At 56.3% G+C, this 130,654-nt stretch overlaps 17 protein-coding genes across 31 annotated transcripts in view; 5 read left to right on the forward strand and 12 right to left on the reverse strand.

Annotated features, from left to right (window-relative positions):
* Positions 1-4,686: 4,686 nt before the first annotated feature.
* EEF1G (eukaryotic translation elongation factor 1 gamma) lies at positions 4,687-13,846 on the reverse strand. The gene is made up of 10 exons (XM_079788084.1): positions 13,702-13,846; positions 12,498-12,656; positions 11,257-11,320; positions 10,966-11,108; positions 10,347-10,490; positions 8,870-8,999; positions 8,343-8,547; positions 5,335-5,507; positions 5,129-5,253; positions 4,687-4,919 (listed from the first exon to the last, which is right to left on the reverse strand). The coding sequence occupies exons 1-10, from the start codon at positions 13,711-13,713 to the stop codon at positions 4,761-4,763; spliced, it is 1,314 nt and encodes a 437-aa protein (XP_079644210.1). The 5' UTR covers positions 13,714-13,846; the 3' UTR covers positions 4,687-4,760.
* TUT1 (terminal uridylyl transferase 1, U6 snRNA-specific) lies at positions 13,838-22,556 on the reverse strand. Of its 2 annotated transcripts, none has more exons than XM_079788082.1 (9): positions 22,429-22,556; positions 20,573-20,763; positions 19,423-19,738; positions 19,152-19,252; positions 17,643-18,112; positions 16,940-17,049; positions 16,695-16,805; positions 16,463-16,555; positions 13,838-16,078 (listed from the first exon to the last, which is right to left on the reverse strand). In XM_079788082.1, exons 1-9 carry the CDS (start codon positions 22,508-22,510, stop codon positions 14,922-14,924), a joined length of 2,631 nt encoding a protein of 876 aa, XP_079644208.1. In that variant the 5' UTR covers positions 22,511-22,556; the 3' UTR covers positions 13,838-14,921. The 2 variants fall into 2 exon arrangements, with proteins under 2 accessions (XP_079644208.1, XP_079644209.1); XM_079788083.1 differs by lacking the exon at positions 22,429-22,556 and adding an exon at positions 20,845-21,151.
* Positions 22,557-26,162: 3,606 nt separating this feature from the next.
* Positions 26,163-34,480, reverse strand: MTA2 (metastasis associated 1 family member 2). The gene is made up of 18 exons (XM_079788225.1): positions 34,005-34,480; positions 33,338-33,405; positions 32,911-33,004; positions 31,267-31,384; positions 31,089-31,152; positions 30,789-30,906; positions 30,427-30,529; positions 30,150-30,249; positions 29,820-30,008; positions 29,656-29,730; positions 29,518-29,576; positions 29,294-29,391; positions 29,033-29,172; positions 28,584-28,812; positions 28,322-28,411; positions 27,533-27,651; positions 27,301-27,443; positions 26,163-26,948 (listed from the first exon to the last, which is right to left on the reverse strand). Exons 1-18 carry the CDS (start codon positions 34,030-34,032, stop codon positions 26,783-26,785), a joined length of 2,001 nt encoding a protein of 666 aa, XP_079644351.1. The 5' UTR covers positions 34,033-34,480; the 3' UTR covers positions 26,163-26,782.
* Positions 34,481-34,738: 258 nt separating this feature from the next.
* On the reverse strand, positions 34,739-44,209 carry EML3 (EMAP like 3). Of its 2 annotated transcripts, XM_079788223.1 has the most exons (22): positions 43,731-44,204; positions 42,726-42,939; positions 42,361-42,645; positions 42,166-42,273; positions 41,165-41,232; positions 40,873-40,996; positions 40,481-40,651; positions 40,220-40,289; positions 40,026-40,136; positions 39,687-39,782; positions 39,182-39,337; positions 38,896-39,037; positions 38,345-38,496; positions 38,141-38,266; positions 37,927-38,058; positions 37,492-37,559; positions 36,616-36,704; positions 36,429-36,526; positions 36,210-36,297; positions 35,606-35,704; positions 35,239-35,369; positions 34,739-35,165 (listed from the first exon to the last, which is right to left on the reverse strand). In XM_079788223.1, exons 1-22 carry the CDS (start codon positions 43,750-43,752, stop codon positions 34,962-34,964), a joined length of 2,754 nt encoding a protein of 917 aa, XP_079644349.1. In that variant the 5' UTR covers positions 43,753-44,204; the 3' UTR covers positions 34,739-34,961. The 2 variants fall into 2 exon arrangements, with proteins under 2 accessions (XP_079644349.1, XP_079644350.1); XM_079788224.1 differs by lacking the exon at positions 34,739-35,165 and having other exon boundaries at positions 36,429-36,474; positions 43,731-44,209.
* Positions 44,210-44,408: 199 nt separating this feature from the next.
* On the forward strand, positions 44,409-46,074 carry ROM1 (retinal outer segment membrane protein 1). Its single transcript, XM_079788226.1, has 3 exons — positions 44,409-45,126; positions 45,492-45,738; positions 45,850-46,074. Exons 1-3 carry the CDS (start codon positions 44,537-44,539, stop codon positions 46,066-46,068), a joined length of 1,056 nt encoding a protein of 351 aa, XP_079644352.1. The 5' UTR covers positions 44,409-44,536; the 3' UTR covers positions 46,069-46,074.
* A 443-nt stretch (positions 46,075-46,517) lies between these two features.
* On the reverse strand, positions 46,518-51,621 carry B3GAT3 (beta-1,3-glucuronyltransferase 3). The gene is made up of 5 exons (XM_079789020.1): positions 51,329-51,621; positions 50,182-50,356; positions 47,804-48,164; positions 47,320-47,610; positions 46,518-46,969 (listed from the first exon to the last, which is right to left on the reverse strand). Exons 1-5 carry the CDS (start codon positions 51,408-51,410, stop codon positions 46,871-46,873), a joined length of 1,008 nt encoding a protein of 335 aa, XP_079645146.1. The 5' UTR covers positions 51,411-51,621; the 3' UTR covers positions 46,518-46,870.
* A 4,800-nt stretch (positions 51,622-56,421) lies between these two features.
* On the reverse strand, positions 56,422-69,893 carry GANAB (glucosidase II alpha subunit). 6 transcript variants are annotated; one of them, XM_079787036.1, is made up of 25 exons: positions 69,820-69,893; positions 66,503-66,607; positions 66,247-66,355; positions 65,889-66,016; positions 64,449-64,628; positions 63,966-64,031; positions 63,201-63,270; positions 62,940-63,027; positions 62,759-62,855; positions 62,341-62,521; positions 61,658-61,811; positions 61,235-61,470; positions 61,034-61,160; positions 60,848-60,927; positions 60,458-60,601; positions 60,263-60,359; positions 59,872-59,973; positions 59,462-59,705; positions 58,589-58,653; positions 58,361-58,437; positions 58,202-58,276; positions 57,933-58,046; positions 57,732-57,844; positions 57,477-57,577; positions 56,422-57,369 (listed from the first exon to the last, which is right to left on the reverse strand). In XM_079787036.1, exons 1-25 carry the CDS (start codon positions 69,855-69,857, stop codon positions 57,260-57,262), a joined length of 2,901 nt encoding a protein of 966 aa, XP_079643162.1. In that variant the 5' UTR covers positions 69,858-69,893; the 3' UTR covers positions 56,422-57,259. The 6 variants fall into 6 exon arrangements, with proteins under 6 accessions (XP_079643162.1, XP_079643163.1, XP_079643161.1 ...); XM_079787037.1 differs by having other exon boundaries at positions 62,940-63,023; positions 63,197-63,270; XM_079787035.1 differs by having other exon boundaries at positions 63,189-63,270.
* A 235-nt stretch (positions 69,894-70,128) lies between these two features.
* On the reverse strand, positions 70,129-74,689 carry INTS5 (integrator complex subunit 5). Its single transcript, XM_079788955.1, has 2 exons — positions 74,550-74,689; positions 70,129-73,256 (listed from the first exon to the last, which is right to left on the reverse strand). Exons 1-2 carry the CDS (start codon positions 74,627-74,629, stop codon positions 70,277-70,279), a joined length of 3,060 nt encoding a protein of 1,019 aa, XP_079645081.1. The 5' UTR covers positions 74,630-74,689; the 3' UTR covers positions 70,129-70,276.
* Positions 74,690-79,406: 4,717 nt separating this feature from the next.
* On the reverse strand, positions 79,407-82,339 carry LOC307109098 (uncharacterized protein C11orf98). Of its 2 annotated transcripts, XM_079787657.1 has the most exons (5): positions 82,166-82,339; positions 81,890-82,014; positions 80,141-80,238; positions 79,960-80,058; positions 79,407-79,845 (listed from the first exon to the last, which is right to left on the reverse strand). In XM_079787657.1, exons 1-5 carry the CDS (start codon positions 82,202-82,204, stop codon positions 79,823-79,825), a joined length of 384 nt encoding a protein of 127 aa, XP_079643783.1. In that variant the 5' UTR covers positions 82,205-82,339; the 3' UTR covers positions 79,407-79,822. The 2 variants fall into 2 exon arrangements, with proteins under 2 accessions (XP_079643783.1, XP_079643784.1); XM_079787658.1 differs by having other exon boundaries at positions 79,407-80,058.
* On the forward strand, positions 82,251-85,099 carry CSKMT (citrate synthase lysine methyltransferase). The gene is made up of 4 exons (XM_079787656.1): positions 82,251-82,371; positions 82,669-82,763; positions 82,855-82,962; positions 83,109-85,099. The coding sequence occupies exons 3-4, from the start codon at positions 82,896-82,898 to the stop codon at positions 83,768-83,770; spliced, it is 729 nt and encodes a 242-aa protein (XP_079643782.1). The 5' UTR covers positions 82,251-82,371; positions 82,669-82,763; positions 82,855-82,895; the 3' UTR covers positions 83,771-85,099.
* Positions 85,100-87,405: 2,306 nt separating this feature from the next.
* Positions 87,406-88,145, forward strand: UQCC3 (ubiquinol-cytochrome c reductase complex assembly factor 3). Its single transcript, XM_079787659.1, has 2 exons — positions 87,406-87,672; positions 87,764-88,145. The coding sequence occupies exons 1-2, from the start codon at positions 87,553-87,555 to the stop codon at positions 87,914-87,916; spliced, it is 273 nt and encodes a 90-aa protein (XP_079643785.1). The 5' UTR covers positions 87,406-87,552; the 3' UTR covers positions 87,917-88,145.
* Positions 88,146-89,655: 1,510 nt separating this feature from the next.
* UBXN1 (UBX domain protein 1) lies at positions 89,656-92,696 on the reverse strand. Of its 2 annotated transcripts, XM_079787654.1 has the most exons (10): positions 92,635-92,696; positions 92,444-92,531; positions 92,270-92,323; positions 92,082-92,188; positions 91,933-92,002; positions 91,511-91,702; positions 91,374-91,425; positions 91,124-91,237; positions 89,963-90,155; positions 89,656-89,796 (listed from the first exon to the last, which is right to left on the reverse strand). In XM_079787654.1, the coding sequence occupies exons 2-10, from the start codon at positions 92,500-92,502 to the stop codon at positions 89,747-89,749; spliced, it is 891 nt and encodes a 296-aa protein (XP_079643780.1). In that variant the 5' UTR covers positions 92,503-92,531; positions 92,635-92,696; the 3' UTR covers positions 89,656-89,746. The 2 variants fall into 2 exon arrangements, with proteins under 2 accessions (XP_079643780.1, XP_079643781.1); XM_079787655.1 differs by lacking the exon at positions 92,635-92,696 and having other exon boundaries at positions 92,270-92,374; positions 92,444-92,517.
* A 3,636-nt stretch (positions 92,697-96,332) lies between these two features.
* On the reverse strand, positions 96,333-98,620 carry LRRN4CL (LRRN4 C-terminal like). Its single transcript, XM_079786852.1, has 2 exons — positions 98,112-98,620; positions 96,333-97,573 (listed from the first exon to the last, which is right to left on the reverse strand). Exon 2 carries the CDS (start codon positions 97,566-97,568, stop codon positions 96,798-96,800), a length of 771 nt encoding a protein of 256 aa, XP_079642978.1. The 5' UTR covers positions 97,569-97,573; positions 98,112-98,620; the 3' UTR covers positions 96,333-96,797.
* Positions 98,621-99,218: 598 nt separating this feature from the next.
* On the reverse strand, positions 99,219-110,193 carry BSCL2 (BSCL2 lipid droplet biogenesis associated, seipin). 4 transcript variants are annotated; one of them, XM_079788519.1, is made up of 12 exons: positions 110,065-110,193; positions 107,874-108,089; positions 106,095-106,411; positions 104,699-104,780; positions 102,292-102,435; positions 100,971-101,105; positions 100,692-100,789; positions 100,095-100,236; positions 99,924-99,990; positions 99,737-99,805; positions 99,573-99,638; positions 99,219-99,476 (listed from the first exon to the last, which is right to left on the reverse strand). In XM_079788519.1, exons 2-12 carry the CDS (start codon positions 107,946-107,948, stop codon positions 99,322-99,324), a joined length of 1,350 nt encoding a protein of 449 aa, XP_079644645.1. In that variant the 5' UTR covers positions 107,949-108,089; positions 110,065-110,193; the 3' UTR covers positions 99,219-99,321. The 4 variants fall into 4 exon arrangements, with proteins under 4 accessions (XP_079644645.1, XP_079644646.1, XP_079644644.1 ...); XM_079788520.1 differs by lacking the exon at positions 110,065-110,193 and adding an exon at positions 109,765-109,950; XM_079788518.1 differs by lacking the exon at positions 110,065-110,193 and adding an exon at positions 109,474-109,592.
* On the forward strand, positions 107,123-109,664 carry GNG3 (G protein subunit gamma 3). Of its 2 annotated transcripts, XM_079788522.1 has the most exons (4): positions 107,123-107,723; positions 108,568-108,687; positions 109,070-109,169; positions 109,394-109,664. In XM_079788522.1, exons 1-4 carry the CDS (start codon positions 107,701-107,703, stop codon positions 109,520-109,522), a joined length of 372 nt encoding a protein of 123 aa, XP_079644648.1. In that variant the 5' UTR covers positions 107,123-107,700; the 3' UTR covers positions 109,523-109,664. The 2 variants fall into 2 exon arrangements, with proteins under 2 accessions (XP_079644648.1, XP_079644649.1); XM_079788523.1 differs by having other exon boundaries at positions 107,127-107,723; positions 108,474-109,169; positions 109,394-109,663.
* Positions 110,194-111,944: 1,751 nt separating the features above from the next.
* HNRNPUL2 (heterogeneous nuclear ribonucleoprotein U like 2) lies at positions 111,945-124,058 on the reverse strand. Its single transcript, XM_079788227.1, has 14 exons — positions 123,186-124,058; positions 121,030-121,165; positions 120,660-120,736; positions 120,325-120,464; positions 119,702-119,792; positions 119,495-119,607; positions 119,086-119,349; positions 118,777-118,899; positions 118,253-118,381; positions 117,552-117,720; positions 116,236-116,442; positions 115,121-115,194; positions 114,759-114,866; positions 111,945-114,642 (listed from the first exon to the last, which is right to left on the reverse strand). Exons 1-14 carry the CDS (start codon positions 123,793-123,795, stop codon positions 114,562-114,564), a joined length of 2,322 nt encoding a protein of 773 aa, XP_079644353.1. The 5' UTR covers positions 123,796-124,058; the 3' UTR covers positions 111,945-114,561.
* A 257-nt stretch (positions 124,059-124,315) lies between these two features.
* Positions 124,316-130,654, forward strand: part of TTC9C (tetratricopeptide repeat domain 9C) — a 9,154-nt gene continuing 2,815 nt past the window's right edge. Inside the window, exons 1-3 of one of the 2 annotated variants that reach the window (XM_079788229.1) lie at positions 124,316-125,066; positions 125,475-125,583; positions 129,136-129,318. In XM_079788229.1, the coding sequence (XP_079644355.1) occupies positions 129,150-129,318 (169 nt within the window). In that variant the 5' untranslated portion in view covers positions 124,316-125,066; positions 125,475-125,583; positions 129,136-129,149. Of the gene's footprint in view, positions 125,280-125,474; positions 125,741-129,135; positions 129,319-130,654 lie in introns of both variants that reach the window. The other variant, XM_079788228.1, reaches the window with a different exon arrangement.

A 130,654-nucleotide genomic window follows, 5' to 3' on the forward strand; every position in this document is an offset into this window, starting at 1 on the left:
GGGGCCTGAGTCACCGCATAGCTGAGGTTCCTGTTACTGGAAGCCTGGCCGCTCTACACCCCGTGCCCTCTGCCCGCCCAGCCCCAGGCCTGGGGTCCGAGGGCTGCCCTGCCCCTGCCCCTGCCCCGGGACTCCTCCACTCGCACACTTCCTACCGGTCAAGGCTGCCTCCAACGCCACCCTCTCCCTGCTGCCCGAACCAGGGAGCTCCATCCGCCATGCTACCCCCGCTGTTCTTAGGGCAAACGTGACTCAGTGAGTGGCCGCAGGGGCTGCAGAGACCAGCATGCGCCCTGATAAGTCACTTCCCCTCGGGCTCGCTTCCTCCTGGGTGACAGGCCTGCTGCAGGAGGGACATTCTGTGTCTGAGTCAAAGAGGAGAGAGTGGGATGAAGGGGTGTGTCTGCTGACCCCCGTGCTAGCCGCGGGAGGGGTGAACGGGCTCAGGCGCTGCCACCGCAGGGCAGCCAACACCCTAGCAGCCGGTGACTCAGCCCCACAGAGGCCACGGGCAGCAGCACCTGGCGGCCCTGTGAGTCAGGGAAACGGGGCTCTTCCCCGGCTCGGCTGGCCAGGGTCCGCTGCAGCCAACTTTCCCTCACACCGACCAAGTGGCAAGCCCAGCCCAGCCCGCGCAGCTCAGTGTCTGAGCATCGACCTCTGAACCAGGAGGTCATGGTTCGATTCCTGGTCAGGACACATGCCAGGCTTTGCGGGCTTTGTCCCCAGTGTGGGGCGTGCAGGAGGCAGCCGGTCCATGATTTTCTCTCATCGTAGATGTTTCTATCTCTCCCTCTCCCTCTCCCTTCCTCTCTGAAATCAAGAAAAATATTAAAATTAAAAAAAAGTGGCAAGCCCAGTGCAGCCCACTTCCTCGGATGGACGCCCCAAGCTCCTCACACCGCCTCCCCGGCCTGCACAGTGCTCCCTTCCCTCTGCCCCGGCCTCCTCCACTGGCTCCCCCACTCCGCCACGTCCCCGCGGCCACCACTCGGCTCGGCCACCCCCGTCCTGGTCCCCGAGAGGCGGCCAGATGATTGCAAAAGGGCTGAGCCAGCAGGAGGCCCTCCCAGGCCAGCTGCTCCTGCAGCGGCGGGGAGGGGGCAGCTGGAACCGGAGGGAGGCACATTCCAGGGAGATCCGATCAGAAACAGCCCCGAACCCTGCCTGGCCAGCAGCCCCTGCTCTGCGGCCGCGCCCTCGGTGTAAATAGGCTCCCGCTGGAATCCCGGGGAAATGGGGAGCAGAGGTGGGCGGGGCTGCAAGAGGGGCGGGGTGACAGGCATGAAACGCAGCCGGGAACATCTAAGGTCATCGGCGATGGCCTTGCCACTGACCTGGTCCCACCTGCACAAGGAATTCTCTTACAAGAGATGGGAGTGCTGCTGGCCAGCAACTGCCATGTCCCGCACCCCGCCCATCCCCCGGGGGCCGAGGCACCGGGACACCCCAGGAACCGCGCTGCAGTAAAACGCCAGCCTCCTCCGGGAGCCACGCCAGCCTGATTAGAGCCAACAGACAGGAGCAGGTGGCGTGGTCTGTCTAACCTTTCAGGAGCCAACACGTTCGCTCCTCAGCATTAGGGGGCTAGGGAAGGGGGGTACCCCAGGATTACAAACATGCAGGACCAAGCACGCTGGGGGAGATGCGGTGTCCTGTGGGCACACCAGTGGGGTGAGCCAGGGAAGCCACTGCCACCCAGCAAAACCCATCGGACGGCGGGGACGGCGGGGGCGGGGGAGGCGGTGCTGGGTTCCGAGGACAGTGCCGGTTGCCATGAAAACACAGTATTACTCTCAGCAACGCCTGGGTGGGGCCTCCAAAGCACTTCATTCCTCTCCCTTCAACATTCTAGACCCTCCCCCACCTCTCGAAAGGGGAAGTGGCACATTTGGGGCACGTAGGCCGCGGCGGGAGGGTCTGGCCCACGAGCAGCAGCTGTCCCGCTCCGGTCGCAGCAGGCCGAGCAGATGCCGCTGTAGGTCTCTCCTGGAAGAACTTGAAAGGCGTCTGACTTTTTAAGTGACTGAAGCCAGAAGCGCCAACAAAGCTGAAATAAATAGCTGCTCCTCACCAGCATCTCCCTCCCGGCCCCCCCTAGCTGAGGCCGCTCCCGCCGAGCCCCCTCCCACTCCCCGCCCTGCAAGCGTGTACCTGCGCCCAGGTGCACCCGACGCCCATCCCTTTGTGAGGCTGAGGATCTGCCCATAAGAGGGTAAGACAGCCTCTCCTTCCCTCAGCCTACCCGTTTCCAAACCACACCCTGCTCTCAGCCCCCCTGGCCACACCTCACCGCACCCCTCCCCCTGCCTGAGACCCCAGCTCCTGCGGGCGTGGGCACGCAGCACGACCACGCTGTGTGCAGGGATGCCAGCCCCTGGTGGCGCACGGGTGGCACGTGGGGAAGTGGCCCAGCAGCCGGAGGTGTCCCAGGCGCAGGTTCTCACTGGCTGCCCACGGCCAGCCCGCGCCCCCAATCAGAGCTGGATCGGGGGAGCCACTGGCCCACCAGGATGGGCTCGCAGGGGCAGCCGTGACTCAGGCCTCGCGGGGCAGGGCGGGGCCGCATCGGCTCCAGATGTACTTCCCCTCTTTCCCGCCCCACATCTGCCGCTACAAACCCAACCCGCACCCCCCCCCCCCCCGTTAACCTTTCTAGCCTGCCCATCTGGGCAAGGGAGAGGTCCTTCCATCTCACCCTTTTGGAGGCCACAACCCCCTCCCCTCGGGCCTCTGCTTGTGGGTAACTGGCCCTCCCCCAAATACAGGCCTGGCCCCAACCACCAACCCTGCCACCCTCCTCACCAAACCGCCAGAGCTAGAGGCACAGGAGGCAGGAGGTGTGGATGAGTCACTCTTCCTGCAGACTGGGGGTGGGAGGGGGAGGGCGGGCTAGGAGGCGGGGTCCCAGGCCACCAGGCCAGAGCCGGCCAAGCCACAGGGGCTGCCAGGCCTGCTGCTGCTGCTGCTGCTGCTGCCGCCCAGGGTCCGGCTCACCAGGCAGGCACGGCCCCTTTCCAGTTGGGCTCCACTCCTGGGCCTCTCAGGCCTGCCCCCTCAAACCCCCGTGCCGGCTGGTCTCCCCTGCCTACACCGTCAGCTCCTGGGGAGACTAAGGGGACCAGGAGGCGGGGAAGGTTACCCAAGCAGAGCAGGGTGTGGTGGGAACGGGAGTCAGACAGGTTCAGTGAGGCCCCAGCCACCAGCTCAGGGCGCAGCCGCATTAGCGCTTTCAGGTCCTATCCCCCAGGAGCCAGAGGCTCAGATGCAACACAGGCAGCAAGTCTGGACTGAGAGCAAGAGGAGAGCCAGGAGCAAACAGCAAGAACCAGCCCGTCCTCGCCCAGCTGGATTCCTAACCCACTGCAGTCCCGGTTCCCAGCTTGGCTAAGCTCTACCCCGAAGCCCGCAGTGGCTCAGCACCCGGAAAGGTCCCGCTTCCCCTCCGAAGCCAGGAGCCCGCGCCCCCAGGCTTAGAGGGAAAAAACACCCGGAAAACCACAGCCTCAATACCACAGGCAGCCAACGCTGCTTCTGCACGTGCTTCAAAACGGGAATCTAATGCCTCCACGTTCACCTGAGCTAACTTCATAGGGAGGTCCATGCTCTTCAGAAAAGACCAGAGCAGGGCAAGAATCCCTGCAGAGGAGAAAAATTAAGCTTGCCCCAGCCGGTGTGGCTCAGTGGATAGAAGACGGAAGGGTCATGGGTTCGATTCCGGTCAAGGGCACATACCTCCGTTGCAGGCCCCAGGGAGCACAGGAGGCAACCAATCGATGTTTCTCTCACATCGATATTTCTCTTTCCCTCTTCCACACTCTTTAAAAAGTATCAATGGAAAAATACCCTCATTGAGGATTTAAAAAAATGATGTTGAAAAAGAAATAATAAATCTTTAAAAACTAAGCTCAAAAGAGAAAAAACAGTAACCCTGATTTGAGCAGGATTATTGGATGACAATTATGTCGCAACAGGGCGTTTCCAGGCTTTAGTGACACCGAAGGGGTTTAAATCCTGCCTCTACCACTTAAGAAATGTCACCACAGCCCGGCCGGCATGGCTCAGGCATGGCTCAGCGGTTGTCGACCTCTGAACCAGGAGGTCACGGTTTGATTCCCGGTCAGGGCACAGGCCCGGGGTGCAGGCTCAGTCCCATGTGGGGCGTGCAGGAGGCAGCCAACCAGCGATTCTCTCTCACATTGATGTTTGTTATCTCTCTCCCTCTCCCTTCCTCTCTGAAATCAATAAAAATATCTTTTTAAAAAAGGTCATCGCAGGCAAGTCGTTAAACCTCTGACCCCTCGTTAGAAAGAGAGCAGGGCCGCAGTCGGCGTTCAGACACCGTTCCTGTTGGCCCGTGCACCCAGCGCCTCGCTCACAGGGCGGCTGCGGAAACGGCACACTGCGCACCTGCGCTCCCTCCACGTTGTGGGCATGCTCCCCTCACCTCGCGGGGAATCTGGTCCCCAAGACTCAGGTGGTCACAAAGCCCCATGTCCCGCCCACCCAGCCACCAGCTGGCAGACAGCCATCACAGGAGGCGGGGCGGGAACCGGAGCTGAGGCCAGGCCTGCTCCTGCGGCTTCTCGGCTTCTCCTGCGCGGGGAGCAGCCGCAGGGACGCCCTGCTTCCACCCGCACTCCCCCCAGAAGCCGCCCCCCCTCCGAGCAGCACACCGGACAGGGCTGATGTTCAGTTTCCTTTAATGACCCCAGCTCCCTGGAGGACGGGGCAGGCAGCCCGGCGATGGCCAGAGGTGTTCACTTGAAGATCTTGCCCTGATTGAAGGCTTTGCCCACGTGCTGGAAGGCCCCCTCCCAGCAAAAGTACTCTCGCACCAGCGTCTGGGTCTCCGCGCTGCCGGGATCCAGCTTCCGCCACGTGTAGGACTCGTAGTCCACCTGCCAGTCTGGACTCAGCTGCGGGGAAAAGCCAGGTAAGAAGCATGTGGTCAGGCTACCAGACACGGTCTCACACCTGTCACTCCCAGCTCAGGTCCCAAGGCCGCTGGGAACATGCCAGCTGCTTCTGGTACCCGCTCCGGGAGGCCCCTCCACGCCCATCAGCCGGGATCGAGGTGGGCCGCATCCTCCCCGCTAGACACACTCCGCCCCCGCCCTTTCCTCACCGGAAAGGCAAGCTCCTGGCCTCGGAAGACCCAGACCCCAGAAATGGAGCTGCTGTTGTTGGTTCCAAAGAGGATGACACTGGCAAAGGCGTTCTTCCTCAGCTTGTCCAACCGCTGGAACATTCCTGCAGGAGCGAGGAGAACCTTCGGCCTCTGCGATCCCAGGACCTGCCCTCCTTCCCTTCCCAGGCGCGCCCTCTCCTCACCAGTGATGAGGTTGCAGCTCATGAAGGTCTGGGTGAGCTCTTCCGGGAAGCGGTACTCGGAGTACCACAGGGACCAGCCGTCCTTATCGAAGTGCTCCCAGAAGTACGGCAGCGCCACCGACAGCGTGTCCTCGTTGGAGTACTTGCGCTTGAATTCATCCAACACAAAGGTGCTGCGCGGAGGCAAACATCGGGGTCGGCGTGGAGAAGGCCCCTAAGAAGCCAAGGGCATTTCCACGGGCTCCCCACCCCCAGCCCGAGTATGCTTAGCACGCGGAGGGTGGGACCCCAGGGAGCCGCGCCCAGGAAAGGCACGGCGAGCTGCTGCCCCCTAGCGGAGGCACCGGGAGGACATTCTTCCTGGCCCGCCCCTCCCAGGGCTCTTTTCCATGAGTCACACTGAGTCCGTGACTCAGAGTCTTCCCCCATCGCTCAGGCTCCTGGTGACACACTAATGCCAGCGAGGTTAAGCGGGGAGTGTAGTGTGCTCCAGGGCCTCGCCCCGTCCTGAGTCACTCTGCCCAGAAACCAGCTCAGGTGCTGCTGAACCCTTAGGTGCAGGTTATCTGCGAAGCATCTGGCACGCGGAGCCAGGAATTCCAGCCCCCCCACCCCGCTGTTCTCTCTTTTCCAATCGAAAAAACACGTGCGCCTGAAGAAAACCACCCACAAACCCAGCGAACAAGACAACTAGTGTTTTTTATGTTTTGTGAAAAATTCCACAATCTTTCAAAGATGATATAGCTAGTTTTGTGCCTTTACAAATTGTTCATTGAATACTACGACATGCTACTGAGAATTCCTTGCAAATGTTTTAATGGCTAAATAACCCCCCCACTGCATACATGTGCCACGAACCTAGGAAGCCCCCTTATTGAATGTTTGTTGGTTCAATTACTCATTAGTATTAATAATGCCACGAGTTGCCACCTATTTCACTCCTTACAGCAAAGCCCAGTGTTAGACCTTCCCCCCTTCACAGACCAGGTTAGTGTGTGCCCTGCCCGGCTGCACTGGAGCAAAGCAGAGAACCTGTCCTTGAACCCCAGGTCCCAGGTTCCTTCCTGAACACCAGAGACCTCATCTGAGCTCTTCCCCGTCCACCACCCACAAATGGGACGGGACATTTCACACCCTCCTGAGCCATGGTCATTATTCATGACCAGAATCCCCCACCCACCCCAGCTCTCAACAGCTCCTGAAACAAGCTAGCTGGAAGCCCTACACAGACCAGAAGTAACTGGACAAGTGATGATGGTCTTGGTCTTTGCAGGCATTACCTCTGTGACATTAAAAGTCCTGGAGAGCCCGGGCCGGCATGGCTCAGTGGTTGAGTGTCGACCTATGAACCAGGAGGTCACAGTTCGATTCCCAGTTAGGGCAATGCCCAGTGTGGGGTGTGCAGGAGGCAGCCAATTAATGATTTTCTCTCATCATTGATGTTTCTCTCTCTCCCTTCCTCTCTAAAATCAATAAGTTTAATAATCATCCTGGCAGCCAACAAACAGGCATTACAAACACTCTCAAGACGTTAAGAACGCAGCTGATTAAAGACTTCAAGCTCACTGCCTGGTTTCCTTTCTGCCCAGGGTCACATATGTGACGATCTCTAGCTAATAATTAAGTGTCTGTATTACAACAGCCTATGTAATTTGGGTTAGTTATCATCACAGCTCATTTACACACCAAAACTCCTGCTCGCTTTTTCCTGTTTAGCCATTTCATACAGAAGAAGGACACACACAGATCCTCCCCCTTCAGATCATGGCAATGCTGCTCTATCCCATGAGCATAGCCACAGGAATCTACTAGGAGAAAGCGTGGCAGTCACATGGGAAAGAGTCCTGCTCACCCCTGGCCTGCCCTGTGCTGGGTTCACAGGAAATCAGCTCCAGGGGGCACACTGCCGAGAGCAGCTGCGTGCGGAGCCCGGGCCCTGAGATCTCAGCCCCTCTCCACGTGCCCCGAGTGGGAAAGCAGCAGCTGACCTCCCACCGGCACAGAGCATGCCCCTTCGCCCCTCCATCTACCCCACATCAAAGCCACGTGGACGGGGAGTCCGACCGCGCTGACCCAGACCCACGGCTGAGAGGACGGCAGGGGGGGCGAGAAAGACATTCCCCATCGCCTGCGAGTCTAACACCGTGACTGGGCAGCGAGTGAAGACGTGATGACTGTGGAGAGACCTCAATGGCACGACCACACTGGACCCTCCGGGCAGAACCAGCTGGATTCGGGCCAGCCCAGAGGGCGACCGACCCCACCCCTACGCCCCAGGCCTGCTGGTCCCAGCCCGCAGCAAGCATGCAAGGCATCTTCCTCTGACCTGGGCGGTGACCCTGTACCCCACCCACCCTGCCTCCTACACAGCCCCTAGCACCTGCCCCGCGGCGAGCACGTGCACCATAACAAACCCGGATGTGAGATGGAGTTGCTGCCTCAGTCTCTCCGCCCTGGGAGGGCACCGAGTGCCCACTTTTTTACACCAAAAACCTCCCTTTACCATATTCTTTCCTCCAAGAACCCCCACATTTACTGAAAAGAGGAAACAGACAAGCACCCCATCTGCTTCCTTCTTCCTGAGGGGCTGACCCCCCCCTTTGGGAAACAATGAGCCAGAGAGGCCCCATGCAGCGACGGTCATCGCCCCCCCCCCAATGTGAGCACGTCTCAGGCCGAGGCATCCAAGCAGCGCGCACCTCACTGAGCTCCCAGGGTCTCAGCCGAGCACTCCCAAGACCAGTGACTCCGCCCCAACTCCGCCTGCCTGCTTGCTTCCTTGCAGAAAGGGAATTCTGAACCCCCCGATACTGGATGCATTTAGAACGTACTTTCTCTTTCAAAACTCACCCAATTCTTCAACTCAGAAAGCCACCTTATTTGCCAACTAAAACACACCTTTAATTTTGTATGAATGACCTCAAATTCTGGGCCCAAGGACCCACACAGGTGAGAAGGGGCCCTCTTAGGTCCCATGCCCCCCTCCCCCCACTTCCCCATACCCTCACCTCTTGGGCAGGTGAGCGAAGGGGTCCTTGGCCTTCGGCTCCGCCGCCAGCGCCTGCTCACACTCGTCCATCTCCTCCTCGGGCGCGGGCGCAGCGGCCTTTTTCTCCTCCTTCCGCTCGGCCTGGGGCTTCGGCTTCTCCTCCCGAGGTCCTTTCTCCTTCCGGGGGGTGTCCTTCTTAGGCTGGCTCTCTGCAAACTTTTTAGCTGGCGCAGAGGAAGGGAGAAAAGTCAGCCTTCGGCCTCTTCCCGCTGCCCTCCAAAGCGGCCGCAAGCGGGGCCGTGGAGAACGGCGGGGCGGGAGCCAGGCTCGGCCACCGGCCACCACGTCCCTGCGCAGGGCCCTCAGCCACAAGGGCACGGCATCCCCGTCAACACACACCAGTGAGTGCGGGAGGAAGACAAGATTCACACAACATCGGCCTACACGCTGGGCCCACGGCGCCCACAGACGGACAGGAAGCCCAGGGGCCGAGACTGCGCAAACCCGCCCAACGGGGTGCTCGCTGCCCTACCTCCTCAGACTCACCATCGAACTGGGCCATCTTCTCACAGAGCTTCACCTCCCCCAAGACGGCGCGGAACTGGGGCTGGTTAATGCAGGTGAGGAACCAGCGGTTGGTGTTGGGGAAGGCCTGGCGGAAAGACGGCTCCAGGACCTGCCAGGACAGGCCGGGAGGGTGGGAAGAGTCAGCGGGGGGACCGGTCCCCAAGGTTCCAGCCAGAGACAGAGGCTTCTTCCTACCCCCGAGTTCCTCCATCCCCTCCCCCCGACAGCGGCTGCCTAGACACCAGCTTACCCTGGAGGGCGACCCCCACCCCCCTTCCTAATCTCTTTAAGGTGGTCCAGTCCAATCAATGGACGCTTGGTTCCACCCCATTCATGAAGAATCTATTTGGTGGGAACAGCATTCGCATGGGGCCTCACTCCTTTTGCCAAGACATTTCACACCGAGTTTCCAACCTTTATATCCCACGTGTTGACATATAACTTTTTTTTTAAGGTTGGGATCAACAGAAGGCTATCAATTACTCATTTTGTCAAATAAATAAAGTAGAAAATATGCAACAGCAAAAAGATTATTTCAGAATAACGGACAGACCTTTCAATTAAACAGCTTCATTAAAAACTCATTTACCATTTTTTAAAAAAATGTTTGTTTTTTGTATTTCAGAAAGAAAGGGAGAGGGAGACAGAAACATCAATGATGAGAATCACTGATTGGCTGCCTCCTGCACCCCCCTACTGGGGATCCAGCCCACAATCCGGGTATGCGGCCGGACGGAGAATCGAACCATGACCTCCTGGTGCAGAGTTCAATGCTCAGCCATCGAGACACTGGCAGGGCTCATGTGCCCCTTTTTTCAGTTTGCCCAGATCAGCGGTGGAGGCAGGCGCAGTGCCAGCTCCGTGGTGAGGTTCTGCAGTTACTCGGGTTCAGATCCTACCCCACCGTGACCCCCACAACAGGCCACACCAAGCCGATCCCTGTAAGGCCTGGGCATGGGGTCTGGCACGAAGCAGGTCTTTTTCCTTGCTCTCATCACACTACTGTGGACCAGCATCAGTCCGAGAGCTGCTGTTTAGGAACCAGCACCATGTCATCTCCTTTGCCCCAATAACCTCAACTGTGGTGATCAGTCCCCTGGGTTTCCAGTTTACAGAGGAAGAAAAGGACCAGGATTCCCACACCCCCGTCTACCGACAACTAGTCAGAACGAGGCCAGCACTGACTGGCTCTGCTTCCAGCTCTAGGGCCACCCCCACCTGCCTTCACAACGACGCACAGCCGGCTTCACAAGCATCGTCTTAGGCCCACACAGACGCCAAGGGCACAGACCACCCCAGCTTCCTGAAAGGAAGGCAGTCCCGCCCCCGCCCCGCCCCCGGGCTCCCTCAGAGCCCCTCACACCCAAGTCCTCAAATCAGGATAGAGGACCGAAGACTTGTCTCTTGGGTTCCAACCCCACCCACCCTCTGCCGAGCTGATTCGTCACAGACCGACCTGCTTATAGAGCCACAAGAGGGTGCAGACAACTGTGATGTCAGCCAGCGTCACCCGTTCGCCCACCAGAAAGGTCCTCGTCTTCAAGTGCGCATCCAGCAGCCCCAGAATCCGCCTCATGTCCTCCTTCGCAGTCTCTGTGGCCTGTGGGTTCATTGATCAAACTTATCAGTGACGATCAATCCCTCCCCCCAATTACTGAACTAAGAGGCCACTTCACTTACCCATCCCACCCGCTCTCAATGGGGCCGGAGTCTAGGATCCTCCCAAATGTATCCCACGCGAAGCGCCACGTTACATTTCTTCATGGTGCAGGCGGACTCCCCTCCCCTCTCCTCCCCATTGCCCACCGGATCAGGTCTATGCACATTAGGAGGAACCTCAGAGGAGGAACCTGGCCTAACCACGCCCCTGTCACTTGCTAGAACCTTCCTGCAGAAGAAACCCCTTCTCTGACCCCCTCCACGGGTCTCCCCCCACCAACGGCCCAGGGCTCCGAACTCACAGCCGCAGACCAGGGCCTTGTTACACATTCTTGGCATGGCCCCCCCTTTTCTCAGCCTGCCTGACACCGGAGCTGACCACCCCGCCTCTGGCTTCTTCCACGTCCAAGACGCACCTGCTTGTTGTAGTGCATGATGCCCAAGGTGGGGAACACCCAGGTGCTGGCTGGGGGCACGATGTCGCTATCGGCAAAGCTCACCCACTGCACCACCTGGGCTGCGGCTTCTGGGCTGCTTCCCCGCAGGTCCTCATTGCTCACTGCGGAGGCGGGACGCAGGTCAGACCCTGGGGTCACGCCAACACCAGTCCCCGAAGAGTCCTCTCCTTCTCCACTCCAGCTCACCCTCATCCTCTCCTACACCCCCCACTCCAGACCCTCCCACCCCCCCAGCCAACTCCAAGTTACCGTAGTAGGCAATGGCATTGCTCTCGAACACACAGAATCCATCATCACCTTCAAATGCTGGGACCTGCAGACAAAGCCGTCAAAAGGTAAGCGAAACACTGGCTGGGTGCTCAGTGGTTAGAGCGTTGGCCCTCCGAACGAAGGTTCTCAGCTTCAATTCCCAGTCAAGGGTCCGTACCTCATACCTCGGATGCAGGATCCCCAGCCCCGATGGGGGCGTGTATGAGAAGCAACCAATCCATGTGTCTTGCTCACATCAATGTCTGTCTCTGTCTCTCTCTCTTTCCCCTTCCTCCCTCACCTCCACTCTCTCTGGAAATCAATGGGAAAAATATCCTCGGATGAGGATTTAGGGGGGAAAAGGTAAGTGAAACACAGTCATTTTTTACTAGCCAATCCCAGGAACTAAATTGTTCTGGAGGAAAGTGTTTATATAAGGCTGACAACCCCTGCTAACCAAACTCTTGATATTATCTAAAACTCAAAAACCAAAAATATTTGAATACCTTGGCATCCCTGACAGCCTGAACTCACATAAGGAACCCGAAATACTTAGATACCATCAGCTATTTGGAGAAAATCCCTCAATCAAATAAGCGAAAGGTGAGAAGCCACGTCTTCTATCGACGTCTGTAACAGTGCTCCCCACACACGGCCTCTCCTCTGAGGACGGCTCCTCGGCCCTCTGACGCCCGTGGGGAAAGAATCCTGCTCATACCTGACACATTTTCGCTGATAACAGTCAAAAGTCATTCTCTCTTCCAAAGTGAGCCTGTGAACTGTTCAGTGTCACTGAATAGCTCTTTATTATTTAATCATCTTTACAATTTTCAGTTACAATCGACTATTACTTTTCACTACAGAGGAATCTGAAATTATCTCAAAATAAAAGGATTTTAAAAATATATAATTTTCATTGATTTCAGAGAGACAGAGGGAGAGGGAGAAACCTGGGTGAGAGAATCAATGCACACCCACTACTGGGGACCGAGCCCACAACTTGGGCATGTGTCCTGACCCGGAATCTAACTGTGACCTCCTGGTTCACAGGTCCACCCTCAACCACTGAGCTACACCAGCGGAGCTCAAAATAAACGTTTTTTTAAAAAATCACTAAAATATGGGGGGGGGGAGGGGTGTTTTGAAATCTCTCTAAAGATGGAGGCCATCATCAAAGTGATAGACTCTTACAGCCACTTGGGTTCTCAGGACCAAGGAGCCTTTCCCAGGTCCCTACTCACCTTGCCTGCAGGAAACTTGCGGAGAAATTCGGGGGTGCGGTTGGTTTGGCCAAAGTGGAAGTGGGGTGGTGCGGAGAGTACGCGGACCTGAGCCCCGCTGTACTGCGCGGCGATGAGGGCCTTGAAGGCCCTCCAGTTTTCAGGGTACGTGTACAGGGTCTGCGCGGGGAAGAGGGGACAGGGTGTCAGCGCGAGTGCCAGGGCCCCAGCCCTAAACGTCAGCGCCCGGGGTGACTTCCCCGGAGAGGCGCCATCTGCCCCGCGCCCGCTTTCCCTCGGGCTGGTAACCCAAGTGCGGCGGCTCTCCGTCTTGTGTAACCAGAGTCCGACAGAGGACAGACACACCGACTGCTAAATAAAGCTTGCTGACAGGTCTGACCTTCCCTAAGGACATCCTCAGAAGCATGAAGTCCACAGCTTCCAGCTCCCTCGGGCTCCGTCCGCGGACGGACCCACACCACCCGCTCCGCAGAGCCCGTCTTTCATTCATTGATGCTACCCGGCCTGCCTACCCGACCGCTGGGCCGCCCACCACTTCCAAAGCACCCCCTCGGTCCAGGGCGCACCCCCCGACCAAGTCCCTCCCGAACAGCCGCGGAGAGGCCGAGTGGGTCTTCTCTTCCCAAACCACCTCGGCCTCCCTTTCGGAAGCCTCCCTTCCCCGGCCGCGCAGGCCGTCGCTCCGGCGCCGTCCCGCAGCGAGTTGCCTGGTGGTGCCCCCGCTCCTTCCAGGAACCTGGCCAGCGAGGTCCCCCTGGTCGGACCCACGTCGAGGTCTTTCCGCTCCCAAACCTCCCGGCGGGACGAGCCCTGACCGCGGCCAAGTACGTGCCCACAAAGACCCTCCCCTCCAGCCTGTCCCGGCTATCGCCCCACAAAACGGCCGCAAAAGTTCTGCCAACCTGCCCGGACCCCACGTCTCAAGGAGGCCACGAACCTGAGCCCCTTTCTCCGGCCCCAGACGGCCAGGACCCGGCGCCTCCTTTCTCCTCGAACCCAGGCCATCCCAACTCTTTGGCCTCCCACAGCCTCAGCATCAGTTTCTCCCCGGGGCCAGGAAGCCCTGCTCCCCAACAGTACGGCCTCTGGGCCCCGGATCAGCTCCCCACTCGGCTCCAGAACCCCTCTGACGCCAGCGGGTCGCAATCGGGCAGAGGATGGCGCCGGATAGGGTGACCCGGACGGCCCGAGCCGGCAAACTTACCCCAGCCGCCATGGTGATTCCGCAGAGAAAGGGGGTGGGGCGCTCAGTGCTGCCGCAAAGTAAGCCGTCGGAGAAGGGGTGGGGGGGAGCGAGGAGCCGCGGGGAAACGGCGGCCGGAAAGCGAGGACGGCATAGAAGGCACACGCACGACAGTTCTGTCGACCGCGGCCGCGAAATTGGAAAAAGGGGTGGGGCCTGCGGGTCGGCGCGGAGAAGCTCGCGCCTGCGCAGTGAGCTACTTGGCTGACCCGCCCCTCAGGCCTGGCCAATGGGAGTCCCGACGAGGCGGGAGCAGGCGCGGAGAGGGGACGGGGGACCGGCCGGCCGCCCGCTGCCCTGGGCGGCTGCGTGGCACAGCTCCCGGCCCCGAGTGCGCGCGGGTGCTGGGGCCCCCTCCGGCCGCGGTGTCAGAGGCCCGGGGCCCAGGGACCTGATGGGAGGCTCCGCCAAACCCCAACGTGTTTGGGTGACGAGCGGAAACCCCGCCTGGGAGTGGCGACGTACCAATTCCTTTTAACCGCTCTGGTGTGTGGTTTTAAAATTATTTTCACTTCAGAGAGGAAGGGAGAGGGGGAGAGAGGAACATCATTGATGAGAGCGAATCCTCCATCGGCTGCCTGCTGCACGCTCCCCCTGGGGCTCCAGCCCGCAACCCGGCCTGGGCCCTGGCCGGCATCCACCGACCGCCTCCTGCTGCACAGACGAAGCTCAGCCTCCAGCCACACGTGGCGGGGCGGGGTCTGTTGCGTTTTTAGAGGATAAACGTCTAATCCCAGCCCACGTCTGAAACTTGTTAAATTGGTTTTCTCCCATTGGACCGCCTTGCAGCTGGGGGTGCTGTTCCTGCAGGAGAAAGGCCCGAACAGGAGGGGCCCAGGGAGAGCGGCCCTTTCCTGCCCACCTCCTGGCACCGAGGCGGAGCGGGCTGCCCTGACCCATGCCCAGGTCTGACGATCTGCGGGTAAATGGAGGCAGGCCGGTTGTTCCCACAGCCGCTGTGCGGTACCCGCCCCCCAGCATCCAGCGCTCTGAGGGGGCTCCTGGCACCAAAGGGTCCTAGCCACTCCGTCCAAGTGCGGTCAATGCTGGAAGGGCGGCCAGGAAGGCCTCTGAGAAGGCTGCGTTGAGGCTGGGGAGTGGGAGGACGTTACCAGGTGGAAACTAGAGGAAACGAGCGAGTATTCAACTAGCAGCTTTATTGCCCTTTGGGGTCCCTGGCTTCACTTAAGGACATTGCGGAGGGCTTGAGGGAGGAAAACCTGTAAGAAGTGATGGAGCTCAGGGAACAGGCCTTGTGAGTCCTGGAGGGGGGTCACGGTGAGAGCCTGGTCAGCCTGGGAGGCAGACACCACGAAGGTCAGGAGCGGCTCAGCCTCTGGCCTCTGTTCGCCACTGCCCAGTGCTCTCAGCTCCTGGGTCACCCGAGCCTCCGTCGCCAGCCACTCCGCCCCCGTGCCCGTCCTGCCTCCGGCGCCTTCCTGGGTTTGCTGCTGCAGGCATCTTCGGGCCCGCCGCCGCCCTTGCCACACTCGGTGCCACAAGGCACAGCGCCAGCTCACTGGAGAGCGCGGTGCCCCCTTCCTTGTCTCAACCGGGGACCCTTCTCGGGCCGCCGGAGGTCCTGGGGGGCCCTGCTCTGCCAGCACCGCGTGGCCCGGCTGCTCCCCTTCTCCAGTGGCTAGCAGCTGTGCGGTCGGCAGGGGAGGCGCCCCGGGCTGCCCCGGGCTCCGCAGGGCCCAGTCCTGCGCTGTTTCTCCAACCTCTACAACCATCTCTTCCACCCCTTCTTCGCTCCGGCCCCCTGCACACCCCTGCTGCTCCTGCTCCCGCTCCCCCTGCTCGGAGCTTTCTGTCTGTCTGTCTAGTTTCAGTCTCTTGCATGGCCCTTCCCGGGGAGAATCCCCAGTTCCACCTCCCTCTGACCGCAGTCTCTTGGTTCCCTGTTCTAGCTGGCACCCCAATGCTTCCCTTAACACCTGGGCCAGGGCCGCAGAGAGCTGGGGGAAGGGAGCAGGAGGTAAGGGGATGGGGGTTGCAGACAGCAGGGCGCTAGGCGAGCTGGGCTGCAGAAGGGGGAGCAGCCCCCAGTCCCGACCCCGGGAAGATCGGTGCTGGTACTGGAGGCTTCGGCAGTAACTGGCTGCGGCTCGGCAGCAGTTCTGTAGCCGCCCGGCTACCCTGCTGGTTACGTTGGCTGCCACGTTGTGACTCAGGTCAAAGGGGTCCTGGAGATTCATGGGGCCGAGACGCAGGCCCTCCCAGAGATTGGAGGGCAGGCCCCCTGCCACGGGCAGCGCCCGGCCCTCCCGGAGGGACAGCAGTGAGCCTCGAAGATCCCAGCAAGACACGCAGGAGAAGAACTGGGCCAGCAGGGAACCTGGAGGGGGAAGACCAGGGAAAGGGGGTTACTCAGGCCAGAAGGGAGCCAGGCCCTGAACCAGAGCCATTCACTTAGCAGGACTTCCTTTTCCCTTCAAGGAGCTCACCAGTGCCAGTAGCCAGGCCTCTCGGAGCCCTACCAGCAAGAGGCCAAGCTCGCGCTGTGCCCCTAGCAACGTCCGTCCTTCCCGATGCTGCTCCTTCCCCTGGCAGCAGTGGGACCCCCCCCCCCCCCATTACTCCAAGACACGGTTTCTTCATCTGTTGAGTGGCAGTAACACCAGCTGACCCCAGGCCGCTGTGAGAGCCACGCCGGCCCCCAGGAACTGTGGGTGTATGTTACCTACTGTTGCCATTAACATCTATTAGACCCCAAACTCACTCAGGGGCTCCTTATTGGTGCTGGGCTCCAGTCTCGAGGCATCTCTGGGGAAACTACAGTCCCAACCATCCACCGCCACCTGCTCACCCTCACCTGGGAGAGAGAAAAGGGGAGGGTCAGCCTGGAAGCTGGAAGACGGGGGGCGGGGGGGGGGGGTGAACTGAGAGGGGTGATAACAGAGCTCCCAATCCCAGCAGGTGAGATGACGCTAACGAGATGGAGGGTGGTGTACCTGCTTTCTGGGTGAGCTGGGACACAGTGGGCAACACAGGAGGGTCCCTGGTCTGAAGGAAATAGATCACGAGCAAGGTCAGGGCGTAGTTATTGAGAAGGGGGCCACTCCCTGGGGAAATGATAATTCATGAGATTAGAGGTGCTTCCGACCCCTGCTGGGCGGGCCTCCTCAGCCCCGGTTTCTGTATCCGCCTCCCTCCTTTGCCCCAACACCAACTCGGCCCTAGGGCCGGCCGCTCTCACCTGACAGCCCTCGACCCTGAGCCCAGCAGCGGAGGGTGTACACCAGGGGCCGCACCCGCTCATCCAGCTCAGAGCAGAGACTCAGGAAGCGGGAGTTATGCAGGGCCAGCCTGGGACAGAGGGACAGGATGTCAGGGCGCAGGAGCCCTCTGAAGGTATCTCCCCAGCTCTCATTGGGACTTGGGAAGGGGAGCCAGGAACAGGGCGAAGAGAGGGTTCCCGCAGTGTCTGCTGACACACGGGCCTTGTGGGAGGCTCTGCCAAGAACGCCGCGTGCTACCCGCCCTGTATGCCCGTGTCAGACATCCACGGAGCAGAGCATGTAAGACTGCTCAGAACCTTCCGTGTGCAGAGAAAGGAAGACAGGAGGGAGGGAGGAAAGGAAGAAAAGAGGAGGGGGAGGAGAGAGAAAGAGGAAGTGGGGGAAAGGGAGGGAAGGGAGAAACCTATTTGCGTTTAACTTAGCATTTCCCAAACCGATCCAACCATGAAACTTTCTAAATCCCTTAAAAACAGCATTCCCAAACCCCCACTTCATGAACATGGAAATGGCGGCCAGACAGGAGGGAGTGGCAGGAAGGAGGACGGGACCCAGCAAGGACAGCCTCGAGGCTCAGCAGGTGCAGGAGCTCCCCACACCAGGCTCCCTGCTCAGCCACCCCGAATGCTCAGCCGGCCTTCCCAATCACCCCGAAGCAGGTACCGGTTACTGAGGGAGATGTCCCCGTGGAGACCGGACGGCCGGTGGCAGAACTTGACCACGGGGCGCCGGGCAGAGGGCACAGTTTGGACTCGGTACACTCCAGGAACACAGCCCCGAAGAATGGACCCCACCAGCTCCAGCATGGCCCCCTGCTCGGTCTTCTCCCCCTTCGGGGCCTCTGCCAGTTCCAGAGCCTTCCCCTGCTCCCCTTCTCCCCGATCCTCCTGCAGCGGTGAGGCTGGAGGCAGGGACTGGGGAGAGGCCAGGGTCTCGGAGGCCAAAGCCGAGTCCGGAGTCCGGGGTGCCAAGGAGGAGGGAGGGATTTCAAAGTCCAGGGCTTCCGAGCCGTGGGGAGAAGCTGGAGGCTGCGAGTCTGAAGGGGAGGCTGGGGTGCAGGCCAGGGCCTGAGGATCCAGCGGGGATGCGAGGGCCGAGTCCAAGGACGGAGACTCTGGAGCCTTGGGGACTGGCTGTGGATGGGAATGAGCTGAGTGAATTGCTGTCCTGCTGCCCCCTCACCAAGGAACATTCCGTCCCCAGAACATACTATGACTTACTGCTCGTTGTGTGCCAGGCCCTATTCCAAGGACTTGATACCTATCACTCATTTAATCTTCACAATCATTTTCTTTTCACTAAAAATAACCTTCCAATGACATAAAACAGGAATGTCATTGTCCAAAAAGGCCAAAAAGGCAGAGAAACATCCAGGAGAAAGAAGACTAAAGCGACAACACAGCCGTGAGGGTGCTGACGAGACGGGAGTGGGTACTGCCCACTGCCCATTACAGTCTTGTGAGCCTGACACGCGTTCAGTGTAACATTCCCTCACCGTCATAACTGCACCGTGTTCTGCACACACGACAGCCCCTCGGCTCCGAGGCAGTGCACGCTGGGACAGTACAGGGTGAAGGCGTGGTGTGTGCAACCTGCTCTCAAGTGATTCGGAAACACGGTGTGAGGGTGTGAGTGTGTGTGTGTGTGTGTGTGAGTGTATGTGAGTGTGTGTGTGTGTATGTGTGTGTGTAGAGACAATGATAAAAGAAATTTTCTTTTAAAAGTAACCCTTTTTGAGGGGCTGGAGATAGATGGGAACTTTATACTTTCTGCTTAATTATGCTGTGAACTTACAACTCTGAAAAAAGTAATAACCCTTTCCCATTCCAAAAGCAGAATCTGGACATTAGATGGTAAAAAATACAGAGAAGCAAAAAACATAACCCAAAAATGACCTTACTATATGTCCTATTATATATATATACATATATGTTTTCGGTTTTTTTCTTTTCCCCAAAATAAAATATCATACATGCCATTTTGAAATCTGGGTTTTTTCATGTCAGTTCATTTGCATATCAATCCACATCCACATTCCCATTTCTCGAATTACAGTAACTTTCAGGCAGGTCCTACGATCCCCATTTAACAGATGAGAAACTAAGGCCTGAGAGGTGACCCGCTTGCCCAGTCACACAGCCATTCCCACTGACTACCACCCTGGTCGCTCACCTGGGGCTCTTCCAAGTCACCCAGATCCAGGAAGAGGTCAAGATCACAGTCATGGACGTCAAAGCTGTTTACGGAAGAGCCAAAAGGGTGGACCACACAGCCTGGGTGCCGAGCAGAGAAGAAGGTCAGGAGACATTGGGGGCTAAAGAGCGGAGGCACACAACGGGGCACGAGAACGAAGAGCAGCCACGTCCACACGGCTGGCTGAGGAGCACTGAGGAAGCCGGCGGGAGGACAGCACAGGTGGCTCGGGCGGGAGGAGGGGGCTCACCAGGGAAGAACTCTGTGAAGACCTCTTGGATCAGCGCCACCACGAGGCTCCGAAGCTGCCGCTCGGCCTGGGACAGCTCCCTCAACCCCACGAGCTTGACCATTTGTGCCCCCACGTCCGGGGCCTCGGCTAGGGCTGCGGCCAGCTGGTGACTGTCGGGGGCCGCTCCTTTGGGAGATTTGGAGGCCGGTCTCTGGAATTCTTTCTGTTCCCGTGGCCGGACACGCAGGCGCTGTCCCCCCAGGCTGTGCTGGGGCTGGGACAGAACAGCTTCCCGGGCACCCACGTCCCCCATCTCCACGATGGCAAACACTCCCTGGAAAATCACAACAGGGGCAGGGGTGACGGGTCTGCAGCCAAGAACCCAAACACATGGTCTGACAGTGGGCACGGGAGTTTCGACAGGAGCACCCTATGAACTGGGAATATCTGCTTGCTGTTTCTGGAGCAACGGGAAACATCTGGACAAGCAATTCTCTCCTTCACTGGGATCCCACACGTTACTCTCACCCCAGTCGGCCTCTGAAAGTCTCACTTTACCTATCCAGTGGTCGGCAAACTGCCGCTCTGTTGACTAATGAGTTTGCCGACCACTGACCTATCCCATTGTCCCACTCTTCCCAATAACGTGCTGTCACTGGTTATACTTGGACCCATCCCCTCACGTCCCTGCTGTAATTAGTCTTTAACACAGATGAAGAATCCACACAATCAACACTCTGCTAGATGGAAACATAACTACCTCTGACTAACGCACCATCTAAGAATACTAGCAATATGATAGAGGTGTTGCTATCACGCGGTTGAGTTCAAAGATATTCACTGGGCAAGGGGGTGGGGGAAACTGGGGACATGTGTCATAATGAACCATTTTTTAAAAATTCAGCTCTAAGCAGTGCCTAGTACACAGTTAGCAGTTAACAAGCAATTGGCAAATAACAGATTGACTGAGTAAGTAAACAACCAACAAGTACCCCAGTGACTAACCCCGGTGAACTGAGAAAATTCAAGTCGGGCGGTATTCACAAAGCTGAACTCGTCCATGGACAAGCCGCGTTAGGAACTAGCCACAACGGACGCCTGGTTCCTCACTTCTTTTGGTGTGTGGATCACCGGACTCGTTATTTACCCTCAGACACATTCATCCCACCTTGTCCTTATCCATGACGACACTGGCCACGGGTCCAAACGCCTGGAAGTACTCAGAAAGCTGAGCAGAATCCACATTCCGGGGGAAGCCGCTGACAAACACACTTCGAAGGCCCTGAGCCTTCCGGGCAGCTCGGAGTTCTACCAGATGCCGGTGCTTCCGGCCTCCCAAGTGGGCATCCAGGCTGGGTCCTGCCAAGACCAACGTGAAACAAAAACATCCAAATTCGCTCTTCAGTGTGCCTGTTACCTGCACGCCTAAATCCTACTGACCCTCCAAGCCACAGGGAGTGTGAGCTTTGGATAAGCAAACTCCTGGCTTCCTCTGCTTCCTCTTTTGTCTGTCTTTACACATAGTGCATTGCAAGTGGTTCCCAGGAGAACTGACTACAAGTATTTCTTAAACCACCTGTAAGTGCTAGGAAGAGCAATGCAGGCAAATTGTAAAAAAACAAAACAAATAGGTAACTCATCCAAATAACATATAGAACTAAATATATCAAGACCCTAGACCCGTGGTCGGCAAACTGTGGCTCTTTGGCCCCTTGAGTGTGGCTCTTCCACAAAATACCACGGCCTAGGCGAGTCTATCTTGAAGAAGTGGCGTTAGAAGAAGGTTAAGTTTAGCCAAGACCGGTTTGGCTCAGTGGATAGAGCGTCGGCCTGCGGACTCAGGGGTCCCAGGTTCGGTTCCGGTCGGGGGCGTGTGCATTGGTTGCGGGCACATCCCCAGTAGGAGGTGTGCAGGAGGCAGCTGATTGATGTTTCTCTCTCATCGATGTTTCTAGCTCTCTGTCCCTCTCTCTTCCTCTCTGTGAAAAATCAATAAAATATATTTAAAAAAAAAAAAAAGAAGAAGGTTAAGTTTAAAAAATTTGGCTCTCCAAAGAAATTTCAATCGTTGTACTGTTGATATTTGGCTCTGTCGACCACTGCCCTAGACTATTTCCCAGGGGTCATCTCTGAGTATGGTATTAAGATTACAAATGCAAGATGTGAAGCCACACTGTCCAAGTTCAAATCCCAGCTCAATGAAGCCGAGATCTTGGGCAACTCTCTTGTGCATCCATTTCCTCAGATATAAAATCGAGGTAATCACAGCACATAACAAACAGGAACTGTTCACATAGCACTTGGCAGGGAGTCTGGTACGTGGGGCAGGAAGAAAAAGTTTCGCTGCCATTATGTTTATTACATCTTGAGCCAGCTGCTGGATGTCATCATGTATGTGTGGGGCCAGGGAAGACTGGCTTTCCGGCTGGCCCTGGTGGGACATAGCAGCAGTGCCATTCACAAAGAAAAAGGGAAAAAAAGGAAGATCCTGCTCAGGGAACATCATGATTCTGACTTCACAGGTCAAACCTGAGGTTTCACTGGGCGCCCTGTGCTGTCATACAAGGACCTTGTCCACTTTTAGAAACCCACCTTCCGGTCATGCTACTTCAGCCTTCTTCGCCTCTGTAGGGCTTCCCTGACTCGATTCCTACCTTCTCTCGGCCCCACAGGTCCCCACACATATCTGCAGAGCACGGAAATGGTCTCCATCTCCAGATGGTGTGCTCCTGCTTTTCCGAATCCGCTCTCCCACCGTAGAGCCCAGCGGAACACCGGGCACACAGCGGATGCGCAGCAGGTGGCGGTCAGAGGGGATAAAATGGGAGGTTTCGGACAGTGGGAAGGAGGCTGGAGGTGGTGGGGCTTTCCCCACTCCAATTCCTTGGGACGGACGGCGTGAAGACGGAGGTGGGCGACTCTACCGATCGACACTTGGCAAGAACTCTGACCGGTAACCCTAACTTTCGCTAGGACCCGAAGACGAGAGCCCACAACCACCCCTCCTCACCAGCCACCGCTTACGGTTGGCTGTAGTGACGTGGCAGAGGCGGCAGCGGAAAGCCCCACGAGGCAGCGACTCGACATCCGAACCCACCGCCGCCATCGCGACTACCCGGTACCGACCAAATGCAACCACTTCCGCCACCAGCGGAGCTCGCTCTTCCAAATTGCGACGCGCTGGGAAGCAACTTCCGCCAGCCCAATAGGAAGTGACGTAAGGCGGTTAGCCCGTGTAGGCATACTCCTCCGGAAACCAGGTCCCTTCGACTCAGGGTTCCGTTTCCAGCGGGGGTTAAGTTTTCTGGGCTTTAGGAAGACCCGCCCATCCACGAGTCTCATCTGCATGCCGTGAGCCGATTGGTGTGCTGAGCTGCTCCGGTGCTGATTGGCCCAAAGATCGTGAATATTCATAACAACAGACACAAAGGCCGGCGCGGGGTGAGTGACAGCCGCGTTGCCCAGCTGGTGGCCGGGGCAGGCTGTGCTCTGCTCCCCGGGGCCGTAGAGACCCGCGCGGCTGTATCCTCGGCCCTGGCTTTCCCTGGAGAACAAAGGCGGCGGGTGAGCAGCCCCACGAAACCGGCCGCGGTCCCTGGACTCCCAACCTCAGGACTGTGGTTGCTCTCTCTGCCCTCGTTCCTCCCCCAAAACGGTGTTCTGCGACCGCTTCCTAGCCCTGGTTGGGGCGCTCTGCCCGCCCCGTCACCTCCAGGCTCCAAGGGGCCACAGCCAGACCGATGAGCAAGGCTTTCCTTCCGCAGTGTGGGCTGCACTCCTGGGGGGCCGGAGCCACCCGCCACTTCAAGCCCGGACGGAACCTACTCTGGCGGCACCTGAGTAACAGGCATTGGAGGGGAAGGCAGGCTAGTATAGTGAGTGGTCAGTTCACACTGACACTGCAAGTGCAAGCTCAGGACGAGGAGGGTGAGGGAGCTGGGGAGGCCCCAGCACAGGGACCATGAGACAGAGCAGGGGCGGAGGGCGGAGGGGCGGAGGGCGGAGGGCGGAGGGCGGAGGGGCGAAGCAGCCCGGGCTGCAGTTATCAGCTCAGAGCTGTGGCCTGTGGAGAGCATCAAGGTCTGTAACCTTGAGCAAGTGACAACTGCTGAGGCTATGCCCATCTCTAAAGGAAGTGTCCCGGGAGCACGTGATAGACTTCTGATCTCTCTGCTGCGGTGTGGAGACCATGAGAAAGAAGACAGCTACTATGGCTTCTGGTGGCTGACTGGATTCAAATGTATTTTTCCTCACCCGAGGTTATTTTTTCCATTGCTTTTCAGAGAGAGTGGAAGGGAGGGAGGGAGACATCTGCCGGGCATGTGCCCCCCACTGGGCGTGCCCCTGACCGGGCATCAAACCCATGACCCCGATGCTCTCACCACTGAGCACATGGGTCAGGGCTGGACTCAATTTTTTTTTTTTTAACCCAGGAACCTTCAGTTCACCGGCCAGTGCTCTATCCACTGAGCCAAACCAGCTAAGGCTCAAATTTTATATTTTTTTTCCTTTTTTTTTTTTTATTTCAGAGAGGGAGAGGGAGAGAGAGAAACATCAATGATGAGAATCATTTACCAACTGCCTCCTGTACGCTCCACACTGGGGATAGAACTTGTGGACGAAAGGAGCCACCTGCTAACCTGACAAGCTCAGGGGAGGCCTGTGTGACAGTCTTGAAAACTCAGAGACCTAAAATATCCACAAAAGATGGTCTGAAAATTAAATATTTAACTACAAACAGGTTATAGTGGGTAGTCATTCCTAAGCTGCTATCTTCCCAGACAAAGATCAACTTGGATCTTCTTTACTGAGCCCATTTGCCTTTTTGCCTCTAAGATAACATATCTGTGAGATGTCTGGGTAACTTGTAACTTCCCTTTTTTCTGGAGCCCCTGGGGCACGTTTGGATAAAAAGCTTTGCTTTATCCCACCTCCTTAATCCGTCACCAATGAATTTCATGTAACCCACCTATGTCCCTCCTTTGATTGCAATGTATAAATACAAATGTAACCCGCCATTCTTCGGAGCATTATCTCAGTTCATTGAGGTTCTGCTACCCGGCATATGTCGACAGTTTGGCTCAAATAAACTCACTAAAATTCTTTAAAGGTTTCAATGTTTTGGGGTTTTTTTGTATAAATTTTTTTTGGTCTTTTTTTTTAAATATATTTTATTGATTTTTTACAGAGAGGAAGAGAGAGGGATAGAGAGTTAGAAACATCAATGAGAGAGAAACATCGATCAGCTGCCTCTTGCACACCCCCTACTGGGGATGTGCCCGCAACCAAGGTACATGCCCGGAATCGAACCTGGGACCCTTGAGTCTGCAGGCCGAAACTCTATCTACTGAGCTAAACCGGTTTCGGCTCAATGTGTTGTTTTTTCGTTTACAAACCCACAACCCGTATATGTGCCTTGACTAGGAATCCAACCGGGGGGACCTTCTGGTTCATAGGTTGATGCTCAACCACTGAGCCCCACCAGCCTGTTTGGCTCAGTGTATAGAGCCTGCAGACTGACGGGTCCCAGGTTTGACTCCTGGTCAAGGGCACATGCCCAGGTTGTGGGTTCTGTCCCCAATAGCGAGTGTGTAAGAAGCAGATCAATAATGTTCTCTCATCATTGATGTTTCTATCTCTTTCCCTCTCCCTTCCTTTCCCTGAAATCAATAAAAATATATTTTAAAGTAGCCCTAACAGGTTTGGCTCAGTGGATAGAGCATCAGCCTGCGGACTCAAGGGTCCCAGGTTCGATTATGATCAAGGGCACACGCTGGGGTTGCAGGCTCAATCCCCAGTGGGGGACTTGCAGGAGGCAGCCGATCAATGATTCTCATCACTGATGTTTCTCTCTCCCTTCCTCTCTAAAATCAATGAAAAATATATTTTTTTAAAAAGTAAAAAAAAATAAATTAAAAAAAACAGAGGCTAGCAGGAGCCTCTCACACGAACTGCACGTCAGGGAGAAGCCTGCACAGAACTGCCTGCTGCACTGTCCTGCCGCCTGAACCAGCCCTCGTAAAGGAGTTCCCCAATCACAGTGCCTTTGGGCCATGCACACCGGAAGGAGTGGAGTCCTCATTTGCACGAGCACAGAGCAATCTGAAGACTGCCTCGAGCACAGAGCTATGTAGCTGGACCGAGGCCTGGCCCCAGGCTCCCCTCACAGCCCAGTTTGGAAATTCCTGTTGTTGAATCGGCACCAACCACTATCAGTTGACAGGTGCTTCTCCTACTGGGCCTAGCTAACCTCGGTCTCTCAAACCTAAAGAGGCAGGAAGCACCAGAGTGGGCCCTGACATTAAGGTAGTTGCTGAGGCCGGCCTTGGGGACCCAGGAAGCAACACTCTATGCAAATAGACCAGAGCGAGGTGGTAAGATCTTGCAGTACCGCCCCCCAAAGTTGGCTACCTGTCTTGCTCTGGCCTCGTAACAACTCCCAGAATTCCATAAGTAAAAGGAAAAGCAGAGTTAAGAATTAGGAAATAAAGAAGCATCTTCGCACACACATACCCGTCCTGTGGAGGAGTCCCATCCAGAGAACCAGCTCACCCCAACTGCTTTGAATAAATCTGGGTCACCACAGGAACTGGGGAGCAGTTTGGGCCTCACAAGAGGGCCACCTGCTCAGGCTGCATCTCACAGAGCTGCCCCCAGGGCAAGCCCCCTCTGTGCTTCCTTGTCGTCCTTTATTTTCCAACTGAGGACACCCCCCCACACACACACTCATGGCAGAGAACAGCTGAGCCAGGAGGAGCTGAAGAAAACAGCTTTTTATTTGTTACTATAAGAACCAATTACAGAATCAACGTTTAAAAAATGGACAAAAGGTCTTTATTTCTGAGAATTGGCGTACAAAAGGCGGAGGGGACGAGGGGAGGGGAGGAGAGTGAGCAGGGGCTGGGTTTGATGCCAGCTTAGGGGCCTCAAACTATTGAGCAAAGTCCGGACACCGGACAGGACGAGAAACCCCCAATTAGGAAAAAGAAAGAAAAGAATAGACATGGCAGTGCACGCCCCCCGCCCCCAACCAGGTGTCTGTTTACTCTTCCCCTCCCCTGTCCCCTTTCACAAAGGGAGGCAACATTTTTAAAAAATTAAAAAACCCTCCCCCTAAAACTGTCCAAGACAGCTGTGGGTCCTGTCCCCCACGAGGCCAGTCCACCCTGGGCCAATCCTGCATCCACCTTCCATCACCAGGCCGCAGAAGCAAGGGAAGGAGACAAGCCCTGAAGTGGTGACACCAGAGGGCGCCCAATCCCTCCAGGGACACACTAGCTCCCTCCTTCCCTCCCTCCCTCCCTCGGACCCTAAAGAGAAGGGAACTTGGGTGAACTGGGCACCCATCCTCTAGCTTTCAGCCCCTCCCTTCCCCAGTTCAGTCCTCCAGGACAATGGGCTCACTGGTGCTGGCAGGGTGTGAGGGTGCAGGCAGAGCGCCTGGGGGCCTCACTGCCATCAGCGGTGGCTTCACCTTCAGGGGCAAGTTGGGCCTGCGGGCAGCTCGCCGCATCTCCAGGTGAGTCAGAGCTTTCCGAAGGGCCCTGGCCCGGAAGAGAAGAGGGGAATCCAGAAGGCTAAGACCCCGGGCTGCAACCCCACATTCCACACCGCAATTCCTCCAGCCATTCCTTGCTGGCACCCCTAGCCTGCACCCAGTCTCCCTGTTGCCGGCCCAGCTCTACACTCCTATTTCCCATGCCACCAACCTGGTTGCCAACTTCTCAGCCCGCTCCCATGGCGGGCTCCCTACCTGGCATCTTTTTTTTTTTTTTTTTTTTTTAAGCAAAGGTGGAAATAATTTATTGAAGAACAAGTACAGACTCCCGCGTGGGGAGGGGGACAGAATCTCACAGCACAGACTCCCACGTGGGAGGGGGAAAGAGTCCCCCTTACCTGGTGTCTTTTGTGGCCACAAACACCACAGGATTGGGGGCATCGGCGGGGTTTAGTTTCTGACGCTTGGCTGCTGGCTGGGAGCTCGAGCGAATCCCTGAAGCCAGAGGCCTTCCGTTGGCAGAGAAGGGAACCCCTGCCATCTGGAAAAGAGGGGCAGCACAGTGAGGGCTCTCTCAGACCCGGCCATAAATCAAAGCCCCCTCAGCGCGGCCCGCTCCGCCTCACTCACAGCCTCATAGGCCCGTTTCACCATGATGCCGCCCAGGCCCCGGCTCTGCGTCAGCTGGTTTCGGTTGATCGGTGTCTTGGTACCCCGAGGTGTTTTTGGTTTCAGAGGTGCCTGGGCCACTGCGAGGTAAAAACAAACAAACAAACAAACAAAACTTAAATAACGTGCATACTTTCTTTTCTCTATGCAGGTCCCTGGGCATCCCGAGAGCAGTGATGGGGGAGGGTCTGGCAAGCAATTACCATACAGTTGACCCTTAAACAATGTGGAGATTAGGGGCACTGACCCCCACACAGTAAAAAATCCCCAGACAGCTTTTTCTTAAAATATATTTTTATTGATTTCAGAGAGGAAGGGAGAGGGAGAGAGAGATAGAAACATCAGTGAGAGAGACTCATTGATCGGCTGCCTCCTGCACGCTCCCCACTGGGGTCTGAGCTCACAACCTGGGCATGTGCCCTTGACCAAAATTGAACCCGAGACCCTTCAGTCCACCGGCTAGGGCACCCATATAGCTTTTGACTCCCCAAAAACTTAACCCGTATTTCAAAAGTCACACAGGAGTGTGACCCTGTCAAATCAGTGTGGTCATATTGGATGGCTCATGAGAAAATATTATTAACCTACAAGAGCAGTTCGTTACGACTAAACCTCTAAGGCCTGAATGGGAAAGAAAACAGCAAGGGGAGAGGAGGTTTCGACAGTGAAAGGACTGAGAGCCTAACACCAGCCTAACTGGTTCCCCTTCCGGTACCCACCCCGGACCCAGTCTGGTTCCCCGTCACATACCCAGATCTTTGACGATAGTCGCCAGGGGCAGCCGCACCAGAGGGTGAATCTTCAATGGAGTCTTGGCGGCCTTGGGCAGTCGGATGGAGCCTGGAGAGAAGGTGGAAGCTTCTGAAGGGGCTGATCTTTCAGGCCTTTCCTGGGCCAGGGGCCATGTCTGCATCATAAACCCCTGTGCCTACTGTCCCCACTGTCACTGCACATCCAGACACTGGCCTCTGGCCAGCACCCCTAACCGCCACCAGCCAGCACTCCTGCTTACACTCTGCCTTGATGGCGTTGGCATTGATAGGGGCATAGGGTCGCCGAGCAGCCCTCCTGGGCTGTAACAGGTCCCTGCACATGCGTCTGGCAAGACGGGTCAGCTTCGTGGTCTGGAGCAGGAATGTTTGCCTGTTCTTGGCCAGCAGCTTGGCCCGGTTGGCGCTGGTCGTATAGGGGGAGAGGCTTTGGGCTTCAGGTCTGGACAAATGACCCCTCGAGTGTGGCTCCTGGAAGAACGCAGGCAAACACAGATGGATACCGAGGCTCCGGGTCTTCCTTTCTCTGAAGAGGGCCATTCAGTCCTGCCCTCCTGGCTCCTACACCACCTTGCCCTGCCCTCCCCAACACATCGAGCCATCCCATCTACGGAGCTGGGTGTTCTGGCCTTCACCTAAGTTCACACCAATATGCTACTCTCCTCCCTTTCCTGCCCCCATCCGTCCTTACTGTTGTGCCCCGAGCAGCCCCCTCCAGCTGGGTCGGGGTCTTCAGTCCCCCGTACTTCTTCCAGTAGATCCAGCAGGAAGCACAGAGGCGGCACTGCATGTTGGGCGGGCCCCAGGCGTACCACTGAGCAGACTGTGTGGCTGAAAGAGCAGAGGAGGTGGAGGTCGGGTGGGGGAGGGCACGCCACTTGAGCCCTCGGGTTCTTGGGTCGGGGCAGACCTCTCCCCACCCCCAGCATCCCTGGCCCTCCCTGGCACTCACTGTGGCAGCTCTCGCAAGTCAGGCCCTTCTGGAATCCTGCCCCATTCATGCCAGGTTTTGAGCCCACAGAGATGATCTGGTTGGGATTTGGTTTGGTGCTAACAGGGGCAGGAAGGGGGAGAAAAGAAAAGAATTCAAGGAAAACAATGTTTCCACCTTGTCTCTATAATAATGTGGCCCTGCCTCCTGCCCAGCCCTCTCCGCTGAGGACAGCCGCCACTCACTAGGTGGGGATGTAGACCTGTTTCAGTTTGCTGTCTGCTTCCGCGGCCTTCAGTCTCTTCTGCAGGAAGGGAGGACAGATAAGGGTCAGAGAGCATCTCAGCAGGAGGCCTCCAGCCCGCCTCCGGCCCAGGCCGTACCTGCTGAATGTAGCGGTCTGTGGTTTTCCACATGTAATAGAACTGGACGATGCTGGCCAGGGACTTCCAGGGCAGCTAAGGGGGGCAGAGGGAACAAGGGTGAGCTCGCATCTGGCCCCAGGTCCTGGTGCCCTCACCTGCCTCCCCGAGCCCCACCCACTTACAAAGTCCTGGCGAATGTCGTTGAAGTCCTTCCCGTACTTCTCCAGGGCCTCCTCAAACAGCATGGCCTCGGAGGCGGACCACTCCTCCATCTCGTCCCGGCACAGCACGGGGCCCCCCTGGGGCACCAACGTCGACATGGCCTTGGCCAGGTCATAGCCGTTCCTCTGCAGTGTATCCATGGCGTGGAACTATGGGCGGGCAGGAAACAATGCTGATGACCGAGACCCTCAGCATGCTCTCCTGCTGCTTTCAACAGCCCCACTCACTCAGACACCCCCCTCCTGTCCCAGGCTCCGCAGTCGCCCCACCACCCACCCGCGCCTGCTCACCAGGGTGATATCCCGAGAGGCAGCTGCTGCACTCATGTGTAGGCTTGGCTGCCGGATGGAGCTGCTACAATCCAGGGCTCTCGCGAAGGTCCCCACCGCGCTGAGAGAGAAATCGAGACGTCAGGAGGGAAAGAAGCAAGCACAGCGGGCTGAGGACCTAAGCCAGTGAGAAAAAGAACAACACCCATGCCAAAACGAGAGCAACGTCCGTCTCTAGAAGGGGACGCCGAACTATGTTCACACCGCCCGGCCTTCTTCCCCATCCACCCACCCTCACCGGGCCACCACGAGGAACTGGTCGATCTGCCGGTCGGTGAGAGGGTTGTCTGGGTCCCAGACCTTCATCTCCATCTTCTGCTGGTTCCGGTTATCGGACTCTCCTGAGGAAAGGGCAGCGGCGTCATGAGGGAGAGAGAAGCAGGTGGCGGGAGGACCCCAGCAGGAGGTGAAGGCGAGGGTGCTGACGGATTCCATCAGGCCCCTCGACCCTCAGGCTTCTCTGCCCGCTGTGCCGTCCCTCCCAGCTCCGGAGCTGCGCTCCGTCAGGGCCGCAGCCCAGAGCAGGCAGACGTGCACGGCACACGGCCCAGACCCTGACGCCAGCTAAGCCAGCAGCCACACGCCTGTCCCGCCGCTCACCCTCGGCCAGGCGATCTGGGATCTCAGCTTGGTATTTGCACCCAACGCGGATCTCGCCCTGGTCGGCGAGCAGCGTCTTCTGCACGGGGTCGAACACCAGGGAGTAGAAGAAGCAGTCCTAGAGGGGCAGAGGGGGGAGGGGGAGAGGGGAGGGGAGCGGGCAGCAGTCCTCAGGGCAGGGCCATGTCCGCAGAGTCCCCAGAACACGTGCCTGGCAGCCTGCGCCGCCTCACAGTCCTCCTTTCCTCCTGCCTCCTGGGGAAGTACCCACTCCCCCTTCTCCCAACACCCCCTTCTCACCTCCTTTTCCAGATACTGGCTCAAGATATCTGTCTCATTCAGGAGGGTCACACTGCATTTCCCACTACGAGAGAGGTCAGAGACTCTGGGTGAGCACCTTATTCCAGGGTCCCCCGCACACCACCTCCTCTCCGTCCCCTAAAGAAGGGCTGCTGGCCAGGGGCCCGGCTGTCCGTACCGGATGTGGGTGGCTGGCAGGGACTCAAACTGCCGAGAAAGAAAAAGCTCCCGGTGCTTCAGCTGGTGTCGCTGCTGCTCCGACACCCCCGGCTGCTTTGACTCCTCTTCAAACTCCCCTGGGAGAGGGCGAGGACACCGAGTCAGAACCCATCCAGGAAGACGCCACCTGGGCAGGCTAGCCCCGACGACAGGCCCTGTCTCGGCGGGTTTCTCACACCCCAGGCCTCTGCCTTCCATACCCTCACCCGCCAGCTCCCCATCACCAGTGCTCCTAGGGAAGAGCTGCTGGGGACAAAAGCGCCACCGAAGTACATCCCACACCAGGTGCGTGCTCAGACGCCACGCATCAGGCCCGAATCCGCCCACCGGGTCAGCAAGACCGTCAGCTTGTCTCTTTCTCGCTAACCCCGCCTGAGGTCCAGAAAGGAGTGAGATGAAAAAGCATCGCCCAGGTTACATCTCACACTTCCTCTTTTCAGATTTCAGGAGACTCTGCTCTCAAACACCACATGCAATCCTCACCACCCCTCTCTGTCCACGTGGGTAAGTCTGTTCGCGGGGCTTTCAAGGGCAGTACCTCTCACCCCAGTGCCAACCCCTTCCTCCAAGGAGCTGCCCGGCCTGGGGCCTGGGTGCCAGCCCAGCGGGAGGGGGCAGAGGAGCCACAGGCCCGGATGCAGGGGCATTGTTCCCAACCACAGGGAGAAGGTGGGGGGTGCAGCAGGCTCCACCCCTCGCCTGTGAGCTCCGGAAACCCTGTGCTAAGGGAAGGGGGACCACACCCCCCTACACCCCTTCTGATTGGACAAGGCCAAGGTCAGCCCCTGCCAGATGGAGCTGGAAACCCCAGAAGGCCAGAGACCTTGTTAGGCCCAGCTCCTCTGTAACCCCTTCATGCCCAAAGCAGCCTGGAATATGGAAAATAACTTAGGAAGGAGGAACAAGAGGGGAAAGAAAGCCAAAGCAGGAAAGAAGGAAAGAACACTGAGAGACATCATGTTTTTTGAAAGAAGACGAAAGCATACAGAGGAGGACTTGGAGGAAACGGTGTAAAGTGGAGTGAGGGGGGAGCAGGAGATGAGAAAGAGGGAAAGTGCATGAAAACTTCCTTTGCTTCTTACAGTCCCTTCCCTGTGTCCTTACCACCTCGTGGCCACAAAACAAGCCTGCTCCCCTAGAATGCAGGCTTCAACACCAGCTCCTCTTCCTCACCTTGACCTTGGTCACCGGCCTTTGACCCAACAGAGCCAAACTGCCCCCGAAGAGTCCTGCTTCTCCAAAGCTCCTCCTCACCCCCCGTGTACACACCATCATCTCAAAACAACAAGTAAGTAGAACTACCATCCCTCTAACACATGCCATCCACACGCACACTCTAACACACACCATCCACATGCACACTCTAACACACACCACCCACACGCACACTCCCACACGGGCCGCCGCCTGGCTCTCCTTACCGCGGTCTCACCACCCTGCTTCCAACCCCAACGTGTGAAGACAGGCCTCCCTCCACAGACCAGGCACTTCCCGCCCCCAAACTCGCACCCCGCCTGGGGCGTGCTACCAGGAGAAACACCTGCAAGGGCATGCCCAGGCCTCCGACCGAGGGGGGCGGGGGGGGGGGGGCGCGGACACTCACGGGCATTGCTGTCGGCCAGGCTGTTGAGGCTGCTGGATATGTCCCTCCGCCGGAAGAGGCACACCACCTTGGCCTCCACGTTTCCATTCGCAGTCTAAGAGGGGAAGGGCCGGGGACCCGTCAGTGACAAGCGGAAAGGCACCGACCAACAGCTGTCAGTAAGTTTCTGAGGGACGTGGCAAAACCTCAGAAATTATAAATAAGGGCACCCGGTTAAGGACAGACCTCCCAACCCCTTTCCTCCGCCCCCAGGAGAGAGTCGAGTACATTTCCCACGAAGCTCTCAACAGCCTTTCCCGAACACACAAACGAATGAATGAATATGAATGGGTCCTGGGGCCGGGCCCGCTCCCTCGCCGGCACTGCAGTTAGAGACCTCAGCAGGCGGAGGCCCTGTGGGGGGCGGGCGGGGGGCTGCTCCGCTCACCTTGTTGAGCTCTTCAATCCGTCTCACCAGGTAGGGATTGCTGGAGGAGTTCTCAAAATAGACGTAATCTGCGGGAGGGGGAGGGGAGAGCGGGGGAGATCAGAGGAGGAGCACGGGGGGGGGGTGGGGGGGAGGGTAAGACAGGCCTGGGGGGAGGGGCAGGAGGTAAGGGTCCTGGTAGACAGGACCCTGGAAAGTGGAAGTGGGGAGACTAAGAGGAAATAAGCGATGGCCCCCCACCCCGAGCACCTAGTTCCAAAATCAGATCTTTCGCTCAAAAGTGAGCCTTAAGTTAGAAAGAAGCGGGGGCCTGGCCTCGAGTCCCAACTCGGCGATGGGGCTGCAGCCCCGTCTCTAGCGCGGGGCCAAGTGGCAAAGCGACCGCCCCGGCCCCTCGCGCCCCTGCCGGCTTGTCAGCTCCCGCGGGACCCCTTTCCCCCGAGCCCGCTCCCCGACGGGGGGCCCCGACGCGGCCGAGCTGCTGCCGGGCTGCCCCAGCCTCGGGGAGCCTCCGGGAACCTCGGGTCCCGCAGCCTAGCCGACCCGCACCCCGCTCCCCGTTCCGGTTCCGGTCCGCGCTCGGGACCACGCCGCCCGGGCCGAGCCTCTCGGGTCCCGACTCCCACCTCTCCCGCCCGGGGCCCCGCAGCCCCTGCCCGATACTCACCCCCCACCCGGTACATGTTGGCCGCCATGGCCGTTCCCGCCGCCGCCTCCGGCCGCACAAAGGGCCCGGGAGGCTCGGGGGAGAGGGCTCGGGCCGAGGCGCAGGCCGGGCGCGGAGCTGGCGCCGCGCGGAAGTCTCGGTCGGGCACGCGCAGCCGGCACCGCCGCCGCTTCAGCCGTCGCAGCTCATCTCCGCCCGCAGCGCCGCGCCGCCGCCACCACCGCTCACGCCGGACGCCGAGGCCCGCGCCGTCGCTCGGCTTCTTCCGGCACGAGCTCGGCTGCGGCGGCTCGGAGCCGGTTCGGGCCCCTGTCCTCGCGGAGCCGCTCCAGACGTTGGGCCCGCGGCCTCGGGCTTCGCCTCCTTCCCGAGCGCCTTCGGCCGACGGGAGAACAAGGCGGGCGCTCGGCTGGGGTCGGAGAGCGAGACCCCGGCGCTCGGCCACTTCCGGAAGCCGCTCGGCTGTCTCCGGCCCGCCGCGGCCCGCGCTCGGTTATTTCCGTTGCGGCCCCGCCCCGCCCCGCCCCCGGGGGCGGCCAGGAGCCGGCTGAACCCCCGCCCGGCCACGCCCACCGCCCCGCCCGCCGCCGGGCGCTGCGCGGGGTTATTTGCGAGCGGCTTTGCCTGTCGTTTGCACGAGTGGCCCGCGCTCTCCCGCCCTCCCCGCGCTCCCCAGCCCCACCCCCTCCTGGCCCGGCGGCACCCCGCCGAGCCCCACAAAAGCACCGGGAGGCGACTTTGCTTTTGGTTTATTGCCCCTCAGCAGGCAGCGGGGATCGGGGCCCAGGCTGGGGCTGCCCGGCTCAGCCAGCGGGTCTGTACAGTGTGTGCTGGGGTGCTGGTCGCCCCCTCCCGGGGAATGCGCGATTGGGAATGTCTCCAAGTCGAGGAAGAGGTCGGCCCCGAGTCCTGGGGCGGAGCCGAGCGGCAGGGCCCGTGGGTCCCGTTCCGCAGCTGTCAGACGTCAAGAGACGAGGCCGGGGACAGAGAGGGGGTTCGAGAGGGCGTGGCGGGCGCCGGCCCCGAGCCCCCGGCGCCCAGCACTCGCCACTGGAAGATGCTAGCGTCCTTGCCGCCCAGCGAGATGAGGTGCGAGTCGTTGTGAGTGAACCGGACGCTGGTCACGTGGCTGCCGTGGCCGCCGTACACGAGGCTGGGCGCCTGGGTGGGGGGAGGTGGAGTTGCGGAGGCTGCGAGGCCGCGGGCCGGCCCTCCGCCCCGGGCCCGGCCTCACCTTGGCGCGCGCGCACGGGTACTGGAAGAGGTGCACTTTGCAGAAGTCGTCGGCCACGGCCACCACGCGCTCGTTGTGGGAGCGGCAGAGGGAGTTGATGTCCGTGCCATCCGAGCCGTCTGGCCACACGCCTGACAGCACAGCGGCTGCTCAGCCCGGCCTCCTCCCCGCCGCCGCCCACAGCCCGGAGCCTCCCGCTCCGGGTGCTCCGCCGGCCGGGCCGCCCACCGGCCACGTTCCAGGCAATCCTGCCCGGGGAGCGCCGGGGCCTCCGGGCCGGGTCTGCTGGCTGCTGGACACCCACCCCTGGACGCCGCCCAGCATTCCCGGCCCGGGGCAGGCTCCGCAGCCCTGCGCCCCCGCTCACCGTACACGTGGAAGCCTAGCACGCAGGTGTAGGTGGCCCACTCCCGGTCTCGGCTGTCATAACGATTCCTCTCCAGCTTGCAGCCTGCAGCCACGTTCCCTGGGGAGAGGGCGCCCACCCAGCTCAGCCCTCACCCGGCCCTCGGCGGGGAAGAGGCCGGGAAGGCCAGGCTGGAAAGGCTGACGGGAGGCCGGGGCATGGGATCTGGTCGCCGCAGCAGCCCTCAGCCCAGGGCAAAACCCAGCCCCCGCGCCTCCTGCTCTGCAGGGCTCTCCCCAGCCCCTCCTCCCCAGATGCGCAGTCCCCCACACCTGCCCTGAGCAGCTTTTCCCAAACAGTCTTTTCTTAGTACATTTTTCAACTCCCTCAACTCCTCGTGGGAAAAAGATGGTATAAAACTGTGTGTGTGGTTTTTTCCAAATCAGTTACTCCTTTGTGTATAATTCCAACTCCAACCCCATCTGCACGTCCCCACGTGACAGCCCCTCCTCCTGGAGCTCCCCACATATCCTCCACACCCTCCGAACCAGGAGCCCACACACACACACACACACAGAGCGCACCCCAATGGCCCTCTCCCCATGCCCACCCTATTGCCACTCACAGTAAAGGATCTCATAGTCCCCAGAATTGGACATGATGAACTTCCCATCCTTGGACCAGTCAAGGTGAGTAATAAAGCTGGAGTGACCCTGGGAGCAAGGGTCAAGAGACTGAAAATGGAGCCCCGTTCCCCATCCCCTAACCCCCCCCAAGTGCATCGGGCCCTTTGAGGAGTTTCCCTGCTATGGCAATGCCCCACCCGCCACCCCAGCTTTCTTACCACACATCGGCCAACGCGGCTGGACTTGGCTCCATCACTGGAAACACTATAGATGTAGATCATGTTGTCATGGGAACCAATGGCCAGGTGCAACCCATCTACAAAGACAGTCACTCAGAGAGGGCAGGGCCAGGGCCAGGTCTGGGTCCGGGGCCGGGGGGGGGGGGGGGGGGGGATGGGCTCCCACCTGGGCTGTACCGAACCACTGAGAGCTGCTCATTGCCATCGGTGACGTCGGACACGATCTCTCTGGTCTCCGTATCCAGAACCAGCCACCTGGAAGGGAGGGGTCGGGAAGCAGGTGTGAGGATACCGTCCTGGGCAGCACGCTGACAAGCTGGAGAGACTCCAAGACACGCAGAGAAAAGCTCTGAGGCAGGCGGAAGGCCCCGCTGCATTCTTTTTTCCCCTTTTCTTTTTCTTGTTAATCCTCACCGGAGGATATTTTCCCGTTGTTTTCAGAGAATGGAAGGGAAGGGGAGGACGGGGTGGGGGTGGGGGGGCATCAATGTGAGAGAGACACATCGATCGGTTGCCTCCTGAATGCACCGAAACAGGATGGGGCCGGGGATCGAACCTGCAACCCAAGTACATGCCCGTGACTGGGAATCGAACCCGTGACCCTCAGGTGCACAGGCGATGCTCTAACCACTGAGCCACGCCGGCCAGGGCCCCACTGCATTCTTACACTGGGCAATGGGAAGGGGCCATGGGCGGACAAGAGCTGAGGGGCTTCTGATGCTGTCGTCGGAGCCAGGAGAAGGGCTGGACTACAAGGGTCACTCTTCTGTTTGCCTCCCCTCTGCCCTCCCCTCTCCGCAGCTTCCCTCTGCTGAGCGGCCACCTCCTCCAAGCCGGGCGGCGGGGGAAAGTGCGGGGGAGGGTGCGATGGCGGTGCCCCCAGCGACGGGAGCCCAGGCCGCAGGGAGAAGCACTGAGGACCAGGAAGGTGCAGTCGGGGCCTGGAGCTGCCAGTGATCACGCTGCTTCACGCACACGCACACGCACACGCCATCACCAGGAACCCTTCCTGTCCCCCCTGCTTCCCCGGGCTCCCTCTCACCTCCCCGTGTTCAGTCCCACAGCCACCACCGCCCCGCTGGGGTGGAAGTCAGCACAGAGGCCGGTCTCCTGGGAGGGGAGAGAGGGGAATTCAAGAAGACAGACGCTTGTCATCCCCAGGAGGGGCGGGAAGGACAGGACGGCAGGCCCGGCGTGCAGGCAGAGCCTAACGAGGTGATACTCAGAATGCTGAGCCACCAGGGCTGAGAGCTGGGCCTGAGAGGAGCCGTCCGTCGCTGGGTGGGCAGGGGAAGAGGTGGGGGCAGGGGAAGAGGTGGGGGGGGGGGGGTCCTGGAGGCAGCAGCACAGAAGAAGAACATTTAGTAGCCATTCCAGTACAAACCTGCTGCCTCCAGGGAGCAGGAGGAAAGGGGGTACGGAGGAAGGCGTGGGGGCCCCAGGAGTCATGGGGGCGGCACGGGGGACCGGGCTCTACCTTGAGGTCGATGCTCCAGGCCAGCGCGTGGGCCGCCCCATCCCACAGGCAGAGCTGGCGGTCATGGCCGCAGGTGAGGAAGCGGTTCTGGAAGGGGTGCGTGCACAGCCCCCAGAGCTCGTCCGTGTGGCCCTGCCGCAGAGCATGCGCCATGGTCACCTCTGCCCTCCCAGCAGCTCTGCCCTCCCCCCCCCGCAGCCCTCGGCCCCCCAACCTGGATCACGGGGGAGAAGCCCTGGGCCAGATCTCCTCGCAGCAGCGCGTTCTTCGTGGTCCCCACCAGCAGCTCGGAGCCCAGCCCCTCCGCGATGGCCCGCACGGCCCCGAAGTGTTCAGGAATCTGCAGTGGGGGCAGGAAGTCAGGGGGCACTGCCACTCCTCTGCCCCCTCCCTCCCTCCCCCCCAGCCCAGCCCTCACCTCAGCTTCCTGGAGGGCCACCAAACCAGGCCCCCACTGTACCAGCCGCCGGTCCCGCCCGCCACCACTCAGCACAGTCCCGTCCCGCCGAAGACACAGGGCAAAGATGGAACCTTCATGGGCGTGGGCCTGAGCCACAATCCCATAGGTCTCTGTTGGCAAAGTCCGTGGGTCAGGCTCTTGGGGTGCAGGGGAGTGGGGAAGGGAGCAGGAACTCCCAGCTGCCTAGTGCCTACTGGTTACCATCTCTGACTGGGGCTATTATTCCTCCCAGTTTACAGACTAGACCACTGAGACTCAAAGAGCTGAAGTCCCTTCCTAAGGCCAGACCATTAGTGGCAACACTGGGATTTGAACCCAGGACCTGGCAGGCCCCAAAGCCCCAGCCCTTTACTCTCTGCCACGCTGCACCTACCTTTCTAGACGGTCCCCCCAGAGAACTCTCAACTCCCACAGTAAAAAAAAAAAAAAAAGGGGGGGGGCAACCCTCTTCTCTGTTCCCATAAACCCTCTAGGGGCTAGACTTCCCAGATGCCACCCCAGCCGCATACCTTTGGCTCCGCCCCTGCCCGGGGTCTTGGCGTCTGAGAGGCTCCGCCCCCAGGTGAGAATGTTCCCCTCGGAGTCCCCAGTGAGGATGTCTCCCTCCGGGAGGAACACGAAGCAAGGGATAAACTTGGGTTTCTTGTATTTCTAGGGGAGAGGGGAGGTCAAAGGGCAAAGGCCAAAAGTCACGGGACCGCTAGGAGCTGGGTGGCACTGGGTCTCCAGGCCTCAGACCACTACTTCCATCTCCACTCTGCCCTCCCCACCACCCTGCACCCATCCACACCTCACCCCAAAGACACCCTGTTTCCGCGTGAGGGTCCCATTCCCAGGAACCCCCACGGCGCCACTCCAGTTCCAGAAGTGGACGTGGGACTTCCCGCTGGTGACGATGCAGCTGCTGTCGCGAGGGCTGAAGCCGACAGCCAGGACTGAGTCATTCGTGCTCTGAAGAGAAGACAGTGGATTCAGCCACCCCCAGCCCTGAGCACCCTCATTCCCCTTGACTCTCTTCCTCTGCATCCTGACCGTGGGTCTGCAGAGGTCCAGAAACCCCGGGGTACCCTCCTTCCACACCCTGGGCCCCGAAGAGCAACTACTGATTAGTCCCCCGCCTGCCTGACATGGTCTCCTGAGAGGTCAGACTTCCGCAGTCCCCACTCCTCAGCCTCACAGAGGCGGGCGGCTGGCCCCGGCGACAGCCGGAAAGGAAGTGACAGACGGTAAGCCTGGACTCCCGGGCCCACCACTCCCACCTCCCAGCCGGCGGCGCCTGCAGGCCACGGGGGCCCCCCACCTTGATCTCGGCCAGCTTTGTGCCGCGGCTGCAGTCCCACACGGACAGCATGTGCTCGTTGGAATCATCCACCACGCAGAGAAAAGCACCCTGATCCTGAGGGTGGGGACACGCGGGAGGGGCCGAGTGAGGACCAGAGGTCTGGGAGTTCACGGTCACTAGGCAACACACACCATCACAGGTTGGGAGGGAAGGAGAAGGGGACACACGTCCCTCTCTCAGGAGAACCGGCCGGGCGAGGCTCAGGCAGGCCAGGATGTCTGAGACTTCCTGGTGAAGTGCAAGAAGGGGGTCCCCGGATAAGAAAGATGGGGGTCTAGAGGCTTCGGGCCAGCTCACCACCACTGAAAAGGCCAGGGCCCCCACGCCCCGCTCGAAGGCCCCCAGTCCGATCTCCTGCAGCTTCAGCAGCGTCTCCGAGTCCCACACGTGCACCACGGGCTGCAGGGGCTGCAGCGGGAGAAGGGGTCAGGCGTGGGGGGAGAGCTGGGCTAGAGGCTCGTCCTGCCGCCTGGGTTTGAGTCTGGCCTTACCTTTCCGTCCTTATCCACTCCGGCTGTCTGGCCCGAGGCCACACGAACACCATCAGGGTGGACGGCCAGGCTACGTGGGGGCGTGGAGGCTCTAAGGCAGGGGGCGGGTCTCTCAAGACCCCCCAGGCCGCCTCTCTAGGCCGGCGGAGCAGCAAGGCAACTCCTCTCTCCTGCTCCTCCGCACCCGCCCCGGCCCTCTGTCTGCCGAGCCCAGCACCCCCACGCCTAGAGCTGCCCACCCCCCGGCCCCAGGCCCCTCACCATCGCACGCAGTCCGTGTGGCCCCGGTAATGTCTCTGGCCGCCACCTCCAGGACCCCCTGGGCCTCCCCCAGGCCGGTACAGCACCACCACACAAGCGATAAAGTAGACCACCTCCCCAGAACGCAGCACAAAGAGATTAGAGCGGGAGTCACGACCCCGGTACCCATAACTGGAGTTGGGGATCGAGGTCAAGGAAAGGGTCAGATGGAGGGCAGGATGAGGAAGGGAGGAGAACAGAGCTTCTGGCTGGCAGTGCTACTGGCAGAGGATGGCAAGGGAGGATTCAGGGGGTCCCCCGTCCCTGCAGAGCCAGGAGGAAACCATAAACGGGGGGGTGGGGGTCCCAAGATGGGAAAGATGGTTCCCAGGGGCCTGGAGGGGGCAGGATACACCCAGTCAAGGCTGAGGGTCTCCGGGGGTGGGCCGCTGGGCAGCTCCTCAAGGCTGCGGATGCCAGATGGGATGTACATGGTAATTGGGCGGCCGCGAAGGAACATCTTCACTGAGATGCCTTCTACAGAGAAAAGGGGGGTGTCAACCACCACCCTGCAGCCCCCCTCCAGGGAAGCCAGAGCAGAACTCTCCCCACCAGACCTCACAGGTCGCCCCAAAGTAGCTCCTGGGGCTCTAGCCCAAACCCTAACTCTTTCAGCCAAATTCTTCCAGACGCTTCTGTACTTACCCAAATTGTAGTTGCTCCTCCGAGATCCCGAACCCCCAGGGCCGGAGAGGGGGTCTTTCCCCCCACGGCTGTTGGGAAGACAGAAAAGCAGAGGGATTGGGGTCGGGTCCCGAGATGTAGGCGCAAAGGGGCCGAGCACAGAGGGAGGCTACGCGAGGCCACAGTCACCCCTGCAGGCCCGGTCTGCATTGTGGGCGTCCAGGCCCTGGAGTAGCCGGGACTCCCGGCTCCACCTACGGCTGAGCGTGGGCACCGGGCCCTAAAGCTTGCAAGAGGCGATGCCGAGGGACAGGGAGGAGCCCTTTCCTCCAGACAGAAGGGAATCCAGAATGTTCCCCAGCCCTGCCCTTCGGGGCTCTGGGCAGTCAACAAGAAAGCCCTTATCTCTCAGGAGGAAAGTAACAGAATTCCAGAGATCACTGTCAGGAGATGATAATAAGGTGGTGATGCCTGTCAGAGAATGAAGGCGAGACCCAGGGAAGGGCTAGAATGAGCACTCCGATGTCCTGAGGCCTGTCCACACTGAGACAACTACGCTCAACCACTGGGATTTGCCTCTGCTCTCAAAGTCCAGCCTGGTAACCTGGAGAAAGGGGCAGGGCCGAAGCTCTGAGGAGAGTCCTCCATGAAGATCATGGAAGCTTCTGGAGAAGCCTCTTGGCATCTCAAGAGGTACATGGTGACAAGGAGGAAAGAGCAAGAAGCTAGAGTCAGGAGGAGTTGAGTTCGAGTCCTGCCTCTAGCTGTGTGACCCCAGGCAAATGACTTACCCTCTCTGAGCCTGCTCCTCACCTGGACAATGAACAGCATGAGACCACCTACCCCCCAAGGGTGCCGTGGGACTGAATGAGATGGAGGAGGTCGAGGACTTAGCACAGTGCTGGTTCCTTTCTTCCTGTTGGGCAATGAGGCCCCCCCACCCCACCCAGGGAAGCGAGTGAGGGACGAGGAAAGTCAAGAGCCTGGGCCTGGGGTGGGGCAGGTTGGGGAGCCTCGCCCACCTCTCTGTGCTCCCTGACCGCAATAACAGGTTGGCCGAGGACGCTGCCTTCCGGGAAAGTTTCTGCCGAGGCCGCTCCGAGGGGGACGAAGAGGAGTTCCTCCGCGCCCTGGTAGGAGCAGTGAGCCGGGAAGGTCATCCCCTCTAATCATGCTCCGCAGCCCTCTGCCCCCAGCCTCGGCCACAGGACACTCACGTGTCGGTGCACTGGGGGGGCTGGACGAGCCTGAGGATGCCCGGGGAGCCAGCGCCCCCAGGGGAGCCAGCGCCCCCAGGGGAGCCCGCGCCGCTGCTGCTGCTGCCCCCTCCTTCAGACTGGGTTCCACCGGGCTCTTCACTGCCCCCCTGAGGGGCGGGGGGCCCATTGCTCAGGCCGGGGGTCCCAGGGGATGCCTCCATCTCCAGCTCTGTCTCCGTCTGGGTGCCTCGGCTCACCAACGAGGGGCTGCACGAGGGCGGCAGTCCGGCGGGGGCTGCAGGGCTGCCGAGGGGACAGCGAATCAGCCTGAAGCCCGCTGGGGCCCCGGGAAGGAGGAGGAGGAGGGGTGGCGACATGCATACCTGGCCCTGGTCGGAGCTGTCAGGCCAGGATCCTGCAGGGAGCTGGGGGGGTCCTGCAGGGAGCTGGGGGGATCCTGCAGGGAGCTGGGGGGCGCCTGCAGCCGAAGCAGGCGAAGGGCTTCTGCCAGGGCTGCCTTGACCAGCTCCATCTCCTTCTCCTGCACCTGGAGCCGCCGGCTCAGGGACTGCAGGGCCTGCTGGGCAGGGCCCTCGCCTGGGAAAGGGGAAGGGGAAGGCGCGCTCAGAAGGTCCCGCCCGGGGGCGGCTGAGCGGGCTCTCTCCGGCCAGCTTTGCATCGGAGCAGCAGGGCTGCAGCCCCGGCTCCAGGCTGCCCGGAGGGGAGGAGACGGTGGCGGTGGCGGAGGACCGGGGCCTCCTTCTGGCGGCCGGCGAGGAAGCTGGCGCGGCGCCTTTCCTGCTGCCGTCCAGGCCTCCCTCCGCAAGGCAGGGCGGACCGGGAGCACGGGGGAGCGTGGAGCCCTGCCACGGGGCGTGGGAACCGCAGAGGGAGTCGCAGAACTGGGGAGGGCCCACGGGCCCACCCGGAGCAAGCTCAGTCTCCGGGGAAGGCGGGAAGCTGAGCGGGCAGCCCGGGGACAGCGGGGCAGTGAGGACCAGAGAGGAAATGCAGTGACAGGAGAGGGCATCGCGGAGACAGGCCGCAGGGGCGGTCCCGGGGAACCCGTTGGGGGCCAGAAGTAAAAAGACACGAAACACCAGCAGGAGAGGCCCAGGTAACGTGGGGACAGGGGAACCTCCAGGTGCCGGAGCAACGGGGGGTGGGGGTGGGGGTGGGGGAGGTAGGGTGACGCTGGGTAAGTCCGAAGGGACAGCAGCCGGGGCCCCAAGGACCCGGAGGGCGACCTGAGGGCCGTGGAGGATGCTCCAGCCCCGGGGCCGCGGAGCACGCGGGCGCCCCTGGACGGCCGTCGGGCACCAGCAGCGCCGGACCGGCCGGCCGGGCGCTCCGGGAAGGGGCTCGCCGCCCGCCCGCCCCGTACTCACCGGGCCCCCCGGCCCCATCCATCCGGCCCCCCGGGCTTGCTCCGAGCGGCGGCAGCGGAGGAGGCGTCTAAGCCGCGGGGGCCATGGCCCGGGAGAGGGGAAGGGGAAGCACCCTGGGGCGCGCGGGGCGCCGTGCCACCCCCTGGGGGCGCTGTCGGGCTCGGGGAAAGGGGCTGGAGGGGGCGGGGGCGCGGGCTCGGGCCCGCCGGGGCCTCGGGCTCTCCCGGGGCCGCGCTGGGCTCCCGGGGGTGGAGTGGCGGGGCCGTCGCGGGCCCCAGCGCCGCTGCACAAACAGGCGCCGGACGCGGAGCCGCCAGGAAGCGCGGGAGGGGGGGCGGGCCCAGGGGGGGGCCGGGCCGCCCGGTAACCCCTCCCTGTCCGGGCCCCGCGGCTCAGCAAGGGGCGGGGCCAACCCGCTGACCCCCCCCTGGCCCCCGCCTGGCCGCCGCTCTCGGGGCCCTTCCGGGATCTCCGCCCCCGGACTCCCTGGGGACTCGGAGGGCGCGTGGACCTCGAGGTCTCCGCCCCCAGCCCTCGGCCCCCAGCCCCCCGGGGCCCAGCGACCAGCCCCTCCCCCTTCCGGGAGGGGCCGGGGCGGGGCTTTCCCCCAGGGGCCAGGCCGAGGCATCCCGAATTGGCTGCGGCGGGGGACGGGGCGCCGGGCGATTAAGGCTGGGTGGGCGGGTTCCCAGGGTATTGGGGTCAGGGTGGCATTAGCCCCGCTCAAGCCGGGCTGGGCTGACTCAGCGTCTTGCCCGGACAACCCGTCCCTGCCAACCCGTCTCTTCCCGGGGCAGAGATGGGAGATGGCGCCCGTGCTGCCCCTGGCGCTGCCGCCGCAGCCCCGCATCCGCCTGGCGCAGGGGCTCTGGCTCCTCTCCTGGGGGCTGGCGCTGGCCGGGGGCCTCACGCTCCTGTGTAGCGGGCACCTCCTGGTCCAGCTGTTGCACCTTCGCACCTTCCTGGCTCCCTCCTGCCCGTTCGCTGCCCTGCCGCAGGTTGCCCTGGCCGCGGGAGCCGTGGCTCTGTGCACGGGACTGGCGGGCGCAGGAGCCAGCAGGGCCAGTTTGGACGCAGCGCGATACCCGCCCTGGCGAAGGGTCCTGGGCCCCCTGCTGGTGGCTGGCACCGCGGGGGGTGGCGGGCTGCTGGTCCTCTCTCTGGCGCTAGCCTTAGCTCTACCTGGAAGCCTGGACTCGGGGCTGGAGGAGGGCCTGGGCGCCGCCATGGCTCACTACAAGGACACAGAGGTGCCCGGACACTGCCATGCCAAGCGGCTGCTGGATGAGCTGCAGCTGAGGCACCACTGCTGCGGGCGCCATGGGTTCAAGGACTGGTTTGGGGTCCAGTGGGTCAGCAGCCGGTACCTGGATCCCAATGACCAGGATGTGGTTGAGTGAGTGACTCGCTTCTCTCCTCCTCCCACACCTCCTCCCTCCTTTAAAACCCCACCTCACCCAGACCGGCCACAAATAGAGCTGAGTGACTGAGAGAATGGGTGACAGCTCGGCCATGTACTAGCTGTGTGGCCCAGGGCACGTTAGCGAACTCTGGGCCCGTGTCCTCGTCTGTAGGATGGAGATGGTACTAGCATCTGCCTTACAGAATTGCTGTGAAGACAAATGCACTGTGCATGCCTGGCACGTAGGAAAGCAGTTAGAAATGTGTTCCTCTCATTTTTCCCTTCTCAACTCTATGCTTCAGCTTCTCCCCCAGGCCTCTATCTTCACACACCCTAACACCCTGCGCCTCCTTTTGCAGCCGGATCCAGAGCAATGTGGAAGGCCTGTATCTGATTGACGGAGTCCCTTTTTCCTGCTGCAACCCCCACTCACCCAGGCCTTGCCTGCAAGACCGGCTCTCAGACCCCCACGCCCACCCCCTCTTCGATCCCCGTCAGCCCAACCTAAACCTCTGGGCTCAAGGATGCCACAGGGTGCTGCTGGGGCACCTGCAGGGGTTGGCGAGCACGCTGGGCAGCGTGCTGGCTGTCACCTTCCTGCTGCAGGTGAGTCCGCAGTGTCTGAGGCCTCCCTCCACCTGGACCTCCTCACTGCCTCCAGCCCTGGGGCCCCGCGCCCGCTGGCCCTCACCGACCTCTTCCCCTTGCTTTCCCCAGACTCCCGTGCTCCTGGGCCTGCGGTACCTGCAGACGGCACTGGAGGGGCTCGGAGGAGTCATCGATGGGGAAGGGGAGACCCAGGGCTATCTCTTTCCCGGGGGGCTGAGACACAGGCTGAAAACAGCCTGGCTGCAGGGAGGGGCTGCCCACAGGCCAGCACCCGGGGAGGCCCCCCCAGAAGAGGCACCGCCTAGGGAGGACCCACCTGAGGCCTAGTGGCCTGGAGCTGGGGTTGGGGGTCGGGCAGAGGGGAGAAGGGGTGGAGAAGACAGGAAGCCTCACAACTCTTTTGCCAAGGCCCCTGGTGGGGAAGTTGGGGGGGGGGGGGTGTCCCTGAGATTAGAGTGGTTAAGAATAGTCAGCAAGCTGGACGGGGTAGGAGCAAAAACGAGGGGTCCGAGGGCCTAGCCCCTGTGGCCAGAACAACCCGGAAACAGAAATCCCAGCGTGGGGGGAAGGGCTGGAGACGCTGCCCCTGCAGACTAAGGAAGCTTCTGGACTGAAGCCGCTGGTCTCCTCCTCCGGGGGAGGGGGGGGGGGGTTCCTGAGAGAATGGCTTCTGTCTGAGAGAGAAGCATGAGGCCAGGGTTTTGACCCTGGTAAGAATCAGAATGCGAGAAACAGACGAATAAAACGGAAAAGACGAGAGGCCCCTCCAGGTTGAGATTTGTTTATTCTGGAGGTAGGAGGGGTCAGCATGCTCAGGTGGGGAGGGTCCAGCCCAGCTCCTCCAGCCCCAATAAGTTACCCAGTTACTCAGCTGCCCTCCCTCCTGAGTCCATCTGTCCTTCTGCTCCGCCCCAGACAGGGCTGACCCGGCTCAATACAAGGGCTGCTTGTCCCCAGCCTGTGGGCAGTGCCACATGGCAGGCTGGGGGAGGGGGAAGCAGCTGGGCTGAAATGGCAGAGGGGCCGCCCCTGGCTCTGAGGGGTCGGGACGTGGAGGACCGCACCCTGGCAGGCCAGGGGCCCGGCCCCACAGGTCTGTGCCGGGCGAAACGGTCGGGTGGGGCGTCCGTCACACCTCCACGGCGGGGTCTGAGCCGCGGCCCTGCCGCTGCAGCTGCTCCTCCTGCTTCATCTTGGGCTTCTCCGTCCGCGTGTGCCACACCAGGACCTGTCCGGGAGGACTCCCGTCAGAGCCGGCCCAGCCAGAGCCGGCCTCTGGGCCCTCAGGGTAGACCGGATTCTCCAACCCCCTCCACACACTGTGGGAGCCTCAGGCCTCTGAAACGGGGCCTTAACCCCTCAGCCTCTGTGGGCCATGCAGGTGCCCAGGACTCTGGGAGACAGAGAGGCAGGACCCCCCCTTTCCTTCTCTGGCTCCCGCTGCCCTTCAGGAGAGTAAGCGAGGTTGTAGCTGAGTTCCGGAGGGTCCCTCCTGCTCAAACACCTGCCCTGTGATCCTCACCCCACTTCTCCCATCCCGTCCACCCCAGAGCTGCGCGCCCACCTCCACCCTCTTACCCGGGTGCAGTTGGCAGCCCGTGGCTCCAGGTCCTTGGGGTCCACCAGGTGGCTCAGGAGGCTGCTCTCCAGGTGGCCCCGGGGAGCGGTTGCGTCAAACTGGGCATTGGGCTTAGCCAACAGCAAGGGCAGGGCCACGGCAAATCCCGCCATATCCACGGGGAAGGGCCGGTTGGGCTCCCACGCCGTGTGGAAGCCCACCACCCGGCCGTCCTGTACCCGCGGGCCCTCGAACCGCAGGCCGCCCACCAGCCCCACGGGCCACACGGAGACACCGCGGGTCCAGCGCATCTAACAGTCAGGAGACAAGAAACAGACAGGGAGTGGCCCAGGGGACAGGCAGCAGCAGGAAGGACCACTTGGGTCCTCTGTTCCATGTCCCCCCCCCCCCTCACCCAACAGCCTAGACTCAGCCACAGGGATGGCCAAGGCCACAGAGGAAGCGGGCCCAGGGCCCCTCCCCGGCCCCTCCCCCCGTGCTCACCTCCTCAAAGAGTTCCCGGCTGTAGGTGTTGTCATCATCGGCAAAGTACACAACCCCCCGGGTCCCCGGGGGCGGAGGGTCCTTCTCTCCCCCCACAGCGCCCCCTCCACTCCGCAGCCAGTCCAGAGCCCTGTTCCGTTGCTCTACACCTCGGGGCCGAACCCAGCCTGGCTCGCCCTCCCGGAGCCTCTGGGCCTTGGGGGTGAGGACCGCCAAGTGTGTGAAGAGGAGGCCAGAGGCAGCCAGCAGCCTGGAGACCAACGGGGTGGGGCCCTCCGCGTCCTCCACCAGCAGCCAGTGCAGCCGGGGCACCAGACTCAGCGTCTGGGACAGTCGCACCAGCTCGGCCTTCTGCACCAGCCTGGAGGGGGAGAGGCAGCAGCAGGGAGAGGGGCAGGCACAGCTTCTCCCGCCCCCCTTCTGGCCTCCCAGGGCCTCTCCCCAACTCCTTGTCTTGCCCGTCAACTTCACAGGGACACTCACCTGCCCTGCCCTCCCCCTCACGTCTGCCACCCCCTCAACCCTGGGAGACCTCAGGGAAGGAATCAGATCTGGGTTGGAATGCCAGGTTTGTAATTAGGTGCGACATCCGGGGAAAACGGCACACTCTCCCCAGTCTGTTTCCTTGGCTGTCACGTGGGAATAACAGGACTCTACAACAAGGTTGCTTTGAAGATTAAGTAAGACAATGATTTCCTAAAACACCGGTGGGACCAGGTTCTTTTCCTTCTGTGCTTGGGTTTCCAGGGACAGGGATCTAGGAGTCCCTTGACTCACTCCTCGCCAGGGGATGATGGTTTATCCGCGTTTAGACAAAGAACTGGGAAGTGGGGCCCAGCCCCTTCTAGGCTTCTTTCTCCTTCAGATCGGGGTGTGTGTGTGGAGGGGGAGAGGTTCTAGAGCCGCCCGTGCCTAGATGGCTCAACCATCTGATTCCAGGGAGCAATTAGCAGGCCCTTTGGCGGCAGATCCAAAACCACAGTTTCCCACTTGATCTGTATGAGTAATAGAGGCTACATTTTAATTAAAAACAAAAAAAGCACAGCACTTAGCCCTGCAACTTGTGGGTTCCATGCAATTCCTGGTCAGGGCACATGTCCAGGCTGCAGGCTCGATCCCCAGCAGCGGGCATGCAGGAGGCAGCCCATCGATGCTTTGCTTTCCCACTGATGTTTCTCCTCTCTCCCTCTCTCTCTCTCTCTCTAAAAATCAATTAAAAATCATTGTTTTTTAAAGTGCAGCCCTTAGCACAGTGCCTGGTAAGAGTAAACACGTTGTAAATAATATCTAATGCAACTATGTCTAGACCCTGGTAAAAACTGCCAGGCTAAGTCCTTCCCCCTTTTTTAAATAGTTTTAATTTTTTAAAAATCCTCTCCTAGGTTAAATTTTTTAAAAATATATATTTTATTGATTTTTTACAGAGAGGAAGGGAGAGGGATAGAGTTAGAAACATCGATGAGAGAGAAACATTGATCAGCTGCCTCCTGCAAACCCCCTACTGGGGATGTGCCCGCAACCAAGGTACATGCCCTTGACCAGAATCAAACCTGGGACTTTAAGTCCGCAGGCTGAGGCTCTATCCACTGAGCCAAACCGGTTAGGGCTAGGTTAAATTTTTATTGATTTTATAGAGAGAGGGAGAGGGAGAGAGAGACATACTAGTCGATGTGAGAAAGAAGTATCGCCCCCACAGGGGGCTATGTGCCCACTGGGAATCGAACCCGAGACCCTTCGGTGCCTGGGCTGACACTCCAACCAGCGGAGCCACACCGGCCAGGGCAGGACCAAGCCCTTGTCTACTTCAAGCTAGATAGGGGTTCTCAAACTTTCTCACCAAAGGATCCCTAAGGAGACAGAGTGCACTCCGTGGCAAGCTCCAAGTTTCTTTGAGATTATATTGTTCTATCTTTTTTTTTTAAATATATTTTTATTGATTTTTTACAGAGAGGAAGAGAGAGGGATAGAGAGCTAGAAACATCGATGAGAGAGAAACATCGATCAGCTGCCTCTTGCACAACCCCAACTGGGGATGTGCCCGCAACCAAGGTACATGCCCTCGACCGGAATCGAACCTGGGACCCTTCAGTCCGCAGGCCGACGCTCTATCCACTGAGCCAAACCGGTCTCGGCTATTGTTCTATCTTAACATTTCTCAGGGATTTTGTATTCTACTTCATCGTACACCCCTATCTCTTCGAGTAGAAAATAACCATTTTCCCCACACGTTTCTGAGTCAAGATGTGGTTCATTTCTCCTGTCATTTGGTATGCCCTAGTTTGAGGAACATGCCCTGGCCCAATGCCTCCCCCAAATCCTCTCCATCAACCCCAACCTCTTGGTCCATGCAAGCCTCTTGGGTGCACCAGAGCCCATACCTGGCATAGGTGGGGGTAACCACATAGATAGTAGGCAGGGCCTCAGGCTCAGGGGGCTGGGCAGGGGCAGGGGCCGGACGATGGAGATCCGCTTGCAGCTGGGAAATCCTCAGATCCTTCTGCCGGAGCTGCTCTGCCGCGGCCCGCAAGGGGGGGAGGCAGTCACATGGCTGGCCTGGTCCCGGGGAGCAGGGGAGGGGCAGAGAACGGAAGCATAGCACGTTCAGTCTCCCAAAGGCCCATCACACCGTTCCCTCTGGCCAGTGCAGGCATCGCCTTACAACTTCTCAGCCAGCCAGCCTTCTGCACCTCGGGGGTGGGGAACTCAGCCCCAGGCAGCATCCCCTCTCCAGCTGCAGTAAGTCCCATCTGTCCCAGTTTCCATTGGGATGCTGAGCTGATTATCTGCCTCCATCCCTTCTCCCGGTTGGTTCCAATGTTGCCTTCTGGAGTCATAAGGAAGTCTATCTCCCTAGCCCAGGCCAGTCTCAAATACCTGAGGGTCGGCAGTGGCCCCGTCTGGAAATCCCTTCGCTGGGTGACCTTTGACTCATTAAACTGATCGGTTCCATTACCGGCTGAGGATTTACTGAGTGCTCCTCCCGGGAGGCGCTGCCTTAGGGGCTGGGGATGCCCCGGGGAACAAGGCTGACGTGCTCCCTGGAGGAGGCGGCACTAAGCAAAGAACCCTGCACACTGTGACGGGGCCGTGAAGGCAGCAGACAGGTTAGAGCATGAGACAGAACCCAGAAAAAAGCAGCGAGGCGGCCAGGGAAGGCCTCTGGGCGGTGACCCCCGAGCGGGGACTGCAGGCTGCGAAGGCGGGAGGCACCGCAGGCGGAGGGACGGGCTAAGAGCTGGCAGAGCCGCGAGCGTGCGGGCTCCGTCACCCGTCACCCGGCCAGTGTGGCCGGGGCCGAGCGAGCGGGAGGGTGAGGACCGGGGTGACGGCGGCGGGGCCCTGCGGGGCCCTGCACGCCAGGACGGAGCCTGGATTCCCTCCGAGGGGCGGCGGGAGCCGGGTGCGTCCTAGCGCGGGGCCTGCGCGCGGCGGCCGCGGAGGGGGTGTCGCAGGGCCGCGCCGGGCGAAGGGGGTCCGCACCGGCTCCTCCCCAGGGCGGGGGGCACCCCGCCCCGCCCCGCTCACCGAGCTGCACCAGCGCGTAGAGGAGGCCGGCGATCGACACCAGGAAGTAGACGAGAAACACGTTCTTCAGCTTCAGCTTCATGGCCGAGCCGCCGCCGGCGACCGGGCAGGCGGGGTCCCGCCGGGACGGGGGGTCCCGCAGGGACAGGGGTCCCGCCCCCGCCGGACAGCCTGCAGGCCCCGCCCCTGCAGCGGCTCCGCCCCGCGGCCCGCCTTCCCCGCGCTCCCCTCGACCAGCTCCCGGGAACTGGGGCTGGGGAGCCGGCCCGCGCCCACATCCGGTCAGTCTGGAACACCCCCCCTCTCCCGGGTTCACTTCCGGTCCCGCCGCCTAGTTCTGGGAACCGCGGGCGTTGGTGACGTCACATCCGGCGTGCGGAGCGCTCCGCGCGGCTGTCAGAAGCCGGTGGGAGCACGTGGGCGGGACTTCGAGGCCTTCCCCTGGAACCGCCGCCCGTGCTGTGCGCCCGCCCGGGTTTTCTCCTCTCCCGCCACCCACCCGGCAGCGAACGCCGGCCCGGGAGTGATGGACACCCAGGGCTGGCCTGTGTTCTAGGTCCGCTCGTGTGATCCCCGCTGTGATCCTAGGAGACAGATGGTCTTGTCCCAATTCATGGATACGCAAGGAGGATTGACAAGTTATGTGTCAACGTAAGAAACGTTCAGGCCTGGCCGTAGCCGGTTTGGCTCAGTGGATAGAGCGTCGGCCTGCGGACTCAAGTCCCAGGTTCGATTCCGGTCAAGGGCATGTGCCTTGGTTGCGGGCACATCCCCAGTGGGGGGTGTGCAGGAGGCAGCCGATTGATATTTCTGTCTCATCCACGTCTCTAACTCTCTCTCCCTCTCCCTTCCCCTCTGTAAAAAATCAATAAAATATATATTTTTTAAAAAGAAACATTCCGGCCTGCAGAGAAGTTTTGTGAGTTGATTTGAGCCAAACTGTCCACAGTTGCCGGGAAGCAAAATTTCCATGAATTGAGAAAATGCTCCGGAGAATGGCAGTCTTGCATCTTATTTTATACATTACAGTCAGAAGAGAAGACATCGGGGGGTTACCTGAAACCTCCTGGTGATAGATCAGGGGGGCAGGAGAAAGCGAAATGAGGAAACCTTTGGGATTGAGTAAAAAGTAAAATGATAGACACATGCTTCTTTTACAGAGGTGGGTACAGGATAGTTAATAGTCAACAATTAACTCAATAACAATGAGGGGATTTGTGGTTTCCACTCTGGTTCAGTACCTGTGCTTTGAGGGTTGGGGGGGAAAGAAAATTACTTTGACATTCCAAAGGTATGTTTATCTAGATGCCAAAGACAACAGACAAGGCTTAATTAAGGTGAAAATGGAACTTGGTCAGGGACACGGCCTCCCACCATAATAAGCTGCTTTTAGTTAAAAAGTTTTCATTTCAGACCATCCTTTGTGATTATGTCAGGCCTCTGAGTTTGTAAGGCACCACACGGCCTTCCCTGAGCGAGCCGGGTTTAATATGTGGCCTCTTTCCGTCCATATATGTAATCGCCATTGTGCCATTTGCTACATCCTTTCTAGATACATGATTCCAGGTATCCTCTGACGCACCACATTTCTCGGGTGATGATGGGGGATTAATGGGGGATTAATGGGGGGAGGGGGGGCAGCGCGTTGGCAAGGCCGTGGGCTATCTCCCAGGTAATTGACTGAAATATTTCCTGAGTTGAGGAATTTCATAAACACATCCTCTAACTCCTGAAATGAAGCAGAGTTTTGCCACCCAAAATATGCCTTTTTGGGATATTATTTTAAGCTGATTATTTTTAAGAAATGACTCAAGCCCAGCCGGCATGGCTCAGTGGTTGAGCATCAACCTGTGAACCAGGAGATCAGGATATGATTCCGGGTCAGGGCACATGCCTGGGTTGCGGGCTCGATCCCTAGTGTGGGGCATGGTGCAGAAGGCAGCTGATCAGTGATTCGTTCTCTCTCATCATTGATGTTTCTCTCTCTCCCCCTCTCCCAAATCAATAGAAAAATATTTTTTAAAAATGACTCCAGCCCTAGCCGGTTTGGCTCAGTGGATAGAGCGTCAGCCTGTGGACTGAAGGGTCCCGGGTTCAATTCCGGTCAAGGGCACATGCCCGGGTTGTGGGCTTGATCCCCAGTGGGGGGCGTGCAGGAGGCAGCCGATCAATGATTCTCTCTCACCATTGATGTTTCTCTATCCCTCTCCCTTCCTCTCTGAAATCAATCAATAAATATATATATATTTTAAATGACTCCAGAAGAGCCTTTTACCTCCCCCTGACTTGCCTAAAGGAATTCAGAGACAGAAAAACCTGCTTAAAGAAAGGGAACTGTCACCTTAGGGTCATAAGAACTAAGAATGGCAAGTCTGTTAGACTCCCCTCTGCCTCCCATTGTTTCTGGGTGGCCAGGCAAGAATTTGCTTACCAAATGTTTGCTCCTCCCCATCCACCTGTGAATTGCCTGCATTCCCTTTGAAGTCCCAGACTCCTGCCTCCCTCTCCTCTGGGGGCCTGTGGTCTGGGGCATGTGAACCTTAACTGCCTGATTTGTCCTCAGGTCCTATATTCTCAAAACCTGAAGATTATTTCCTCCTAATAATCTCGTTCAATTTATTTAACAAGTCAGAAATTAGAAGTGTAAAAGAAGTTATTTCCCCCACACACACACACTCATTAGGTACAAATCATCCTAAGCAGTCATTTTCCCTTAAAAAACAAACTAGTTTTCTTTTTTAAAATATATTTTATTGATTTTTTTTACAGAGAGGAAGGGAGAGGGATAGTTAGAAACATCGATGAGAGAGAAACATCGATCAGCTGTCTCCTGCACACCCCCTACTGGGGATGTGCCCACAACCAAGGTACATGCCCTTGACCAGAATAGAACCTGGGACGCTTCAGTCCGCAGGTCGACGCTCTATCCACTGAGCCAAACCGGTCAGGGCCAAACTAGTTTTCTTATAAAATCATCTCTAAGACTTGTGGTCAGTCTACAAAATGGAAAACTACTTCCTGTCACTAAAACAGTGGGAAATTTTTAAAACGCTGCTAGCTCAAGAGAAGCAGCCTTTAGTGTGAGAACATCTGGTCATATAGCTATTTCTCTTCAAGAGGGATCCCAGCAGCTCTGGTCACTGCTATTAAATAGGCCTACCAAAATCTTGTCTACAAAATACATCCAAACCTGCAGAGAACTTGTTTAGTTTACTGGAGCCAAACTGAGGACAAATACCAGGAAGCATGTCTTCAAATGCTCTGGAGAACGGCAGTTTGGCAGCCTATTTTATACATTAAAATCGAAGACGTAAAGAAGGTGCATGAAATCCACTGGTGGTAGATTACGGAGAAAGCATAGCAGGGAAATACCTAGCATGGGTAAGAGGCGAAATGGAGACACACACCCTTGTTTACATTGGTGGGCACAGGCCAGTTAATAATTAAGATTTATAGCACCTGGAGACAGTGTGCAAGGAACACGTTCACAATGAGGGGCTTCCCGCTCTGGTGGTCCTGTGTCTGGGCCTGTGACTGCGCCTTCCAGGGGTAGGAATTCCTATAGTTCAGGCCAGAACTAGAATCCAGACACCAACCGCTATTTATTGTTCATCTCTTTTTTTTTTTAAATACATTTTATTGATTTTTTACAGAGAGGAAAGGAGAGGGATAGAGAGTTAGAAATATCGATGAGAGTGAAACATCGATCAGCTGCCTCCTGCACACCTCCCACTGGGGATGTGCCCGCAACCAAGGTACGTGCCCTTGACTGGAATCGAACCTGGGACCTTTCAGTCCGCAGGCTGACGCTCTATCCACTGAGCCAAACCAGTTTCGGCTATTGTTCATCTCTTTATCCGCCCTGGCCAGCGTCCCTCAATTAGTTGGGCAACCTCCCATGCACCAAAAGGCTGCAGGTTCGATTCCCAGTCAGGGCACATGCCCTGGTTGCTGACTCAATTCCTGGTAAGGGGTGTGCGGGAGGCACCGATCGATTGGGATGTTTCTCTTTCTCCCTCTCTCCTCCTGTATGTAAAAATCAATTAAATTAAAAAAAAAAAAAAAAGGGATGTTATCTTAAGAGAGCCCTGGCTGGTGGGTCAGTTGGTTGGAGCATCATCCCATACACCAAATGCTGCAGGTTCAATTCCCAGTCAGGACACAGACCTAGGTTGGGGGTTCAGTCCCCAATCGGGATGCACATGTGTGTGTGTGTGTGTGTGTGTGTGTGTGCAATCAATATTTCTGTCTCTCCCTTCTTTTCTCTAGAAGTTGATGGAAACATGTCCCCTGGTGAAGATTTAAAAAATTAAAAAGACAAAGCTCACATATAGATTGACCTTTGCTAAGGGAGATATAGGCCTGAGATGTGACTACCAGCTCTGACCTTCCCAGTTCGAAATTTGTGATCAGACCATCCTGTGTGGTAACTTTATACACACACACACATATATTTTTTATATTTATTTCAGAGAGGAAGGGAGAGGAATGAACATCAATGAGAGAGAATCATTGATCAGCTGCCTCCTGCACAACCCCCACTGGGGATCGAGCCTGCAACCCGGGCATGTGCCCTGCCTGACTGGGAATCGAACCCTGACCTCCTGGTTCATAGTCTATACTCAACTGCTGAGCCCCACCGGCTGGGCCTGTGTGGTAACTTTTGGCCACTGAGCTTGTCAGGCCTGCCAGGTGGCCTTCCGGAGCGCAGCAGGTTTATTGCATCACCACTTTTTCATTCACAATCTGATGACCTCATGGGGTTCCTCTATGAAAACATTGGCACCTAGCGAACGGAGACAGTCTTACACTTTTCATTTTTCTCAATGGACAAGGCTTATGCTGAGGCTACATACAATGTCAGGCCTGCAGGCTTCTCAGGGTCTATAGTTCAGGCCAGAACTAGAATCCAGACACCAACCACTATTTATCGTTTATCTCTTTATTGTTTCTCCTTTTATCAAAACCTGTCACAGCTGGGGGCCAAGAGGAAGTAAAAAAAATTGTCACAAATATGTCCCCTCATCCCCAGTTAGTCCTCCCTCACCCCCCACCCCCCATCCAGGGCTTTGGGCCAACCCCAGGCACACATGATCATCTCCCCACCCCCCACCCCCTCAGCCTTCTCCCAGCAATAAATACAGGTGACTGTGATTCAATGAAACCACAACTGATTTCTCCATCTTGAATGCCCCTCAAGGGGACAAAAAGGGGACAAAATAAGTGTAATGCCCACCCCCACTTAAGAAGTGGAAACTTCTTTCCCCTAAGGACAGGGGGGCACAACTGCCCCGTCAGAGCTGCAGCAGCTCTAGAAGGAAGGGAAAGAGGCAAGGCTGGAAGCAGAGGGGAGAGGGAAGAGGAAGTTCTCCAGCAGCCTCACTCCTCTGATCCATTCAGCCCTTACCAGGTAAGGGGTGGTCCCAGGGGACACAGAAGGGGGAGGGCTGACAGAAGAGGCGGGAGGAAGAAATAGAGGGACAGCAGCCTGGTAGGAGGGAAGGGGTCGGAGAAAAGGAGCCTAAAGCTCACTGCCCTCAACGTCTTCCAAGGAATGGCATCAACACCCCGAGGCAGGAGTGAGAGGGTCTGGAGGGTTCAGGACGCCCAGAAGAAAGGAGAGAAGGGAAAGCAAGGGTCCTGTGGTCCCCAGGTCTTCACAGGTGAATGTGCTCCAGACAGAGCAGAGCAACAGAGTGCTGGGGGTGAAGGGAGGCTCGGTGTCGGGGGGCGCGGGGGGGGGGGGGGGGGCGGCCGCAGGAGATCACAAGAGGAACTCACAACCCAGACAGCCCTCGCCTCCTGCCAGGTGCTGGCAGAACCTGGGTCTTGGGATAAGAACAGTGACGTCTGGGGAAGGTCAAACTCTGAGGCAGAAGGAACAGTAACTCACATCACAACAGCACCCCTCCCCCCCCAACATCCCTTGGGTTATCGCAGGTGAATACTCCAGTCGGATGCCACGTTGACGCCAGGCTTGCGCAGGATCAACACAGAGGTCTCTGGGTCGTGCTGGAAGGACAGGCGGCTTTCGGGAGATCCTGGTGGCGGAAGAAGGCGCCATAGTCATAGCAATAAACTCACACACACCAACTACTTTGCTACAGGCGGCGTGTCCCCAGCCTGCCCTGGCCTCCCCTCTCCTCACCTTTTGTCTGGAGCACCACGGCTGCTGGCTTTCCAGCCCCCATGATCACCACCCGCTCGATCCAGATCGGTGTCTCAAAGTGGCCTTTGGGGTCTGCTGAGCTGGAGGGAGCGAGATGGGAGTACACGTCAGGGAGAAAGACGTCCGAGTAGAAGGAAGGAGGTGGACCAGAGCAAGAAAAGGGCCCAGTGAGCTGTGAGCACCCCCGAGGCCCAGCCGCCCCAGAAGCTGCCAAGGCAGAGGGCACCTCACTACCTGGAGACAAGGGCGTTGCCAGAGAATGAGAATCGACGCAGCAGGAACTCGTGCCGAGTCTGGTAGTTGAACGTGTGCCCGTCATCTAGGAAGAGCTCTCCTTGGGCTGTACCCTGAGGAGGAAGTGGGACAGGGAGAGCCTGAGCCCAGGAGGGAGGGCGGGCCCCCCCCCCCCCCCCAGGGGACTGCCTATGCGCTCACCTGCGGGCTGAGTGCGACAAAAAGCGTGATGGGGTCATCCTTCATACAGTCTGAAGCGCGCCGCACCCGCATCCACCGAGGCACAATGGTCCCTCCACGCTGGAACACAGGGATCTAGGGCAAGGGCAGGGCTGGGATGAAGCCGGCCTGTTGTCCAACTTGGCCTTTTGTTCGCACGCAGGTACTGGGCCCCAGAGCACATGCTGTCTCCCCTTCAGGAAACCTCCAGGCAGCCGGAGCCGGAGCTGGGAGGGGTCAGGCACACTCACACTGCTGAGAGTCACAGGCAGGTACAGGGTCTGCGGGCCATGATGTTTCTGGTAGCTCTGAACGTCATACCACACCTGTGGGCGACAAGAGAAGATTTGGTCACTCACCACACAGGGCCTCCCATCCATCATTCCCCACCACACCCTTCCTTAACTCACCTCCCCTTGGCCAGGCAGATAGACCTGTACACCATGAGCCCCAGGGTCTGATACAGGGTGAACCAGCAACGCATCCCCTAAAACACACCAGAATCAACTCAGAACTAAAGAGATCGGTTCCCAGACGGAGCACCACAGCGCCTGCCTCCCTCCCCATGTTCACAGACCATCTCCCGCAAGTGCTTCCTTCTCAGCCCTCCCACCACCAGCTGTCCGCCCACTGCTCACCAAGCAGGAACTGGTCGTCCATACTGAAGGTGCTCACATCCTGAGGATAATGCACCCACAGGGGCCTGGGAGGGAGGGAGACAGGAAAGGAACACACTTGCAGTTTTGGCAGATGTCCAACTTGTTACCCCGGGAGCTGATAAGAACAGCACAGGGTGGGAGCAGGAGCTTGCAGCCAGTGTGTGAGGGAGGACCGCAGCTCTGCCCAGGCATGTCACTCCCTCGCCCAGCTCCCTGCCTCCTCCTGCCGCCCCTCCAACTGTTCTGCACGCAGCCCTCCAGTGGCCGCTTGGTGATCCTGGCCGGCAAGGCCCTCCAGGACCAGGTCCTCTTTTCTCTTCCATCTCACCTCCTACCTCTCCTCTGGTTCCTTACCCAGGACACTGCTTTCTCCTACTCCTGGAACACAACGCACTCACTGCCACGCTAGAATTCTGCACTTGGAGTCCCATCTGTTTGGAACCGTCTTCCTCCAGATCACAAAAACCCGTCTCAGTCCTCCCTCAGGCCTCCTCTCACACGGCCTTCTTCTCTAAACGGCCATGAGTGGAACCTAGGTCCACTATGCTCTTGTACTTTTCAAAGAGCTGGTCACTACACTACTGGCAATTTCCTCATTTGTATGTTTGTTTCCTCCCAAGAATAAACGTTCCACAGCGTAGGACACTCGTCTGCCTGGATTCCGGCGCTGGGGGTAGAGATGAATAATGCCTAACCTGTCCTAAGTACTCAATCATGTCCACTTCTAGCCATTCCTATTGGCCTCCGCTTATGCTTGACCCCCCTTTACAAAGCCTGGTGAGTGAAGAAAGGTGCAGAGATGGAGCCCAGCCCACAGCCCCTCAGCGACGTACAGACCGAAGAAGGCCTCACCTCATGACGGGAAACCCTTCGCGATGGGCCTGGTAGAAGAGGGTGTACCAGAAAGGCAGCAGGGAGTATCGCTGGCCCAAGGCATCTCGGACTATGTCGTGGTACTGAGACGGTAACAGCCACGGCTCTCGCCGCCCAGTGTCCAAGTGGGCATGTGCCCGGAAGAATGGCTGGTAGGCACCCATCTGGTACCAGCGCACAAGCAGCTCTGGCTCCGGATTCTTGAAAAAGCCGCCCACATCAGCTGGCGGAGGAGAGGAAGAAGTTGGAAAAGAGGGTGAAGGAGGGCAGCTGCCTAGGCGCGCCCCAAGGCCCCACGCTGGACTCTCAGCTCTCTATTCATGCCCAGGTCCTGTGCCCGCTACCTTGTCCCCCTCCCACCGAACCGAGGACCACAAATTCCCTCTCACCCCCGCAGAAGGAAAGTCCCACCAGCGCCAAGCTGAGACACATAGGGATGGAGATCTTCAAGTGGTCCCAGTCAGCAGTGTTGTCCCCTGTCCACACGGCTCCTGAGGAAGACAAGAGGGAGGAGCTTGCAAACAGGAAGGACTCAGCCTTTTCAGCTGGCCTCCCTGACCGGCCACGGCAGCTCTGGGCCCAGGGTCCTGAGAGGACAGAAGTCACAAGAGCACGTGGACACTCCTCCCTGGCTCCCTGAAGTGCAGAGCCGGAAGGGTGCAGCGGGAGCTCTCAGAGGATGGCTGCATGGACGGCTTTCCCTGAGAACCAGGCCCAGGTCCACGGCTTCTCCCATCTGGCCTCCCACCCTCTCCCTCAGCTCTACCCTCCACATCTTACCATAGCGCTGGGAGCCAGCGAAGAACGCCCTGCTCAGGACAAAGGGGCGTTCCACACCCCCCGAGCGCTGCACCAGACCATCAGCAGTCGCCATGTGCTGAGTGAAGACAGGAGGGGGGGGCAGTGAGGAGCAAAAGCCAGCTGTCATCTGTGGCAAGTTCCCCAGCCCGCAGTCCCGCCTCTCCAGCCTCTTACCACGTAGAAGCCATAGATGTTGTGCACGTCTCGGTGCTCCCAGCCGCCGTAATGCTGGGCATCCTTGAGCATGGTGACCTCAGGGCCATTGAACACAGACGGTTCATTCATGTCATTCCAGACATAGAGGTTGGGAGCTGAGCCCTAAGAGCACAAGGAAGAAAATGGGGACAGAAGGACAGGGGAGAAAGAAGACAGTGTCAGAGCAAAGAGCTCCTTGGAATCCAGAAAGATGCATTTCTCAGGGCCATCAAGGCCCCTGATACTATCGGCACCCCACCACAGCAGGTTAACAAGCAGAGAACGACCAACTCAAGGAGGTGGGGGAGGAGGGCGGGGGGGGGGGGGGGGGGGGAGACAGATGCAGGTCGAGAAAGAGGCCTGCCATACCTTATAATCGTCGAAGTTGAACATGTCAGCCCACCAGGCCCTCATCCTGGGATTGGTGAAGTCGGGGTAACCAGCGGCGCCTAGAAGTTAAGGGTGGCTGTTAACCCCAAGGGCCATAACGGTCACCATTCTACCTCCTTGGTCTTCTGACAGCCTCTCGCTCAATTCTGGGGCTGCATCACCTACCTGGCCAGCACCAGCCCTCATAGTCAGAGCCATCCCGAGTTTTAACGTAGAGACCCTGGTTCTGCAGCTCTTCATGCACGCGGTAACCAGAGTCCACCTTGATGTGGGGATCCACAATGGCGACCAGCTGGGAGCAAGGAACACGGGTGGTCAGCGCTCTCCAGGGCTATGTCAGACGCCCGGCGTGGCTGTAGTCCTTACCTTCCGCTTCTTGGACGCCAACTTCTCCAGCATGGTGAGGGGCTCGGGGAAGCGGCTGGGGTCCCAGGTGAAGTACCGCTTGCCGTCCGCGTGCTCGATGTCCAGCCAGATGACATCGCAGGGCAGGTTGTGGTCATCGAAGCCCTGGTTGACTGCCAGCACATCGGCCTCGTCCCGGTAGTTCCAGCGGCTCTGGTGGTAGCCGAGGGAGAAGAGCGGGGGCAATGCCTGGGTCCCTGCAGGTTCAGCGAGGGACGGGGGTCACAATGGAATCAGGCCAACCTGGGGCTTCTGGGGACACCCAGAAATTGAGGGAGGCTTGTAAACCAAAGGGAGACTAAAGGGCACAGGACTTCGAAGAGTCACTCCTCTCAAGAAGACGAAGGCCGCAGCTTCCTCTGTGCGGCGTGGGGTGCCGCGTACCTGTGAGACTGGCGTACTGCCGGAAGACATCGGAGACGGAGGGCCCGAGCAGCAGGAAGACATCGATGATGCCGCTCTCCGACATCCAGCGGACGTCTGTCTGCGGGGTTTCCCCAGAGCCCTGCAGGTAGTCTAGCATCTTCCCAAACAGGGTCTGGAGAGGGGACCAGAGAGAAGTCCAACACCCACGCTCGTTCCCCAACCAAAGACAAAGCAGCAATGTTGTCCTCAAACCCTAACACCGGCTCCTACGGAGTCAACCTGAGCTGAGACTAAATGTCACCTCCCAGCGAGGCTTTCCTGGTGCCGCCATCTGGGGCGCTGCTGCCCCCGCCCACCTCGTGACTGCTGCACGTCTTCCTCAGCACTCACCACTGCACCGCCTGCTGTCTTTGCTGTCTGTCTAGCAGCGCTCCCGCCCCGAGCGGGAGGCCCTTTCCTACCTCAATGAGAGTGCCGTCCCAGCAGCTAGAAGAGTACCCGCCCGTAACGTACTGACAAGAAATGCATGAGTGTGCGTCTTCTGCAAGTGGCAGGGAACTCCCGGCTGCTCCCAAGGCCCAGGGCCCCCTCTCACCCAACCCCAAATGGGCTACCCCACCAGCCTCTTCCACGCTCATGCCAGCACACGTCTGTCTCAGGCCTGACCGCGCCCTCCTTCCGGCTCCCGCCTGGGCGCTCACCTTCCCGGCAGTGTTGGAGGAGATGTCCACCCACGTCTCCGCAGCGTTGAGCCAGAAGATGCCCAGGTCCCGATGAGGACTGTGCGCCAGGAGCACAGGCACAGACCCGTACAGGGCCATGGGGTTGTACAGCTCATACTGGAACACATCCAAGTTGTAGAGGCGATAGGGATCCCCACCCCTGCGGGCAGACAGACAGACTGGCCCCGGGCCCCGGCACACAGCCGCCACCCCTCCCACAGACACGGAGAGGGTAAGAAACGGCCCTGCCCTTTATGAAAGGAGAATCTTCCAGTGACAAAGGTGATCTGGGCCCAGGAAGTGATCCATGCCTGATTGGCATAACCAATCCGCATGCACATCTTCCACCTTCCCGACTCCTCTGTCCCCCATATCCTGAGGTCAGCATGGGACTCACTCGGTGACCTTCAGCCTCAGGCTGTCTGCATGCTCAGGGATCCCATACACATGCTCCATGCCCGGCAGAGAGAAGTCCAAGCCCACAGACGTGGGGCCTGGAAGAAAAGCAAAGGGTGCACTCAGGGCTGCTGCCTGGCGAGGACTCGCTGCGCCCCTGCCCAGGGCGCTCCGGCCCTCACCATACGGCTTGCTGTCAGAGTGAGTTTTGAACGTCTCCTCCCAGGCTCCTGGCTCATCTTTCTCCGTGTTCCCCTGGGTCTCCTCTGGCTGCGAGGAGGAAAGCAGACACTGCCAATCACACAGCAGTTCCCTCCCTCCCCGCCCGTTTTCTCAGGCCCGTCCCCGATAGCAAGACGAGACGGAGCTCAAGTTTCTTGTGGGCCTTTCCCCTCCAACCTCCCAGCCAGCCCTGTGCTCCAACCACTCACCCCCACACTTGCCTTGTCACCATCCCCAGGTGCTCCCTCGGGCTGGGCGCCATCGCCCTCAGCTGGGTCTTTCGATTCTGGCCTGGAAGGTAGGAGAGCTGTCTGCTCCAATCCAGAGGGGGCGGGGACGAGGGGCTAGTGGAAGGAGGGGTGAGGGAGTAGAGAGCCAAGGGTCCAAAGGAACGAAGGCATTGGAGGAGGGACTGAATGGTTAGGCTCGGAGAGGGACCCAATGAACACGTAAGTGTCCACAGGACATGGAGAGAAATGAGGGGTCAGTGCCACCAGGAGGTGTTTCCACAGAGAGGCCCAGTGGCTTGGGTTCAGAATGCCACTCCTGGCTCTGCCGCCTCCTGGGAAACTCTGGCCCCAAATGCCCTTGCTGGGCCTCAGCCTGCTGGCCTGGCACAGGGCTTTGCAAGGGCCAGTGGGCCATACCATGATCAAGCCTCTCGGATAAACGCAGGGTCTCACACAGAGGCAAGCAGCTCTGCTCAGAGCCCAGTGAGCCCCCACTGAGAGCCAGGAACCCCAGCAACAGGCAGCATCTCTCCAGCCCTTGGCAAAGCAAGAAGCTCCCTACATTCCTTAGGGACTTCCAATATTTCATCTTCCTTCTCCCAGTCAGGAGAACTGGGCCCAGGGACCACATAGCTGGAGAAAAAGAGGTGAGTGAAGGGCAGGGCACGGAAGGGTCTGGGACACCTTCCCTGGGGTCAGAGTGCAGGGTGGGTGAAGGCAGAGGAACACATACAGTACCAATGGCCATGGATTTACCTAGAGAAAATGTTCTTGATCTTATCCCAAATGCTACCGAGCGTGAGACTAACTTTATCCGAGAAACTAGGGCAGGAGGAGATGGGTAGGGAAGGGAAAAAGGAGGCACAAAACCAACACAAAAACAGAAACATAAAAGTGAGTTTCAGTCGACAAACTTCCAGACATGGGGGCGGGGGGAGAGGAAGAAAATAAATCTGGGAAATGTGATGGCATGAGAGGGGTAAGGGAAAGGCAGACCCAGGCGGGCCTCTCGGAGGAGGTGCCCGAGGTACAGCTCAGGGACAAAGTGACTGCCTCTGGTCTTTAGAGGAAGAAAACTGGCCCGGCCTGCTTCCTACCCTCTGACAGACACTTCTCCCAGCCCTCAGCCCCTACCTGACTGTCCTGCCACCCTGTCTTCCCCCAGGACCCGGTGCCAGACCCCATAACACCCTTAGGCTCTTTCAGCTAGGTGGCCTTCAGTCCCGCCCCGGTACTCACGAGACCCTGGGGGCCCTCTGGTGCTCAAAGCCCAGGAGTCCTCGGGCGTTGACGCTGAGCAGAAGGCTGCGGTCCTCCAGCAGGTCCAGGCGGAAGGGCCGTGCTGTCAGGATGATCTTATAGGGCCCCTCGGCCACGGTTAGCTCCACACTGTTGTCGTCACGGCCAGAGACAGAAAGCCTGGAAAGAAGATCAAAAGGGATATAAACAAGGACAAAGGACCAAGACTGGAGCTGCGACACTTCAGAAGAAGCGGGGGGGGGGCTGCCAAGAGCTATAGGCAGTGTGATAACAGCACAGGGACAGACACACTGACCAAAGGAACCAATAGAGAGCCTGGAAAAAGACCCAAGAACACGCAGAACTTTTACACGTAGCAGAGGTGCAGGCACCCAGTGAGATCAAGAGGACTAAGGAGGACTATTTATTTGTTTAACTACTTATTTTTTAAAATACATTTTTATTGATTTCAGAGAGGAAGGGAGAGGGGAGAGAGAGAAACATCAATGATGAGAGAAAATCATTGATTGGCTGCCTCCTGCACGCCCCCTACTGAGGATCGAACCTGCAACCGGGGCATGTAACCTTGACCGGAATCAAACCCAGGACCCTTCAGTCCGCAGGCCAACGCTCTACCCACTGAGCCAAACCAGCTAGGGCAGGAGAATCTATAATAATAAAAGTGTAATATGCTATTTAGACCGGAAGTCACAAAGCCGGGGCTGCAAAGGAAGCCGGTGCCAGCAGCCAAGGGAAGGAAGGCCTACTCTTGCACGAAGTTCATGCATCGGACCTCTAGTTATTTAATAATGGAGATAAAAACAAACTTCTGGATAGGAAAGAAAGTCCTACCTCATGCCAAATACAAAAATCAACTCCAGACAGATTATGACTTAAAATTTAAAAGTAAAATCTTTAGAAGAAAATAAAAAGAATTTTTTCCCTTGAGGTAGGAAAGTATTTAAACACAACTTAGAAAACACTAACACCAGAAGTTGTAAAAGACCGATACATCTGAGCCCAGCCAGAGTGGTGTGCTTGGTTGGAGCGTGGTCCCATGCACTGAAAGATTGCCAATTCGATTCCTGGTCAGGGCATGTATAGAAGGCAACCAGCCCATGTTTCTCTGTCACACTGATGTTTCTCTCTCTCTTTCCTCTCCCTTCCTCTCTCTAAGCATGTCCTTGAGTGAGGATTTTTTTTAAACATGTTTTTACTGATTTTTAGAGAGAAAGGAAGGGAGTGTGAATGTGTGTGTTTTTTTTTTTCTTTAAGTGAAAGAGAAAATAAGTGAAACAAAAAGAGATAGGGAAGGTTGAGGAGCGTGGCAAGGTGCTTGGCAGCTATTATCCCAATGTAAGAAAGGTCAAATGCCAAGTAAAAATGTATCAGGAAGGAGAAAGGGCCATGAAGATGGACAGGTTTTCTGAAAAAGTTTACCGAGCTGTGGGGGGATCAGCCACCAACACATCTGGCACCCGGTATCGAGGCCGCCGGGGCTCCAGTTCATCGATCCTGATCCGAGTCATGTTCTTTTGAAGTCCCTGGAGCTCCAGCACCAGCAACACCTGGGGGCAGAGGTTTGGTTCTGGATAAAGTAGAGGATACACCAGGGAATGACCTCTGAACCCACTCCCTCCTGAGGGGTCTCCCGCTTCCTAAGGGACCTGAGGTCTGAATTCCTCACAAAGTGAAAGTCCAAGATGGCTAGGACAGGATGTTGGCTGTAGGTCCCCCCTTCCCGAATCCCCTCTTAGCCCTTTCCCCACCCCCACCAGAGTTCCTTTTCTCCCCTGACCTTGGTGACCTCGTTGATCAGATGGACTGTGAGGCCATCAGGACCAAGCTGCAGAGAATCCAACAAGGCTCGGTATGGAGAGTGGCCTGGCCGTATGTTTCGCTGCCGCCTGTCAAGCGAAATGGTTAAGAAGGTGGGAGAGTACCCCAATGTTTATAAGCTCCCCATCACCTGCGGTGTCCCCAGGGTACCCCATCTGCCACAGACACCACCTGTATTACCCCACATCCCATCCACTCCCCTAGAAATGCCATACTTGCAGAAGGAGCTTTCTTCACAGGTCTTGAAGTTGCTTCTATCCACAGCAAGGGTGAGTCCCAGGCAGAGCCCTAGACAAGCCAGGACCAAACCGGTCCCAGACCTAGGAGAAAAGGGACAAAAGAGGGAACAATCGGCCTGGGCTCAGAAAGGGCCTCACGTGCAGAGGTAAAAGCCCGTCCTAGAAGACAGCTCAGAAAAGAGGAAAAGAGACGGATTCCCATTAAAGAGAAAGAAGGCAGGCGGGCATGAGGTTGTCATGCTGAGGAGTTAGCTCCTTCCCACCTTCCTTTAAAAAGGCTAAGAGCTAAATAAATAAATAAAAACAAAAAGGCAGAGAGCCCGGCCGTGGTGGCTCAGTGGCTGAGCATCGACCTATGAACCAGGAGGTCACAGTTCGATTACCGGTCAGGGCATATGTCCAGGTTGCAGGCTCAATCCCCGATCATGCAAGAGGCAGCCAATCAATGATTCCCATAATTGATGTTTCTCTCTTTCTCTCTCTCTCTCCCCCTTCCTCTCTGAAATCAATAAAAAAATTTTAAATGCAGAAAGTGTACAATTCAATGGTTTTTAGTAACAAACAAACAAAAGGCAAAGAAGTGGACCACGGATCTCTGGCCTTCAGAGGCCTTGGTACTGACTCTGGTTACATCAGCCTCAGAGCAGAGGAGCAGGGGCAGCTGGCCCCCGGGGAAGAGGTGGCACCTCGTGTGGAAGAGGGAAACAAAGCAAGTCCCGCCTTTCCAGGGGAAGGCACTGGGTGGGGCAACAGCGAAAACGTTAAAGAGGTACCGCAGCTAGCCGGCTCCTCACAGCTCTGGGGTCCTAACGTCCCCAGCACCCTAGGCACCCAGCTCCTCCAATCTCCACTCCTTTATCTTCCAAGTCACCACTATCACCACCCAAGTCTGAAAAGAATAATAATAGCTAACCTGCATTGAATCTTACTGTACCCCAGCAACCTGGCGAACTGCTCTCCCTCCCTGGTTTGCAACTCTGCCTGCAGTTTTTAAAAATGTCAAGTATTTCTTCCCTGGCGGGTAGCACAGTAGATTAGAGCGTCCCGATAAGCCAAGGTTTCGGGTTTAACACCCCCATCAGGGCACATACAAGAATCAACCAAATGTATTAGCATAACCAATGGACACAGACACTGGGGTGGTGGGGGCTTGCCCTCAGGGTGAGAGTGGGGGGGGTCAATTGGGAAAAAAGGAGAAATATGTACTACTTTAAGCAAAAAAAGAATCAACCAAATGAATGCATGAATAAGTGGACCAAGAAACCTCCCTCCCACCCCCCCACCCCCCCACCCCCCGCCTCTCTCTCTCTCAAATCAATTGTAAATAAATAAATAAAGTCAAGTCTGGGTCTGACCCACAGTGATTCTGATCTAACTGGTTTGAAGAGGGCCTGGGCACCAGAATTCTTTAAAAGCTCCCTAAACAACTCCAATGGGGTCAGGGCTCAGAATCACTTCTTTATCTACACTACCTCCTTGTCTTCTTGGGGACTGCAGGACTGAGACTTTTCCCAGATGAGAAAACTGAGGCAGAAAAGGTTCAATCATCCATCCAACACTGAACAGCGAGGAAGGGGTGAAAATGGGATTGCACGCATCTCTGCCTGACTCTAGGCCAACGTCCTCCATGACGCACAATACAGCACACTGACCACCAGCAGGGCCCGCCCCGTGAGGCCCATCACCCCAAGGTTACCACAAACTACCCCTTTCCCACTATAACACCACAGGACAGACGAGGGATTTAACAAGCTTATTTAAACGAGTTCCTTTGAAGGATATAGTCACCCATTCTGGGAATATCCTAAACAGGGGCTCTCAAACTTTAGTGTCTGTGAGGAATCACCTGCCGTGCTTATGGAAGGAAGATTCTCAGGGCCCGGGAGGGAGTCTGCGGCTTAAACATGCTCTCCCAGGGACTGATGGGGAAGTCCAAATCGGGGAGAAACCCAAAAACACAGGCTTCTTCTAAGCTTTACAACTCTGCAACCTGCTCATGGGGAAACCATAGAGGCATGTATCCAGCACTAGGCTCAGGATCTGCCCTGAAAGCTGAAGGGAACGAAAACCAGCAGGAAGGAGGCCACAGAACACAGTAGGCCCTCCAGTGCCAGAAGGATGTACAAAGCCAGCCAGGCCAGACAGGAAGCAGAGGCAAACACCGGGCGTTGTGGTTGAACATGCCAAGAGGAATAAGCAGTAGCAACCACGCAGAAATGCTACCAGACCACTCAACAGCCAGGCGCGTGGCCAGGTCCGGAGTGACGGCACCAGCCACCCTGGCCCACGGCACCCGTGTCCACCTGCCTGGAGCAGCAGTAACCGCCAGGACAGTGAGTCCAAGACCCCGTGGCGTCCTGTTCGCACAGCCTGTGAAATGGGCTTGGCTAGGCGCCAATGGGGATAGGCCTCTAAAAGATCGGTCCGATGTGCCGTGTTGGGGTGCCCTGAATGCCCCAGAGCCGCGGGGGCCCAAAAGCCGAAATGAGGCCTGAGCAGCGGGGCAAGTCGCACCCGGGGACTGTTTCAGATCAGACTTCCAGAGAGTGGTGTTGATGACCCACGCTTTTCTCATGCTGCACAGTGCACGCCTCTCCCACCCCAGCACATCCGTTAGGTCCTGGCCAAGGCTTTGTGGAGCCGGGGATTCTTTCGAACCGGGTTTTTTTCTTTCTTTCTTTCTTTTTTTTCTGGTCATATAAACTCGAGAGCGCAGACCAAACCCTTCGATTACATGTTGTGTTTGAGCAACATCATCCAGGCAGACTGTGAACTCACGGGATCCTGCCCCAGCTGTGCCCAGTGAGCGTGAGCACCGAACCAGCCAGGCTGGTGCCCACGTGGAGAGGACCGGGCAGGGCAGGGGCTGGGGCTCTGATGGCGGGGAGGGCACGAAGGGGAGCGCAGGCCGGACTGCCGGCTGCACGCTGAGTTCCCGGAGGCCCGGCCACGTCTCGTCCCCGCCCCGATGGCCCGAGCACTGCCCGGAGGCGGCAGCGTTCATCGCAGCGAGCCGCCAGGGAAGGGAGGCGGCGGCGAACGGCCAAAGCCAACGAGGGCGCACGGCTGCGGCCTTTCTGAGCCGCCGGAGCGAGGACCAAAAGGACGGGCCCCCGACGCCGCGCGGGTCTGCCGCGAGGAAGCGGGGGCGCCTGAAGCAGCCTCCAGAGAGACAGAGAGTCCTCGCGACGCCGGGGGTGGCAGAGTCTCGGGAAGACATTCAAGAAGAAGAGATATGGGGCTTGGGGGGTCTGGGGGCGTCCCGGGCGCGCCCCGGGTTCCGGACTCCTCACCGCCTCCTACGCGTAGCCACTGCCGCTACCGCCGCCATCTTGTGCCGGGTTTGCTCCTTGACCCCGAGCCTCCCCTCCCCCTGCGCGCGTTGAGCCACGTTTCTTAGCGCCGCCCCTTCCGGCTTCAGGATTGGCCGGGCTGCGGGCGGCCGCGCCATTGGCGGGCTCGCACTCTAAAGGCTCACGGGGTGGGCGGGGCTTCGGGCCGGGGGCGGGGCTTCAGGCCGGAGGCGGGACTGTCCGGAGCCAGGCCCTGTCCTACTTTGCCGGCTCTAAGCATCACGGAGGCACTGCACTGTTTTTCTCAAATCGGCAAATTTTATTTAGAAAAAAATGTAGGGGGAAAGTGACAGCGCTCTTTACGCTGAGGTCTCAGAAGAGAGACCTCCATCTTTCTGCAGCACCTCAGCCCCGTCTCACTGCTCAAGCATCCTCAGCTTCTGGAGCGAGGAAAAGGCTATGTCCCCTGCCGAAGTAGAGTGGACGGGGACGCTGCCTGGAAACGGCCAGAGAAAAGGCCCAGGCGGTCAATGTTGCGGTGGAGGACACTATGCAGCACAGCCAGATGGGGTCCACCCTCACCCCCACCCTCCCTGGAGAAGTCCCGGATGAAGCGTCCGCGCTCTGACTGAAAGATAAACTTCTGGGGCAAGGGCCCATGCTCGCGGAGAAAGCCCCAGACACTGAGCAGCAGCAGACGCACTTCGAAAGGTGCCAGTTGGCTAAATACCTCGTGCATGTTACCCAGGGCTGGTGGCAAGAGGCTCCCCTCAGCCATGACAGCCACCAGGGTGCAGGATGCCTCCAGGTGCCAGGGGGAGTGGGCTGTATCGGGGTGGCGAGAGGCTTCCCAGTGGCCCAAGAGGGCGGCCAGCAGCCCCCGCAGGAGCACGGAGCAGTAGCACAGGGCTGGAGGAGCAGCTGCCACCAGCTTCAACAGCTCAAAGAGCAGGGGCTGTTCCCGGAAGCGCCGGCCAATGCGGAGATCCCGCTCCACCGTGGCCCGGGCGTGCTCCTCAGGAGGCCAGGCTAGCTCAGCACCAGCTGCATCAGGGCACACACTCTCCACCAAGGTCACTGCCACCGCTTTGGCAGCCTCCGGGCTCAGCGTGGGAGCCCCCCAGCAGCCCCCACTTTCACTGCCCCCAGGGGCACTGCAACAGTGCACCAGGAGGCTCAGAAGGCTCTGGGTGTTATAAATCACTTCCTGATGATTTCGTGACTGGGCAAACTTCGGTGGCTTTAGGCCACGACCGATGACTCCCGCATGGAAAACAGACCAGATCCCTCCGGGACCTGGCACAGCTGCAGTGTGCCGCCGGTTTGTGTCCAACAGGGAGGCAGAAGCCAAAGAGGCTGAAACAACGGAAACAGTCTCGTTGTCCTCATCCACTTCCCCTCCGAACAGCTCTGTGTTGCCCCGATGTAAGGCTCCTTCCACCAGCAGCTGCAGGACAGCCTTAAGGCCTGCGGGGGAGGTCTGAGAGAGGCGGGTTAGAAGCTGGGAGGCTGAAGCCACACCTGGGGGGCCATGCAGCCTCAGGGAGGCAAAAAAACGATGCACCCCAGCTCTCACCAGTCCCAGGAGTTGGGAGGGGGACAGGGCTTCTGGAGGAAAGGGACAAATGGCCAGGAGGGAGGCAGCAGCTTCCGCTACTTCCTCCTCAGGATGTAGCAGGAGAGGAGCCAGGTCAGACAGATGGGCGGAGGCAGACTCCCCAAACCGGGCTCCTAGGGCGGCAGGGCCCTCACCACCCTGCTGCTCCCACCCCACCAGCAGTGCCAAGTTGCGCAGGAACCGCGCCGTGAAGGGAGGCTGCAAAGTCCCTGCATGCACCCGAGCCAAGCAGCTTCGGAAGGCCAGCGGCAGGAGGCCCGAGAGACTGACCACCAGCCCTGCGTACAGCTGCGTGGCCAAACTCAACTCTTCGGGGCTTCGGGCCCGGCTCAGGAGATGGCCCAAGGCCTCAGGTCCACAGCTAGGCCGAGTGTAGACAGAGAGCAGGCCCAGGAGCTGGTGTTGCCAGAGGAAGCGCTTCCGTTCCAATCGCAATGTCTCTCCACACAGCTCTCCAACATGGTTTCTTAGCGCATCTAGAAAGGGCACGGGGCGGGGGGGTGGGGGCGGGCCCAGCACCCCTTCCCCGGGAGACCCTCCCCGGTGATGAACCAGTTTTTGCAGATGTAGCAGCAGCAGCTGAATCAGCCGGTCACAAGCCTCGCGCACAGTATCTGGCACAGCCAGGCCCTGGGTAGTAATGACTGAGGCAGGCATGGCTGTGTCCACCAGGAACTGCAACAGGCGGTAGGCACCTGCCCCGGAGGCCTGGCTCACCAGGTGCACAGCCAGGTTGAGCATGTTGTCCAGCTCCTCTCGGGGGAATCCCTGCAGGTGTTGCTGAAGCTGACTCAGCACAGCTGGGGGCTTAAGGCAGTCCACCAGCTCTCCAGAGACTGTGCCCAGCAAAGCTGGTGACATGACTGCCAGCTGCAGAAGGAAGGGAACTGTGGCCTGAAGGGAGGGGTCCCCACTCCGGCCCCCAATGCCCCCTGCCAGACTATCATGGAACATTCGCAGAAGCTCCCGTCGGATGCTGTCTCCATGACGGGAGGCCAGGTGCCCGAGGATGCCCACAACTGAGGCAATCTTGGGTACCCGCTTCTCCCCAGGGATAGCTGGAGATCCAGGGAAGGGGTCTGTAGAGGGGATTTGAGAAGAGCCTCCACCAGTGCCACCAGCTCCACCTCCAGCCCCACCATGAACACAGAAGTCCTTAAGGCCACAGGAAAGAACGCGGGAGATGATGGTGCCAGGAAAAGAGGAGCCAATATGGGCCACAACCCAGTCAAAGTGTGGGGAGTGCTGGACAGAGGTATCCAGCAAGGCATCCACGCAGGCATCGGGGCAACTACCAATAAGAGCCGAGAGGCACTGGACATAGATGTCCATTAACGTGCGTGTGGCCCGACAGCCCATCCACAGCTGCAGCAATTCGTTGAGAGAGCCAGTGGCATGGGGCACACACTGGTGTTGGCCCGAGTATGCGCTGCTTAGTTGCCCCATGAGGTCAATGGACCAGGCACTAATCACAGGTGCCCAGGCCTTCGGGTTGGCCCGGATAAACTCGGACAGCACCTGCTGTACCTCCTGTACCACATCCTCTAGGCCAGGTCCCCCGGCGGGGACATGAGAGGGTGCAGGCGGGCGGAGATGAGGTGGGCCAGCCACAGGGCTTTCATCCAGGGCAGCCAGGTGGGCCCGGACACTTTCATCAAAGACGCCTCGCAAGTGGTCAAGCACGGCAGCCCGGGCAGGTGGCAAAGAGCGGAGGAGGAGAAGACCACAGCGAGCATGTTCCCGGGCCGAGAGCTGGTGGCCCAGAATGGGGTCGACGCCAGTGAGAAAAGCCTTGATTTCCTGGGACAGCTCCTGAGCGCTAGAAGGAAACAAGAGACAGACTTAGTGTGTTGGAGATGTTGGGCAAGGTACATTCCCTCCGTGAGCTTGCTTCTTTTTATGTAAAATAGGGATAACTATAACTCCCTCATGAAATAATGTTCATGAAGCACTTAAGCACCATTTCTATTTCACACGAACCACTCAGTAAACATTAGCTATTTTTCTTTCAATAATATCAATATTAGATAACTCCGGGAATGTGTTAGGTACTTTTTAAAGTACTTTACCTGTATTATTTCAATCCAGACAACAGCCCAATAAGGTAGGTATTATTATGATCCCATTTTACAGATAAGGAAACCAAGGTTAAGTGATCAGATTATAAGCTTCAAGAGGGTAGTAGCCATTTCTGTGCTCTTCAATACTAAATCTCCTTCTATGGAGGTGCCTGGTATATAGGAAGTACTCAATAAATTTTTGTTCAATTGAGTATATTTAAAAACACGTTTCCAATTTTACTGCATTTTCCACCACAACACAAGCACCCTGGATTTTACTCTTAATGGGAAGAAAATCTCCCTCCCAATACCTGTTTCTTCCCATACTCTGCTAGCATCCTAACCACCCACCACCTGGATTCCACATACACAACCGCCACCTTCCCAGCACCCTCCAGGTGCCTAGGAATCAAGGTGTTCCAGGGCACAGACAAGGCAACACCTTTCAACCCTTCCCCTCCCAAAACATATGGGTTCAGTCTCGGAGGTGCAGTGTTATGAGAAGAGGCAAAGTCCCCTTCCTCTTACTGCCCTTTTGGCCAAAGAAGACTGCATCCCCTGGGGTTCTTTCTGACTGTGCCATTCCTCTCCGGACCCTCCAAAAAATAAAAATAAAAAAGTCCCACCCTGACAGGAGTGTTTCCGTTGGAAGGGAAAGGCTAGAAATTCACAAAGCATTCTGTGAATTTCTGGGCCTGGGCTCGCGGGGAGTCCATGAAGTCAGGGGACCCTGGGTTTCTCTCCTCCGGGCTAAAAGGGGCAGGACAGCGGGGTTGCCAAGAGTTCTGATGTCCCCGACTCTTGGGAGAGCAAGGCCGGAGTGCGGAGTACCCAGGCATTGGGTTTGGAGGGAGGCAGTGCCAAGACCTTGGGCGTGCGGGCACTGGAGCCCGGAGTTTGGGCGAGGCAGTCCCCGAGTTCTGGGGGGACCCGACCAGGAATCTCTGAGAACCCGACGCAAGCTCCCGAGGTAGGATCCGGTTTCTGCCGAGGAGGCTGGGGAATCGGCGCGGGGCCGCGCGGCGGGGGAAGATGCCAGGGGCGCTGACTACCTGAGCGGCGCGGGACCGTGGGTGGCCGGGGGCGGCCCCGGAGGCCCCGGGGCCCCGGGAGGGTCGCACAACGCGGACATCCCGGAGCCCGAGCCCGAGCCGGAGGCGGGAGCGGCGGAGCGCAGCAGCGCATGCGCGCTGGCGCGAGACCTGAAAAGAACGAGCGGCGACGAGGCCTCTCCAGAAAACCCATCCGGCGACTCCCGCGGCCCGCGCACGTTGGTTCCGCCCCGCGCCGAGGGCCCGGGCCAGGAGAGCCGACCCTCCCGCCGTCAATGCAGCCTTTTTCTTTTTCTTTTTTCAAAGGGCCATGGATACACTGACGATTCCGTTGTTTTTCCTAAAGCCCCCAATACAAAGAGTTCCACTTCACGAAGTTTCTAAGAAACGAAGCACTGGGAAACATTTTATTCAAGAAACAGTGACCCTGTAAAAAGTAAAGGAGAGAAGGGAAGAGGGAAAGCGGAAAAGAGACGGAAAGAAAGAAGAGAAAATTTGTAAGAGAAGAAAAGTAAAGGGAGGAGGGAGAAGAAGCCCGAAGTAAATTGGCCCCGCACACCCCACACCTGCAGAGAGGCAGCTGGGTGGCCGTGTGAAGCCAGCACCCCTCAGCCAGAGCCCCACTCCGGGGTCCATCTAAACCCCCGCCATTCCACGTACTGGCTGGGTACTTCCCTAACTTTTCCATGACTGCTCCCTCTTACGGAGATGAGGGTGCTAACAGTACAGCTACCGCACGGAATTGTGGAAATGGAAACTAGGAAACATGGTAAGCAAGCACTTAATACGCATTGGCTATTTTTATTACATTTATTGCACGAACTCCAGAAAATAAGCTCTTTGAAAACAGGGCCTTTCCCCATTTAAAAAACAAAAACAAGGCTGTTATCTTCATCACCTGCAACAGTGTCTGCCTGGCACTTAGTAGGTTCTTTTTTTCCATTATAATAGCCATCTTTATTTGTAAAAATCCACATATCAAATGTATTCTTTCGGTCATTCCATGATTTCCTTTTTACAAAAACAAAAAGGCCCATAAAAACCTTCCCGCTGTCATTCCCACAGGGATGTTTGTCAGGCAGGCCCCCTCCCCCCATATAGCTACAGGCTTCATCCTGGAGCGGCCGCTCCCCCACATGCTTGGGTGCCTCCTACCAGGTGGAGTTCTGAGCTCCAAGACTGAAGTACACAAAGGGATGGGTGAGGGTGCAGTGTGGCAGGATGCTCACGGCGTGCAGGGCGGGCGCTAGTAGTAGGTCTCCTTCTCCACCCAGCCTCCAGGGCTTCTCCTGACGATGAGTTTTCGGACTTCGTCATCCATGAAGATGAGAGGAGAGTACGGGAAGGCACAGAACCACCAGGTAGGCGTGAGGGGGTGCATCCTCAGGGCGACTCCCACTCGCGGGCAGTAGGAAAGGAGAGCAGCGAGGGCCGTCTCCTGGAAGAGGCCAAGTATTAAGATCTTTTTTTAAAAAAAATATTTTATTGATTTTTTACAGAGAGGAAGGGAGAGGGATAGAGATCTAGAAACATCGATGAGAGAGAAACATCGACCAGCTGCCTCCAGCACACCCCCCACCGGGGGATGTGCCCGCAACCAAGGTACATGCCCTTGACCAGAATTGAACCCGGGACCTTTCAGTCCGCAGGCCGACACTCTATCCACTGAGCCACACCGGTTTCGGCCAAGTATTAAGAGCTTGTTCTTCACCCCCTGCTGGAAGACGGAGCGCCTCCTGGTCCTGCAGATGACCACGCCGGCCCACGGCACCGCCACGATGCTGACAAAGAAGGCCGCGTGGCAGGCGAACTCCACGGTCTTCCTCTGTCCGTGGGTCCACTGCTGCCCGTAGCTGTCCTCCATGTCGTTGACCCAGCGGTCGCCCCAGTCCACTCGGATGCCCAGCAGGTTAATGGGGAGGAAGCCATTCTCAGCCAGAACCACAAAGGAAGTGAAGAAGCCCCCAGCTCGTCCGTTTGGGGATTTCTGGGCTGTCTCTTCATGATGTCGCTCTCAGCTTGCTCGTAAGCCAGGGAGATGGCAGGAACCATGTCCGTGCCCAGGTCCACGCAGAGGATGGTGATGGTCCCCAGTGGCAGGGGAATGCCGCGGGGCAGGATGGAAGGAGGGCTGCTATCTGCTGCTGCCACTTGTCTTCTCCTCCGCACGGCTCCGCCCCAGACCCCGACGCAGCTCCCAGCTGGTTAAATGAATGGAAAGGAAAGTTGTTTCTGAGGCCTGTGTAAGTCAGAGTAATGCCAGATGGTACCGTATTTTCTGGTGTATAAGACGACTTTTTAACCCAGGAAAATCTTCTATATGCCCAGTTATCTTATACGCCAGAAAATACAGTATGTCCTGAAGATACTTTTGAAGAGATCATGTTTTAAAAGCTAAATGACTAACCTTTTTATATATATTTTTTTTAATTGATTTTTTACAGAGAGGAAGGGAGAGGGAGAGAGAGTTAGAAACATTGATGGGAGAGAAACATCCATCAGCTGCCTCTTGCACACCCCCCACTGGGGATGTGCCCGCAACCAAGGTACATGCCCTTGACCGGAATCGAACCTGGGACCTTTCAATCCGCAGGCCGACGCTCTATCCACTGAGCCAAACCGGTTAGGGCATGACTAACCTTTATTTGTTCTTAAATTTTAGAAGTTCAATCACTCCCAAAGTGTACATACTACCTACTTGCAAGAACATTTCTAGGACAGTAAATGAGACAATTTCTGCTCCTAATTCTGCCTCAAACAGACCCAACACTTGCCGGTGGTCTTGATCCGGCATCTAGAAGGGTTCAGGAACCTGGAGAAGGCGCTGTCCGTAAATTAATCAAGAGTCCAGAGAGGAAACATAATTTTGAAAGGCATTATGGGGAGTCAGAGAAGACTTAGTTAAAGGAACTAAGTTCTCCTTGTCCCAGGACCCCTTGCTTTTTATTAACACAATTTGTCCTAAGGCAAGGTGGAGATATACACATCAAAGGGTAGGGTTTGTATACACAATCCATTGTCAGTTTGGAAGAATTTGCCTACTGCTGTTCAGGTGTTTGGCCAGGAGGAGGCAATAACATGTAGATTAAGATGCCCTGAGCTGTCTGGCAGCAAGCAATCATCCTTTCAGGTTTGGGGAAATGCCCTCAGCCATCTACAGATGATTCAGCCCTGCTGACATGCTGGAATTGGCTTCCGGCAAACACTTGCCTCCTGCGGGCCTCAACTTCTGACCTGTAAAAGGAGGCTTTCGAACCAGGTAAGTCCTTCCAGCAATGAGACTGTATGTGATCCTTCCCCTAATGGTTTTACATTGTGGGGGAGCTTGTTTTGGAGTTGGACAGATCTAGACTCATGTCTGCTATTTATTAGCAATGTAACTGTGAGCAAGTGACTCAGCTCTTTGGAGCTCATATATATTTTTTAAATATATTTTATTGATTTTCTACAGAGAGGAAGAGAAAGGGATAGAGAGTTAGAAACATCAATCAGCTGCCTCCTGCACACCCCCCACTGGGGATACGCCCGCAACCAAGGTACATGCCCCTGACTGGAATCGAACCCGGGACCCTTGAGTCCGCACGCCGACGCTCTATCCACTGAGCCAAACCAGTTTCGGCTCATTTTTTCATCTGTAAAATGGGTATGATCTCTCATATCTCAGACATTTTGCAAAGATCATTTGAGATCATTTATGTAAAGGACATTGGGACAACTGGGGAAATTTGAATATGAACAATTGAATATTAGCTATTTCACTAATGTTAAAAAAATTTAGGTGTCATAACAGTATTTCTACTATATTGGACGGAGTGGCTTAGTTGGCTGGGTGTCGTCTGGTATACCCAAAGGTTTCTGGTTCAATTTCTAGTCAGGGCACATGCCCAGGTTGTGGGCTCTATCCCCAGTGCGGGGTGTGCAAAAGGCAGCCAATATAAGTTCCTCTCTTACATCGATGTTTCTCCCTCTCCTTTCCTCTTTCTCTAAAGATCAATCAAGATATACTTTTTATATATAGCAAAATTAGGGGTAGAATGTCATTTGCAATTGACTTTTAAAAAAATATATTTTATTGATTTTTTTTACAGAGAGGAAGGGAGAGGGATAGAGAGTTAGAAACATCCATCAGCTGCCTCCTGCACACCCGCTACTGGGGATGTGCCCGCAACCAAGGTACATGCCCTTGACTAGGATTGAACCTGGGACCCTTCAGTCCGCAGGCCGATGCTCTATCCACTGAGCCAAACCAGTTAGGGCTGCAATTGACTTTCAAATGAGTCAGCAAAGAACAAAGAGACCGATACACATACATATTTGCAAATGTGTAGAGATTAAACAAGTAGAGCAAAATGTTAAATTTGAAAATCCATAGTCCGTATGTAAGGGTTCATTGTACTAATCTTTTAACTTCAGTGAAAGTTTGATATTGTTAAAAATATCCCTTTGCACTCGCTTGCTTTTTTCTCGAGCTGCTACCGATGCTAACCGTGTCGAGTCACACTCGACATCCGAGTGCAAAAGGATATAAAGTAGGGGAGGGGGTGGAACACTGGCCACAAATTCTCCCTCTTCCAGGAAGCCCTGGGTGAACACACCTCCACACAGGCAGCTTCTCATGGTAATTAAACACGCCAGCCCTGGCTTCCAACAAAATTTCTGAATGTTAAAAGGGAAAAAGGATGCCTGGCCGTCGTAACTCAGTTGGTTGGAGTGTCTGTCCCATGCACCACAAGGGAATCACAAGAGAATCTTGTGGTGAAAGGTGTTGGCTTCGATTCGGTGTCCAGTGCGTACAGGAGACACCTGATCACTGTCTCTCTCTCCCCTTCCCTCTCATAAATAAATAAATAGGCAGAATAATGCTTGGTCTTCACTTTATTAAAAACATAATCCAGCTAAGGAAGCAGGGACAAACATGACGAAGCGCTCTGCCCACCCGGGTGACACAGCAGCAGTGGCGGGGCTGGTATCAGGACCCGACCTCCTCAGCCAGCTCTACATCTATATGTGGTCAGAAGTGGCAAGTTGGAGCGTCACTCACTCAAGAGACGGGCTGTCACGGAGGCTGGCTCCTTGATGCCTTGGCTCAAGCCCACCCTGTGGGTCCTGTGTCACAGACCCCTTCTCCCGGCCCATCCCCAGCCCTGCACTCAGTCACACACATCTCAGCCAGAACTATGGGCTTTATTGCAAATGGAGTTGGCTGCTAAGGAGCCGCCTCTCCGATCCTTCTTTTCCACGCTGCCTCTCAACACATCCCTCCAGGCAGGTCACTAGGCCATTATGGAAGAGGAGTCTGGGGAGAGTGAGAAGGTGCAATGTTTTCTCCAAAGTCTTCTGGAACAAGCCCTGAGCCCGCCTGGCTCCAGGTGAGAATCTTGTGATGAAAGGGGTAGGATTTAGCTCCCACCTTCAAGGTCCTCCATATCTACATCCTGGGGGGGCTTGGTCTTCTTTTTTGGTTTAGGCTGTGGTTCACCAGTCCTGGCTGGCTTTGCAGGGGCTTCCACTGAACAGAGAGAAAGCAGCAGCATTGAAGAACCCAAGTGGAATCAGGCTGCCCCCTCAGCCCACCTCTGCCCCAGCCTCACCTTCCATGGCTGCTTTCTCTTTCTGGGCAAGCCGGATCTGCTGGAGGAGTTTTCTGCGCTTCTTCCCAGACAGAGTAATGTTGGCACGGGCACTGGACCTGACGGGTTGGCAGGAACAAAGATCTGGGTTAACCTGAACCACACAAACCGTACAAGTGGTTCTAGCTATTAAAAAGGTCTTTGGCCCGGCTGGCGTGGCTCAGTGGTTGGACATCGACCTATGAACTAGGAGGTCACAGTTCGATTCCCAGTCAGGGTACATGCCTAGATTTCGGGCTCGATCCCCAGTAGGGGGTGTGCAGGAGGCACCAATCAATGATTCTCTCTCATCATTGATGTTTCTATCTCTCCCTCTCTGAAATCAATAAAAATACATTTTTTTAAAAAAGGTCTTTGGATCCACATCAAAGAACTATTTAAAAATCTGGGCTCTGAGGTAGTAAGTTTAATTTCAACACATCAAGTACTTAACATTAAATGTTAAATTTTAATATATTGTAGAAACTTGTAAGGGGAAACTTTTTCTCCTCTATTCTAGATACTTCTAACATCAGATTGGGGGAGGGGGGGTTTAAGTCCCACATCAAACAATTCTCCAGTTCTCAGCAGACATTAACTAAGTAAGTGTCCTACAATTTATTCTCCCCCCCCCCCTACAATTAAAAAAAATATATTTTAATTGATTTGAGAGGATGGGATAGGGAGAGAAACATCAATGAGAGAGAATCATTGATTGGCTGCCCCCACCCTGCACGCCCCCCACTTGGGATCAAGCCAGCAACCTGGGCATGTGCCCTGACCCCCTGATGGGGAATCGAACCCACCAACTTTCAGTGTATGGGATGATGCTCCAACTAACTGAGCCACACTGGCCAGGGCGAATGTCCTGTAAATTTAATTCAACGACACTATCTACCTGTACTTCCGACCCACCTGCTGTAAAGCAGGGTTCTCATAACCCCTTTTCCAGACTCCATAATTTGTAAGAAGAGCTCACAGAACTCAGGGGAACATGGACTTGAGTTTACTGATTTATCATAAAAGGATACAATTCAGAACAGCCAGATAGAAGAGATGCATAAGGTAAGGTATGGGGGACGGGGGAGGCCAGACGGCTCCATGCCCTTTCCAGGTGAGCCACCTTCTAGCATCTCCAATTCACCAACCAGGAAGCTCATCCAATCTCTGTTGCTCACGACTTTTTTATAGAGTTTAATCACCAGCACCCCCACCTTGTGAGGTTGGATTTTCCAGTCCTCTAACCACTGGGTTTTTCTGGTGACCAGACCCACCCTGTCACTCAGGAGCATCAACCTAGGCGTGCTCACAAGGGGCTCCTAATGAAATAAGAAACGCTCCTCTCACTGGGAAGGTTTTAGGAGCTCTGTGCCAGGAACCAGGGACAAAGGCCAAATAAAGAAGTTTCTTATTATAAACTCTGCAGAGATCGGCGATGAGGAATTCAGTGAAAGAAGGGCATGGGAACTCTTCTCCCAGGCGAGGGAGTTCCTGAAACTCCCACGCAAAACCCCACAGCGCCTCCGTGAAAACGCACCCAGCTGTAGGCACCCCCCCGCGCGCGCTTTAGATGTGACTTATAAATAAACTGAGGCCCAAACACAGGAGCCGCGGCCCCGCACAGACGCGAGTGCGCGGCGAAGGCAGAGCGGTGCCGGCGGCTCCGGAGCTCGGCCCGGGGAAGGGCCCGCGGTGCGGGGGTGGGGTGCCGGGGAGGGGGCCGGCACTCACGCCCGCTTCTTGAGGTGGTGCCGCGTGATCAGCCCTTCGTCTATCACGGCCCCGACCACCCGGTGCTTCAGTCGCCGCTCCCGGTTCAACACCCGCCGTCGCTTGAACAGTTTCTTCTTCAGCTCCTGCAGGGGAGGAAGACGCCGCTCAGGCGGAGGCCGCGCCCCGCGCCCCGGCTTCCCCGCACCCGGCGACGCCGGCCCACCGACCCCATCTCGGGGGGATGAGAGGGCCCGGGACGCCGCGGAAACGCGGTCGGCGCCCCCCGATAGTCACCGTTCGCGGCCGGTTGATCTTGCCGCCCGGAGCACCCATGGCTGAGCAGCTCTGTCGGCTTCGGGTCCACGTTTCCGCCGGACGCAGGGTCCGTATGGGCCCCGCCCCCTCGGTCCTCCGAGAGCCAATCGCAGCTCGGGGGCGGGGCCTGGTGCTATGTAAGGGAGCTCAGCGGGCTCCTCTGCCTTTCCCGTGACCGCTACCGAGTGAGTGCCGTCTCGTTTTGGGTGCCTGTGGGGCGTGCGGGGGTTCTGGGCTGGGCTTGCGGACCCTCCTCTTCTTGGCGGGGTTCGGGCGTGCGGTCCCGGTCCCCGTAATGTACGGAGGCAGAGGGAGAGGGCTCCGGCCCCCTCGGCGTCATGTCTTCGGTGCCGGCGGTTTCCAGTCCGCCGGTTCTATCCTCAAGCGCCGGGACACGGCTCTCCGAGAAGCAGGGCAGAACCGAGGTCCCCCCCCCCCCCCGCCCCCAGCCGGGGTGCTCATGCCTCCTCCTCTCGTTTCAGGTCTGAAGCCGCCGCAGGATCCGGAGCCGTCATATCCCCTCCTTTTCCACTTCCCGTTGCGACCAATAAAGGCCAAGGCCGTTCGTACCGTTTAGGTGTGTGTCCGCGTGCTTTTTCCGAGGCTGCAGAGTTAGGCTGTGCACGTTATTTAGGAGCGGATTTTGCAAATCTCCTCTTGAATCTCAGGCTTGTGTGGGGAGTTCGGGCGACTTTGCCGGCGTTTCTGGATGGCCGCGCTGCGACGAACCCTCCAAGTGGCCACCCTGGCCGCGGGGACACGCCGCGCCTTGGCGGGTAGGAAAGACGGGCAGTGGGAGGGCAAGGTGGTTTCTTCCTGACCCGGGAGTCTAGCGTGGCTGTTAAAGTCACGTTACACTGCGTCACTTTTGCAATGGTTTGACGGAGCTCGGGTGACACGTGCCTTCCGCTCGTGTCCATAGGCTCCCTGGCCGGTAGCTGCCTGGCGGACCGCGGCCTCTGGGATAAGCTCCACGCCCAGCGCCGGCCGGGCAGAGTCCCCACCTTCGACTGGTTCTTCGGGTATGAGGAAGCCCAGGGCCTCCTCCTGCCGCTGCTGCGGGCAGCCCAGGCCGCCTGTCCGCTGCGGGTGCTGGACGTGGGCTGCGGGACCTCCAGCCTGAGCGTGGGCCTCTACGCCAAGTGCCCACACCCAGTGGACGTGCTGGGGGTGGACTTCTCTCCTGTGGCCGTGGCCCACATGAACAGCATCCTGGAAGGTGGCCCAGGCCAGACACCCCTGTCCCCTGGGCACCCTGCCTCCCGCCTCTGCTTCTTGCAGGCTGATGCCCAGAACCTGGAGCCACTGGCTTCCGGCTCCTTCCAGCTAGTGCTGGACAAGGGCACCTGGGATGCTGTTGCCCGAGGTGGTCTGCCCGGGGCTCACCAGCTGCTGTCGGAATGCCTGAGGGTCCTCAGCCCCCAGGGGACCCTGATTCAGTTCTCAGATGAGGATCCTGACGTGCGGCTTCCCTGCCTGGAGCAAGGGTCCCCCGGGTGCAGTGTGACTGTGCAGGAGATGGGCCCTTTCAAGGGCATCACCTACTTTGCTTACTTGGTTCAAGGCTCTCATTTAAAGACATAGTGTTGACCCTAGAGTTTCTGTTGGGTGAGGAGAGATGGAGAGAGCTTTGCCTTTGCAAGATGGCTGGAGAGTAAGGATTTTTATCCTGGCTGCCATGTTTACTAACCAGGTGCACCCAATTTTGACTGCCCGTTTACTCACCAGCAAGGAAGGAATAATACCTGGATTTATGGGTATTACGTACATTGATAGCTGAAACCTTTAGCAGAACCAGCCCATCGAGAAGATAGAAGTGGATTATTCCCCACCCCCAACTAACAGGAACTTCTAAAAGCAGCAGATAAGAATTCTTCATCCAAATCCCAGCATCGACTGATTGATGTGTGACCCAGTGGCCTAACCTCTATAAGCTCATTTTTCTCACCTGTAGGAGGGAAGATTGCGAAAGGTCAGGCAGAAGGGCTCATAGACAAACCTAAGGTCCTAGGTGAAATGTTGAGAGAGAACTAACAACACCCTCAGCTCCTGGGCGGCAGGAGATGGCGGCATCCCATTAAGTGGCTTCTACAAAGAGGACTGGGATGGGGGGCTTCCTGACACTGTCCTGGGGGATCCAGCAGGCATCTTGCTCTACCTGTCCCTGCCCCGAGCTGAGTTCTGGATTACAGGCTCTTAAGAGAGATCTGGGGTCCAGTGGGCTGCATGTCCAATCTGGGTTGGGGGAGGGGAGTTAAAGAGCCCATTAGCAGTGAGAAATGTTACTGATAAATGGAACTTTCCAAAAACTGAAATGAACTTGTGATCTTTTTTCACTTCAGGGCAAATAAATGTTTTGCTTTTTACTAAAACACATGAATTAGTGATTTTTGCTTATGAAAAAGGAAGATCCTAATGTCACAGCCTTAGTTTCCTCCTGAGGAGAAAGCGTCTCCCTCCTTGGGTTCTGAAAAATCATGAAGTAGAAGTAGCACAGTGCCTAGCATATAGTAAATGCTCCCCCAAAAGCTTGTGACCGTATACAGGCGGGTGAGATCTGCAAGAGAAGACTTGCCAAATGTGAGCTCTCACTGGGCAGTCAGATTTGGGGGAATTTTATCTTTTCTCCCCCCACGGCAAACTGAATATTTTAAAATATTAAAAATACATATTAAGCACTAGCTGATTTGGCTCAGTGGATAGAGCGTCGGCCTGAAGACTAAAGGGTCCCAGATTCTATTCTGGTCAAGGGCCTTGCCTGGGTTGCGGGCTCGATCCCCAATGTGGGGCAAGCAGGAAGCATCCAATGATTCTCACCATTGATGTTTCTATCTCTTCCTCTCTGAAATCAATAAAAATTATTTTTTTAAAATATATTTTATTGATTTTTTACAGAGAGGAAGAGAGAGGGATAGAGAGTTAGAAACATCGATGATAGAGAAACATCTATCAGCTGCCTCTTGCACACCCCCTACTGGGGATGTGCCTGCAACCAATGTACATGCCCTTGACCGGAATCGAACCTGGGACCTTTCAGTCTGCAGGCTGACGCTCTATCCACTGAGCCAAACCGGTTTTGGCAATAAAAATATTTTTAAAAAAATACATATTAAGCCCAGTGTGGCTCAGTGGTTGAGCGTCGACCTATGAACCAGAAGGTAACAGTTCAATTCCTGGTCAGGGCACATGCCCAGGTTGCGGGCTTGATTTCCCTGTGTGGGTCGTGCAGGAGGCAGCCAATGATTTTCCCGCATTGATGTTTCTCTCCCCCTCTCCCTTCCCCTCTGAAATCAATAAAAATATATTTTAAAAAAACATATTAAAAGGCATGACCCAGCTGACATCAGAACTGCTCTCTAAAGTTCATCAGCTACAGCAACCACCTTGTCCTTTCCCTCCCACGTCAACATTTTCTTCACTGTGTTGACTGAACATCGGTGTGCCTGGCACTGCTTAATGCAAGGGACAAACTGAGTCCTGTCCAGAACAGCCGTGTCACAAGGGCTCCATTGCACCTGCCACCCCCCTCACCTGGCTCTTCCCTTTGCTCCTGAAGGAGACCTGGGCCCCTTCCTCATCAGTGAGCAACAGCAGCTCCTCACGTGGCCCCCGGAGCGCCCCCCTCTCTTCGCTTACTCAGAAGCTCCTACCACAACGGAGGGCAGCTGGGTCTTTTGAGAGACAATCGGCATGGGGACAGCAGGGGTCTTGGGCTCACTTGGAGGATGAGCCAGCAGCAGCACACAGGGTGGAGAAGTACTAACCTGAGCATCCTGGTGACCTTCAACTCTGTCCGTTTCTCTGTCTTTCCAGAGCGGGTGGGTCAGCCTCAGATTTTCTGGGTGCTGCCAGGAGCCTGGGCTACCTCTAGCCCAAGGCGCATCCTTGCTGCTCCCTGGCACAAGTCCGTGCTGCTGATTTTTAGAGTGCAGGGTGGTGGAACTCAGTAGAGTTCTGAACCCCTGCCCAGTGCACCCCCCAGACTGCTCCTTGATCTTCTTTGGAGCCTGGCTCCTTAATCACTTCTGAGGAGAGCAGGATGGGCCTTCCAGGGGCGGAAGAAATCCCAAGACTGGGATAAGAGCTTTATTTCTACTCACTCCCTTTCCCTGGTGACACTGGGAAAGGCAGGAGGAATAGCAACAGGGGAATCTGGAGTCCAGCCCTGTGAGTGGAGAGCCTTGATGGACTGGGAACGTCCCGATTCCTTTGCCTGCTGGGCTTCCCAAGTTGACATATTTCCTTATCTTTTAAGTGAATGTTCACGTGGTGTTTACTATTTTCCAGGAACTGTTATAGACACTTTATGTAAAAACTGATTTAATTATCCGAAAACGATGGCACCGAGACTGTCACTAGCCCCATTCTCCGATGCAGACACTGGGGCACCAAGAACTTACTAGTAAATGATTTTGTCCAGACACAACGAAGAGGTGTTTTCTTCTCCAAACTGGAATTTGGGTATGCGACCCGAAGTGTAGAGTTTTCATGATTTAATAAATATATCCCAAGAGTATATAGCATGATGAAAAATGTAACAAGTTTAAACACATTTTTCCTTAGCTTTTGTTTATTGCCTTTGAGAGAGAGATCCATTTGTTGTTCCACTTCTTTATGCATTCGGTGTCTGATTCTTGGATGTGTCCTGACTGAACCCACAACCTTGGTGTATCAGGACGATGCTTAACCAACCGAGCTACCCGGCTCAACAAGTTTACTTGTCACACGTTTATTAACCAGTAAGATAAGGAAGAACTATATAAACACACTCTTCCCAGCGCAGTGCACCTGGCTCTGCGTCTGTGTTCAGAAGTTGAAGGGACTGAAGGGGATGGATGGACCGTGTGTCCAAGTATCTGGATGTCCATTGTGTGCACTGAGCCAGCACAAGTCACTGCGGGCGACCACGGAGCACGGGCCTGGCCTCCTTCCCGCTCTTGCCTGCTCCAGCCTCTCCCCATCAGGAAACTTCGGAACTGGGCAGTGGTAACAGCCGCAGCAACCATGGAGACGCCCAGTGGCCGGTGAGCTCGGCGGGTTAGGGCGTCCTCCGATACGCCCAGGTTGCGGGTTCCATCTCCTCAGGGCGCAGACACGAAGCAACCTTTAGTGATCTCGCTCCACAGGTCCCGCGCTCCGCCTGCAGGGCCAACGCCTTCCGGACACACTCAGCCTCCTCGATGCGCTCCCCCTTCCGGGCCAAATCCAGACTTCCGCCTCGGGCGCTCAGGTCCCCTCTAGCCGGCCCTTTTCTATGGTGTCCGCCGTGGGTCGCTCTAGCCCGCGCAGGAGCCGGCGAGACGCGGTGCCGGCCTCTCTAGGCTGCGGGAGACCGCGGTGGCGCCTCGCTGGTCGTGCGGTCGGCGATGGGGTTCTGGCGCAAAGCGCTCATCTCAATCGCGATCCTGGGTGCGTGGGCTGGCGTGGGCTCCGCACTCTTTGTCCTCGTGACCCCGGGAGAGGAGCGGGTTCAGGCGATGCTGAAGGTGGGAGCACTAGGAAAAGCGAGGTGGGGTGGGTGGGCAGGCGGCGTAAGCCCCGCGCTTGGGGCCGGAACTGCGAACCTCTCTCCCGCAGGAGATGCCAGGGCAGGACTTACGGAGCCGGGAAGAGGTGGCCAGGACCACGCAGTTAGTGATGGCCGCTCTGCAAGAGGCAGCTGCCACGCAGGAGAATGTGACCTGGAGGAAGAACTGGCAGAGTGGCGGCGGCGGCGGGAAGTCAGCGTGAGCCGGGACCTGCACCGTGGGCGCGGGGAGCTCCGCTCCGGCACAGGAGCGGGAGGCGGCCTTTCTCTTCCAGGGACCTGGCGGGGAGCCCGGGCTGGGGGAGCTGCCGCCGGGTGAGCACTTCCCCCCAAACCCTGCACTGACTGCGCGTTCATGTCCTTCTCGCGGGCCGGCGCCATCGGATGTGGTGAACTGAAGGAACCAGTAAATCACGTTCCTCCATCCAGAAAGCGAGCCGTGAGGTTTGATGCCTGTAAATGTCTCCTGTTGTGGGGTCGGTTCTGTGGGCTGGGATGGCCGCAGACCCCAGTGCCCCGCTTCCCATGGGGGGCCGAAGCCCAGTAGGCACAGCGATCACGTTTTCAAAACACAAGTCAGGTCATGTGCGTTTGAGTGTACTTTTGGGGGTAACGGAGCGACATTCTCGAAATCAGAACTGCCCTGGAAAACCTTGTAGCGGCAGCTGCCCAGAGGACACTGGCGCCTGCCATGCGGTTGGAGCGAGCTCCTAGCACTTAGCACGTGCCTCTTCCGTGGCCACTAGCCTGGGAGCCCGTTTGCTTGGAGTGGAAGCGTGTTTGGAGTCGGACAGACTTGATTCAACTCCAGCATGTTACACGTTTCCTCGGAGCCTCAATACTGCTCTGTAAACGGTGACGCTTACCTTAAGGGCGTCATAATAATTTAGAAAAGTAAAGTGTAGGGCCTGGCAGAGCAGCCTCAGTAAATAGTGGGGTTTCCCCTCAAGGTCTCTCTGTAGTTGTGTCTCTCTGTAGTTGTCAGTCCGAGTCCAGTCAGAGGATCTACTGGAAGTGAGGTTGCAGCCCCACAGCCAAGTCTATTGCTTGGCGCCCCTTTTGTCCTTGCAGGAGAAAAAGGCTGCTTTTATTACATAAATTTAGCCAGAACACTAAATACAGAGGCATAAACCCAGATATGAGCATTGGTGCCGTTTTCAACTGCTGGATGAAGTCATCCGCTGAATACAAGTCATGTGTGACCTTTAGCTTGTTTGTGGCCCTTTCCTAGCCTGGGATTGAGGGGAAAGTCAGCAGCTGTTTGAGGGAACACTAGGGTCAGGTGGTCAGCGGCTGTGAGGCAGGTTCCGATAAAGGTGCTTGGCACCTCGAGTTGGGCTCCCCAGGATCTGTAACCAGCTACCTGTGTCAGCTTGGGCAAGTCCTGTGCTTTAGTGTCTGCGTCTCTAAAAATGGAATAATTGTACCTACTCCTAGGTAACAATAGTACCTTCCTATCTCAGTTAATACTTGTAAAATACTTCCAAGGTCACTAATGTTCCTCCATGTTTAGAAATGGCCACATAAAAAATTATCCTTTTAGCAGCTAGTAATTACTGGGGACTTATTTGGTGCCAGATACTGTGCTAAAGCACCTTTTATTGACATGTAATCCCCACAACAACTCCAATCGACATGTACTATCATCCCTATTTCACTGAAGAAGTAAACTAGGCTTAAAAAATCAAGGCACATGGCTAATAAGGAATCCAAGCTTACGCACCACCTTCCCAGAGGAGCAAAAGGTGCTGTCCACTGTACTCTCCCCCCCCCCCGAAGCATGTCCCCCCTCAACTTGCCCAGCAACTAATCAGACCCAGAGATCAGAAACAAGTCTCTGTTGGAAATGTAAGGTGAATGGCATTGTTCTGAAAGCATTCCCTTTAGTCTTCCTCTGTCTCAGCTTAGTCCCTCCCCGTCCTTCAGGAAGGAGTCCGGCACATAGAGAACTCAGAGGGGCTATTTATTAGGAAAGAGATGTCAGTGCTTTATCAAAGATGAAGAGGTCGGCCAGGAGGTGGGATAAAGGCCTCTCAGCTGGGACATTTCTTGGCCACAATGAGGACAGCAGAAGGCACAAGTCCTGAAGACGAAGGAAGAAAATGGATTTAACCACACACCCCCACTTTTTGTCTCCCAAATTCCTGGCCTCACACCTTCCCCTCAAAGTCCCTTCTCTTGGCATCCCTTCCTTCTCAGGCATGTCCCCTGTCACACCCAAGTCCTGCTTCAGGTGCCACGTGTCATACCCAGCTCCTGCAGAGGCCGCTCCATGTCAGCCTCTGAGAAGGCCCGCCGGGGGAAGCCGCTGAGCAGCTGCACGGGGTCCTGGTCCCCGCCGGGCTCCTCCCCTCGGTGGAGCTCCACGTAGAGCCTGACAGCTGCCAGCTGCTCCCGCGCCCGGAACGTCTGGGTCAGCGAGGTCCCGTCTGGCAGCCGGACCTGGAGGGCAGCTGAGTGTCACTGAGGGCGGGACCCAGGAAGGAAGAGCAGAGCAGCGCGGCTCCTCCTTCCTCTCGGATCGCAGCGGCAGCATCACCCCTACAAGCCCCTCGGAGCAATCACTGCCGTGCTGCTTCACTAAACGACGGAGAGAGAGACAGGCTTCTTGCTCCCTCACAACCTAAGATCCCACAAAACTACCTGGAAAAATACCTCATAAATGAGTAAATGTTAGCTCCACAAACAGCTGTGTCACAAAGCCAATGGAAGCATGAACAAGGAGGTAATTGCTGAGTAAGAGGGAGGTAGGGATTTAAATAAGACTGGGCAAGTGAAATTTGATATCATTCCCGAGAGTAGAGAAGGTAGGATTTCAAAAGTCATGTACAAAGAAGGGAGAAGTTTGGCAAAGGAGACAACTGAAAAAAGCTCTGGGCCCTAGCTTGTTTGGCTCAATGGGTAGAGCTTCGACCCTCAGACTGACAGGGCCCGGGTTCGATTCTGGTCAAGAGCATGTACCTAGATTGCAGGCTTGATCCCTGGCCCTGGTTGGGGCTCCTGCAAGAAAGAGGCAACCAATTGATGTCTCTCACATTGATGTTTCTCTCTCTCTGTCTCTCCCCCTTCACTCTCTCTAAAGATAAAAAAACCCTCAGGTGAGGATTAACAAACAAACAAAGCTCTGGGCAAGGGGCTTTAAAGGCCAACACAGGTCCTAGGGCAGTGATGGCGAACCTATGACACGTGTGTCAGCACTGACACGCGTAGCCATTTCTGATGACACGCGGCCGCATGCTGAGGATGAAACATTTGCTGCTCCTGAGGATGAAACATTTGCGAAATAAATGTTTTTTCCTCAAAGTGACACACTACCCGAGTTATGCTCAGTTTTTTGGCGAAGTTTGACACACCAAGCTGAAAAGGTTGCCCATCACTGGCCTGGGAGCAAGAAGAATGAGAATCAGTACCTGGATGCGGCACTGGTCATATTCCCGCTTGCTGGGAGGCTCCTGGCTGGGAGAGGAGGGAACAGAACCTGGCTGGGCGGGTGCGGCCGGCTGAGAACTCACACTGCCACCATACTGGAGGAGGAAGCAAAGCACTCCATCAGGCACTCACCAGCGCAGGAGAAACAGTGAGCCCAGCCTTCCCTCTGAAGCAGGAAATGGGACTTATTGGCCTCATCCACTTCATCCCTGTGTCTTCCCAATCGCCTACCTTCTTGGCTCTCTCTACTTTGTCTCTTTCAATCTTTTCTCGGACTCTTTGCCTGGAATGGCGACAGGAAGAAAGTAGGTCAGGCACTGACAAAGCAAATATTGATTCCTTTCTCAGCTCTTACCCAACATGCCCACCTGGCTGCTATCTCTTCGGCCTTTTCCCTCCTGCGCTCCTCCGCGGCCCGGCGCATCTCATCTTCCTGCAGCCGCTGCCTGGCCGCTGACAACTCTTGCCCTTGTCTCCGGCGCTGCCGTTCCCGTTCCAACGCCTCCCGCTCTTCTCTTTCTTCACGCTCCCGCTGTTTCTGGGCCACCAGCTCCAACATCCTGTATTGCCGAAAGGAAAGAGCTTAAGGGAAACGAACGTGGAGTGGAAAGGTGAGTTTATAACAAGGGACTCGGAAAACACAAATCCGTGAACGTGTCCCAAAACAAAAGGGAAATGCCGAGAAAGGATAGGGAATGTGGCTAGTTCGAGACACTCGGATCAGACTGTGCCCTGGGGAGAGAGAGGTGCAAGGTGACCCTCAAATGCAAGATCGTTCCTGACCATATACCTCTTAGTCTGCTCCTGTCTCTCCTCTTCACTCAAAATGAGTTTGCCTTCTTCCGCGGGGGACCCAGGTCCTACAAACAAGCAATCGGTATTACTCCGGCCATCTTCCTCGGGCCCCTCCACAGTCACACCGCGCCCCTCGGTCAGGACCTTCGGGGCCACCCTGCTCCGAGGAGGTGGGTTCCCGTCCCAGGACATTTCCAACGGGGGTCGCCAGCGGCTCGTCCACATCGGGGTCGTCTTCGTGCTCCATCAGCCTGGCAGAGAGAGTGGGCAGGGAGGTCGACACTGCGGCTGCCCTCCCAGACCCCCGTCCCTGCCCCGGGGTGGGCGCTCACCAGTCCATCGCGGCCTCGATGCCCTGGTTCCCTGTGAGGGCCAGAGCCTTCTCCCTGGGGGCAGAAACACCGTGATAGCGCCCGCGAGCCATGGTGACGGTCAGGCTGGGGGGCGGGGGGGAGGCCGGACACGCCCGCGACCCCCGCGGGCCGGGGTTGGAGGGGCTCCCTTACGCGCGTCCCCTGGGGAAGCCCATCTCGATGAGACTCTCCAGAGCCGTCAGCTCCGCCATGACGCCGCCAACGCCGCCTCCGCGGGGACCTGGGGGGACGAGAGGAGGGTCAGGGGTCAGTGAGGGGCGCTCCCGGCCCGCGGGCAAGCCCGCCCCCCACGGACGGCCCCGGCCAGGCGTTCGCTCCCTCACCCGACTCTGGATCCGCCGCGGACACTGCCGAGAAGAAAGCGGAGGGGAAGTGGAAGTGCCCGGATCTGTTTGGGTCACGTGGCGGCGGACGTGGACGGGGGCCGCCGAGAGTCAGAAAGCACAAGCCCGACCCTTCCGCCTGGACCGCGCGGGGCGGTAATCTCGCGAGAGTCGCGAAGAGCGAAGAGGCACCTAAACAAACCCCCGCGCCTGACCGCGGTGGGTAAGGGGGTGCGGCCCAGACACCCGTGGGCGGATCTGGACGGGCACACGACACGGTCCCTTGGGCAACCGGTTGGGAAGTGATTGGCACTGTTTATGCGGAGCCCTGGCCGCGTGCACGCTCTTTGACCCGCTCGTCTCTCCGGGGAACGGAGCCGGCCTCTGCCTGACTGCCTAAGGGATCTTTGGAAAACACAGCATCTTACCCTGTCATCACCTCCCTGCCTAAAAGCTCCATGCCTTGCCAATCCCTTAGGACAGCGGTCTTCAGGCACTCGGTATGCCCCAGGAATTTTTAAAACAACGCCACCTTACTAGTCAGGGGCACTGACCTCTTTTCCTGTAGGTTGTCAAATTAAAAAATGACAACAGCCAACACAACAATAGCGTCCAGTGTGAATGGATCAAAGTGATATCTTTGGGGGGGGGGGAGGGTCAGATCTGCAAAAAAACATATTTTTTGGTGTGCTGCAGAATATTCGTAATTAGTGTATGTGTGCCATGAGATGAAAAAGGCTGGAAATCGCTGACTTAGGAGGAAACGGAGTCTGGCTTCCTCCTGCCAGCCCCTTTTTGTTCCAGTCCCATCTGGAAGGTGAGGATGACTTAGGTGCATGGCGAGACTGTATTGTGTCCATGTGAGCAGTTCGCAGTTGTAGGTTCCCACCGGTTGAGGGTAACTTGTGCTTATTGCAAAACAAACCCTCTCCGTCCTCTGGGTCTTTGCACTATCAGTCCCTCTGCCTGGGACGTCCTGCCTCTTGTGGGCTTGGTCACCTCCCAGTCAGTTCTTTGGACTGGACTCTGGGTTTGCTTTTACCTTTTATTTACTTGAATTTTTGTGAGTTTATTTGAGCCAAACTGATGACATGAAGCAAAATTTCTAATGCTCCCTGGGTTTGCTTTCTAAGGGAAGCCTGCTTTGTCCATCCCAGCTCCACCTCCCAGCTCCAATAATTACCCCATTAAGCATTTATACCCCTGCGGTGTAGTCCTTGTGGATTACGTAGCCCCACTACCTAGGCCCGTGGTCGGCAAACTGTGGCTCGCGAGCCACATGCGGCTCTTTGGCCCCTTGAGTGTGGCTCTTCCACAAGATACCATGGCCTGGGCGAGTCTATTTTGAAGAAGTGGCGTTAGAAGAAGTTTAAAAAATTTGGCTCTCAAAAAGAAATTTCAATCGTTGTACTGTTGATATTTGGCTCTGTTGACTAATGAGTTTGCCGACCACTGACCTAGGCTATTAAGAGGCAGAGTAACAATAAGTTGATATTGATAATATATGCACTAGAGACTTTAGATGATTAATGCATATTTAATCATCACAACAATCCGTATGATATAGGTAACATCATTAGTTACAGGAAATAGACACAGAAAGATGAGATAATGTATCTGAGGTCACAAAGCTGGTACGTACGTAGCAGAGCTGGGATTCAAAACCTAGTGAATTTAGCGAATGCAGTGTGAGTTCACTAAACCGCTGTGCTATGTTCCCTCTCCATGGTGGAGTGAAGCGCATCAGCTTTGGAGTCGGGAAACTTGAGCCCAAATCCTAACTCAACTCACTACATGTAGCTTCAAACCACTTAGAACCTAAACTTTCTCATCCGTAAAAAGGTGATACCATCTCTTGGAATGATCACAAAGATTGAGAATGCATGCAATCTCCCCTTTTTATTGAATTTATTGGGGTGACACTAGTTAACAAAAGTATACAGGTTTCAGCTGCACAATTCCACAACACATCATCTGTATACTGTATTGTGTAAACATGTCTTTGATAATTAAATAGTTGGCCCTCATTATTTGTAAACTAGAGGCCCGGTGCACAAAATTTGTGCACGGGTAGGGTCCCTAGGCCTGACCGATCAGGGCTGATCGGGGCCTTCTGGCTGCCAGCCTGGGCCTTCTTCGTTCCACACCACCCCCTGGTGGTCAGCACATGTCACAGCGAGTGATCAAACAACCCGTCTCTCAGTCAAACTTCCGAGGGGACACTTTGCATATTAGCCTTTTATATATATAGATGGATAAGTACTGAGGATGCAATAAGCAAAAAAGGCACTGACTAGTGATAAGTGGCCCTAGCTGGTTTGGCTCAGTGGATAGAGCGTCAGCCTGCAGACTGAAGGGTCCTAGGTTTGATTCCAGTCAAGAGCACATGCCCAGGTTGCTGGAGGCCTGCAGGAGGCAGCCGATCGGTGATTCTCATCATGGATGTTTCTATCTCTCTCCCTCTCCCTTCCTCTCTGAAAGCAATAAAAATATATATTTTAAAAAAGAGTGATTAAGTGTATTCTAGGTAATAACTATCTTCTAAATTTATTCTAAAGGTCTAATAATAAGAGTGATTAAGTTGTATGGCTTGCCTCTTTGACCTACTTCCAGGTAAGTACCCTATAGAGATACACTCACAATGTGAGGATGCACAAACAGGAGGTCCATAGCAAAAACTGGAGACAACTTAAATGTTCCAACAAAGAGCGATGGCTGCTGTTGGTTAAGGAGAACCCTCCGATGGAAAATTATGAATCCTTTAACGTAACTAAGGAGGCTATGAGTTACCAACCAGGAACATTGTCCATAAGAAACAAAGTGAAAAAAAGAAAATGCACTGGCCTGGCCGCGTAGCTCAGTTGGTGAGAGCTTCGTCCCACTATGCCAAGGTTGTGGGTCCCATCCTTGGTCAGGGCACATACAAGAATCAACCAATGAATGCATAAGTAAGTGGAACCTCAAGTCAATGTTTTTTTCTCTCTCTCTCTCCCGTCTTCTCTCTCTCAAATCAATTTTTAAAAAGCCCTGTCTGGTGTGGCTGGAGTGTTCCATGCACCAAGAGGTCACCAGTAAGAATCCCGGTCAGGGCACACGCCTGGGCTGTGGGCTCAATCCCCAATAAGGGGCATGCAGGAGACAGCCGACCAATGTTTCTCTCTCATCAATGTTTCTCTCTCTCCCTCTCTCCTCTCTCTCTAAAATCAATTAAAAAAATAAGTAGCTTTAAAAAAATTAAAAAAGAGAAAATAATTGTATTACATAAAGACCTGCTCTGCTACAAGCAATAGTGTCTTGAGGAGGAGGGGAACTTTCACTTTACACTCTCCAGTATCACGTGAAATTTGTATGTGTTACTTTGATGATTTTTTAAAAAAGTTGTAAGACCAATATAAGTGAGGATTATACTCTTTAGCAACATACGACTTTTCTACATCCAATTCACTTAGAAATAAATTCAAAATTATGTATACTACTCTGAAGAACAGGTGTGTGGCTGGGGAGTTGAAGAGGATTATGAAAATGAAATGTTCTCCTTTAACGTTGTTACGGGGGGTACACAATAAACAAGTTGGGGGAAGAGGAAAGCCCTTGGTATTATATTATTATTTATTATTATTTTTAACTGGCAAGCTCGGCCCAGACAGCAGCTTGAGCTGTTTCCCCCCACCCCCCCCGCCCCCCACGTCAGTCATTTATCTCCACCGGCCAGACCCGGGTGGATAAGTCAGGTGTGCGCAAGCTCAGTAGCTAAACAAAAGGCAGGAGATGGGGTCTCCGGCCCCACACTTCCACCCTGCGGCAGCTTATTCTCAAAGCCCTTCCAGGGGTGCATGGCAGGGGTTGCTAAGCAACGCCAACAAGGCCAAGTGTGGCCCCGGCCTGACGTGTAGGGCCCGTGAACTAAGAATGGCTTTTCCATGTTTACAAACGGTGGCACGGTTACATGAGTACCTATATAATGTCTTCCATTTTATCCTCTGGATCCGCAAAACCCGTTATCTACCATCTGACCCTTTAAGAAAGGACCCCCTCTTTCTACTCCTTCCCCAACTTCAGCCCCAAGAGACAGTCTGGGACCCGCACGAGCTCTCGGGGCGCGGGCTCCGGGGGCCCGGGCTGCGTGGGCAGCAGCGGCCCGCACCTCCGCGGGGAGCTGGGGCTCAGTTCGCCCGGCGGGGGCTCCGCGGGGGCCCGGTGCCCTCGGGGTTGGCGGCGCGGGGGCGGCGGGGGCGGCGGGGGCAGCCGCAGCGCTCCCGCAGCCAGAAGTGCCAGGCCAGGGCGCCGCAGCTCAGCAGGGCCAGCGCCGCGCCCACGCCCACGGCCGCGTGGACCAGGCTCAGGGGCCGCGGGGGCACGACCACCCGGCCGCACGGCCCCAAGGCAGGGCCGCCCGCGCCCGCGGAGCCCTCGGGGGCCTGGCCGCCCGGCCCGGGCCCGGGCGCGCTGCTCTCGCCCGCCGCGTTGGCCGCCACCACGCACACGACGTACGCGCCCCCGGGCTTCAGCCCCTTCAGCTCCGCGCGGCGGACGGTGGCGTTGAAGGGGCCGCTCTTCCGGGGGGGCCCGCCGCCCTCCCACAGCAGCAGCCAGTAGCGGTGGACCGGCGAGGAGGGGGCGCACCAGCGCACCTCGGCGCTGCCGGCCTCGGCCGCCACGTGCACGTCCCCCAGGCGCGGGGGCCAGGGCGGCCGCGCGGGGCTGGAGAGCCCGGGGCACAGGCAGGCCGTCGGGCCCGCGCTCTGCAGCTCTCGGCACGGGACCTGCAGGTGGCGGCAGCGGTCGTAGTCACAGAGGACCGGCGGCCCAGGTGTCCGCGGGGCCTCCTCCTCCTCCTCCTCTCCTACGGCTTCGGGGGCCCAGGGCTGCGCGCCGGGCACCCCGGGGAAGGCGACGGCCAGGAGCAGCCACAGGAGGCGGGGCGGGCCCGGCATGGAGCCTGGAAGGGAAGGGGTGGGTCAGGAACGGCTGCCGGGCCCCCATGCCACCCAGGCCCCCCTCCACGAACCCTGGGGACTAGGAGCACCCCTGGGGCCGGGAGAACAAAAGGGGAGGGAAGGAGACACCCACACTAATTTGTCCACCAGTTTCTGAGCAGCCCATGTGCTGGATTTCGGGCAAAAAAAATAAAATGTGGTCGGACGGGAGACAGCTGGGTGGCCAGCAAGGTAGGAAGCACTAGAAACAGTTAATGAATAAACCAAGTGCTTGGGGGCGCGGAGCGGGAGAGCAGGAGGAAGTAGTTACTCAGCCTGGGGAAGAAAGGTGGCCCCCAATCCCCGCTTGCTGCCCAGAGAGAAGATCCAAGTAAAACAAGTATCAGTCAAGGACACGTGCAAGCACCAGAGCTGAGGAGGGAGGGAGAGATGGAACAGAGGGGGAAGGGAGACCCACGCCCCACCTGTCACAGGAGTCGGGGTCCCTGCCTGTTCCCCACCTTCCGGCTCCTGGCCCCCCCTGGCCCACCGCAGCCTCACCAGTGCGCAGGCCTTGCCGCAGCGGGGATCTGTGACCAGACCTCAGTGGACGTCAGGCCCGGGGTCTCCGGGAGCACCGGCTGCGCAGTCAGGTCTCCTCTTCAATTCCAATTCGTTTTTATACCCCGACTGTGAGGTCACGCCGAGCCCCCCTGCCCCTGCCCTCCTTTCCTGGTGAGCACCAAGAGGCGGGCTGGTCCCGGCAGAGGGCCTGAGTCACAGGCCGGGGGTGGGGGAGCCACACGTGTGCTTGCAGCTGGAGGCTCGGATGCCTGGGTTCTGAACGGGACTGGAATGTGGAAAGCAGCCAGCAGCTGAGGAGCCGAAGGCTGAAGTCGTGCCAGGGATGAGGGACAGGGAGGGGGCCACCTGGCTGGTATCAGAGAGGAAAACAGATGTGGACAGCATGTGGCCCAGGCTACCAAGTGCTGTTTCAGTAAAAATCATACCACATCCACGGCTGTCATTTCCTGTCTTCTGCCTCCCAGTGGACGGAGAGGGAGGGGTGCCGAGCCCGGAATGATGTAGGCCAGCTCTCCACACCCGCCCGACACCATCCCACTCCCCAGAGGGAGAGGAGCGTCACGTGGAGGAGGAGGAGGAGGTTCGCCCTCCTTGCACTGCCGAGGCCCTAGGCCCATGGATGAGACCAGCTGGGCCTCGCCCCGCAGAGCGGGTCAGTGGTTGAGCTTCATCCCGGCGCCGGAAGATTGCCCGTCAGTGCCCGGGTCAGGGCAGACCTGGGGAGCGGGTTTGGTCCCGTCGGGCCACGTAGGGAAGGCAACCAGTTGATGCTGCTCTCACATGGACGTTCCCATACCCACCCGCCCCGCCTCCTCTCTCTAAGCATGGCCGGGGTGAGCATAAACACAAAACCAACCACAAAACAGCTGTGACTAAAACAGGCCAAGATTTGGAGGCCTCTCATCTTGGTTAGTGCATTGCCCTGAAACACCAAGGTTTGGGCACACGCAGGAACCGACCAGTAGAATGCATGGTTAAGTGGAACAACAAACTGAAGTTTCTCTCTCCCCCTTCCTCTTTCTCTAAAAACAAAACAAACAAACAAACAAACAACAACAAAAACTAAGAAAGAAGAGTCAGGGAGGCAGCTGGCAAGAATATCGTTTATTGGGGAGGCCGCAGGCACAGGTCAGGGTCGGGGGGAGGGCTGGAGTGTGTGTGGGGCTCGAGAGGGCGCTGCCGGCTCTCAGGAGCTCGAGCAGGTGGGCTGCTGCCGGTGAGGGGCCGCGGAGGGCTCAGAGCGGCCCAGCGTCTCGGGGGCCAGGGCAGGGGCAGGGGCAGGCGCAGGCGCAGGCAGGTTGGTCTCCGTCAGCAGAGCTGCGTCTTCCCAGGAGCCTGAGCCTGGGCAGGAGAGGGGAAAACAAACCCCGAACAGGAAGTTAGATGACCAGGCCCAGCCGCATGCCACCCACCCCAGGGCCCCCGGGTGTCCCTCACCATCGCTGGCTTCCCGCTCTAGCTCTTCCTCTCCCCCAAGGGGCTGCGGCTCTGGCTTTTCCTCCTCTGCGGCCACAGGGAGAAAGCAGAGGTGAGCCTGGAAGAGCTGCCAGGGAGGCTGGGAGGAGGCGGGAGGGAGGGAGGGGGTGGCTGCGGCACCATACCTGTCCCCGAGGGGTCAGGGCTCTCACCGTCCTCTGTAATGTCCGACAGGGGGCTCGACTCCTCCTGGTCTTGGGAGAGAGGGCGGGACAGGGTCAGGATGGCTGTAGGCCGCACGCTCCGTGTGAGAGCCCTCAGCCGCCTCCTGGATGGAGCGGGCGCCCTCCCAGCCCCAGCCCCCAGCTCTACCTGGCTGGCGGGCAGCCGTCCTCCCCTGGGCCTCCTTCGGGGACCCGCTCCTCTTCCGGATGTTTACCTGAGGACCAGAAGCTGCTCAGCAGCGGGCAGACCACCCCCAGCGCCCAGGGCCCCGCACGCCCGGCCCAGTCCCAGCCGGGAAGGGAAGGGGCCGGTTGCCACCTGCAGGGCGAAGCGGTGCTGGGGCCAGAGGCCCCCCCACACCCACTGCATGTAGCCGAAGAGCACGATGACGCTGAGGAAGGTGAAGTTGCTGGTGACGCCGATGAAGGCGCAGGTGACGGGGAAGTTGTAGAGCAGGTACCTGCGGCGGGAAGAGGGGCAGGAGGGAGCCAGCCTCAGCTCTGGCTGCACACAGGCCGGGCCGCGGGGCCCCACCCACTGGGGTTCAGGTGGTCGGTGGGGGGCCCAGGCATCGGCATTTTTAAAAAGATCCCCAGGGAACAAACAAAGCAAAACAAAGCAGACTCATAGAGGCAGACAAGGCTGCAGAGCACGGAGGCCGGCGGGGGAGGGGCAGACTGGGTGGGGGGGCCTGCTGTGGGGTGAGGGTGGGATGCACTCTGGTGGTGAGCTTCTGGTATCTGGCTGCTGAATCACACGCTGTGCACTTGAAATGTTAGGCACCAACATCACCTCAAAACCCACAACCCCCAAGAGGAGGGAAGGCTCCCAGGGAGCTGCTCTGTGCAGTCGGGCGGAGACGTGACCCCCCTGCTCCCTGAGGGCAGCCCACGGAGCCTCCCAGCCCGTCCTCACCTGAGCCCCGAGAAGTGGGCGTGGATGCGGAGGGAGGCCCCGTACAGCTGGACGCGCCTGCTGTGGACCTCGATGATCGCTCCGGTGGTCGGCACGTACTGCGGGGTCGGGGGGCCCCATCAGGCCAGGATCCAGATCCGGCTGCTGTCAATCCCAGGCCCGCCCACGCCCAGCCTCCCGGTCGCTGTCACCCCCCCCCCCCCATCGCTGTCCCCCCAGACCTAGCCCGGCTCCTCGGGGAGAATGCCGGGAGGCCGTCTCCCGCCCCCTGCCCCTCACCGAGTTCTCTCTGTACTCCGGGTACAGCTCCACCTCCAGGAGCTGCTTCTGCTCGGCGAAGCCGAAGAGCAGCAGGCTGGAGAAGACCAGCGTGTCCAGCATCTGGAGCAGGTCCGAGCGGTAGTGCAGCATCACCTGGGGCGGAGGCCAGCGGGAGTCAGGCAGCCCCGTTCTCCGGCCGCCTGCTCCGTCCCCGAGCGGCTGAGGACTGCCTCTTCCCCAGGTCCCTGCCCCTCACCTTCTCCTCCTCCTTCTCCTGTGCCGCCCACGTCCTGACCCAACCATTCAAGTGCGTGTGTGACAGCCCTGCCCTGCCAACCCCGTCTCTGTTCCAGCACCTACCTGGGTTCAGCCTCCAGTCTCGAATCTACCTCCCCCCGAGAGCTCTATCGCCCCAGCAGATGGACTCCAGGGCGCCATCTGAAACTGTTCCCCAGGCAGACATTTAGGGATTTGTTTCATGACGTGGTTCTGTTGATAAGTAAGAATGGAGCCGATGCCCAGATGGTGTGGCTCAGCAGTTGAGTGTCGACCCAGGAACCAAAAGGTCACCAGTTCGATTCCCGGTCAGGACACATGCTCGGGGCTGCGGGCTCCATCCCCAGTAGGGGTGCATGCAGGAGGCAGCCGACTGACGATGTTTCTCTCTCATCAACGTTTCTATCTCCCTTCCTCACTCTAAAAAGCAATAAAACCATATTAAAGAGAAAAAAAAAGAATGGAGTTGTTCCCTAGCCAGTGTGGCTCAGTGGATAGAGCGTTGGCCTGTGCACTGAAGGGTCCCAGGTTTGATTCCAGTCAAGGGCACATGCTTGGGGTTGCAGGCTCGATCCCCAGGCCCCAGTAGGGGGCGTGCAGGAGGCAGTCGATCTGATTCTCTCTCATCATTGATGTTTCTCTCTCCCTTCCTCTCTGAAATCAATAAAAAAAATATTAAAAAAAGAATTGAGTCGCACATTTATTGAACACCTACTATGTGCTAACAAGCACTTTACATTTCCTCGTTGAACCCTCAGTCTTGCTGTGAGGAGTTACCCTCATATGGCGTACAATACTTGACACGCACGCGGTTACGTTGCCCAGATGGTATGATTTCCGAGTGAGGATTTGGGCCCCGGTCTGTCTGGCTCCAGGAGGCCCGTGTTCAGAGCCGTTCTCTTCAGATTCTATCCCAAAGCTGGACAATGCCACCCGGCACCCCAACGCCCCTTCCCCACCGGCTGTGCCTGTGACCTCGGGCGAGGCGCTTGCTCCTGAAGGCCTGCCCAGACACCCCAACATCTGATCCTCCTCCACACCCTCCCCGGCCACCAGCACTTACGGAGCGAGAAGAGGTGGAGATGATTCGGCCGCCGCGGGTGTAGCAGGAAATGGTGACCAAGAACATGCCCAAGTCTTGATTCACGGGGGACTCTGGCAGCTCAAGCTCTAAGGTGACGCGGTACGGCTGTCCATACATCAGCACCTGCCCGGGGGAGCCAGCCCGTCTCCTTTACATGGTGCGGTCCCTCTCCCCGCTCGGCCCCACGGCCCTGGGGGGCCGGCACCCGCCTCCCAATCTCCTTGCGAGGGCGTGCTGCCCCCTGCTGGCGGCTGAGCCCTTCTCACCTCCGCGATCTGAATCGCTCTGCTCGGTTCTGGAAAAGGCTGTCAGTTTCTTTTCCAAAAGTGAACCAGCGCGTTGCCAACTGGGCCATCTGTGACTCAGGCCTGTCCCCGAGGCCACTGCCCGCCCCCAGGGCCCATCCTGCCGGCACTCACACGATTAATTAACCAAGTGCCAGGGCGCCATCTCCCCAGCCAGCTCTCGCACGGCCCTCCCTCGTCACCCCAGGCCATCTTTTTGTCATTCTGGCCCCTTATCTCGGTCGGTAGAACCCTGAGAACACTGGGTGGGAAGGCTTCTTCTCGGGGGGTTAGCCTCAAAATGTTAGACTTGCCACCACACACACCCTAGTTTCCTGACCATTCCCACACTCCTCTAAGCCTGTAACTACTTCCTATAGCTCGCCCTCCACAGGGTGAATAAAGCTTGTCTGTCACCAACGAGGGAATGGATTTTCTTTATGTTGAAACACCGTGCAGCCGTAGTAAACCAGCTGCAGAAGCTGGATGTGGCCCCGAGGGTGCTCTGAGCACTTTATCACAGGGTAAAAGGTAGAAGCCGCTGATCCAAGTCTATACAGATTCTTATTTTCCGTCTGAAGTATCTTTTGAAAAAAAATGGATGCCATGAGATTCCTAACCCCCTGCAGAGGTCAGATGAGTCTAAACCAGTGGCTTCACCGAATTCTTTGAAGTATTAAAAGAGTTCTCTGGGTGGGTTGGAGGGAAATGGAGAGTGACTGCTAGCTAATGGGTACGGGTTTCTTTCTGGGGTGATGAAAATGTTCTAAATGACTGTGGTGATGGTTGCCCAACGCTGTGCATACACTAAAAATGACTGAGCTGCCCATTTTAAGTGAGTGCATTATATGCCATGTGAATTACATATCAATCAAGCTGTCTGTGTGTGAATGCATGTGTTTTTTACCGTCTAAATAAATGTTATCTCTGAGCAGATCCACGGAATCTAATACCAGAACCTGTGACCGACTCCATGCCCATGTTCCTGTGTGTCTGGTAGGCAGATTCTCCCCTTCCCTCCTGTCCCCACAGTGTCCACTCTTCTTTAAAAGGTCCACTTGGAGCCTATCTCCATGTCTCACACTGACCTCTCCAAGTCTTCACAAATGCTTCTGAAATGCAGAACCTGCATCTTACACTAGCTCTTTAACTCAATGTATAAAACCCTATCAATCCTTCGGGTTCTCTGAAAGCAGGACCACATCTTCTATTTTCAGCGAGGTGTTCAGCATAGAGTAGACACATTATTTCTTCCACCCAATACATTCGTTCACTCAAAAATGTTTGCTGTAAATGTCAAATTCGCGGCTGGCAGGCCGCATGCCTCGTTTATTTAAATGAGGCATAGGACCTGGGACTCTTCAGTCCGCAGGCCCGATGCTCTGCCCACTGAGCCAAACTGGCCTGAGGCTTTCTTTATAATCTGCTCTGTATATTCCAGTTATTAGTATTCCCGGTCAGGGCACATGCAGAAGGCAGCCCATCAGTGATTCTCTCTCAACACTGATGTTTCTATCTCTCCCTCTCCCTTCTTCTCTGAAATCAATAAAAATATTTTAAAAATAAAAATAAAGAAGGATGTGTTGCCATTCTGCATTTCTTGGGGTTTCCAGGTTAGTTGAAATCATACTGGCATCTGGCCAGTCCTATGGCACAGTACCCTTTGTAATGGCAGATTGCACATACTTGTCAACAGTTTCATAATTTTATATTCAAGCTTTCAAAACTCTTGTGTGGATTCCATCCTAGTCCAGTGAAATAGCTAGTTTGATCATTTAGGTTCATTTCGATTTAAAACACATCTCGTGTACACATATGGACTGGCTGAAACGATCTAAGGAGAACATTGCTAACATTTGCAGGAAAGAACAATCCATAAAATTTATTTAGACTCTAATTTTTCTTTAACTTCCCTTTCCTTTTTTTTTTTTTTAAATTGAATTTATTTGGGTGACACTGGTTATTATCTTCCCTTCTGTTGAGAGCCTTCCTTTCTTAGTCTCTGTTACTCAACCCCTGTTCTCCAGCTCTTTCTCAAGTCTTCCTTTTGATTTCAAGTCATCAAAGCTCTAATGGAACCTCTCTTCAGCTTCCATACTCACCCGATCACGTCCACTCTTAACTAGGGACACATTAGCAACAGGGAAGGAGCAGAGGTAGGCGGTAGAGGAATCACAGTCGGTCCTAAATGAGAATGAGGATGACACTGCTAAGTTATGGAGTCTGCCTTACCTGCCTGCACCCCTTGTTGGCCCCCTAGTGCTCCCTCCTGTCCCCCATCCCTTCTCCCAGAACAGGTACCCTCCTCTGTTAGAGATGGAGGAGAGATGCAGCCAACAGATTCAAGTGCTTCTTTCATTCTCTTTCTGCGGCTTCAGCGTATTTCGCCTCATAGAGCAGACATGCGTGAGTGGGACTCTACGGACACTTCATTGGAAAGTTTCAGACTTAAGTGTTTCTCACACGGAGAGCTTCATTCCCACCCCCAGATTCTGATTCAGTAGTTCTGGTCTGGGGCCCAGTTTGAGAAAACTCCTTTTTAAGAGGCTCATGACCACCCTCCCACTCCCAAGTTGTAGGCAAAATTGCACATGGGCATGCGTGTGCAGCATATGGGTGGGCATGTTGATATGTTTTTATGGCAAAAGAGCCATAGCGCCCAGTCGGCGTGGTTCAGTGGTTGAGCACTGACCTATGAACCAGGAGGTCACGGTTCGATTACCGGTCAGGGCACATGCCCGAGTTGCAGGCTCGGTCCCCAGTGTGGGGTATGCAGGAGGCAGCCAATCCATGATTCTCTCTCATCATTGATGTTTCTATTTCTCTTCCTCTCCCTTCCTCTCTGAAATCAATAAAAATATATATTTAAAAAAGAAGAGCCATAGCTTTCATGATATTCATAGCTCCTTAGAAATTATAGCTTATAATCAGGGATGCAGACAGGAAGAAAAAAGATTTTGGACCATTGGCAATAATGTCCTTATCAGCATCTCTTGACTAGCCATTGCTAAGACACGGGGAGAGGACCTGGCAGGGTCTGTGAAATGGGAAGGAGTTTACCTTCCAGCCACCTGTTTCCATCATCTCTGCTGTGCAGTAGACTGCTGGGAGCGGAAGTGACGTAAAAGGCAAATGGCTGCTTTCCTAACACTTCCTCTAGTAAAGGCCAGGTTAGCTCTGAGATGACCCAAGGGGTTGGCTTGTTTCAGAAGTCTCCTGTGGCCCAGAGAGAGGTCGGATCCAACTGACTCATAATGACACGCAGAGAGACAGTCTAGAAGGGTGTTGTTTTTTAAACCTTTCTCACCAGGGGTACAGCTAGGAACCTCGACCCCCATCAGACCTGATCTGCTTTTTAGCTGTGGGCTGTGGTAGGTAAGCAGTCATGTGAGCACACTGGGCCAGTTCCCTCCTCTGCAAATGAGGGGTGGAGCTGAATGAGCCCTAAGCGGCCTGCAGCAGTTCTCCCACAGGGTTCCTCTGACAGACCCCGCTCACCTGTAGTGGAAATGCACGGGGCTGAGGTGGCTGACGGTCGGCATGTAGGAATAGTAGAAGGAGCCATAGAGGAAGACAGACACCCAGAGCAGGAGAAGGATGGTACAGAAGAGCACCCCAAACTGCAGCAGCAGCTTGCGGGCACGGCCTGCCAAGACATGGCCCACCTCCTGGGCCCACAGCAAGGCAGGTACTGGTGGGTCATTGACCATGGTAAGGGGTGCAGTGAGTCTGGCCCCGGGTTCAGGCTTTGAGTTCCTAGCTGTTCTGCCACCTGGACGCCACCCCTGGCCATGGGATGAAGCAGCTGGTGGTTCCTGGAAAAAGACAGAGAGGAGGAAAAAATGGCTTCTTTTGGAGGGAGGTGGGGACAAAGGGACACGGTTACTGGGTGGCTTTGAAGAACCAGACAGAGCAGCGTCTTTGTTTCACATGGCCTTGCTCCAAATGACTGTTTTCCAGCCAACATCCCTTCCCTTTCCTCCACTGCGCTGTTCACACCCAGTGCCAGGGCCGCTCAAACTGGTCCTCCCGCCTCCCGATTCCGGGACAGGCCGCCTTGATACTCGCTCACAGCAATACATAACACAGAGGGTGGGCACCTTAAGATTAAGGCGCTTTTACACACACGATGACACTGAATCCACTGCGGGGTGGATGCCCAGAGAGAAGGTGCGACGCGCCTAAAGTCGCAAAGCCAGACCCAAGAAGCAGCCGAAGCGCAGTCACAATTGCCTCCCGAGTTGAGTTTCTCCTTTCCCGGAGCTGCCCTCGCTCCCTGACGGGCCCGCGCCCCACGCCAGGCAGGGCGTCCTGCAGACGGTGGCCGCTCCTCGCCAGCCCCCTCCCGCTCGCCGGGGGGCGCGGCGGCCCCAGCCCCCACTTCACCCCGCCGCCGTTCAAAACAGCAACTCGCCGGACGCCACAGCTCAGCGGACTCACCAGCATCGCGCGCTGCCTGGGCAACGGCGAGAGGGACTTCCGCCTCCCGGGCACGCCCCGCCCCCTTCCGCCGACGGCCAATGCCGTCCGGGGGCGGGGCCTCGCCCGGGGAAGAGCGCGGGGGGCGGGGCTAGGCGCGGGGACAGAGCTGTCGGGACTGCGGGGCTCCCACCAGCGCGCGCTCCGCGCTCTCCCTCCCCGCAGTCCGTCATCCTCCGGTTACCGGGCTTAAGGGGACAGGCGCCTCCCCCCGTCCCAAGACAGCCCCGGGCATGTTGTGAGTCAGCAGCATCCCCTGGGCCCGCCCCTCCAGGCCGCAATCACGGCCCTGCGCCCACACCTTCACCCGGGCCCTTGAACTCCCCCAAAGTGGGAGAGGCGGCACCCAGCTGGCGTTGACTCGGGTCGCCGTCCACAGCTCTCGGGCCGGGAGGTGCCCGAGGCAGAGAGCACTCGCCGGAGTCGCAGTCTGCAGGGACCTGCGCGTCTGGTGCGCGCCCCGCGCCCTGGCTGCCCCCAATCCACAGAGTGGTAGCATTTTGGGCCCGTGTTTTGCCTCCAGCGTTCAAGATGCGTGATCGACCTCCTCTGACCCTAACTCTCCCTCAGAGTCCCCGCAGCACCAGCCAGACGAGGCCTTGGAAGGCGGCACCTTCTATTCTGTATGTCTGTTCACCGGAGGGAAAGGTCGGTGTTGTGGGATCTTTGCACCCCCACAGCACCAAGCACAACGATGCTGACGTGGGACGTAATCTCTCAGACCAATAACCCCCACCCCACCCCAAAGCCCCTTCTACTTCCGGAAACACCAGGACTCTCCCCCGCACGGTCCCCTACCTCTACTTTGTCCGATGCTCTGAGCCGCTCTCTGCACGCCTCTTTCCCCCCAGATCCTTCTCTTTGGTCTGCCATTTCTTTAGACAGTTTCCTGAGGTTCCTCGCTGCTCCTAGCTTTTCCGCTCGCGTCACTTGTGGCTAGAACATGAAGTGGCGATCTAGACGCTAATACCTGTAGCTCATCACATTTTCCTGGAGATGGGGAATGGAGGGTTCCTGGGAGAGAAACGAAGATTCACGTGATAAATGCTGGGTCAGAGCAGAGGGAGGAGCGGAGGATGGGGGCGACTGCCCAGCTGATGTCAGATTTTCAAATGAGCAGGGTCCCCCGCAGCCAGTACCCGCTCCACTGCAGGGGCTGTCACAGGTCCAGACCACCCGTTTGAGGGGGGAGTCTGCCTGGGCTGCAGCTCCCGGGGGCGGGCCCTCGGCCAGACTCAGGATGCCTACCAGGCGGGAGGGGCAGGTGCTGAGACAGGAGCGGGGCGGGGGGGGGGGGGGGTGCGCAGGGGCTGCGGGCAGAGCCAGGCTCCCCCGCGGGTCCGGCACTTGGTACGCTCCAGGACCGAACCGCTCCTTCCAGCATCCTTCGTCCCGCAGGTACCAGCTGTCGGGGCAGCGCCTGAGCTCAGGAACTGGGACCAGCCCTCCGGGGAGCACTGACCTGCCCACCCCGGGGCCTCTGTGTTGGCAGCTTCTGCGCCAGAAGCTTTCAGCTGCACCTCCCGGCAAGGTGGGGCACCCACCCCCGGCACAAGGCTCTGGTGCCCCCCCCTGACCCCGCTCCCCAGGCCGCCGCTGCCTGTGGCCTCAGGTGAGTCGGGAGCATCTTGCTTTCCCCCTTGGGGCTCAAGGGGGCAGGTGGGGACTGGGTACCCTGCCCATCAGGGCGGGGCTCCTTCTGGCTGAGGCTTTCCGAGCGGGAACACCTGGCTCCACGGGCTGAAAGGCCTGAAGTCGTGCATGTTGGGGGGTCGGTGTGGCCCAGGCCATGTGGGAGTCTGGGGAGCATCTCACCACCCCCCTTCATTTCCTCAGCGGAGGACGACAGGGGTGCGGGAGGCCGCTGGCGGATGGGGATGGGGATGGGGAGAACAAGATATTGGGGCACATGACCCCAGCCCTGAGGGTGGGTGAGCGAGCCTGGAGGGGCCTTCAGTGGAGATTGCTCTGAGCTGCCCCTCCCTCCCCTCCAGGATGAAAGGGGAGACCCCTGTGAACAGCACCATGAGCATCGGGCAAGCCCGCAAGATGGTGGAGCAGCTGAAGATCGAGGCCAGCCTTTGCCGGATAAAGGTGGGCGGATCCTGGGTCCCCCGCGGGCCCCGCTGTGCGGTAGCTCCCCGCCCCGCAGGGTCAGGGATGCTGTTCCCCTGGCCGCCCTGAGGCCGGGCGGGGCCGGCTCGGTGCCAAGGGGGTCCCCGGGCTTCTGTGGGGGGCGAGGCAGGGAAGGCGGTCCGCGGGGCCTCGGGGTGAGGACAGCCCCGGGCCTGGTGGCTACAGCCCCTCCCGGTGCCCAGGTGTCCAAGGCGGCGGCCGATCTGATGTCCTACTGCGACGCCCACGCCTGCGAGGACCCCCTCATCACCCCCGTGCCCACCTCGGAGAACCCCTTCCGGGAGAAGAAGTTCTTCTGTGCCCTCCTCTGAGCCGCCCGTCCCCGAGCCCCGCGTCCCCGCAGCCCGCGTCCTCCTCCTCCGCGCCCCGGCCGCACCTGGGCGGTCCCCGGAGCACGAGGCCCGCCCTCGCCCGCCGGCGCCCCGTTTCCCCGCCCCCCGGGCGCCCTCGGCCCCGCCCCGCCCCGCCCGCCGGCCGCCGGCCCCCGCCGCTCCCCTCGGCGACCCGCTGACCATGGAGAGAGGGGCGAGCCGCGGGCTGGCTCCCGCCGCACCTGGAGCTGTGGGGAGGGGGAAGCCATTTGCAGAATAAAGTCACCCAGAGTCTCCGAGGCACAGCGCCCGTGTCCGCGGTCTTTGGGGGGCTCATCAGTCTGGGGGGGCGGCCGTGGGAGGCTGCGAGGCCGGGGACAGGGCCCGTCCAGGCGGGTCCGACACCGTCCGGGACGGAGATCGGGGGGTGGGGGTCGGGGGGGCAGGCGCGAGTGGAAGAATCGTTACAACCGACCCTCGGCGGCTACGGGGGACGCGCGCGGGGCGGTGGGCAGCGAAGGCAAGTGACAGAAAACACGAACCGAGTGGGTCTAGGGAGGGAGTCGGGCGGGCGGCCGCCGACGGGAGGCCCCGGGGAGGGAGGGAGGAGCTCGGCGCCAGTTCCTGCGGGGAGGCCGGCCTCGCTTCTAAGATGGCCGCGCCCACCGGGGCCCGCTCCAAGATGGCCGCCGCCATGGGCCCCACGTCACCGCGTCTCTGCGCTCGGCGCCTCTCGGCCGGCCCCATTCTCAAAATGGCGGCCCCGGGCGGCTGGAGTTCTCAACATGGTCCCTTCCGTGCTCGTCTGGTCTCAAAATGGCTGCCCCGTCCTCGCGAACTGGATCGCCCCTCGTACCCACCCCGGGGCCTGGCAGCCGACGCCCCAGACCCGGGGGAGGCGGGCGGGGGCTGCAGCCCGCGGCCGTGGGGCAGCGAGCTCTGCGCGGCGGGCTCCGGCGGGGCCATCGAGTTTCTCCAGTTTTCCGAATGGCGGCCCCCAGGACGCCTCGGCCTCCCCGCAGGCCCACCTGCCCACCGCCCCACAGGCCTTTCCGAAGCCTCTTCCTTCCAGGCGCAAACTGGGGGGACCAGGCCAAGGCAGAGGTCGTCAGCCGCAGGATGCCGCCCCCCAGGGACTGTCAAGGCTCCCCCAATCCGGGGATGCACCCTTCTTCGGGGAAGCTTAAGCCAGTTCATGTTTGGTGCCGGGATACTTTTTTTTGGGGGGGGGCGCGGGGAGGTCAAGGGGGTGCCTCTAGCAATGGGAGGGTGCCCTGTACCATGGATAGCCATCACCCCAGGCCCCCCCCCCCCCCCCCCCCCCGCTTTCACGGGAAGCGAGGGGAGGGGAGTGCGGAGGACGCTGGCTGCCCTCCCAGTGGAGACCCGGCCCTTTCCTGCTCGCACCGGCCTCCCGGGAGCTGGTGGGAAGCTGCGTCCCAGGCCTGGCGCATGGCGGGCACCAAGTGCCAGAGGGGATGGCGGGCAGGGCGGGGGCGACGCCAAGGACCTTTCTCTTCCTGCGGCCTCAGCGCTTGGCGAATTCCAAGGAGTCAGTGAAAATTTCCACATCAGCCAGACTGGTAAAAAGCCGGGAGTGCTCAATCAATGTAATCTTGATACTTTTTAAAAAAAAACAAAAAACCTTTGCTCAACTTTCCTGCACACGAATTTTCATACTCGTGATACCAGGGGCAATGCTGCGGAGACCAGGCCTGAGCTGTGAATAAGCATTAAAGTGATTACCACAGGCGGTAGCACTAACTACCCTCAGGCAGGCCCTGGGACCGAGGGGAGCCTCAGGGTACACGCGGCGGACCCGGGTCCGAATCCGAATCCGTCCAGTAGCGAGAAGCCGGCGGTGTCTAGACCTATCAGGGCTCCTGCAAACACTGGCCCTCCATGCGCCTGCGCCCCCAGCCCGGGTACGTCCCTGTGAGAGGACAATGAGGGCCAGTGCAGCTGTAGCCGCAGTAGTGCGTTTGTTAGTGACCGTCTCATTCTCCAAGTTCACTAGGAAATAACCCCCATCAAACACCCTCTGTTGAATGACTAGGCTTTACTCCTAAGTGGCAATTACTCATGAATAAACTTATTTGGCCATAAATGGAACCTTAGATTTAACTTCAAGCATCCAACTGGTTTTAGTATAGGCCAAATACAGAGATCTGAAATAATTTGTTTTCTTCTATTCCCATGGCTCAAGCTCTTAGCATAAGCAAGCACTGAGTAGGCCAGCAACCCGCAGTGAAGGCATGGCTGGCACCCAAGTGAAGCCATGGTGGAGTAGGAAGGAGTCAGCCATCCAGGAGGAAAGCCATCCTTGGTTGGACCCAGTGCAACTGGAAGCAGCATCAAAAGTAAATAACTCCCCCAGATGACACACTCCACCCGTCAGTGCAGCCACAGGACAGAGAGTGAATTCAATCCAAATGGTTATTTATTCTAAAACTGGAAGCTACTGTGCCTACAGAGTCGCCAGAATGTTGTAATGAGAACAGGGGAGGAAAAAGTTACAGATGTAAACAATGACACAGTTACATTTTTTTAAAAATGGTAAAACCCTTTTTTACTGGCCACTTCCAAGAATGCTTTACAGGTTGTGCAAAAACATTTACAGGCTCCATGTGCTGTTTGTTTTTCTCACAAGCGTTTCCATCTACAACTACAACAGAGGTCTGATAAAACACTAAAATCTAAGGAAAACAGGCTAGGGATCCCGTCTGTTAATCCACATTTGCCCCCTTAACATTTTTTTTTTTTTAATAATAAAAAGACAGAAACAAAACCCAGACATCTCGTGTTGCTGTGAGTGCTCGGATTAAACCAACAAGGACGTGGCAGTTTCACTCTCCACCCACCTAGAAAAACAGCTTTTTTGTGTTGTAAAGGTGACTTTCTAGTGTCAAAATTTAACAGCAAGTACCTCCCCTAATCCTCCCTCCCCCCAAGAAACCCAGAGGGGCAGAGTTTGTCCCCCGGGCCCTGAGGCCTGGCATCCACAAACCATGTCATAGACTGCAAAAGGATGCTATTTGCTGGAGGACTAGATATTTAAAAGGGGGTGGCAGTTTCTGCCTCAGATTTAATTTTCTATTATAACATGATCTTGCCCTAAGAGAATTTCTTTGGGCTCCAGTTTTCACCTTCTTGGCCTGATACTATGAGCAAAGCTTCTCAAAACTCCCTTAATAATAATAAAAAGTTAGTGGGTTACAGAAAAGTTCATGCAATCACTTCACCCACTGCCACACACAAATCCATTCGACGGCACCACAAAAAAGCAGTGTCCAGAGAAGACATCATGAGCAAGCAAAGTTACTTCCTACCAGCCCCCCATTCCAGCCTGGGGGTCAGAGGTACTTGTGGGACAGAAGGGTATTACAGACGGGCAACTAGAGCCAGACGAGAGCCTGCAGACCTAGGGAAGGGCTGCATGGTGGTCACAGTGGGAGAGGGTGAGAGATCAAATCTCGGCACAAAACTTTAAACACAGAACTGCTCAGGTGAGGAAATGGAAGTGAAGCTTTTTCTAGTAACACAACCTAGGCTCTTGCCTCACCAGGAAGCGCTGCAACATGTGGTGTTTGCTGAATAAGCTCTTGGCGGACTCCATGCTGAGCTGCTGAGCGGGAAGATGAATTAAAACTGAAGCTACATACTGGAAGAGCATTCCCAGGGCCCACCCGTATCCTTGAACCCGGGCACCTGAAGCTGTTAAGAACTGGGAGGGTGCTGGTAAAGTTGCAAGGACCATCCCAACTGAAGTCTTGGCTAGAGGCCTCTCTGGGGACACGAAGTAAAGCACCCCAGAAGGAACCCTGTTTCAGTAAGCCAGGAAGGGGCGCCCCTTTCATGCACACATCACACACATTCACACTCTTCCCAAGTTGCAGCAGCCCCACTGAGCTGCCTCCCACCCCCACCCTCCCCTTCTATTCACTTTCTACCTGTGTATCAAAAAGACCAGCGGGGCTCGTGCCCTCCACACTGTATAAAATAGTCGCTATTCTCAGCACCTGGGCCTGGGAGCCCACACCACAGGATTCACTATATACACATCCTGCTGCCATGAGCAGAATCCTGCTTCATTCCTGTGAGCGGAAACCCTGAGAAACGTTCCTTCTCTTGCACTTTAAGAGGACAGATGCTCTAACAGAGATGATTCCAGAGACTTCGTGCCTATCTCAACCTTGGAAGACAGAGAGGACAGACTGACGATCACCATCTTCAGGCTGAGGCCTGCAACCCCATTCTCCCCCGAGACTGGATGGGAATTCATTAATGGGTACAGAGAGGGTGCAAGCTATTCTGCTCTGCGAACAAGCACAGCCCCCTGCCTCCTTAGCCTGGGAATCCTATATAATCCATCCACCCAATTGGTAGTCTCCAGGCCTCAGCCGAACAGCACAAAGGCACAGGAAAGTGGAGACAATGCCACTCTGGCCTCCCAGCCCACCAGACCAGATATCCCAAGAGGGAAAGGTTGGTAAAGAAAATACAAACGGTTAGTTGGTGCAAGTGATTGATAAGAGCCAATCGTTTATTTCACTGCCCCAGTCACAAGCTCTCCCTCTGTCCCACTCCTGCCTGCTACGGAGAGTGCCCTCGCACGCCTGCTCACCCTCCACACGCCCTCCTCACTCTCCCTCACATGGCTGTGGTCCTGCTGCCGTACAGGGTTAAAGGGTGACTTTTCAGTCCTTTTCCTGTCCGACTGCAGGGTATAGGACAGGCAGCCCTAAGTGCTGCTTGCTGAGCAAATGTTTTTTGATTACAAATATCTAACTAGGTTTGAAATGTTTTATAGAATAAGACAATATTCTTTTCAACAAACTTTAAAAAAAATGTACAGTTTTGTTGTTTGTTTCCACCTCCCCCCACCCCCACCCTTGCTTGCGCACCCTCCCTCCCACCACCCCTCCCCGGCAGCTCAGCCCCACCCCGACAGCCCCTGTTTTCCTTGGTTGTGTTTTGGGGGATGGCTGGCACCCCCAGAGATTCAGCTTCATGGCTGACAGGTGACAAGGGCAGAGGCTTCACCGATACCCTTGGTAACCGTAGTAGTTCCTGTAGTATCGGTCTCTGTCCTGGGGGTGGTGGTAGTAGTAATTCTGCCACTAGAAGAGAGGGGAACCCCGTCACCTGAGGCCACAGCTGGCTGAGGACCGAGAGGCAAGACACTCAGCCCTCTGGCCCTGCCTCCCTTCACCCTCTATCCCCAGAAGATACTCACATCCCGATTGTACTGTCTGTAATAGTCTCTGTATCTGTTGTACTCGTAATCTCGGCTATAGAATCGATCATAATCTCCCCGGTATCGATCGTAGAAATTACGGTAACCCTGAGAAAGGAGAAACAGGAGTGAAGACTTAGGGGTTTCCAGTATCCCGATCCACTGCTATCCCCCGTCTTAAGTGAAACACACCTCAGCTGGATTTTATCACAGACTTAATCTTCCCAGGACAAATTCTCCAGAGGAACACATTAAACGGGCACAAGCTCAGCCCTGAAAACAGCCCAAACCACTCTGCTCCCCCAAGCCAAGAGGAATGCTAGCACGGCCCAGAGGAGGAGCAGGAGGAGAGCTGCACTCACCCCTCTGTTTCCAGACTGCCCCCAGTACTGCTGCCCGTAGGCCCGGTTGTCGTAGCCTCGGCGCTGCCCGCCCACTGGAAGAGAAACGGGAGAGCGCGCTCAGACAGCTGGCGTGGGGTCCTGGCTCCATGGCTGAGTGGAAATCAAAAAGTTGGAGCCCAAGGCAATTCTGGGAGAATAGGCGGCCTGCTTCTGTCAGGCTCACACAACGTTAATTAAAGCACGAGCCAGGATCTCTTAGGAAGTCTGAGGGGGAAGGCAGAGGAAGAGCGACACAAGAAAACCAAGCCACCTTGCTTTGGAAGCTCCCCAATTCCTGCAAAATACTTCAGATGGCAAAAAAGTACTTGGCCGAGTTAGAAACATCAGTAAATGCTGCCATTCACAGAACCACTGACTTTCAATCCTGGCAGGGATCTCAGGGGTGATATAACCCGGGCCCATCATCTTATACAAACGGAACAAAGTCTAAGTGACCAACTCCTCCAGGGTAGGCACTGTTGGTATTCCCAGTGCCTAGCATGTAACAGGCATGCAAACATTTTGTTGACTTGCAAACACACACACACACACACACACACACACACACACACACACACACATTTTTAAAGGGCAGTGAATGCACAGTGGAAGGTTAACTGACAAGCTAGACATTCAAGAAGGATATTAATTCCACAAGTAGCCTAAATTACTTTGTAACCCCCCAAATTACTGAATAATGCATTCACTTTCTGGTCTATATGGTTGTGTTGATCCACTAGACAGAGCATTAAGAAAACTTAAAGTGAGGATCCAATTTCACTGCACAAATCCTTTAGATATGAGGCAACAGTGAAGTGGGAAACCTACATATACAAGTGAAAACTAGACAAATGAGAAGGCCCAAGCATTGCTTTTCACAGAAGCAAATATTTGTGTTGAAAAATAACCACCGTTTACGGAAGGGTTATGGAAAAAGCACAAGAAGCTGGGGTTAAAGCACACAGGAAGAAATAAGCTCCATAAAGAAGTCACTTCCTTATTCCTGGTTAGTGACCTGACATGGTTTCCTTATGGATCCTGCTCAGCACAAAGCACAGACTGGGGCCAGGGGCTGGCTGGCCCCCAGGACTCACCATAGCCTTGGCCTTGGCCTCGGCTTCGGTTCTGCCGGTTGCGCTTGTTTCGATTGTTTCGGCGGTTTGTCCGTTTCTCAGAGGGGGGCAGCAGCTTCCTTGCCTCCTCCTTGTACTTAGTGACAAGAGGCTGAGCTTCTTCCTTCTCCAGCTCCCCATATGTCACCTCATCCATGTAGTCGCATTTTTCAGGCAAAGAGAAGTTGGCTGTAAGAGTAAGAGAGAAGCTTGTGGGCCTGAAAAGTGCATAGATGGGTAAGATCTCATTATAAAAATGATTACAGGAAGAATAAGATTTCCTAAGCTCCTCTACTAAATGCACAAAAAAGTACTGGTACTTTATCTACCATAGGTTTTCCCTAAATTGTAACAGCCACAGGCAAAGGGCTACTGTAAGTGGTAGATGTACAAGTTCTCAAGTGACCCATAATAAATTAGGAGTCAACTGGGTTAAGGTTTCTTATCAGGACAGAAGCAGGTAGCCAGAGGCTAAAAGTAACTGAGTAAGTTTTGGTGTTGGTTAGATAAGACACTAAGAAATACAAGTTCAGAGGCTGAGTCCCAGTGGAATTCAGTTCAATGGGGGCTCTCTTAATTCTTAGATGAATCCAGTTAACCCTCTTGAACTAAATTCCTCCAACTGCCTATCAGTTATGGACTGGCATAGTTCATTCTGTCTAAACTCGGACAATCTGGCTCTTAGATGTGTAACCAGCTCCCATCCCTGGGTGTTAAAAATCACACTCTGAAGGGAACAGCAGGATGTGGGATCAATCAGGACAGGTAATTCTGCCTCATAGGGACTTTGCTGTTAGGCTTTGTATTGCATTAAAGATTTCAGGCTCCTACCAAAAACCACAAGAAGCAAGCCTACTGTGTTATCAGAAATCAAGACATAATGATGAGATCATTCAATCCAACCACTGTATTTTAATCTGAATCATAATACTCCCCCCAACCCCAAATATAAATTGAATAAAGCAGAGCTTCCTTTCGTTCACAATTGCCCTACATCTAGAATAGTGCTAGGCAAGTAGATAGTTTTAAGTACTGACTATATGACTAACTGACTCAATGAAGCCTCTGCCTTGAATTTTAATTACCCTGTGGTCAATCACTATTGTGTCTTACCCAGAATGACCAAGGTTAGTGCTTCTCCTTTCACTCTGCTTACTCATTTACCTACAAGCACTCACACCCGTTCATTTACTCCCCAGGTTTACACTTGAGGTGTGGAGAATCCCTCCAGGGCTCAGAGCCTAGTGAGCTGTGCGCTGACCAAGGACAGGTGCCTGACTGGTACAATTTCCGCCCACCTTTCATCTCCAGCATGATGGACTCAGGCACATCATCCCCCTCCACTTCCTTCCTCCACTCCAGCCTCTGCTTCCAGTCCTCCTCGCTCGGGACAACCACCACCACTTTCCGAGAGAACGTCTTAAACAGCAACAGTTTCCGCCGTTGGCCGGAGTTGTACACGTTACACTAGGGACAAGAGGAATACCAGATGTTTTAGGAATAGAAATCATCAAATTCGGCGAAAACACTTACTGAGCACCCTTTACAAATGAGGCACCCGACTAGGAGTCTTATAGACACAATCTCCTTTGATTCTTTAAACTCCATGTGACAGATATTACTGGGTTTTGCACATCAGGAAAATCGAGACTCATGGAGGCCAAGACTTTTCCAAGGTAACAAACCCAGTAAGTGGGGGAGCCAGGAGTCCTATGGAGCGCTAACGCTCTTTCCCTGGCCTCCAGGATGTGCTTCCTATCTGGGCTCATGTTCTCTCTGGTAAAACACTGACAGAAGACCTCTGAGTTCAAAAGACATGACAACTATAACATACAACCTTCTGGTCCTAATTAAGTAAACCGATTCTGTTCCTTAACTGTCTTTCTACAAAGGCACCCCACTTTGACTCTAGGCAATTGTATCAGATTAAATGGATGCCAAAATGTTCATCTTGGGATTTTCTGTAAAATGAGGTTTCTTTTGAATGTCTGAAAAGTACCTGATCAAGAATGAAGTTCCTCTTTGTCCGGGAAGCAATCTGGACCAGTTTGCTAAGGCACTGGGAGGCTTGCTGAACTAAAAGGTCTCGGCTTTTGGGGTCCATTTCTGGCTCCTCAAGCCCCTTCATCTGATGAGTTTGAGAGGAAAGGAAGAGAAACGCAAGAAGTTATACAGCAAGTTAAAGCCTAAGAGTCATAGGTAACTGTCACTTCTTTAATGCCACCAAGGCTGTCACATCAGTTCATTCCCATTCCTCAGTGCCATGAATGTTGTCCATTTTATGCAGGAGTCACTTCTAATCTTAATCTGAATATATTCCGGATTTTATCATCTTTCAGAAATATGACAACACAGCCAAGAAGAAAAAAAAAGCCCTCCCTTTAACATGTATTGAGAAGAATTCCCTTCTCTATCTGTGTTGTCAGACACCTGAAAGACTAACTCCACTGGGAAAAGGTTACAGGAGCACCTTGATACCTTCAGAGCAAATACCCAGCTGACTCATCTCTTGCAGCAACTCACCCTCATTTGATTGAGGACAGTCTCAGCTCCCAGGACATTGTATCTTTTCTCAGGGTTTTCTTTTGAGTATTTCAGTGCCCACTGAGTCTTTCCAGATCCGGGCAGACCCACCATCAGAATCACCTGCAAACAAACAGAACCAGGAATGCCATAAAAAATAAGCAAGGGTCATGTGTAAAAGCCCACTTTCATAATACCCTCCCTTGCCCCAGGTCAGTAGAACTTTGAGAAGAAAAGCCCCCCCGACCCCCCCCCCCCCAATCACTCCACAGCATGAGCACCAAGCCTTCTGCACACTGTGTTGCATACCTCACACTCCTCTATGGTCTTAGGTGGGACTGCAGTGCGCACACGCTCCTCAACAGGCACAGCATGGATGAACACAAACTCTTCTGGTGGTGGGAAGAAGGGCTCCTCCTTCTGACCGAAGTTTAATTCTACAACACAATTTTTGCAGAGGACATGGGGTAGGAGCGCCCGGTCTGCCAGGAATTCCTTGTTGATCCGGAATGCCACACCAAGGTCTTCTCCATTCTTGGAAAAGGAAAGTTCTACTTCTTCAGTCTCAAAATTCTACATTGACAAAAGACAAGAGCACATATGGGCTTGTAGGGTTTGAGGTTGATTGAATCTTACAATTTAATCTTTAAGCAATGCATCAAATACATGCCCTCTACCCTCTCCCTGCTGTGAATCCACAACTTTCAGGAGCACTTACAGCAAAGCAGCCAATGACATCATTCTCCCCAAAAGTTTGGCCAAATTCCTCAAATTGCCCATTCTCTGCCTTGAGTCCTCGTCCATCAAAACCATAAGAGAATTCATCCTCACCTAGAATAGTGAACAAATTAGTTACCTACACCCAAACTTCCCATGGAGTAAGCCATATGGTACAAACATTAATGATGAAGTTAAGTAACTTTACCAAGCTGTGGATGGGAAAAATCCACAGACCATCCCACTCGAAGGAGAGAAACCTCTGTGCAGCCTTCTTTCATTGGGAGATTCTGGGTTACCTGGGCAAGTCAGAAAAAACCTCTCAGATACTCTGGCCAACTCAGAAGCAAAGTTTGTTAAAAAACAACAACAAAAGATATTTATTTATTTAACTTTCACCCAAAGATATGTTTTGATGGTGTTTGGAGAGAGGGAGGGAGAGAGAGAGAAACATCCATCAGTCATCTCCCATATATACTCTGACCAGGAGTCAACCCAGGTACGTGCCCTGACTAGAAATCAGACCTACAACACTTGTTTGTGTACAGGATCACGCTCCAACCAACTGAGCAACAAGGCCAGAGCAAGACAAGATTTCTATACCAACGGAAAAGGACAACCATCACAACTTAGCGTCACAATAATAACTGCCAATGAACTTAAACCAAAGCCCTGGGAAGAGACAGTTTCTTGATTACTGGAGCTAAGGTTATTATTGAAGCGTGGTGCCTTTTTCTCCACTAATAAAATTCTGGTGGGCAGGAGTCCAGTACATAGGAGTTTAATGAATAATTTAATAAATGAACGGTCTTAATGAGCTGTACAGACTACCTTGGCCTCAAAGCAGACTTTCCCCTTTGTCACTCCATAAGTACTCCTTGCCCCAGACCACAGGGTAGGGAACTTCTCTGAGAAAAGTGGCTGCCCTCCATAGCGGTCTTTGCTCACTTGAAAATGGAGATCAGAGGTATCTGTTAAGAAAGAAGCAATCGGTTAACACTTGAAAGCCACCTACAGCACACACGTATACTCAGTTGCCCGGTTGTCAAGAATGGATACAAAATCTATCATGTGCTAAATCTCTTAAAAATTGCAGGCCATGAAATGTTAATCTCCAAAATCACTTCTGATTGGTTAAAACCCCAACCTGTCTGCCTTATACATACACGTGTCCAGGTTCACAAGAGTGTCATCTTCCTCCTCATCTTTTGCCTCTTCTTCAGGGGGCGGTGGAGACTTGGAGCTACACACATAGAGAAAAGCAAATACAATGTAACCAAAGGCCTCCGCTTGGAGGGGTGTCTGCAGGACATGATGTCTGTTTTAAACTATAAGCGAATATAACATCCAGCAGACAGCTTCGTTCAGTAACGAGAAAAGGGCAACAGGAGCTTTCAGAGTAGATTCGATCTAAAACTTATGCCTATAAAAACCTATTCCATTTTTAATCCACCCCTTTCCAACTCGCCAATCAACACCAGGTACACCAAAACCAGAGCAGACACTCCCTTCAAGGAAAGGGTCCGTTTCCCTCACCGGCTGTGGTAAGCCTCCTCTCGGAATTCATAGTAAGCTCGGCCATGTTCATCCTTCTCATCCCGCTGTCTCTTTACCCCCCGCCGCTCACCATCTGAGCCTGCTGGTTTTGACTTTTCACTATCTTGGTCATCTCCTACAAAAAGGAGGGAAAGAAAATCAGCAGTTTTCATATTGGAGTGTAGAATAAGCTCAGAACCAACAGAAACTAAAGGGGGATCTGAGTATCTGTCTCATCAGAATAGCCAAATTAACCCCACTGCATCCACAGAACGTTTCATTTCCAAAGATCATCTTCCTACATTGGCTGAAATTGTATTTATTTTTTTAAAGTATACTATGGGCTAATTACAGGCAAGCAATAGACATAAATTGGACAATTTTTGCATTCTAAATTTATCTGCTTAAATCAGGTCAAACTTGCAGCTTTCCCTAACAATATGACATTAAAAAAAACTTCATTGGTTAATTTAATTTTGATTCTGAATGGTCAGATTTGGATTTAAGCTAGATACAAACCATATTTTCCAACACTTTTCCACAGCTTCATGATACAGAGCCTCAATTTAGAAAAACAAGGAGTTTGCCTCTCCAGCTTTAAAATGCACAGCCATCCACGCATTTACTTCCACAGCAAGCGGTACAGGTGCGTGACACAGAGCTGTATTTTTATCCTGGATTTTTACTGCAAGTTGCGAGAGCTAAACCATTCATTCACAAGAGGCACATCTTTTAATACTGCATCTTTACTGCACATAATTTGGGGGCAGAAAGGTGCTATCAGATATTCAGCAACATTCTCTGCTAGAGGGAAAAAACTCAGGAGTTTTTCCTTAAGCCTCTGTAGTGTTCAATACAAAGGTTTTTAAACAATAATTTAAGGCAGTCTCTTATTCTTTAACCTTTTTTATTTTATTTTCCCCCATCACTGTTTATCCCCTCTATGCCCTCTTCCACCTCCCTCCACCTCTTCCTCAACCTTTTTTATCTGCTATTCGGGGTACACATTATGTGAAAGGTTATGTAATGGGATTGTTGTTCCAGGACGTAGGCAAACAATCTTCAAGTTGCACGTGATTATTGTAGAATGGGTTCCAATTAATGCCACGATACTAAGTAGCAGCCCAAACAATGTATTAAGAACTAAGGCGGCAGCCCACTTCATAGGAAGCCTTAGAAGCAGCTCTAGTTTTCCTCCTTATTCTGACAGATTATTTACAATTTAGAATTAAAGTGAGTTATTGCCAAATGATGGGTGGGTTACATAGTTACTGGTCAGCTTAACCATCCAATCACTTCCAAGGAAGGCAGGTGACTAACTCCCTGGGGCAACTTTACACATTCTCTTCCCCAAGGTGACTTGATGGGCCCACCAACACCTCAACCATTTCAACGCAGTTCATGGGGAGCCTGAAATGTAAAAGGCTAAGTGTGCACCAAATTTACAGATCTGCCCACCCATCAACTCAGTGGGAAGATTACATTTTAATCATAATACAGGCAAGGCAAAAGCCCTAGCCAGCTCTAACTGACTTATTCTAAATGCACTAGATAAGACTTCTCTTCACTAGTTAACTATTAAACTCGACACCGTCACGCCACAGGCTGAGCCCCGCTGCTGCTAGCGCTGGAGCAAGGTTAGATCGCCAGATTCCGTGGCTCAGGCTCCCCCACTGTGCGTCTGATGGATCGAACTCTGACGAATTTAGTTACTGCTTCATATTTTCATGGCGAAAAAGTCAACAGCCAGCCCAAAGGCCAAAGCCTCCAACAGGCGGTCTGGCTGTCCGGGGACTGCCGGTGCCCCGCGCACCCCCGGTTTAGGAAGAGGTAACCAGCAGGTGGGGGCTGCTCCACAGGTAGCTCACAAGCCGTTCGCAGGCACCACCGCTCGCTTCCATCCACTACCGCCAACGACCCAAGCCAGGCGGGGCCTCCCTCCTGCAGAGCGGGGCCACCCGGGGCGGCCAAACCTCCCAGAAAGGTGCGGAGAGAATAGAAGCCACCTCCCCCGGGGAATCCCACCCAATGGCGAAGGGAATCTTGCACTTCAGGCAAGTGAGAACAAGGGATCGGACCCCGGGGTGCAAGACTGGGTGCTTGGGACGAGGGCGCACCCGGCAGGTCGGAGCCGGGCTCCGCCGCCAGCACCTCACCCTGTTCCTCTGCGGCCTTGTCACCCGGCGCCTCGGATCCCGGCGTCTCGTCCCCGCTCCGCTCCTCCGGCTCGTCTTCTTCCCCTTTGCCGGTGCCCTGCTCTTCGCCACCATTGACGCCACCTGACTCGGCCGGGGCCTCCTCAGCCGGCTTCTCGGAAGCATCGGGCTCGGGCTCGGCCTCGGGCTCGGGCTCGGCCTCGGCCTCGGGCTCAGGCTCGGGCTCAGGCTCGGCCTCGGCCTCGGCCGCGGCCTCCACGGCTGCCTCCTCCGGAGGCTCCGGCGGCGGCTGCGAGGCCTGGTCCGAGGCCTGGGCAGGAGGTGGCTCTTCGTCCTCGTCCTCAAGCAGCGCCTCCTCGTCCTCCTCCTCCTCTTCGTCCTCCTCTTCGTCCCCGCCCGGGCCGCCGCCCGACGCGGCCACAGGCCGAGGCTCCGCCTTGCAGGCCCCGCCGGGCACGGCCCCGCCACCACCGGCCTCGTCCTCGAGCATCTCGGCGTCCAGCGCCTCCTGCAGCCGCTGCGCCAGATCCACCTTGAGGCCGCGCGAGTCCAGGCCCCGCCGCTGCAGCTCCGACCGCAGCTCGGTCACTTTCAGCCGCTTCACCTCCATTGCCGCCGCCGCCTCCTCCGCCTCCCGCTGCCTCCTCCCCTGCGAACCGACGACCGAGCACGACCGCGCAGGCGCCGCCGCCGCCCGCCTCCGCTTCACGCGCCAGCACTGAGCCCGCGCGAGCGAGCGCACGCACGGACGCACGCAGGCGGCGAGGGCCGCGCGCAGCCTCTACGACGGTTCTCCTTTCGGCTCCCCTCCCCTTCGCAGCCCCGGGAGCCCAAACAACGGAGCGGGGAAATCTCTCCCTTCCCGCAGCCTCTTCCCTCTGTTACCAGCCGCGGGCGGGCGCGCGCCGAGGACGACGGACTTCCCTCCCTTTGCCTCCCGCCCCCTCTCGCGTGCTGGCCAATCGCCGCCGGTGTTCCACTGCGCAGCCGCGCCGGAGCCGGAGACGGGAGAGACTGGCTGCCGCTCAAGTGCCTCGTAGCATGGAGGCGTGTGCGCGCCCTGCTTTCCGTACTTCCAGCCGGGAATCGCGCAGCCGCCCGGACCTCCCCTCCCGCACGCCCCTCCCACCCCGCCACCACCTTCACTCGGTCTGACTTCCAATCGCGCTTTCCTCTTGGGGCTTGCTCCCTAGTCTCTTTTCCTAAGTATGCAGCAGCTTCTTCGGAGTTAAAAAAAAAAAGAAGACAAGTTGTTGCAACGTGAAAGCCTCCTAGTAATCGTCTTTCTGGCTAGTAAACCGAAGGGCTCTCCAAAACCAAGAAATACAGTAACCTCTTGCTCCGCCCCAACCCTCAATTTCTACCTAGCAACAGATGACCGACCTCGCCTTGTAGCTAGTCTATTGGCCAACTTGAATCGTCACCTGCAATTTTGATTGGTCACCGTGATAATCCGAATTTTTCCAATTGGCGAAGCTGCCACGGGCTCCCCCGCCCCCCCCCCTTTGGTCCGCAGAGGGAGCTGGAAAGGCGGGGTCGTTCCTGCGGGATTACTTTTCTGGGGCCGCCCCTGATTGGGCGGCGTGGTGCGATGCGCGCGACCCTTTAGACAACAAACTGTCAAGGGACCGGACCCTGTCCTCTGGGTGCTCCCACCCGTAATCGGAAACCCAGGGGCAGACTTCCGGGCTCCGGCCCTTGCAGAGGGCCAGGGGCTGGCCGCGGGGCTCGGAGGACTTGCAGCTGCTGCTCGGCCGCCGGGTCCGTCGCGGCCTTTGGGCCGTGGTGCACGGGCCACTTTGGCCTGCGTTTCCCAGCTCCGGGCACAGACATCCACGAATGCTTCTTGAATATACGTGCGAATAGAGAGTCGGGACGGAGGCAAGTCCTTTAAACTGCTCTAAGCAATGGTCACCGCCTACTTTCTTCCACTTCCAGGTCGGGGAGGTGTGTCCCAAAGAAAGGAGGAAGCAAGTTCCGCCGGCGTCCGCACGCCTGCCCCAATTCCTAGGGAGCCCTTTGCGTTTTCGGGGTCCCCTCACTCCAGAAAAATCACACAGCCTCTGGCTTTCCTCTTCCCACACCCGCTCACTGGTTCGTCCCCTGCACTGCTAGCGATCGGAAACACCGCCGGAGGAAGGGCGGGAGGGGCTGCCGTAGAAACCCGCAGAGCTCGCTCCCTGGAGGCCCCCGGGGCGGGCGGGAGGGCAGTTTCCTGCCTTACATCGGCCACCAAACCGGTCACGCTGCTCCCTCCGGCAGAGCTTCAGTTGCTCTTTCCCTTCCCAGTTCCGCAGGACTGCTGGGCGACAGAGCCATGGACAAGCGTCTGCAGGAGGCTCAGCTGTACAAGGAGGAAGGGAACCTGCGTTACCGGGAAGGGAAGTACCGAGATGCTGTGAGTAGGTACCATCGAGCTCTGCTTCAGCTGCGGGGTCTGGATCCCAGTCTGCCCTCCCCGATCCCTGATCTGGGACACGAGGGCCCGGCTCTCACCCCTACCCAAGAACACATGCTGCACACCACCCAGACAGACTGCTACAACAACCTAGCGGGTAAGGACAGGGCCGAAGGGCGGGGAGGGGAACCAGACAGGCACACGGACATCTGTGAACGTGGAGAAAAACACTGAGGACTTTCCTGCTGTCATCCAGTTATTCTGCCAAGAATGGAAATATATGTCCCCTGGCCGGGTAGCTCAGTTGGTTAGGGCGTGTTCCTGATGAGCCAAGGTGGCAGGTTCGATGCCAGGACAGGGCACATACAAGAAGTAACCAATATAACCAATAATGCATAAATAAGTGGACAACAAATCCATCCCCCCTCCTTTCCCTCCCCCCCCTCTTTTGCTTTCTAAAATAAATAAAAGTTAAAAATCCTTTATCAAATATATACTTTTCCCCCCCCCAATTTATAGGGCTCTAATTGAGTTTCTCTAGAGCAGCTCAAACATCACCTGGAGGGTTTGTTAAACACAACTCCCCAGTCCCACCCCCAGAGATTCGGATTTAATGGGTCCCAGGTGGTGCCTACTATTTGTTTGCAGAGTCTCTGGTGATGCTGATAGATTTAGGAAATTTTGCACACAATAGAGAAAATACCGAGTTTACATAGAAGGGAAGGCATTTTTTAAAAAAACACACGTGTTTTTATTGTTTTCTGAGAGAGGAAGGGAGAGGGAGAGAGAGAGAAACATCAATGATGAGAATTACATATCCATTGCCTCCTGCAGGTCCCCTCTGGGGATCGAGTGGGAAACCCAGGCATGTGCCCTGACCAGGAATCTGGTTCCTGGGTCGACCGTCAACCACTGAGCCATGCCGGCTGGGGGAAGGGAGACTTTTTAGATCTGTTCTATGGAAGGCAAACTAACCATGGAACTAATTAAATTATTCTGACGTATATTAAAATATTCTAATAGTCCAACTTCAGGCCATAGAAATTGTTGGGAGTAGTTTTTACACTTTGTAATGGTTGTTTAAAAGTGATTTTTTTTTTTTTACTATAATACTCATCAGCTATGATTTGGTGAAAATCTAGCTTTTTTTTACAGTGCATGTTCAGTGCTACTCTTGGGAACAAAAATAGGAATTAAGGTAGTTAAGGTTTCAGTTCAACAATTATTTATTTATTGGGTGCCGAGGATTCCTGCTCTTATTAAACATGTATTCAAGTAAGGGAGACGGACAATGAACAAAAAAGTAACATACGTAATTTTTAGAAAATGGTAAGTACTGAAAATAAATAAAGCAGAAAATGGGGACAGTGAGTGCCACAGGCATGCGAGTGCTCACTTTTAAAGAGTGTGTGTGTGTTGGGGGGGGGGGGGGGAGTCCATTGAGGTGACATTTACGAAATGCCCTGGGCAGACACTGTTTAAGCCCTTTACACATATGAACCTAGTTAAGAGTCACATGCCCTTTGAGGTAAATTTAAGGAACAAACAGCTAGTAAGTGGTAGAGCTAAAATTAAATCTAGGCAATTCTTTTTATTATTATTATTATTGATTTCAGAGAGGAAGGGAGAGGGTGAGAGAAATGGAAACATCAATGATGAGAGAGAATCATCGATTGGATGCCTCTTGCACGCCCCCAACTGGGGATCAAGCCCACAACCTGGGCATGCGCCCTTAACCGGAATTGAACCTGGGACCCTTCAATCCGCAGGCCGATGCTCCACCCACCCAGCCAAGCCAGCCAGGGCTCTTTTATTTTTTTCAATGATGAGCCCTAGCGGGTTTGGCTCAGTGGATAGAGCGTCGGCCTGGGGACTTAAAGGGTCCCCAGGTTCCATTCCAGCCAAGGGCACATGCCCGGGTTGCAGGTTCGACCCTCCCCAGTAAGGGGGCGTGCAGGAGGCAGCCAATCAATGATTCTCTCTCATCATTGATGTTTCTCTCTCCCTTCCTCTCTGAAATCAATGAAAAATAGAAAAAGTAGCCGAAACCGTTTTGGCTCAATGGATAGAGCGTCGGTCTGCGGACTGAAAGGTCCCACGTTCGATTCCGGTCAAGGGCATGTACTTTGGCTGTGGGCACATCCCTGGTAGGGGGTATGCAGAAGGCAGCTAGTCGATGATTCTCTCTCATCGATGTTTCTAGCTCTCTATCCCTCTCCCTTCCTCTCTGTAAAAAATCAATAAAATATATTTTTTTAAAAAATAGAAAAAGTAAAAAATTATGACTCACTGATCGGCTGCCTCCTGCACGCCCTCTACCGGGAGGAGTATGACCACTTGGTGGGGGTGTTGGAGAAGGAATGCAAACATCAGGCGGTTAATGTTCTCATCAGCCCTGATTCTTGGTTCTCAGCACTGTGATGTAATACTATGTTTAATTCCCACAATCCTTTGAGGTAAATTTAAGGAATTTAATAGGGAAACATTTATGAAATAGAAGAACATTTCAATTTTAAAAAAATATATGGTATTTATTTTTTGTTTATTTATTTTGTTGTTGTTAATCCTCAACCGAGGATATTTCTCCATTGATTTTTTTAGAAAGACTGGAAGTGAGGGGAAGAGACAGAGCCAGCCCTTGGGAATCGAACCCGGGACCTTTCAGTCCGCGGGCTGAGATTCCTCTCAACTGAGCCAAACCGGGTAGGGCTGTTTTTATTGATTTTTTTTTTTTTTGGAGAGAGGAAGGGGAAGGGAGAGAAGATATAAATATGGATCAGCTGCCTCCTGCACACCCACTACTGGGGATCAAGCCCCAAACCTGGACCTCTTGGTGCATGGGACAACGCTCAATCCCCTGAGCCACACTGGCTGGGCAAAATTTCCCTTCTTAATAAAAAGGCAGAAGACTGACCTGATCAATTGCCTCCTGAACAGATTTGTATTTTGAGGTGCCATTAAAGCATCCAAGGGACTAGGAAAGTAATATCATTGAGAGAGATGATGGTTTTGGAGTGAGAGTCCTTGGTACCAGTTTCTTACTCATTCCACCTAGAAGCTGTGGCATCTTGGACAAGTTACTTAGCCTCCCTGTGCCTTGATTTCTTCATTCAATTGAGGTAGTAACACATACCGATTTCTCAGAGCGGGTGAGATTCAACAAGCACACAGCAGTGCTTTCTGTTGCCTCGTACAAGAACTGTGGTGAAACGGAGACTCGAGACCGAGAGCCTTGGGCGGAAGAGACACAAAGAAGAAGTTTAAATGCATTTTAAAGTATAGTCTTACCCGTTTATAGCTGGGCCTAACTCAACATTAGGTACAAAGTAGGCATTCGGTAGAGGTTGAAGTAGACTGAAGGTATGTAAAGCGTTATTCTCTGCTGCATCCCCTGCCTAGAAGGAGGCCTGGCCCGTGGCAGACACGTTTATTTGTTGGATAAGTGAGTGTTGTCTTCCTTCTATGTTTGGTGCTGCCTTGAGTCGACCAATGGAATCTAGTATAACAAGGCCCTTCTCCCTCCTCTCTCTTCCTTTCACTTGGGCCCATTAGCCTGTCTCCTTCAGATGGAGCCAGTGAACTATGAACGAGTGAAAGAATACAGTCAGAAGGTCCTGGAGCGGCAGCCTGATAATGCCAAGGCCTTGTATCGGGCCGGAGTAGCCTTCTTCCACCTGCAGGACTATGACCAAGCTCGGCACTACCTCCTGGCTGCTGTCAACAGGCAGCCGAAAGGTGAGAGAGAAGGGGATGGAGTGGGGAGAACAAAGACAATTGTCCTGTTAAGGGGGTAGCTGTAGAAGGGGTTTTTGTTGTATTTGTTTGTTTGTTTTTAATATATTTGTATTGATTTCAGAGAGGAAGGGAGAGGGAGAGAGAGACAGAAACATCAATGATGAGAGAGAATCATGGATCGGCTGCCTCCTGCATGCCCTTAACTGGAGATCGAGCCCACAACCCGGGCATGTGCCCTTGACCGCAATCAAGCCTGGGACCCTTCAGTTTGTAGGCTGACGCTCCATCCACTGAGCCAAACTGGCTAGGGCTTGTTTTATTTCATTTTTTCAAATTTTTGAATAGGTAATAATATATTCACATGGTTCAAAATTCAAAAACTATAAAAGTATACAATGAACAGGCCTTCTATTCTTCTATTCTTGTCTCCACAGAAAAGCAATATTGTATGTATATCCTCCAGAAATCTCTATGCTTAAACGGGCACACACATATAATTCCTCCTCCTCCCCCAGTAGAAGAGATTTTTAAAAATATATATATTTTTATTGATTTCAGAGAGGAAGGAGAGGGAGAGAGAGACAGAAACATCCATGATGAGAGAGAATCATGGATGGGCTGCCTCCCGCAAGTCCCCCACTGGGGATCGAGCCCACAACCTGGGCATGTGCCCTTGACCGGAATCGAACCTGAGACCCTTCAGTTTGCAGGCCGATGCTCCATCCACTGAGCCACACCGGCTAGGGCAGAAGAGATTTTAAGACAGTGTTTTTTGCCCTGGCCAGCTTGCTCAGTGAGTGTTGGCAGGTTTGATTCCTGGTCAAGGTCACGTACCTCAGTTGCAGGTTTGATCCCTGGCCACTTGTGAATGAATAAAGATATAAAATATAAGCCACTTGTTCATGTTTCTTATCTTCAAGTATATAGATTAACTGCCACCCAGGTATAGTATCTTTAGCGGCTCTGCTATGACAATAACTATTTCTTCAACCTCCCTGTCATTATAAAATTGGCAACCAGCCGGGACGTGTATGAGATTTTTTTTTTTAACCCAAAGTGATATTAATGAGATTTACTATTACATGGAATAGTAATGATATTTTCAGATCTTAGAATGATTTTTAAAACTGGAAGTATGTGCCTTAACCGGTTTGGCTCAGTGGACAGAGCATCGGCCTGTGGACTGAAGGGTCCCGGGTTTGATTCCGGGCAAGGGCTTGTACCTTGGTTGCGGGCACATCCCCAGTAGGAGGTGTGCAGGAGGCAACTGATCGATGTTTCTCTCTCATTGATGTTTCTAACTCTCTATCTCTCTCCCTTCCTCTCTGTAAAAAAA

This window comes from Cnephaeus nilssonii (genome assembly GCF_951640355.1).
Source record: "Cnephaeus nilssonii genome assembly, chromosome: 13".
Taxonomy (NCBI): domain Eukaryota; kingdom Metazoa; phylum Chordata; class Mammalia; order Chiroptera; family Vespertilionidae; genus Cnephaeus; species Cnephaeus nilssonii.

Bases quoted from the DNA above. Each gene is read 5' to 3' on its own strand.
- EEF1G (XM_079788084.1), bottom strand. The intron at 9,000-10,346 runs GTCGGTCTGTGA...CTGTCCTGGCAG, and splicing joins TCTTGTGGCTCTATAAGCAG to GTCCTGGAGCCGTCTTTCCG. The intron at 5,254-5,334 runs GTGAGGAGAGGG...TCGCTCCTGCAG, and splicing joins GAGCTGCAACCTCATCACTG to GAATGTTCCAGCGGTTGGAC.
- TUT1 (XM_079788082.1), bottom strand. From the start codon at position 22,510: ATGGCGGCGGTGGGTTCGGATGTCGAGTCGCTGCCTCGTGGGGCTTTC. The intron at 16,806-16,939 runs GTGAGAGCGGCC...TCATTTCCCCAG, and splicing joins TCAGGGTCGAGGGCTGTCAG to GGAGTGGCCCCCTTCTCAAT. The intron at 16,079-16,462 runs GTGAGTTTGGGG...TTCCCCCTCCAG, and splicing joins CACCAATAAGGAGCCCCTGA to GTTCCCTGCTGGCCCAGTTC.
- MTA2 (XM_079788225.1), bottom strand. From the start codon at position 34,032: ATGGCGGCCAACATGTACCGGGTGGGGG. The intron at 29,173-29,293 runs GTGAGTGCCAGG...CTGCTCTTTCAG, and splicing joins GACTTGCGAGAGCTGCCACA to CCACACAGTCTGCTCAGTGG. The intron at 27,444-27,532 runs GTGAGTGAGGCG...CCTCTTTTCCAG, and splicing joins TGAAACGGGCCTATGAGGCT to ATGGCAGGGGTTCCCTTCTC.
- EML3 (XM_079788223.1), bottom strand. From the start codon at position 43,752: ATGGATGGGGCCGGGGGGCCCG. The intron at 38,059-38,140 runs GTTGGGGGGCCG...GCTCTGCGGCAG, and splicing joins GCTTCTCCCCCGTGATCCAG to GGCCACACGGACGAGCTCTG. The intron at 35,370-35,605 runs GTGAGCGGGGGC...CTGTGCTGTCAG, and splicing joins GCTAGGCTTCCACGTGTACG to GCGTGTGGCCAGACGGCTCG.
- ROM1 (XM_079788226.1), top strand. From the start codon at position 44,537: ATGGCGCCCGTGCTGCCCCTGGCGCTGCCGCCGCAGCCCCGCATCCGC. The intron at 45,127-45,491 runs GTGAGTGACTCG...CTCCTTTTGCAG, and splicing joins AATGACCAGGATGTGGTTGA to CCGGATCCAGAGCAATGTGG. The intron at 45,739-45,849 runs GTGAGTCCGCAG...TGCTTTCCCCAG, and splicing joins CTGTCACCTTCCTGCTGCAG to ACTCCCGTGCTCCTGGGCCT.
- B3GAT3 (XM_079789020.1), bottom strand. From the start codon at position 51,410: ATGAAGCTGAAGCTGAAGAACGTGTTTCTCGTCTACTTCCTGGTGTCG. The intron at 50,357-51,328 runs GTGAGCGGGGCG...CCCCGGGACCAG, and splicing joins CTACGCGCTGGTGCAGCTCG to GCCAGCCATGTGACTGCCTC. The intron at 46,970-47,319 runs GTAAGAGGGTGG...CCTCCCGGACAG, and splicing joins GGGCTGCCAACTGCACCCGG to GTCCTGGTGTGGCACACGCG.
- GANAB (XM_079787035.1), bottom strand. From the start codon at position 69,857: ATGGCGGCGGTAGCGGCAGTGGCTACGCGTAGGAGGCG. The intron at 62,856-62,939 runs GTGAGGGCCGGA...CTTTTCTTCCAG, and splicing joins CTCTGACAGCAAGCCGTATG to GCCCCACGTCTGTGGGCTTG. The intron at 57,578-57,731 runs GTAGTGAGGTGC...CGCTCCCTCCAG, and splicing joins GGCAACGCCCTTGTCTCCAG to CTCAGCAGACCCCAAAGGCC.
- INTS5 (XM_079788955.1), bottom strand. From the start codon at position 74,629: ATGTCCGCGTTGTGCGACCCTCCCGGGGCCCCGGGGCCTCCGGGGCCG. The intron at 73,257-74,549 runs GTAGTCAGCGCC...GTTTCCTTCTAG, and splicing joins CACGGTCCCGCGCCGCTCAG to CGCTCAGGAGCTGTCCCAGG.
- LOC307109098 (XM_079787657.1), bottom strand. From the start codon at position 82,204: ATGGGTGCTCCGGGCGGCAAGATCAACCGGCCGCGAACG. The intron at 82,015-82,165 runs GTGACTATCGGG...CCTCCCCTGCAG, and splicing joins AGATCAACCGGCCGCGAACG to GAGCTGAAGAAGAAACTGTT. The intron at 79,846-79,959 runs GTGGGAGCTAAA...CACTCTCCCCAG, and splicing joins AGATATGGAGGACCTTGAAG to ACTCCTCTTCCATAATGGCC.
- CSKMT (XM_079787656.1), top strand. From the start codon at position 82,896: ATGGCCGCGCTGCGACGAACCCTCCAAGTGGCCACCCTGGCCGCGGGG. The intron at 82,963-83,108 runs GTAGGAAAGACG...TCGTGTCCATAG, and splicing joins GACACGCCGCGCCTTGGCGG to GCTCCCTGGCCGGTAGCTGC.
- UQCC3 (XM_079787659.1), top strand. From the start codon at position 87,553: ATGGGGTTCTGGCGCAAAGCGCTCATCTCAATCGCGATCCTGGGTGCG. The intron at 87,673-87,763 runs GTGGGAGCACTA...TCTCTCCCGCAG, and splicing joins GGGTTCAGGCGATGCTGAAG to GAGATGCCAGGGCAGGACTT.
- UBXN1 (XM_079787655.1), bottom strand. From the start codon at position 92,502: ATGGCGGAGCTGACGGCTCTGGAGAGTCTCATCGAGATGGGCTTCCCC. The intron at 92,375-92,443 runs GTAAGGGAGCCC...CCCGCCCCCCAG, and splicing joins GGCTTCCCCAGGGGACGCGC to CCTGACCGTCACCATGGCTC. The intron at 91,703-91,932 runs GTATATGGTCAG...TCGGCAATACAG, and splicing joins AGACAGGAGCAGACTAAGAG to GATGTTGGAGCTGGTGGCCC.
- LRRN4CL (XM_079786852.1), bottom strand. From the start codon at position 97,568: ATGCCGGGCCCGCCCCGCCTCCTGTGGCTGCTCCTGGCCGTCGCCTTC.
- GNG3 (XM_079788522.1), top strand. From the start codon at position 107,701: ATGTCTGTTCACCGGAGGGAAAG. The intron at 107,724-108,567 runs GTCGGTGTTGTG...CTGTGTTGGCAG, and splicing joins TCTGTTCACCGGAGGGAAAG to CTTCTGCGCCAGAAGCTTTC. The intron at 108,688-109,069 runs GTGAGTCGGGAG...CCTCCCCTCCAG, and splicing joins GCCGCTGCCTGTGGCCTCAG to GATGAAAGGGGAGACCCCTG.
- BSCL2 (XM_079788519.1), bottom strand. From the start codon at position 107,948: ATGGCAGACCAAAGAGAAGGATCTGGGGGGAAAGAGGCGTGCAGAGAG. The intron at 102,436-104,698 runs GTGAGTATGGAA...TCCCCCGGGCAG, and splicing joins TTAAGAGTGGACGTGATCGG to GTGCTGATGTATGGACAGCC. The intron at 101,106-102,291 runs GTAAGTGCTGGT...CCTCCGCCCCAG, and splicing joins TCTCCACCTCTTCTCGCTCC to GTGATGCTGCACTACCGCTC.
- HNRNPUL2 (XM_079788227.1), bottom strand. From the start codon at position 123,795: ATGGAGGTGAAGCGGCTGAAAGTGACCGAGCTGCGGTCGGAGCTGCAG. The intron at 121,166-123,185 runs GTGAGGTGCTGG...TCCTTTTTGTAG, and splicing joins CAAGGCCGCAGAGGAACAGG to GAGATGACCAAGATAGTGAA. The intron at 116,443-117,551 runs GTGGGCGGAAAT...TTACTCTTACAG, and splicing joins CATCATGCTGGAGATGAAAG to CCAACTTCTCTTTGCCTGAA.